The sequence below is a fragment of the Dendrobates tinctorius genome, unplaced genomic scaffold, assembly GCF_039654945.1.
Source record: "Dendrobates tinctorius isolate UK_male_01 unplaced genomic scaffold, ASM3965494v1 ptg000366l, whole genome shotgun sequence".
Classification (NCBI taxonomy): domain Eukaryota; kingdom Metazoa; phylum Chordata; class Amphibia; order Anura; family Dendrobatidae; genus Dendrobates; species Dendrobates tinctorius.
Window position 1 is genome coordinate 4066706 of NW_027362032.1, and position 144179 is coordinate 4210884.

Below are 144179 nucleotides of genomic sequence, written 5' to 3' on the forward strand. Positions count from 1 at the left end.
CTAATACTGATTTACTTACCGTATTTATATTTCTATATTTTAATGAAAACCTTTTTTATGAGTGTATACACTTCACAACAAACACTTTTCCATATATTTTATTATCCATCACTGTTTTTTAAGCTGCTTTTATCTTTATATTTATGACGAAGTCAGCTTACTCTGAGTCGTTTTCTTTAGAGTGGACCCTCTGGGTCGTGGCACCTAGGGCGAGCTGACCTTGTGAGGAACCACCCCCTATACAGGGAGTGTCAGGGGCAAGACCAAGGGGGTGAGCCACCATGACTGCTGGAACCAGACGGCCGGCTCAGGTAGACACTAAGTGAGAGTGTCTGATGACAAAGGATGTGCAGGAAACAAGGCAAGACATGAATTCAAGGTATCTTAAGGCGAACTCAGGGTAACATCAGGTGCAAAACGTGATAACAGGAAAAACACAGCAAGGTGCGTGCATGGGCACGCCAAGGTCCATGGCATGGTACGTGCCAGGTGGCACGCCTGGGTACAGGCAAGGGCTCGATGGCATCGGACTCCAGACAGCTGGCAACGATCAACAGGATCAGGGCATCAGGCTGCGGACATCATCTCTGGACATCAGGCCGCTGTCGTCAGGCTTACGCTCTCTGGCAGGTACCGGGCATCCGGCAGGCAAAGCAGGGTTCAGGCAAGGAGGCACGACAGAGGTCGAGACAGGGTGCGTGTTAGGGAACACACCAAGGTCCAAGGCAAGGTTCCAGGCAGGGTGTGTGCTAGGGGCACACCAGGGGCAAGGTGCAAGTGTAGGGGACACGCCAAGGTACAAAGTTCAAAGTACAAGACACGGTGCGTGTGTAGGGAACACGCCAGGGTTCAAAGTCTGAGATCCTGCATGTGCAGAAGGGCACGCCAGGGTTCAGGCTAAGGCAAGGGCCTGCAAGTGCTAGGAGGCACGCCAGGGTTCAGGCTAAGGCAAGGGACTGCGCGTGCTAGGAGACATGCCAGGGTTCGGGCTAGGGCCTGTGCGTGCAAGAGGGCATGACAGGGTTCACGCTAGGGCCTATACCTGCAAGAGGGCACGACATGGTTCAGGCTAGAGCCTGTACGTGCAAGAGGGCACGATAGGGTACATGTCAAGACCTGTGCGTACTTTTAGAGTAGCACGGGGAGGTATGCCAAGGAGCAGGCTATGGCCTGCGCGTGCTAAGAAGGCACGCAATGCCCAGTGCAGACAGCGTGGGTGCAAGGAAGCACAGAGAGCATAGCTGAGGCACTGGCTAGCTGATCGGACTGAGGCACAGACAGCTGGGCAAGACTGAGGCGAACCAGGCAGAGGCATAACAGGCGACACAGCTGTCACTGGCTGACGAGCACGGCTGATGCACAAGCAGGCGGGCACGGCTGAGGCACAGACAGGAGGCTAGAAAGGCCAGGCGTGTGCAAAGGGCACTCGAAGAAACAAAGCAAAGCAAGAAGCAAGGCAAGGCACAGAACAAGGAGCGGAACATAGGCAGAAGCACAGAGCCGGTCAGAGAGAGTATAGGACTAGCAGCGGAGCGTAGGCCGAAGCCCAGAGCGGGTCAAGGCAGAGCCTTGAGACTAGCCTGGAAATGTGCAAGAGAGCACCATAGGGCAGAGTAAGGAAAACCAGGCAGAGACAGAGAACGTGGAGGTACTACAAGGCTCAGAATAGCAAAGGCCAGACATGGCGAAACAGGCAAAGGCAGAGAACATACGAAGTACTACATGTCCAAGAATAGCAAGGACAAGACATGGCAAAAAACAGGCAAAAGCAGAGAACATAGGAAGGACTATAAGGCAAAGCATAGCAAGAACAAAACATGACGCAAAAGACAACACTAGACAAGGCATGGGACAAGAGGCAGAGAACAAGCACAGAGCGTGTGCAGAGACACACAACAGGGCAGAGTGCAGGGGCACAGAATACAGGGAGCGACCGAGCAGACCATGCAGCCATGTAGGGAAGCAACATGATACTCAGGCCCCGACCATAGGAAGGGGCGGTCTGATATAGCACTTCCGGGTCAGGACCGGGGAGGACTTCCGGTTCAGATCCTCCAGGATCATAAAGAGGATCACATGGTCGAGTCCTCCAAGACCATAGAGAGGACCACATGGTAGAGTCCTCCAGGACCATAGAGAGGATAGCTGGGTCAGACTGTGCTGGACCATAGAGAAGGTCACATGGTCAGAGTCTCCAGGAACAGAGAGGATTGCTGGATCAGACTGTGCTGGACCATAGGAAAGGTCACATGGTCAGGGTCTCCAGGATCACAGAGGACAGCTGCAGGCAGAGCAGAGACGGATGGCCACACAGCAACGACGTGCAGCCACGAGGTAAAGCACACATGCGCACTGGCAATGGCAGGCAGCCATGAGATGAGGCGCGCGTGCACACTGCTCCAGGAATCTTGCAGCACAACAGTCATGAGGTGCGTGTGCACGCTGCTCCAGGGATCTTGCAGCATAAGACATAACGGGCATGATAGTTTGGTGCACGTGCACACTGCTCCAGGAGTCATGCGGCATACCAGACATGGCGGGCATGACAGTTCGGTGCGCGTGCACAACAGTTCGGTGCGCGTGCACACTGCTCCAGGGGTCATGCGGCATAACAGCCATGGCGGGCATGACAATATCTTTACCATATCTCTTTTTATTCTCTTTTCTTATCCGTTGCACAGTTGCACTTTCACTGGTCACTTGGTGATGTCACATTTGGCACTTTTCACATGCATTGTTTTGTTTCCGGACTCACCTCACTATCACTTTACCTGATTGATCGCTACCAGATGGCTCTATGCAGCATTATTCATCTTGGACTTACCAACAGGCATTCATCCTGAACCTCCTGCTTCACTGGGGATGCTAAATGCTCTCCATGGCAACGAGTCCATCCAGCATCATTCCGGTCACTCTCCCTTGGTGACTCCATCCAATCGGAGGTGCCTGGAGGCGGAGTTACCCGGGATAGCGTGTAACGCTGTTTCCTGGATCCTGCACATGACACACCACCCGGGGGCGTCACAGATACAATTACCCACGTGGGGTATACTCGCTCCCTGTGACCTCTGATTGGCATTTGCCCCAGGTCGTTCGGTTTACACCAATAAGCCATCAGGGGTATGTCCCCACCACTATTAGGTGTCACGCCAATAACATGAACCTGGACAGGAAATGGCTGGTATAAGCAATAACCACCGATGTGATTGGCTTACACTCACGCCAACGCTCACATGCTGACACACGCTCACACTCACAAGCTGACACTCACTCTCACATACTATCTATTCCTAACACTGGAGTGGCTTATAAACTTATGAAGTATATAGTTTGAGGTCTGGGATCTGCCAATATGTGGCTAGTTTTCTGTTTCGGATAACATGACACATAATTTTAGTTTTTTTTGTCTAGTTTCTCTTGAATGTAGATCAATATTAACGTCTCCTGATGAGTCGCCTTTGGTGAGGACAATGAAACCCTTAAAAATGAGAGGCTTGAAGAGTGGGTGTGTATACATCACCTCACCCTATATACTGAACTGTGGGGTTCATGTTTTTTCTATTAGTCACCTACTGACTAACCTTCAGGGGGAGAATTATAGGTATAGTTTTACATTTGGAATTAATAGTTTAGTTTTATCCTTTTGTCAGCAAATGATAAGAGACAACCCATTTAAGAAAATTCAAATTTGGTTAAAACTATTCCAACATTATGAACATAAAAAAGGCTTCTCCACTATGTGACGTCTCTGATGTTTATTAACAGCTGATTTCCAAGTAAAATATTTCCCATATTAAGAAAATGAAAAAGGCTTCTCCTCTTTGTGACTGCTCTGATGTTTAACAAGAAGCGCTTTCTGGTTAAAACATTTCCCACATTCTGAACATGAAAAAGGCTTCTCCCCTGTGTGAGTTCTTTGGTGTTCATCAAGATTCCATTTCTGGCTGAAACATTTCGCACATTCTGAACAGGAAAATGGCTTCTCCCGTGTGGGTTCTTTGATGGCTATCAAGATCTATTTTCCGTTTAAAACATTTCCCACATTCTGAACATGAATGAATGCAGGGATTGAAGCTTGAGGAAGATAATTTGCATATTCCAGGTGCCTTCTAGGAAAAGCAAAGTCTCCATAAGCAAGAAGATCGATGGGTACAGTCGGGACCAGCTGCTTGGAAAGCATCGCCAAACCAGGGATTGAAGCTTGAGGAAGATAATTTGCATATTCCAGGTGCCTTCTGGGAAAAGCGAAGAGTCTCCCTAAGCAAGAAGATCGTTGGGTACAGTCGGGACCAGCTGCTTGGACAGCATCGCCAAACCAAGGATGGAAGCTTGAGGAAGATAATTTGCATATTCCAGGTGCCTTCTGGGAAAAGCGAAGAGTCTTCCTAAGCAAGAAGATTGTTGGGTACAGTCGGGACCAGCTGCTTGGAAAGCATCGCCAAACCAGGGATTGAAGCTTGAGGAAGATAATTTGCATATTCCAGGTGCCTTCTGGGAAAAGCGAAGAGTCTCCCTAAGCAAGAAGATCGTTGGGTACAGTCGGGACCAGTTGCTTGGAAAGAATCGCCAATTTTTGCCTCTAGGACATTATTGCAAGACAGCTTGGCTGATTGAGTAGATTACACAAGAAGGTTACACACAATAGATTGCACAAGAAGGAAGGCACACAGCAAGTCAGCAGGATCTAGGAGCAACATGGCAGATGTGAAAACCTACATGGTGAACTGCAACATGTGCTACATGTTCACAGATCAACCAGAAGAAGAATCCAACTTCACCTGCCAGAAGTGTAGACTAGTGGCCCTTTTAGAAGAAAAGGTGCGCAGTCTGGAAAAAAGAATTGCAACTTTGAAACTCAAAGAAAATGAAGACTTCCTAGACAGAACAGAAGCATCTCTACGGGTCACAGAAGGTGAAGAAAGTGTCAGAGAACCTCCAAAAGCAGACGAATGGGAGGATGTGATGAAAAGAAGCAAGAAGACCATAGAGACATCACCAACCACTCAACTGACAATCCGATACCAAGGCCTTGTGGAGGACGAAGATGGCACACCTAAGGATGAGGCACCACCAGCAAGCAAAGAAAAGGGCACACAGCAACACCCAGAAGTGACAACAAAAAGTACAGCGAAGAAGAGTGGTAGTGGTGGGAGACTCATTACTGAGAGGCACAGAGGCAGCCATCTGCAGACCGAACATAACTGCAAGAGAAGTATGCTGGCTCCCAGGTGCGAAGATCAAGGATGTGACTGATAGGATACCAAAGCTCATCAGTTCCAGGGGCGTCCACCCATTTCTTCTGATACATGTTGGCACCAATAAATTCATGGACTTCTGTGCGCTGCCAGATAAATTCACCAATCCAGTTTGTGAGAAAGATTAACCGTTTATTTCCCAACGCGTTTCAAAGTGTATACCACTTCTTCTTCAGGGGATGACATATATGATCAGATAGAACTGTCACAGATTATATACAACCAGGATTCAAAAATTGGCGCCAATGATCACGTCATCTAGTACAAATGTCAAAGATGACATGTGATCATTGGCGCCAATTTTTGAATCCTGGTTGTATATAATCTGTGACAGTTCTATCTGATCATGTATGTCATCCCCTGAAGAAGTGGTATACACTTTGAAACGCATTGGGAAATAAACGGTTAATCTTTCTCACAAACTGGATTAGTGAATTTATCTGGCAGCGCACAGAAGTCCATGAATTTATTCCATAATCTGAAGCTTTAAGCAGTCGCAGAGCTGACCTTTGGACGTGCAGCAAGCAGACTACTGATCCTACATGCCTGAACCTCTCCTGAAAAGGGTGAGTAAATTCTAATTTTTTCTTCTGGATATAACTCGGATAAGACCCTATTGCGCTATTTTGTTCCTTTAGTTTGATCACAATGTTGGCACCAATGACACGGCAAGGAAGGACCTACCGACAATCTGCAGGGACTTTGAAAAGTTGGGGAAGTAAGTAAAGGAACTGGATGCACAGGTAGTTTTTTCTTCTATCCTTCCAGTAGACTGGCATGGCACCAGATGGAACAGGATCCTTGATGCGAACTGGCTAAGACGATGGTGAAGACAACAAGGATTCGGATTCCTGGACCACGGAGTGAATTACCTGTACGACGGACTCCTCACCAGAGACGGACTACACCTCAACAAACTTGGGAAACACACATTCGCCAGAAGACTCACTACACTCACGTTAAACTAGAAGAAGAGGGGACGGGAAGAAAAACGTTAGACACAAACATGAAGCCAGAAATGATACTGATGAATGATGTGAGGTGCGGCAAAGATCCAAGACAACATACTTGGAAGGAAGGTAAGAAAATTTCTAAAACAATCCACAGGGAGGAGATGGAAGAACTAGAAGTAGAAATATCTACAAGTAACTATGACATAGTGGGAATAACCGAGACATGGTTAGATGAAAGCTATGACCGGGCAGGTACCTTACAGGGTTACAGTCTGTTTAGAAAGGTTCATAAAAATCGGAGAGGAGGAGGAAGGGTTTGTCTTTATGTAAAGTCTAAATTCGACTTTGAGGGAGGATATTCGCGAAGGGAATGAGGATGTCGAGTCCATATGGGTCGAAATACATGGAGGGAAAAATAGTAACAAAATTCTCATTGGGGTCTGTTACAAACCCCCAAATATAACAGAAATCATGGAAAGTTTACTACTAAGGCAGATAGATGAAGCTGCAACCCATAAAGAGGTCCTTGTTATGGGGGACTTTACCCGGATATTAACTGGGAAACTGAGACCTGCGAAACCCATAAAGGCGACAGGTTTCTGCTAATAGCCAAGAATAATTATCTTTCACAATTGGTTCAGAATCCAACCAGAGGAGAAGCACTTTACACCTAATACTATCTAACAGACCTGACAGAATAACAAATCTGCAGGTTGTTGGGCATCTAGGAAATAGCGACCACAATATTGTACAGTGTCACTTGTCTTTCGCTAGGGGGACATGTCAGGGAGTCACAAAAACACTGAACTTTAGGAAGGCAAAGTCTGACCAGCTTAGAGATGCCCTTAATCTGGTGACTGGGACAATGTCCTCAGAAATAAGAATACACAAAATAAATGGGAAATGTTTAAGAATATCCTAAATAGGCACTGTAAGGCCTTTCACACTTCAGTTATTTGCATCAGTTACAATCCGCCAAAAAGGCGGAAAAGCGGATCTGTTCTCAACTGATGTGAACGGATGGCACAGGATCCGTTTTGAGACGGATCCTGAAAAACGCTGGCTGGGGAGAGAGAGAGAGAGAGAATTTTTTTTTTTGTCCGGCACCTAGACAGAATTTCGGGTTAAATAAGTGTCTGGAGGATCCGCTGGGAAAAAAAACGTTACAAGCCCCATTTCGAAATCTTTGAGAATGGAAACGGACAGCAACATTATGGCGGATCCTCACAAAAACGGATGCAACGGACAGCAATCCGTCAGGATCCGCCACTAATGATATTCAATGGGGAAAAAAACGGATCCTCAAAAGAAAATTGCGGATCCGTTTTTTTCAAAACCTGGCGGATTGTGACTGATTGTAAAAAACTGAAGTGTGAAACAGGCTTAAGCGGTTTATACCTTGTGGGAATAAAAGGACAAGAAATAGGAAAAACCCAGTGTGGCTAAACAAAGAAGAGGAGCAATTACCAGTAAAAAGAAAGCATTTAAACTACTAAAGCAGGATGGCACAGTTGAAGCTCTAAAACACTATAGGGAGAAAAATACTTTATCTAAAAAACTAATTAAAGCTGCCAAAAAGGAAACAGAGAAGCACATTGCTAAGGAGAGTAAAACTAATCCCAATCTGTATCAACTACATCAATAGTAAAAAAATCAAAAGTGAAAGTGTAGGCCCATTAAAAAATTGTGAGGAAAGAATGGTTGTAGATGACGAGGAAAAAGGTAATATATTAAACATCTTCTTCTCCACGGTATTCAAGGTGGAAAATGAAATGCTAGGTAAAATGCCAAGAGACAAAGAAAACCCTATATTAAGGGTCACTAATCTAACCCAGAAGAGGTGCGAAACCGGCTAAATAAGATTAAAATAGGGTCCGGATGGCATACACCCACGAGTACTAAGAGAACTAAGTAATGTAATAGATAAACTATTATTTCTTATATTTAAGGACTCTATAGCGACGGGGTTTTTCCACAGGACTGGCGGATAGCAAATGTGGTACCAATATTCAAAAAGGGCTCTAAAAGTAAACCTGGAAATTAAAGGCCAGTGAGTCTAACCTCTATTGTTGGTAAAATATTTGAAGGGTTTCTGAGGGATGTTATTCTGGATTATCTCAATGAGAATAACTGTTTAACTCCATATCAACATGGGTTTATGAGGAATCGCTAATGTCAAACCAATCAGTTTTTATGAAGAGGTAAGCTATAGGCTGGACGTGGTATATCTTGATTTTCCAAAGCATTTGATACCGTGCCACACAAGAGGTTGGTACACAGAATGAGAATGCCTTAGTGATAGAAAGCAGAGGGGGGTTATAAATGGTATATTCTCTAACTGGGTTGCTGTGACCAGTGGGGTACCGCAGGGGTCGGTTTTGGGACCTATTCCAATCAACATATTTAGCAACGATCTGGTAGGTTTACACAGTAAAATATCGATATTTGCAGATGATACAAAACTATGTAAAGCCGTCAATACAAGAGAAGATAGTATTCTGCTACAGATGGATCTGGATAAGTTGGAAACTTGGGCTGAAAGGTGGCAGATGCGGTTTAACAATGATAAATGTAAGGTTATACACATGGGAAGAAGGAATCAATATCACCATTACACACTGAACGGTAAACCACTGGGTAAATCTGACATGGAGAAGGACTTGGGGATCCTAGTTAACGATAAACTTACCTGGAGCAGCCAGTGCCAGGCAGCGGCTGCCAAGGCAAACAGGATCATGGGGTGCATTAAAAGAGGTCTGGATACACATGATGAGAGCATTATACTGCCTCTGTACAAATCCCTGGTTAGACCGCACATGGAGTACTGTGTACAGTTTTGGGCACCGGTGCTCAGGAAGGATATAATGGAACTAGAGCGAGTACAAAGGAGGGCAACAAAATTAATAAATGGGATGGGGGAACTACAATACCCAGAGAGATTAGCAAAATTAGGATTATTTAGTCTAGAAAAAAGACGACTGAGGGGTGATCTAATAACAATGTATAAATATATAAGGGGACAATACAAATATCTCGCCAAGGATCTGTTTATACCAAGGAAGGTGACAGTCACAAGGGGGCATTCTCTGCGTCTGGAGGAGAGAAGGTTTTTCCACCAACATAGAAGAGGATTCTTTACTGTTAGGGCAGTGAGAATCTGGAATTCCCTGCCTGAGGAGGTAGTGATGGCGAACTCAGTCGAGGGGTTCAAGAGAGGCTTGGATGTCTTCCTGGAGCGTAACAATATTGTATCTTACAGTTATTAGGTTCTTTAGAAGGACGTAGATCTGGGGATTTATTATGACAGAATTCTATAGACTGAACTGGATGGACTAATGTCTTTTTTCGGCCTTACTAACTATGTTACTACGTAATATGGTTTCTCTCCTATGTGAGTTCGCTGGTGGCCAACAAAATGTGATTTACGTGCAAAACATTTCCCACATTCTGAACATGAAAAAGGTTTCTCCCCTGTGTGAGTTCTCTGGTGACTAATAAGATTCCCTTTGTGGTTAAAACATTTCCCACATTCTGAACAGGAAAACGGCTTCTCCCCTGTGTGAGTTCTCTGGTGGTTAACAAAATGTGATTTATATGCAAAATATCTCCCACATTCTGAACAGGAAAATGGCTTCTTTGATTCAGGAGCAGCTTGTTTTTCATTGCCTCTTTTGTGACTTTGATTTTTCTTAGTAGTCGGTAATGAATCAGAAGATGGGACCTGTTTCATAGGATCAGATGAGAGATCTTTGCTGTGAATGGATGATGATATATCTGGAGTAACAGCATTCACTTCAGTTTTATCTTGTAGGATCTTAATATCATCAGATTTAAAAGTTGAAGATGTCAGCTGTCCCTCTGATCTCCTGGTGCAGTCATCTGTTAAGATGAAAAACATTTTTTTTTAATAAAATATCCTTGAGTTTTATATTTTTGAACATTTCTACTTAAACTGTCCATAAAAATGGCAAGCTATGTAAAAAAGTCTTTATTTATTTACCAAGACAATGACAGTTCACAGTCTAATAGAAAACCTTGTTGGATGAGCCAGTAGTGTGCGGTGTTCAACTGTTTGTACATTCTGCCTCCCAAATATCCAATAAAAAGAAACCAATCAATGTCATGTAGGTGAAAATAATACCAATTCTCATCTCACAAAAAACAAGACCTCACTCAGGTCCATCATCTGTCAATGGAAAAACAGAGGTTCCCACACTATTAGTGGCTCAAAGGCTGTTGAAAAGCAACAAGGTTTCTATAAACCAATCCAGCAAAATCCGCTCTCACTTCGGAGTCTTGCAGTGTGCGCAAACAACATTTAGGATCCCTGTATTTAGCAATATTATAGTGAGAAGAATCCACTTAATTTGTGGTGTCTCCTGGAGCACAATCTGGGCACTATGTGCTGGGTAAGAAAATGGCAAATGTGTAATTTTCACTCTCCAACATCCACTGCGTGTTAATTTCCGGAAAATGGCTGTGGAGTCAAAATATTCACTCCTCCTACACACATGGTCAATGTTGTTGGTACCCTTCATTTGATGACAGAAAAACCCACAATGGTCACAGAAATAACTTGAATCAGACAAAGTAACAATAAATAAAAAATCTATGAAAATTAACAAATGAAAGTCAGACATTGCTTTTCAGCCAGGCTTCCACAGAATTTAAAAAAATAAATAAAACTCATGAAATTGCCTTTACAGAAATTATGGTGCCCTTAACTTAACCACTTCATGACTGCCAACGATAGATAAATGTTGGCGCTTGCGCCGTTTGTATACTGTTGGCAGTTTTATGCTCATCAGGACCCCCACGTATCTTATAACGATTCCGGCTCACATCGCTTCCTGTGACCCCCGCCCTCATCGACATCTGATTGGTTCAGGTCCTTATGACGTCAGCGTCACACCAGCCAATGAGACAAATCACTAGGAAAGTTTGTTGTAGCAGTGAACTTTCCCGGGTGATCTGCCTCATAAAAACGCTGTTTCTCCTCAGATCTCCGGTCAGTGAGAGATTAGAGGAGAAACAGTGTTACAAGTGCTGCTGCCAACAGCTGTGTCAGTCAGCGATTGTGCTATAAAGTAAAAAACAGATAAGGCAGGTTAGGATTAGTGCTATAGTTAGGGTTAGTGTTAGGCTAAAGTTAGGGGTAGAGTAAAGAATTAGGCTTTTCTCAATTGTCTCCCCAATAATTTGGTCACATCAGTCATGTCAGAGTTTTCTATTTCCGGGAAAAAAAATGAAAATGAATAAAATGGCCGGTCACTATTATAGTGCAGAGGAGGCTTATGCACTTTCCTGTTCTGACAGTGAAGAAAGTGCAGTGACAGATGGCGATGTGGATTTCGAGGGATTTAGCAGCAGCGACAGTGATAGCTCAGAAATGAGCAGTGATTCTGGTCCATCCTCACACACAAGGACCAGTACAACCAGAAGGACAAATAGCGCTTCTGGAGAAATGTCTCCAACTCAGGGAACAATGCCCAGTACTAGCGCTGTCCCTAGTGCTCGTGAATTGGTGCACACCAATGTCCAAGGGGCTTTGCCTCTTGATGTAGCATTTCCCAGATGGGAGGCTTCGGATTCGGCTACTCCATTCATCCCTAATTTTAATGCCATTCCTGATATAAATGTGGAGGTGGAAAATTTTGGACTAATTATATTTATTAGTTGTGACAGATACAGTTGTGGCCAAAAGTATTGACACCCCTGCAATTCTGTCAGATAATACTCAGTTTCTTCCTGAAAATGATTGCAAACACAAATTCTTTGGTATTATCATCTTCATTTAATTTGTCTTAAATGAAAAAACACAAAAAGAATTGTCCTAAAGCCAAATTGGATATACTTCCACACCTAACATAAAAAAGAGGGTGGACAAAAGTATTGGCACTGTTCAAAAAATCATGTGATGCTTCTCTAATTTGTGTAATTAACAGCACCTGTAACTTACCTGTGGCACCTAACAGGTGTTGGCAATAACTAAATCACACTTGCAGCCAGTTGACATGGATTAAAGTTGACTCAACCTCTGTCCTGTGTCCTTGTGTGTACCACATTGAGCATGGAGAAAAGAAAGAAGACCAAAGAACTGTCTGAGGACTTGAGAAACCAAATTGTGAGGAAGCATGAGCAATCTCACGGCTACAAGTCCATCTCCATAGACCTGAATGTTCCTGTGTCTACCGTGCGCAGTGTCATCAAGAAGTTTAAAGCCCATGGCACTGTGGCTAACCTCCCTAGATGTGGACGGAAAAGAAAAATTGACAAGAGATTTCAACGCAAGATTGTGCGGATGTTGGATAAAGAACCTCGACTAACATCCAAACAAGTTCAAGCTGCCCTGCAGTCCAAGGGTACAACAGTGTCAACCTGTACTATCCGTCGGCGTCTGAATGAAAAGGGACTGTGTTGTGAGTTCATTTTCCCCTTCACTACTGAGGCCCGATGAACTCCCTCTTCTGGTAAGGAAAGGTAGTGAGCCTGATTATCAGCCACCTGAGCCTAATGATGATGACTGGCTGAGTGGAGTTACGGACTGGATATAAGGCTGCCGACGCCCTTCTGCCCTGCGGGTGATTTCTCTGTGGGATCCTTGGAGACCAGTCTGAATTCCTGCTCTTCTAAAGCTAAGTTTTTCTGCTCTGCTTTTTGCATTTGTGCTTTGACTTTGTTTGCTTTGCTTTTCTGGACTTCTGCCATTCCCTGCTGGGGTGAGCTGAATTCCTTTAGCTCTGTCTTCTGAAAATACCTGAGTGCTCATATAGTTTTTGAAGCCTAGCTGCTTCAGGGTCTTTTTCCATATCAGCTGTTGGCTTATGTCTTTGATAGGATTTTGGCAGATTGCAGACAGCAACCTTCCTTTCCTGTCCTGTTTACTTCAGCTTGGGCCCCATCGTTTGCTCAGCCTATCTTTCTATCTGTGTGAGTGTTTTTTCATCTTGCTTCACCATCATTATATGTTGGGGGCTGCCTTTTACTTTGGGGTCTGCTCTGGGGCAGTTTAGATTTCCTTTTCTGTCTTTAGGCTATTTAGCTCTCCGGCTGTGATAGAGGGGTCTAGGGCACTGTAGGAACCCCCCACGGCTACTGCTAGTTGTGTTGATAGGTTCAGGGGTCTGCAATCTGATAGTTGCCAACTTCTCTGGTTTTCTGGACGTAGCTTCTATTTTTGTGTCTGCTTCCTACGGTGACTCATTCATAACAGGACTGTATGGTAGGAGACCCAGGAAGACCCCACTTCTTACCCCGAGACATAAAAAAGCCAGGCTGGAGTTTGCCAAAACTTACCTGAAAAAGGCTAAAACATTTTGGAAGAATGTTCTCTGGTCAGATGAGACAAAAGTAGAGCTTTTTGGGCAAAGGTATCAACATAGAGTTTACAGGAGAAAAAAGAGGCATTCAAAGAAAAAACACGGTCCCTACAGTCAAACATGACGGAGGTTCCCTGATGTTTTGGGGTTGCTTTGCTGCCTCTGGCACTGGGCTGCTTGACTGTGTGCATGGCATTATGAAGTCTGAAGACTACCAACAAATTTTGCAGCATAATGTAGGGCCCAGTGTGAGAAAGCTGGGTCTCCCTCAGAGGTCATGGGTCTGCCAGCAGGACAATGACCCAAAACACACTTCAAAAAGCACTAGAAAATGGTTTGAGAGAAAGCACTGGAGACTTCTAAGGTGGCCAGCAATGAGTCCAGACCTGAATCCCATAGAACACCCGTGGAGAGATCTAAACATGGCAGTTTGGAGAAGGCACCCTTCAAATATCAGGGACCTGGAGCAGTTTGCCAAAGAAGAATGGTCTAAAATTCCAGCAGAGCATTGTAAGAAACTCATTGATGGTTACCGGAAGCGGTTGGTCGCAGTTATTTGGCTAAAGGTTGTGCAACCAAGTATAATGCTGAGGGTGCCAATACTTTTGTCTGGCCCATTTTTGGAATTGTGTGTGAAATGATCAAAGTTTTGCTTTTTGCTTCATTCTCTTTTGTGTTTTTTCATTTAAGACAAATTAAATGAAGATAATAATACCAAAGAATTTGTGTTTGCAATCATTTTCAGGAAGAAACTGAGTATTATCTGGCAGAATTGCAGGGGTGTCAATACTTTTGGCCACAACTGTAGCTTGCTAGAGCATATTGTCCTACAAACAATTTTATATGCGTCCCAATTCATCAGCCAGAATCCACGATCCTATTATGCTAGGTCAAATTTATGGACACAAACTAATGTCCTAGAAAAGAAACAGCTTTTCACATTTATGAGGGGAAACACAGCCAACTAAACCCACCAGGATGCCCTACTTATCTGGGGACATCGGGAAAAATGGTTTTGAGCCTTTTTTTTTTTTTTTTTTATAAAAAGGCTACAATCTATATGTTGACAACTACTACACCAGCATACCTCTATTTAAAAGTCTGGTTGAACATAACATAGGGGCTTGTGGGACCATTCGCAAAAACCGTCAGGGGTTTCCACAATCATTGGTCAGCAAAAAGTTCCGAAAGGGGCAGTCAGGGGCTTTACACAATGGAGAGCTGCTTGCCCTTAATATTAAGGATAAATAAAATATTTTTATCCTGAGCTCGATCCACACAGATGCCACAAGGGCCACTGCAGACCAACAGGGATCCACTACTCCAAAACCTGTGTCTGTCATTGACTACAACAAATATATGGGGGTGTGGACCTTGCAGATCAGGTTCTACAGTCATACCAGGTGTCAAGAAAATCATATATCTGGTATAAAAAGTTAGTCATGTATTTGTTTCAGGTGGCTACATATAATTCTTTTGTGTTATACAAAAAAGCCAGAAATGCAGATACTTTCCTTGATTATCAGGAAAAGGTCACTGAAAATCTTGTTTTTGACAATGTTGTCTGCCTCCTACGGTGACTCATTCATAACAGAATCACCCGCCACACCGCTGATCCTAGGGTACTCAATAGCAGGAAAGAATTGCAGAAAAAAAAAAAAAAAGTGTGTATATTTTTTCCTCTATATCTCTGAGGCCGTAGGGGGAATTTTCTTTTTCTCTCAATGGAGATAAAGCAATTGTCTGATCGTGTGGAGCAGCTCGCTGCGGAAGTGCGGGGAATTTCCGCCTACCTTGCTCATTCACATGCTGCTGAACCAAAGATTCCTACACCTGATGTATTTTTTGGGGATCGGTCTAAATTTTTGAATTTCAAAAATAATTGTAAATTATTTTTTGCCTTGAAGCCTAACTCGTCAGGGAGCTCCGCGCAGCAGGTTAAAATTGTCATCTCTTTGCTGCGTGGCGATCCCCAGGATTGGGCGTTTTCTTTGAAACCAGATGATCCTATTCTGACTAATGTGAATGCATTTTTTCAAGCCTTGGGGTTGTCGGTGTGCCTTTAGTGAGGCTCCGGTGTTTTCCACCTCTCCTCAGTCGCATGATGTTCCTGATTATTTGGCGGACTTTTATGATGTATTTAGTGACAATGAGTCTGCGTCTCTGCCTCCACATAGGAGTTATGACTGTGCAATTGAACTGAGCCCGGGGGTGTAAATTTCCCAAGGGTCGGCTCTTCAATTTATCTGTACCCGAGCACGAGGCTATGCGATCCTATATTAAGGAGGCATTGGAGAAGGGTCATATTAGACCATCCTCGTCACCCTTAGGTGCCGGGTTTTTTTTTGTAGCCAAAAAGGATGGATCATTAAGACCTTGTATTAATTATCGTGCCCTCAACAAAATTACTGTTAAATATCAGTATCCGTTACCCCTGATTTCGGATCTATTCTCTAGAGTTAAAGGTGATGGTGGTTTACCAAGCTTGACCTCAGGGGGGCATATAATCTTATTCGCATTAAGCATGGGGATGAATGGAAGACGGCGTTTAATACTCCGGAGGGACATTTTGAGTACCTGGTGATGCCTTTTGGGCTCACTAATGCCCCTTCTGTCTTCCAGTGCTTCATGAACGATATTTTCCGAGATTTTGTCGATAAATTTTTGATTATCTATCTGGATGATATTTTGATCTTCTCCAAGGATTGGGATTCTCATGTGGAACATATTCGGACTGTGTTCCGGATCTTGAGGGAGAATTCCCTGTATGTCAAAGGATCTAAATGCCTTTTTGGAGTACAGAGGATTTCTTTTTTGGGATTTATTTTGTCCCCGTCAACTATTGAAATGGACCCGGCCAAGGTACAGGCCATTTACAATTGGGTTCAGCCCACTTCTTTGAAGGCCCTCCAGAAGTTTTTGGGTTTTGCTAATTTTTATCGGAAATTTATAGCAAAATTTTCTAGTATTGCCAAGCCATTGACTGATTTGACTAAGAAGGGTGCTGATGTGTTAAATTGGTCTCCGGAGGCTGTTTCTTCCTTTCAGGAGCTTAAGCGAATATTCACCTCAGCCCCGGTTTTGCGGCAACCTGATGTCTCACTTCCGTTCCAGGTAGAGGTGGATGCTTCTGAGATTGGTGCAGGAGCTGTTTTGTCCCAAAAGGATCCTGTAACATCTAAAATGAATCCCTGTGCTTTCTTTTCCCGAAAGTTCTCTCCATCTGAACGTAACTATGATGTGGAGAATCGGGAACTGTTGGCCATGAAATGGGCATTTGAGGAGTGGAGACATTGGTTGGAGGGAGCTAAGCATCAAGTCGTGGTCCTCACTGACCACAAGAATTTAATTTACCTAGAGTCGGCTAAGCGCTTGAACCCTAGACAGGCTAGGTGGGCCTTGTTTTTTACACGTTTTGATTTTGTGGTTTCTTTTCTTCCTGGAACTAAGAATGTCAAGGCTGACGCCCTCTCTAGGAGCTTCTTTGCTGATTCTCCTGTGGTGACCAAGCCTGCTACCATCTTAGGCGAAGGGGTAGTTCTTTCTGCCATCTCGCCCGATTTGAGACATGCTCTGGAAGAGTTCCAGGAGGACAAACCTGAGCATTGTCCCAGTGGAAAGTTGTATGTTCCTGACCAGTGGAAGAAGAGAGTGATGTCTGAAGTTCATTGCTCTGCTTTGGCTGGTCATCCAGGTATTTTTGGTACTAGAGATCTGGTGAGTCGGTCCTTTTGGTGGCCCTCCTTGTCTCGTGATGTCAGGAATTTTGTGCAGTCCTGTGGGACGTGCTCCCGGTCTAAATCGTGTTCTCGCTCTAGTGGGTTGTTGATGCCTTTGCCTGTCCCCAAGAGGCCATGGACCCATATTTCAGTGGATTTCATCTCTGATATGCCTGTCTCTCAAAGGATGACTGTTATTTGGGTGATTTGTGATAGGTTCTCTAAGATGGTTCATCTTGTACCACTCCCTAAGTTGCCGTCTTCCTCTGAGTTGGTGCCCCTGTTTTTTCAACAGGTGGTTCGCTTGCACGGGATTCCTGAGAACATTGTATCTGACAGAGGAGTTCAGTTTGTGTCTAGATTTTGGAGAACTTTCTGTTCCAAGCTGGGAATTCAGTTGTCCTTCTCCTCTGCTTTTCACCCTCAGACCAATGGGCAGACAGAGAGAACAAACCAGACCTTGGAGTCATATTTGAGATGCTTTATTTCCGCTGATCAGGATGATTGGGTTTCATTTTTGCCCTTGGCCGAATTTGCTTTAAATAATAGAGCTAGTTCTGCCACTTTGATGTCACCTTTTTTTTGTAACTTTGGGTTTCATCCTCGATTCTCTTCAGGGCAGGTGGAGCCCTCTGCCTGCCCAGGTGTTGACACTGTGGTGGAGAGAATGCACCAGATCTGGGACCAAGTGGTAGATAAGTTATCTCTCTCCCAGGAAAAGGCCCAGCGGTTTTCCAACCGACATAGGACCATTGGTCCCCAGTTTAAGGTTGGTGATATGGTGTGGTTATCATCAAAAAATATTGCTATGAAGGTGGCTTCTCCTAAGTTTAAGCCTAGATTTATTGGACCTTACAAGATTTTGGAGATTATTAATCCGGTCTCTTTTTGTTTGGCTCTTCCTGTCACATTTAAAATCCATAATGTGTTTCATAAGTCCTTGTTGAAGAGGTTTGTTCAACCTGTTGTTCCGGGGGTGGCACCTCCAGACCCTGTATTGGTTGAAGGTAACATGGAATATGAGGTAGAGAAAGTACTGGATTCCCGTCTGGCTAGACGGAGACTCCAGTATTTGGTTAAGTGGAAGGGTTATGGTCAGGAGGATAATTCCTGGGTCTCTGCCTCTGATATTCATGCCAAAAGATTGGTGCGTGCCTTTCATCGGGCTCACCCTGATCGCCCTGGTGGCGTGGTTGAGGGTTCGGTGACCCCTCCTCAAGGGGGAGGTACTGTTGTGAGTTCATTTTCCCCTTCACTACTGAGGCCCGATGAACTCCCTCTTCTGGTAAGGAAAGGTAGTGAGCCTGATTATCAGCCACCTGAGCCTAATGATGATGACTGGCTGAGTGGAGTTACGGACTGGATATAAGGCTGCCGACGCCCTTCTGCCCTGCGGGTGATTTCTCTGTGGGATCCTTGGAGACCAGTCTGAATTCCTGCTCTTCTAAAGCTAAATTTTTCTGCTCTGCTTTTTGCATTTGTGCTTTGACTTTGTTTGCTTTGTTTTTCTGGACTTCTGCCATTCCCTGCTGGGGTGAGCTGAATTCCTTTAGCTCTGTCTTCTGAAAATACCTGAGTGCTCATATAGTTTTTGAAGCCTAGCTGCTTCAGGGTCTTTTTCCATATCAGCTGTTGGCTTATGTCTTTGATAGGGTTTTGGCAGATTGCAGACAGCAACCTTCCTTTCCTGTCCTGTTTAGTTTAGCTTGGGCCCCATCGTTTGCTCAGCCTATCTTTCTATCTGTGTGAGTGTTTTTTCATCTTGCTTCACCGTAATTATATGTTGGGGGCTGCCTTTTACTTTGGGGTCTGCTCTGGGGCAGTTTAGATTTCCTTTTCTGTCTTTAGGCTATTTAGCTCTCCGGCTGTGATCAAGGGGTCTAGGGCACCGTAGGAACCCCCCACGGCTACTGCTAGTTGTGTTGATAGGTTCAGAGGTCTGCAATCTGATAGTTGCCAACTTCTCTGGTTTTCTGGACGTAGCTTCTATTTTTGTGTCTGCCTCCTACGGTGACTCATTCATAACAGGACTGTATGGTAGGAGACCAAGGAAGACCCCACTTCTTACCCCGAGACATAAAAAAGCCAGGCTGGAGTTTGCCAAAACTTACCCGAAAAAGGCTAAAACATTTTGGAAGAATGTTCTCTGGTCAGATGAGACAAAAGTAGAGCTTTTTGGGCAAAGGTATCAACATAGAGTTTACAGGAGAAAAAAGAGGCATTCAAAGAAAAAAACACGGTCCCTACAGTCAAACATGGCAGAGGTTCCCTGATGTTTTGGGGGTTGCTTTGCTGCCTCTGGCACTGGGCTGCTTGACTGTGTGCATGGCATTATGAAGTCTGAAGACTACCAACAAATTTTGCAGCATAATGTAGGGCCCAGTGTGAGAAAGCTGGGTCTCCCTCAGAAGTCATGGGTCTGCCAGCAGGACAATGACCCAAAACACACTTCAAAAAGCACTAGAAAATGGTTTGAGAGAAAGCACTGGAGACTTCTAAGGTGGCCAGCAATGAGTCCAGACCTGAATCCCATAGAACACCTGTGGAGAGATCTAAAAATGGCAGTTTGGAGAAGGCACCCTTCAAATATCAGGGACCTGGAGCAGTTTGCCAAAGAAGAATGGTCTAAAATTCCAGCAGAGTATTGTAAGAAACTCATTGATGGTTACCGGAAGCGGTTGGTCGCAGTTATTTTGGCTAAAGGTTGTGCAACCAAGTATAATGCTGAGGGTGCCAATACTTTTGTCTGGCCCATTTTTGGAGTTGTGTGTGAAATGATCAAAGTTTTGCTTTTTGCTTCATTCTCTTTTGTGTTTTTTCATTTAAGACAAATTAAATGAAGATAATAATACCAAAGAATTTGTGTTTGCAATCATTTTCAGGAAGAAACTGAGTATTATCTGACAGAATTGCAGGGGTGTCAATACTTTTGGCCACAACTGTAGCTTGCTAGAGCATATTGTCCTACAAACAATTTTATATGCGTCCCAATTTATCAGCCAGAATCCACGATCCTATTATGCTAGGTCAAATTTATGGACACAAACTAATGTCCTAGAAAAGAAACAGCTTTTCACATTTATGAGGGGAAACACAGTCAACTAAACCCACCAGGATGCCCTACTTATCTGGGGACATCTGGAAAAATGGTTTTGAGCCTTTTTTTTTTTTTTACAAAAAGGCAACAATCTGTATGTTGACAACTACTACACCAGCATACCTCTATTTAAAAGTCTGGTTGAACATAACATAGGGGCTTGTGGGACCATTCGCAAAAACCGTCAGGGGTTTCCACAATCATTGGTCAAAGAACATTTCCGAATGGGGCAGTCAGAGGCTTTACACAATGGAGAGCTGCTTGCCCTTAATATTAAGGATAAATAAAATATTTTTATCCTGAGCTCGATCCACACAGATGCCACAAGGGCCACTGCAGACCAACAGGGATCCACTACTCCAAAACCTGTGTCTGTCATTGACTACAACAAATATATGGGGTGTGGACCTTGCAGATCAGGTTCTACAGCCATACCAGGTATCAAGAAAATCATATACCTGGTATAAAAAGTTAGTCATGTATTTGTTTCAGGTGGCCACATATAATTCTTTTGTGTTATACAGAAAAGCCGGAAATGCAGACACTTTCCTTGATTATCAGGAAAAGGTCACTGAAAAGCTTGTTTTTGACAATGTTGTCCCCGCCAATCCTTTAGAATGTGAAGATGTGAGAAGACTCACTGAGCGACATTTTATTGCACTCATCCCAGTAACTGAAACAAGAAAGAACCCCCAGAGAAGATGTCGTGTATGTTCCTAGAGAGGAATGAGGCATGATCCCCGCTATTATTACCCACAATGCCCATCACTGCCAGCCTTATGCCTCCATGACGGCTTTACAATCTTCCACACAGAACCACGTTTTTGAACTGTTTTGACATTCAAGCATTTGGATTATTTAGTGACAGACACATTTGAGTAGAGCTGACGTAACAATTTCCGGGGGTAGGTGGGGGGAGGTCTCCAGAGACACAAGCTGGGCACAATATATTGGGCACTACAATGACATTTTTGCAATTTTTGCTCTGAAACTACAAGTTTCTGGAAATCATCCATGTAGTGAAACTGGTCACTATATCCATAGATGAATTCCCAGAGGGGTGTCACTTCCAAAATGGGGTCACTTCAGGGGGGATTCTGTTGTTCTGGCACTTAGCAGCTCTCCAAAGTGCCACAACAGCAGAATTCCCCCTGAAGTGACCCATTTTGGAAATGACACCCCTCTGCGAATTCATCTATGGGTGTAGTGACCATTTACCTATCTACCTACTTTCCAATGTAAAATCTGGGGTTAAAACAACATTTTAGTCGTAAAAATAAACCATATTTTTCGGACTATAAGACGCACTTTTTCCCAAGAAATTTTGGGGGGAAATGGGGGTGCGTCTTATAGTCGGAATATACTTACAAATGCTGCTGCGGCGGTGGTGCTATGTGGAGGGCTCCGCCAGCATTTTGTCAAAGCCCGGAGACCCCCGCAGTTCCATTGCTGTGATGCAGTGGTCTCCACAAAAATGGCCGCTGTGGGCGGCGCATGCTCAGATTCAGATCTTGGCCACGTGGTGGTGTATAGGAATGCAATATAGCGAATTATAGGGAGAGAATAGCTAATTTCTGGATATAAAGTACTGTACCATTAAATGGCCTTGGCACCCCGAAGTGCGTTTCATGTTTAGCTTTTTCCAAGGGGCTCTCCAAATGTGACATGGCAACCGCTAATTATTCCAGTATATTTTACATTCAAAAAGTCAAATGGCACGCCTTCCTTCCGAACCCTGCCGTGTGCCTAAACAGTATATTTCCCCGACATACGGGGTATCGGCATGCTCAGGAGAAATTGGAAAACAAAATGTATCATCCATTTTCTCCTGTTACGCTTGCAAAAGTAAAAAAAAAAATAGGTGTAAAGGAAAATTTTTATTATAGAAAAGAAAATGTTTATTTTTTCCTTCCACATTCCATTCATTCCTGTGAAGCAACTGAAGGGTTAATAAACTTCTTGAATGTGGTTTTGAGCTCCTTGAGGGGTGCAGTTTTTACAATGGTGTCACTTTTGGGTATTTTCGGTCATATTGACCCCCAAACTCACTTCAAATGTGAGGTGGTCCCTAAAAAAATGGTTTTGTAAATTTCGTTGTAAAAATGAGAAATCGCTGTTTAACTTTTAACCCTTATAACTTCCTAACAAAAAAAATTGATACAGATGCTACTGTGCAGGCGCCGCCATCGCCGATGATATTTTGCTGGATGTAATTTCTTTCTAAGCCTCACAATAGCCACAATATTATAGGCATTATCACCAATAATATCAATGCTATTATATGCATTATCTAATAATGGGGGCAGGTCAGTGAGGGGTCAGCGACCTGTCATAAGCCAATACAGATGAATATGTAATCAGAGCACCACATAAAGCCCCGCCCACAACCCCACCCACAGCCCCACCCCAGAGCACGAGAATCTCATTAACTGAAAACTACTAATACAGATCACACAACAGTAAACCAGAGTTGCCCTCATTTATGGTGGACCATTGGAGCTACTATGGATCCTGAGCAGAAGATTAGAGAAAATAATATTGCTCCCCATTTCAGGAGAGATTGTGCAGTAATCTGAATTCCTTAGGATCGAAAACAATGTAATTGGTTGTAAGTTCTATAGAAAAGGGCTTTCAATGCCCAAAGTCATTTGAACAGTTTTGGGTGGAGGAGAATGTTGTGGTCTAGAGGCAAAATGGTGATCATGGTAATACGGCCGGACTACACCACCGATAAAGCAGCCACAGCCGGTGACTGAGAAGAATCTGTGACTTCTCTGCATTCAGTGGTTACTACTCACCTGGGTAGTCATATGTGGGAATCTCCTCTTTACACCGCTCATCACCCCTCACATATGTCTCTGTAGTATTAATATGGGTCAGATCTTCACCCTGAAACAAATATTGTAAAAGTCACAGACAGATGGAGAAGTCCCATCTATGATCAGCTCTAATCCTGCCATCTCCACCGCTCTCATTACACAAGTATAAAACATATAATACTGGTGGATAAAACAAGACTGAGCACAAGACCTTCACAGCCGTCTACACATCATAGGGGAGATCTCCTGACACCTTCTCTCCATCTACCTGATGATCCTGAGGAGCACTGGGATCCTCTTGTTTCCAGTCCTGTGGAAGAAGAGGACGGGGACATCTCTCTAGTGTTGTCCTCTTTCTGGATAGATCTGGGGGAAACACATACAGGGACTGAATTCATTCTCTACATACAGATAATTATAGGCCGTGTGTATTTAGTCCTGTCTATTACCTGGTGATGTGAGGGGCTGGGGAACCTCCATTATGACGTTCTTGTACAGATCTCTGTGTCCTGCTAAATACTCCCACTCCTCCATGGAGAAATAGACGGCGACATCCTGACACCTTATAGGAACCTGACACATACAATGATACCGTCATCCCCCGATCCCTTCATAGTGTTACTGTATAATATCCCAGCATTCCCAGCAGTGTCACCTCTCCAGCCAGCAGCTCAATCATCTTGTAGATGAGTTCTAGGATCTTCTGGTCATTGATGTCCTCATGGATCAGGGGGTGAGGTGGAGGCCCTGTGATTGGGCTCAGGGGTCTTCCCCATCCCTCAGACACAGGGTCCTGACAGCGATCACTAGAGGTCTTCTTCACCACTGTGTAATCCTGGTTATGGAGAGACACATTAATAAATCTCACTACAGACATTTCCAGAGTCCTCACCTCTCCAGTTCTGTCCATCTGTTATTCCCATAGATAAGAATGATGTAATGTGACGTCATCAGAATCTCTCACCTCTCCAGTGAGACGGAAGAGGATCTCTAGGGTGAGGTGTAACATCCTCTCCGCCATCTTGTCTCTGTCCATATCCATCCTTGATGGGGAAATCAGGAAAATTCTCTTTTGTAGAAGATCTTCACTGAGAGGATCCGATATTGTAGAGACCTGAATGAGAAGAAGATGATCCGATGTAACATCATAAGAATCCTGTGTAATAATACAATTACTGGAGACAATAAGGGAAACATATGAGGAGATTTATTATTTTACATATATGTCTCTGTAGTATTAATATGGGTCAGATCTTCACCCTGAAACAAATATTGTAAAAGTCACAGACAGATGGAGAAGTCCCATCTATGATCAGCTCTAATCCTGCCATCTCCACCGTTCTCATTACACAAGTATAAAACACTAGCTGAAGAGCCCGGCGCTGCCCGGACATAGTAACTAAGTACAGTTAGTTATAACAAATTATAACGACTATATCTATCTCTACATATAAAGCTGAGTGTATAGCCCCGCCCACTCCGCATAGCCACATTCACGTTAATATCCCACATCATCCCATAATCCAGAGCCACCGGACTACTATCCCACATCATCCCATCAGCCAGAGCCACCGGACTACTATCCCTAATATCCCACATCATCCCATCAGCCAGAGCCACCGGACTACTACCCCTAATATCCCACATCATCCTGTCAGCCAGAGCCACCGGACTACTACCCCTAATATCCCACATCATCCCGTCAGCCAGAGCCACCGGACTACTACCCCTAATATCCCACATCATCCCGTCAGCCAGAGCCACCGGACTACTACCCCTAATATCCCACATCGTCCCATCAGCCAGAGCCACCGGACTACTACCCCTAATATCCCACATCGTCCCATCAGCCAGAGCCACCGGACTACTACCCCTAATATCCCACATCATCCCGTCAGCCAGAGCCACCGGACTACTACCCCTAATATCCCACATCGTCCCATCAGCCAGAGCCACCGGACTACTACCCCTAATATCCCACATCGTCCCATCAGCCAGAGCCACCGGACTACTACCCCTAATATCCCACATCGTCCCATCAGCCAGAGCCACCGGACTACTACCCCTAATATCCCACATCATCCCGTCAGCCAGAGCCACCGGACTACTACCCCTAATATCCCACATCATCTCGTCAGCCAGAGCCACCGGACTACTACCCCTAATATCCCACATCATCCCGTCAGCCAGAGCCACCGGACTACTACCCCTAATATCCCACATCATCCCATCAGCCAGAGCCACCGGACTACTACCCCTAATATCCCACATCATCTCGTCAGCCAGAGCCACCGGACTACTACCCCTAATATCCCACATCATCCCGTCAGCCAGAGCCACCGGACTACTACCCCTAATATCCCACATCATCCCGTCAGCCAGAGCCACCGGACTACTACCCCTAATATCCCACATCGTCCCATCAGCCAGAGCCACCGGACTACTACCCCTAATATCCCACATCGTCCCATCAGCCAGAGCCACCGGACTACTACCCCTAATATCCCACATCATCCCGTCAGCCAGAGCCACCGGACTACTACCCCTAATATCCCACATCGTCCCATCAGCCAGAGCCACCGGACTACTACCCCTAATATCCCACATCTTCCCGTCAGCCAGAGCCACCGGACTACTACCACTAATATCCCACATCATCCCGTCAGCCAGAGCCACCGGACTACTACCCCTAATATCCCACATCATCCCGTCAGCCATAGCCACTGGACTACTACCCCTAATATCCCACATCATCCCGTCAGCCAGAGCCACCGGACTACTACCACTAATATCCCACATCATCCCGTCAGCCAGAGCCACCGGACTACTACCCCTAATATCCCACATCATCCCGTCAGCCAGAGCCACCGGACTACTACCCCTAATATCCCACATCATCCCGTCAGCCAGAGCCACCGGACTACTACCCCTAATATCCCACATCGTCTCATCAGCCAGAGCCACCGGACTACTACCCCTAATATCCCACATCATCCCGTCAGCCAGAGCCACCGGACTACTACCCCTAATATCCCACATCATCCCGTCAGCCAGAGCCACCAGACTACTACCACTAATATCCCACATCATCGCATCACCCAGAGCCACCGGACTACTACCCCTAATATCCCACATCATCCCGTCAGCCAGAGCCACCGGACTACTACCCCTAATATCCCACATCGTCTCATCAGCCAGAGCCACCGGACTACTACCCCTAATATCCCACATCATCCCGTCAGCCAGAGCCACCGGACTACTACCCCAATATCCCACATCATCCCGTCAGCCAGAGCCACCGGACTACTACCCCTAATATCCCACATCGTCTCATCAGCCAGAGCCACCGGACTACTACCCCTAATATCCCACATCGTCCCATCAGCCAGAGCCACCGGACTACTACCACTAATATCCCACATCATCCCGTCAGCCAGAGCCACCGGACTACTACCCCTAATATCCCACATCATCCCGTCAGCCAGAGCCACCGGACTACTACCCCTAATATCCCACATCATCCCATCAGCCAGAGCCACCGGACTACCACCCCTAATATCCCACATCATCCCGTCAGCCAGAGCCACCGGACTACTACCCCTAATATCCCACATCATCCAGTCAGCCAGAGCCACCGGACTACTACCCCTAATATCCCACATCATCCCATCAGCCAGAGCCACCGGACTACTACCCTAATATCCCACATCATCCCATCAGCCAGAGCCACCGGACTACTACCCCTAATATCCCACATCATCTCGTCAGCCAGAGCCACTGGACTACTCCCCCTAATATCCCACATCATCCCATCAGCCAGAGCCACCGGACTACTACCACTAATATCCCACATCATCCCGTCAGCCAGAGCCACCGGACTACTACCCCTAATATCCCACATCATCCCGTCAGCCAGAGCCACCGGACTACTACCCCTAATATCCCACATCATCTCGTCAGCCAGAGCCACTGGACTACTCCCCCTAATATCCCACATCATCCCATCAGCCAGAGCCATCGGACTACTACCCCTAATATCCCACATCATCCAGTCAGCCAGAGCCACCGGACTACTACCCCTAATATCCCACATCATCCCGTCAGCCAGAGCCACCGGACTACTACCCCTAATATCCCACATCATCCAGTCAGCCAGAGCCACCGGACTACTACCCTAATATCCCACATCATCCCATCATCCTGGCGTCAGAACCAAAGCGCAGAGTGGATTTTCCCTGACTTCCATACCAATGATCCCTTTAATAGAACCCTGTGTCAGAATGAGAGCGCTGAGGGATTTGCCCTAACTCCCATACAGGAGATCCCTTTAAGAGAAGACTGGGGTCAGAACCAAAGCGCTGCATGGATTTGCCATGACTTCCATACCGGGGATCCCTTTAAGAGAGGCCTGGGGTCAGTATCAAAGCGCAGAGTGGATTTTCCCTGACTTCCATACCGGGGATCCCTTTAATAGAACCCTGAGGTCAGAATCAGAGTGCTGAGGGATTTGCCCTGACTTCCATACAGGAGATCTCTTTAAGAGAGCCTGGGGTCAGTACCAGAGCATTTGAAGGCAATTGCCCTGACGTCCATACCGGAGATCCCTTTAAGAGAGGCCTGGGTTCAAAACTGAAGCGCTGGATGGATTTGCCCTAACTTCCATACCAATGATCCCTTTAAGAGGCAAGATGTGCCTATGGGACGGAGGATGTGTGATGGGTATATGGGCAGGGAGGGGGGGATTCATTTCTGTCATGCTCTCTGCTCCTTTCTGGGGGGGGCAGACAATGGCTGGGAGCTTATGTTCCCGGGGATGCTAGATTTCTCCCACCATGTCAGTGTCTGCTGAGGTGTTGTCAAGTGGGAAAACTTGCTCATAGCAACCAATCACAGCTCAGCTGCTTTTAACCAGCTCTGGTGAAATGAGAGATGCTTAGTGATTGGTTGCAAGGAAAACTGCTGCTGCTCATAGCAGCCAATCACAGCTCAAATTCTTTTGAACAGCTCTGGTGAAATGAGAGATGCTTAGTGATTGGTTGGTGACACACACACACACATTCAGTTTTATATATAGAGATATAATACTGGTGGATAAAACAAGACTGAGCACAAGACCTTCACAGCCGTCTACACATCATAGGGGAGATCTCCTGACACCTTCTCTCCATCTACCTGATGATCCTGAGGAGCACTGGGATCTTCTTGGTTACAGTCCTGTGGAAGAAGAGGACGGGGACATCTCTCTGGTGTTGTCCTCTTACTGGATAGATCTGGAGGAAACACATACAGGGACGGAATTCATTCTCTACATACAGATAATTATAGGCCGTGTGTATTTAGTCCTGTCTATTACCTGGTGATGTGAGGGGCTGGGGAACCTCCATTATGACGTTCTTGTACAGATCTCTGTGTCCTTCTAAATTCTCCCACTCCTCCATGGAGAAATAGACAGCGACATCCTGACACCTTATAGGAACCTGACACATACAATGATACCGTCATCCCCCGATCTATTCATAGTGTTACTGTATAATGTCCCAGCATTCCCAGCAGTGTCACCTCTCCAGTCAGCAGCTCAATCATCTTGTAGATGAGTTCTAGGATCTTCTGGTCATTGATGTCCTCATGGATCAGGGGGTGAGGTGGAGGCCCCGTGATTGGGCTCAGGGGTATTCCCCATCCCTCAGACACAGGGTCCTGACAGCGATCACTAGAGGTCTTCTTCACCACTGTGTAATCCTGGTTATGGAGAGACACATTAATAAATCTCACTACAGACATTTCCAGAGTCCTCACCTCTCCAGTTCTGTCCATCTGATATTCCCATAGATAAGAATGATGTAATGTGACGTCATCAGAATCTCTCACCTCTCCAGTGAGACGGAAGAGGATCTCTAGGGTGAGGTGTAACATCCTCTCCGCCATCTTGTCTCTGTCCATATCCATCCTTGATGGGTAAATCAGGAAAATTCTCTTCTGTAGAAGATCTTCACTGAGAGGATCCGATATTGTAGAGACCTGAATGAGAAGAAGATCCGATGTAACATCATAAGAATCCTGTGTAATAATACAATTACTGGAGATAATAAGGGAAACATATGAGGAGATTTATTATCTTACAGTGTTTAGTTTTCTTCCCTGACATCTACTAATAAAACCTATATATTTAGGCCACAGACAACAAGCAGTTTCCTCCTCGGAGTCGGCAGCTGAACACGTTCCTCATAGACTCATCTTCCATAACGCTAATTCTCGTCTCATTACCGACACTGGAATCGGCATTAGCAATACTGCAGGAGATATTCATTACACGCGACATGAGAAATAACTCCTTCATGATGAGGACGACATCTTCATCTTCTACTGCGGCTCTAGAGACAGATGTGGCCAGAGTCGGTCACTGCCTCCATCCCCACCGGCCGTCTATATGAAGGTTTCCCGTCTTCCCCGCACTGGAATCTTCTCTCCCGTTAGATCTCAGCTCTGAGTCACACACAGAAGTTTGAGGCTTTTCTGGAAGAACAGGACAGGAGAGATCTGAGGCCGATGTCTCCATGTACAGGGTTTCCCCTCGGGATAAGAGGCTTCTCTATCCCTTTCCCCCAATTAGAGGGGACACCTGTGGATATCGGGGTCTTTACCGGCTGCAGTCCTGGGGGGATTTACTCGGTAACGTGGACGTTGGACAAACGTCACCATCAATTCCCATCAGAGTGAAGGAACATCGCTCCTCTATTCAGCTCTATGGATCCAGGATGAAATCCACTGCGGCCCCTGCAAGAAAAGAGCAAAGTCTGGTGAGACCCCCGAGGCCGGAGATTTCTACAGCTGCTCTGTGTAAAGTATGAAAAACCAGAGAGTTTTTTTAATCCTATTACAAGAAAAAAGTCCAAATGACTCTAATCCAAGACAATTTACAGGTGGACATCCATTGTCTTTATTACAGACGGACATAGATGTGAATACACATAGAAGATTAGAGCTTATAATAATAGATATCCACAGGAGCAGGCGGCAGCGGATCACCTGGAGAGCACCGGAGGGGATCAAACATGAGACAAACGATCATCTCAATCACTACATAGTAAAGTGCAGATGCTAAAAATGAGGAAAAAGGAGGGGCAGAATGATGGGTTAAATACCCATATTATATGGAATAAATAGCACTAAAAGGGCCACACATCAAGTATAAAATCATGTGACCAGCAAAAATAATAATGGCAGCAATCATGAGCCAAGAGGCCCTGTACTCAAATGACACTTCATAACCTACCCATATCCAGAGCACAGAAGCCCCGAACCTGCAGAGCCGCACTCCACATATATGGCTGCTCTGTGCACAGGACCTGTGATGAGGTCACAGGAGGGGAGGAGTCAGGGGTCACATGATCAGGGGCCTCAGTGTGTGCAGGACTCCGCTGTGCAGGTTCAAATAAGGATGAGGAACAGCATCTGGTCTGGGTGAAAAATTGTATCAAAAATGTATTCTGCCAGTACAAAATACAACGTTTCGGCCATATTGTGGCCTTTTTCAAGTATAACATAACAGCACAAATGGTGGCCTTTTATAGTGTGGCACAGCCAATCACCATTTAGGTAACACCCATCATGCGCGGTGCTATGCAAGGGATTAGCCACACGAACCGCCCACCGGGGAGGACCGCGCACGCGCAGAGGCCTAGAGCACGCGATCACATACCGCACTCCCTCACAAACCCGCGCATGCGCTGATTAACAAAAACAAGTGTAATACCACACTTGAATAAATGAGTCCACACAGATAGGCCAAAATGCTTCCAAACAACGCAGCATATAAGAGACATGTGGCTGATCCCTTGCATAGCACCGCGCATGCGCGGTGCTCTGTGACGGAGACGTCACGTGACCGGACCTGCGGGGATGGGCGGCGCGCGCCGTGACCTGGTGGTGCGCGTCATTAGACTGCGCTCCTGATACAACCTGGCTCTGGCTGATGTTGTCATATGGGGAGAGGGAACTCTGCCGATATAGGGATTTGTGAGTCCTCATATGATTGGTCCATTGGGGTTGGCGCCACTATTATGTGATTAGGGATTGGCGGTTTATATATGGATATGTATTACTGCAAGTGATTGGTGCATTATTTCTATGGATACCTTTGATGCATCACGATCATTGGTGGCTGATTTGGGGATCGTTGTTTATATATGAAATGCTTTTGCAATATTTCTAATATGAATATGACCATTATTGTTAACGACTAGATAAACTGTGCTATTGAATATATATGTATCTGATGGATGTATTTATCTGTATTTTATGTATGGATTTTCTGTGATGGGTGTTACCTAAATGGTGATTGGCTGTGCCACACTATAAAAGGCCACCATTTGTGCTGTTATGTTATACTTGAAAAAGGCCACAATATGGCCGAAACGTTGTATTTTGTACTGGCAGAATAAATTTTTGATACAATTTTTCACCCAGACCGGATGCTGTTCCTCTTCCTTATTTGGACTATTGTTCATTTGGGTCCATGAACCTTTGAACTGGCATCCACCCCTCCGTTGTGCTGTCAGCTGCTCTTTGCTGTCCGCTGTGCTGGTTGTCATGGTGGTGGATGAGGGGAAGTTTATGTGTGGGGTCAGGAGGGGTTTACAGGGTGGATGTAGCAGAGCCGCGTGTGTACGAGGTGTACGGAGCGGAGCCCTGTGTGTACGAGGTGTACGGAGCGGAGCCGTGTGTGTACGAGGTGTACGGAGCGGAGCCGCGTGTGTACGAGGTGTACGGAGCAGAGCCGCGTGTGTACGAGGTGTACGGAGCGGAGCCCTGTGTGTACGAGGTGTACGGAGCGGAGCCGTGTGTGTACGAGGTGTACGGAGCGGAGCCGCGTGTGTACGAGGTGTACGGAGCGGAGCCGTGTGTGTACGAGGTGTACGGAGCGGAGCCGTGTGTGTACGAGGTGTATGGAGCGGAGCCGTGTGTGTACGAGGTGTACGGAGCGCAGCCGTGTGTACGAGGTGTACAGAGCGGAGCCGTGTGTACGAGGTGTACGGAGCGGAGCCGCGTGTGTACGAGGTGTACGGAGCGGAGCCGTGTGTGTACGAGGTGTACGGAGCAGAGCCGTGTGTGTACGAGGTGTACGGAGCGGAGCCGTGTGTGTACGAGGTGTACGGAGCGGAGCCCTGTGTATAAGGTGTACAGAGCGGAGCCCTATGTGTACAAGGTGTACGGAGCGGAGCTGTGTGTACGAGGTGTACGGAGCGGAGCCCTGTGTATAAGGTGTACAGAGCGGAGCCCTGTGTGTACGAGGTGTACGGAGCGGAGCCGTGTGTGTACGAGATGTACGGAGCGGAGCAGTGTGTGTACGAGGTGTACGGAGCGGAGCCGTGTGTATAAGGTGTACAGAGCGGAGCCGTGTGTGTACGAGGTGTACGGAGCGGAGGTGTGTGTACAAGGTGTACAGAGTGGAGCCGTGTGTGTACGAGGCGTACGGAGCGGAGCCGTGTGTGTACGAGGTGTACGGAGCAGAGCCATGTGTGTACGAGGTGTACGGAGCGGAGGTGTGTGTACGAGGCGTACGGAGCGGAGCAGTGTGTACGCGGTGTACTGAGCGGAGTCGCATGTGTACAAGGTGTACGGAGCGGAGCCATGTGTGTACGAGGTGTACGGAGCGGAGCCCTGTGTATAAGGTGTACAGAGCGGAGCCCTATGTGTACAAGGTGTACGGAGCGGAGCTGTGTGTACGAGGTGTACGGAGCGGAGCCCTGTGTATAAGGTGTACAGAGCGGAGCCGTGTGTGTACGAGGTGTACGGAGCGGAGCCGTGTGTGTACGAGGTGTACGGAGCGGAGCAGTGTGTGTACGAGGTGTACGGAGCGGAGCCGTGTGTATAAGGTGTACAGAGCGGAGCCGTGTGTGTACGAGGTGTACGGAGCGGAGGTGTGTGTACAAGGTGTACAGAGTGGAGCCGTGTGTGTACGAGGCGTACGGAGCGGAGCCGTGTGTGTACGAGGTGTACGGAGCAGAGCCATGTGTGTACGAGGTGTACGGAGCGGAGGTGTGTGTACGAGGCGTACGGAGCGGAGCAGTGTGTACGCGGTGTACTGAGCGGAGTCGCATGTGTACAAGGTGTACGGAGCGGAGCCATGTGTGTACGAGGTGTACGGAGCGGAGCAGCGTGTGTACGAGGTGTACAGAGTGGAGCCATGTGTGTGCGACGTGTACGGAGCGGAGCCGCGTGTGTACGATGTGTATGGTGCGGAGCCGCGTGTGAACAAGGTGTACGGAGCGGAGCCACATTTCTGCCGACCTATCTGTGTACTCTGTATACCCCATCTTCAGTCACAGACCCCTCTGTGTACGCTGTATACACCCGTATACCCCCAGCTTCAGTTGGAGACCCCTCTGTGTATGCTGTATACATCTGTATTACCCCAGCTTCAGTTGCAGACCCCTCTGTGTACACTGTATACATCTGTATTCCCCCAGCTTCAGTTGTAGACCCCTCTGTGTACTCTGTATACACCCATATACCCCCAGGTTCAGTTGCAGACCCCTCTGTGTATGCTGTATACACCTGTATACCCCCAGGTTCGGTTGCAGACCCCCCTGTGTATGCTGTATACACCCGTATACCCCCAGCTTCGGTCGCAGACCCCTGTGTATGCTGTATACCCCCAGGTTCGGTTGCAGACCCCTGTGTGTATGCTGTATACCCCCGTACAACCCCAGCTTCAGTCGCAGACCCCTGTGTAGACTGTATACACCCGTATACCCCAGCTTCGGTTGCAGACCCCTGTGTGTAGGCTATAAACACCCGTATATCCCTAGCTTCAGTCTCAGACTCCTGTGTACACTGTATACACATGTATACCCCCAGCTTTGGTCGCAGAACCCTGTTTACACTCTATACACCCATAACTCCCCAGCTTCGGTCACAGACCCCTCTGTGTACACTGTATACACCTGTATACCCCCAGCTTCGGTCGCAGACCCCTGTTCACACAGTATACACCCGTATACCCCCAACTTCAGTCGCAGACCCTGTGTACGCTATATACACCTGTATACCCCCAGGTTCGGTGTTATAATAATTGTAATAAAGTCCTTTTTTTTATTAGCGTGTATATATATCCATACGTGAATGTGTGCGAGTATATATATATATACAGACACATGATTGTATAAGCCATTTATTTTGCCTAGACTTTGAAACTCTTTTTAGTTTACGTATTGTGAAACATATGGGTGTTACCTTTGGGTGTTACTTTTTGTGAACGTTAGCTGGCTTTCCTTATCTTGCGTGACTTCTCTGGTAATGTAGATAAGGATTGTTAACAGCTACGCTTATTCTAATTGCATGTACTATTTTTCTTGCAAATGTAGTGTTTTCAACGCCTTCTTTTCCTGCTATTTAAACTCTAAGAATATGTATTGAAGTTAGACAGAGGACTGCCCACACCTGGTGTGGCCGTCATTCTCTCTCCATGCCCGCATGTCCAAATAAAGAAGCATCTTACTTATTCAGGTCTGGACGATTTCTAATTGGAACATAAAAAAATCCCTGACATTTGGTGCGTTGGCCGGGAATCCAACACCTTTCCCTCACCGGTGAGTACTGTAAACCGTGCACGGGGGAGTCTGGAACTCCTTAAGTAAGTCCTCCGCCTTGCCATTAGGCGTCAACAGGGGCATTATCAGTTATCCCGGACTGAGGGAAAGTGATGGATTTCGTATAATCTAAGGATCTCTGGGAATCGTCTGTATCTGAATACAGGTAAGAACATTTAATAATTTTCATTATATTCGGTAACCTTGTTAATCCAGTATGAATGTTATTCTAGGAATTGAATGGGAACTGTGATTGTAGACTTTTCCAATTGGGGTTTGCGAGAGGCTCCTGTAAGTTGGTAGTTTGCATGCAATTGGAGTTATAATAACTCCTGTTGCTAAGCTCCATAGGAATGGGGTTTGTTTGTTCTTGTAAAATATTCCGAAGAATAATAATAATCTTTTTTTTATTTTTGAATGGGATGAATGTTATTTTAGGAATTGAATAGGGAACTTGTGGACTTTTCCAATTGGGGTTTGTGAGAGGCTCCTGTAAGTTGGAGGTTTACATGCAATTGGAGTTATTAAACCTCCTGTAAGTTGCGAAGCTCCATAGTGATTGGGGTTTGTTTGTTCTTTTAAAATATTCCACTGAATAGCAATAATCTTTTTTTTTTATTATTTATTTTTATTTTTGAATGGGTACAAAGCCAGTGTGAGAAGGCTACTGTGCAATAAAAAACTCCGTGTGCACGTTAAATTGATCTAGATGGGAGAATCGAGGGAGATTCTTTTTAGATTAACCCCTTAATGACAGCCAATATGTCTTTTTACTGACCTGAGATTTAAGAGAATATCATCCCCGTGCAGGTGATGATCCAGCAGCTGTCGGCTATCCACTATAGCTGACAACTTGCTGTATCCGGCTATACCACTTTGCAATAATTCCTGAAAATCACCTGAAGGGTTAATAAACTACCTGACAGAAGTTTTCAATATGTCAGGGGGTGCTGTTTTTTAAAAAATGGGCTACTAAGGGGTTAAGGAACCCGGTATAAGATGAATTTTTGCCGGTATTCTGTTTTGTCTTCTGTACTTTGTTGAATGTTGTTTTCTGGTAAGTGTGCTGTTTTGTCTGTCTTTTAAAATTATAGAACTAAAACGCCATAAATATATGTTTTATGTTACTCATGAGACTCCTTGAATGTTATCTTGAGTGAATGTATGAGGATTTAAATATAAAATCCTGAGTGTATAAGGGAGACCAGTAGGCGTGGTTAACAGTCATCTGTGGACTGGAGACAAATCATAGGTTATTATAGTGATATAAATCACCTAGGTACACGCGACCTGATCCCCATAGAGAATATTCTATGTTGTTATGTTATATGTTTTTCTTTTAATAAGACAGAGTGACTGAACCCTCCTCGTTTAAAAAGTGGACACAAAGTCAGATTAAGATCTTATAATGATCACTGAGGAGAGTCCGCGCCTGTGGTGCTTTGAATACCTGATATTAAGAACGGGAACGTCTCTGGATAAAAAGAGACAGTGTCATTAGACTTTATCTCAGCACTTCAGGAATAGGAGTACGAGGGAACTTTACTCTCTTGTCTTATATGTCTCTGTGTATGTCCAGTCCCTAACTGTGGAAGCTGTTGTACCTTGTGTGTTTGCACTGTGACGTTAGTTAAAAGTCCATGAGAGTGACCATAGCCCTTGGGGACCTTTCTTGTTTGTTACACTGTGTTGTCACACTCACCCCTTACAGGCTTTCCTTGGACGGAGGTGGCAAGATATAGAGATACAAGCTGGTAAATACCTAGGACATAGTGTAATCAGTGAGGATTATTTAGATCCTGGATATTAGTAACAGTAATTGTATTGTTGCTATTTTATCTTCTTGTTGACTTATGAATTTCACTGATATTTGTCAATCTTCTTGCAAGTGGGTAGAAATCCATTGTGCTCCAGGGTTTATATTGTGTATTGTCCTTATTTTGTTTTTTGTCTTTTTGTGTTTAAGAATTTTACGTAACATCCTTATGGGGCTTTATCCCATAGACATATAGATATATATTTTAAGACCTTGTCCTCATTGTAGGGCAGGATTGTTATTGACCATTTCATCTGATGGCTGGAAAGTTATTAAGATTGTACCAAGAAGGTATCCCTGGAATGAAGCAGGATATGGTCCTTTTTCATCGAGTACCCAAAGAGAACAGCCTTCAGATCAAATGTGCAATGTGTCCTTATTGGTAACTTATAGGCCGAACTCTTATATATTATAACAAATAGAGAGTAAAAATTCTATATCGCTGACATTGTCTTTTTAGTCTTGACAATCTAGGAGTAGGCACCACCCAGAGCAAACAGTCCTGAAGTGGGGAGATAAGCTGTTAGCATGAGAATTGTTGTGGAATGTGGTTGTGGTTTTGAGATAAGAAGGGGCCACTAGGAGATCCTGAATGTGTCCCCGGATGGATGGGTTGTATTTTATGATAAACTTAGTTTCATAAAATGTGAAAATTTGGTACAGGAAATGGAAAAGGGTAATGAGAGGAAATATTTAATTTGGCTAAAGTAGAAATACATTTATAAAACACTGTATTTCCAGAAGTAACTGTCCTTGTGGGAAGCCATGAGGTCACTTTTCTTGTTGATTTCTTGTTGATTCAGGAGCACTAGAACCTTAGTACTTCCAGAAGAGATACCGACTATTGGACTGTCTGCATAGTGGTAAAAGGAGCAAGTGGTAAGACACAGAGAACCATTGTCTACGCCTGTGGAAACACCGGGCCCTCAGCACAGGTAAAAGTGCAATTACACAAATTATAATATCAACTCTGTGGGAGGGATATGATGCAAGCCCTGAGCCTGGGAATAATTCCTACTGCTGCCGGACTATAGGTGAAATCCATGGCTGAGACAATGGTGCTCCAGGGGTATGGGGAATCTAGATACTATTACAGTCTAGATCTAATAACTGAAGGACCATCCTCAGTTACTGAGTCCTTAATCAAGGAAGCAATAGATAAAGGTACACAAATGTAGATGTTCACACACCTGAAGAACTACACAGCACCATGTACTACAGGTATTTCAGGGGTCCTGATGTAAAATATGAGAATTTCCATGCTCTAGATTGTTTATTGCACACCATATACTGGAATTATAAAGGGAACTGTGCCGTCAGTTGTAAACTGTCAGAACAAATTAAATTGTTGTTTTTGCTTTTTAGAGGCACCGAGCCACATGTTTCCCTCTCCAGATGTAAAGGTAGATCATGGAAATTCCTTGGTGATTTTGTTGATGAGTGTAAGGAAAGTAACAATGGGAGGATTTGGGTGATGGCTTATTTTGCAGTGCCAGACTGCAGGCATGTTCACAAGTACAAAAAGTGGAACACCATTTCTAAACCCAGTGTCCACCTGCAGCGAGGCAGGGGAACGAGTGAGAAATGCTGATCCTTTCCTAGAATTAGAAGAAGAATTGACCACATACCCAGAATCTTTGTGGTCCTCATGACCTGCAGATGTGGGATTGATAATAAGGGTGATTATATCCTGTCCAGCTCACCTTGTAACACAACCTTGTTTCCAGTAGGGAGGGCGCCCCCATCTGTAAACGAGGCTGTGATAACAAGAGCCCCCACAGGGCCGGACCCCCATACTCTGCTGAATGACTGGAGGCCGGAACATAAGGTCTTTACAGTGATGTCAGTAATGTCTTCTTCAGCATCCTGGTACATCCAGATAGCCAGGTTTGGTTTGTACTCACATATAAGGGGAGCAGGTATACATTCACCAGAATCCCACAAGGGTACTGTGAACCACCTACTATTGTTTTCCAGGTAAAATCGGCTAACCTAGCTCAATGTGAGTCACCAGAAGGAGCCAGATGCTCTTATATGTGGATGACATGCTATTGGCATTAAAAAAAGAAAAAAAAATTTGGTAACCAAAGGGGTTATTTTTAAAGATGACCTATATGTATGAACTGCCCAGTGACCTCCTAAGATATGTCACAGTATTGAGCCATGGCATAAGCTATGTCTCAACAGGAGGGATGGTAGAGATCATATCTTAGGTATTTAGGATGTATGGCTTTACTAACTATTACAATTTTTTGTTTAATCTGCATTATTTATTCAAAAAATAATTCCTAAGGGAACCTGAGACCAGAGAGAGGACAATGTCCTCACCCTGAATACTTATTCCAACACATTCGTATGGATTTTATTGAACAAGTGTGAGGGAAAGAGTCCGGCCTTGTTATTATGGATGCTTTCAGCAGGTGGATTGAAGCTGTCCACCCTGATGCATTAATTTTACCGAAGGCCCTTCTAAAGGAAATCATACCCAGATTTGGGGTTCCAGAAAATATATAGTAAACTAAGTAATGTTATTATTACCTAAAACATTGTCAATTGAGTTGGGAAACCGCTGTGCCTGTCATCCTCAGTCAGCCGGACTGGTGGGGAGACACAGTGGGATCTTGAAAAATAGGTTGACAAAGACCATGCAGGAAACAGGAAAAATTGGTAGTACTGTCTCCTATTGGTTGTACTAAATATGTATGTCACACGTACATCGGTAGTGCTGACAGCCTTTGAAGTCATATACGGGAGACCTTTTCTGTCACCTCAACTAAAAACTCTTTAGAAGGATAGATGAGGAAGTTGGTTATACATTAGCAGAATATATGGCTAAGATATTAACTCACAAAGAAGTTTCTACTCGTAGTTTTGTTCCAGGAAACTCACTAACAAAACCTGAGATCGTGAAACCTGCAGACTGGGTCCTTGTGAAGGTGATAAAGAAGAGACACCAGCACCATCCTAAGTGGGAAGGTCCTTACCAAGTCCTGTGGACTTCTCCTGCTGTGGTCAAGATTGCTGAGCGCACTTCCTGGATCCATCTCTCACATTGTAAACTTGTCAGACAGGTAGGGACAGAGTAGGATCTGACTTGCTTGTCAAAGTCCAGCTACAAAGGGAGGTTTTCCACAAGGGAAAGCTTGTCTCAAACTGGTGAAGTCTCCCATTCATCCCCCTACCCGGACAAGACGGTCAGATCTAGGATGTGTACATCAGGGTTAGTCACATGTATATTCTTCGTGACCATAGTGATGGGAGATTGGAGGGTAATAGACCCAGCAGGAGAGGAAGGTCCAGGGTGGTAGAATGGTTTCAGATTTAAGACTTTCAATCTTACTTTTGAAATCGGGCAGGAGGCCGCCATGTTAGTGGATTTCTGTCTGTTGTATAAATGATGCAGAGACAGGGAACAAGCTGTGAAACTAGCAGTCTGATAAGTATGCTTGTGTTATGAGCTCTAATAGCAGAGGGGATGGATGAGTGTGACTGGAGTAAAGCAGCATGGACATTGTAGCCCGAGACTATAGGTATAAGCCTTATGGCTACATAGATTTAAAGCCTGATTCCCCAGTAGGAAAAAGGAGATCCCCTTACACAAATAAGAATAATTGTAATCAGCTACTGAGAACTTTTAAAAAACCCTAAGATGAGGGACCAAAGGTTAGAAGAGCTGATATGTCAGGAACAGACCCAATATGATATTTCTACATAGAAGTTCAGAATAATAGCATACATAGACCCAAGGAAGGTATGCCAGAGAGAATCCATAACAGAGTCCATAGGGTTCATAGTTAGATTGTCTAACCTAACTAATGAAGATAAACTAGCTCTAGAGAGAGGCTGTGAGGAGAAGAATGAATGGCTAGAATGGCTTAACTACATTGCAAAAAGGTTTAAAAAATTAAGCTATATAGTAAAACTTATGTCTGCTCAGAAAGGGAAGGAAAATGTAAAATGTTATCATTTTTATATCCTCCACTTGAGAAACCGGATGTCCCACCACAGGTGATTGCTAATCCTGGTAACAATACTTGTTTTAGTCTTCCAGGGCATGGGCACGATTTCGGAGAGCTCCAAGGCGATTCTTGTAGAGAATGGATCATTGTCTCCCACAGGGCCAAGTACTCAGCCATATGGTCAGACCACACTACCCTGAGAGCGGATGTATGGTGGTTATGCGGTGATAAAAGCATAAGAGCCAGACTACCACATGGTTCCCGAGGGGATTGTGCAGTGGTCCAGCCAATCATGCCGTTCCACCTGTTGTCAACAGGGATATGGCCAAAGGTACGTAGTGGAAGAGACAGAAGCGTGAAACTCTGCAAGGATCCTTCCATTCTAGTATCTACATAGATGACATTGGAGTTCCCAGGGGAGTGACCACCGAGTACAAGGCTAGGATCCAGGTAGCAGCCGGGTGGGAATCCATAATTTGGTGGGCGATTATAAAAATGAATGTAGATTGGATAAATTACTTATACTATAACCAGCAGAGATTTGTTAATTATACCCGAGACGCAGTTAAAGGGATAGCTGAGCAATTAGGACCAACTCCTCTCATGGCTTGGTAGAATAAGATGGCATTAGACAAGTTCTTAGCAGAAAAGGGAGGTGTATATAAAATGATTGGAGGATTTTGTTGCACCCTTTATCCCTGATACAGATCCTGATGGAAGTATCTCCAAAGCTCTTGATGGACTGACTGCCCTGTCTAATGAATTAGCAGAGAACTCTGGATATGACGACATATTCCTGGACTGAATGATGGTTTGGGAAATGGTCCGGATTATTCACTTCTGCGTTGACATCTCTTACCATCGTGGCCGGAGTGCTGATTGTTTGTGGACGCTGCGCTATTCTATGCATTAGAGGACTTGTTCAAAGACTGACTCTGCCATAACAAAACCTATGTATCAAGGAATGGAGACCTTGGAATCCAACAAAAGAATGAAAATTTTTGGACTTAATGATAAATATACTGAACATATTAATCTCCCTCTAGATTATATGAAGATCTTCTGTGAAATCTGACAAAAAGAAATCTGTCCCCAATGTGTACAGATAAATGATTTTATTACAAGATGAGGGAATGTTATAATAATTGTAATAAAGTTCTTTCTTATGTGTGCATGGGTGTATATATATATATATATGTGTGTATATATATACCCATGCGTGTATGTATGTATGAGTGTGTATATGTATATATATGTATCTATGCACATGACTGCATATATGCCATTTATTTTTGCTTAAGACTTTGAAACTCTTTTCAGCTGATGTAATACATGGGTGTTACTTTTGGGTGTTACTTTTTGTGAACGTTAGCAGGTTTCCTTGTCTTGCGTGACTACTCTGGTAGCGCAGATAACAATAGTAACAGCTAAGCAAATTGTATATGCCATTTCTGCAAACGCAATATGTTCCAACACCCTTTTGGCTTTGCTATTTAAACTCTTAAGAATATGTATTGAGTTAGACAGAGGACGGCCCACACCTAGTGTGGCTGTCATTCTCTCTCCATGCCGGCATGTCCAATAAAGAAGCATCTTACTTATTCAGGTCTGGACGATTTCTAATTGGAACATAGAAACTCCCATGACAAAAACTGCCCTTATTAAGGTCACCAATGACCTCTTAACCGCCAAGAGCAAGCGACACTACTCTGTCCTCCTCCTCCTGGACCTGTCGGCTGCCTTTGACACAGTGGACCATTCCCTATTATTACAGACCCTCTCATCCCTTGGCATCACAGACTTGGCCCTATCCTGGATCTCATCATACCTAACAGACCGGACATTCAGCGTCTCCCACTCACACACCACCTCCTCACCTCGCCCCCTATCTGTCGGAGTCCCACAAGGTTCAGTCCTAGGACCCCTGCTCTTCTCCATTTACACCTTTGGCCTGGGACAGCTTATAGAATCTCATGGATTTCAGTATCATCTCTATGCTGATGACACACAGATCTACATCTCTGGACCAGATATCACCTCCCTACTAACCAGAATCCCTCAATGTCTGTCCACTATTTCATCCTTCTTCTCTGCTAGATTTCTGAAACTTAACATGGACAAAACAGAATTCATCATCTTTCCCCCATCTCACGTGACCCCCCCAACAAACCTATCCATTACAGTAAATGGCTGCCCACTCTCCCCAGTCAAACAAGCTCGCTGCCTCGGGGTAATCCTTGATGCTGATCTCTCCTTCAAACCGCATATCCAAGCCCTTTCCACTTCCTGCCGACTTCAACTCAAAAATATTTCACGAATCCGTTCATTCCTCAACCAAAAATCTGCAAAAACCCTAGTCCATGCCCTCATCATCTCTCGCCTTGACTACTGCAACCTCATGCTCTGCGGCCTCCCCTCAAACACTCTCGCACCCCTCCAATCTATTCTAAACTCTGCTGCCCGACTAATCCACCTGTCCCCCCCGCTATTCCCCAAGCTTCTCCCCTCTGTCAATCCCTTCACGGGTTCCCCATTGTCCAGAGACTCCAGTACAAAACCCTAACCATGACATACAAAGCCATCCACAACCTGACTCCTCCATACATCTGTGACCTCGTCTCCCGGTACTTTCCTGCACGCAACCTCCGATCCTCACAAGATCTCCTTCTCTACTCCCCTCTTATCTCCTCTTCCCACAATCGCATACAAGATTTCTCTCGCGCATCACCCCTACTCTGGAACTCTCTACCACAACATATCAGACTCTCACCTACCATCGAAACCTTCAAAAAGAGCCTGAAGACCCACCTCTTCCGACAAGCCTATAACCTGCAGTAACCACCGATCGACCAAACCGCTGCATGACCAGCTCTACCCTCGCCTACTGTATTTTCACCTATCCCTTGTAGATTGTGAGCCTTCGCGGGCAGGGTCCTCTCTCCTCCTGTACCAGTTATGACTTGTATTGTTTAACATTATTGTACTTGTTTATATGTATACCCCTCCTTACATGTAAAGCGCCATGGAATAAATGGCGCTATAACAATAAATAATAATAATAATAGTATACCCCCAGCTTCGGGCATAGACTCCTCCGTGTATGCTGTATACACCCGTATACCCCCAGCTTCGGTCGCAGACCCCTGTGTACTCTGTATACACCCGTATACCCCCAGCTTCAGTCGCAAACCCCTGTGTATGCTGTATACACCCGTATACCCCCAGCTTCGGTCACAGACCCCGCGTCTCACACTGTATACACCTGTATACTCCCAGCTTCAGTCTCAGACCCCTGTGTGCATGCTGTATACACCCGTATACCCCCAGGTTTGGTCACAGACCCCTCTGTGTATGCTGTATATACCCGTATATCCCCAGCTTCGGCCGCAGACCCCTGTGTATGCTGTATACACCCGTATACCCCCAGCTTCGGTCGCAGACCCCTGTGTACTCTGTATACACCCATATACCCCCAGCTTTAGTCACAGAACCCTGTGTATGCTGTATACACCCGTATACCCCCAGCTTCGGTCACAGACCCCTCTGTGTATGCTGTATACACCCATATACCCCCAGCTTCGGTCACAGACCCCGCGTCTCACACTGTATACACCTGTATACCCCCAGCTTCAGTCTCAGACCCCTGTGTGCATGCTGTATACACCCGTATACCCCCAGCTTTGGTCACAGACCCCTCAGTGTATGCTGTATACACCCGTATACCCCCAGCTTCGGTCGCAGACCACTCTGTGTATGCTGTATACACCCATATACCCCCAGCTTCGGTCGCAGACCACTCTGTGTATGCTGCATACCCACAGCTTCAGTCTCAGACCCCTGTTTGTATGCTGTATACACCCATATACCCCCAGCTTCGGTCACAGACCCCTCTGTGTACGCTGTATACCCCCAGCTTCGGTCGCAGACCCCTCTGTGTACTCTGTATACACCCGTATGCCACCAACTTCGGTCGCAGACCACTCTGTGTACACTGTATACACCCGTATACCCCCAGCTTCGGTCACAGACCCCTGTGTTCACTGTATACACCTGTATATCCCCAGCTTTGGTCGCAGACCCCTGTGTACACTGTATACACCCGTATACCCCCAGGTTCGGTCGCAGACCCCTGTATACGCTGTATACACCTGTATACCCCCAGCTTTGGTCACAGACCCCCCTGTGTGCGCTGTATACACCCGTATACCCCCAACTTCAGTCGCAGACCCCTCTGTGTATGCTGTATACACCTGTATACCCCCAGCTTTGGTCACAGATCCCCTTATGTACGCTGTATGCACCCGTATATCCCCAGCTTCGGTCTTAGACCCCTCCGTGTATGCTGTATACACCCGTATATCCCCAGCTTTGGTTGCAGTCACCTCTGTGTACGCTGTATGTACCTGTATACCCCTAGCTTCGGTTGCAGACTCGGTCGCAGACCTCTGTGTACGCTGTATACACGCTGTATACCCCCAGCTTTGGTCACAGACCCCCCTGTGTATGCTGTATACACGCTGTATACCCCCAGCTTTGGTCACAGACCCCTCTGTGTACGCTGTATAGACTCGTATACCCCCAGCTTCGGGCATAGACCCCTCCGTGTATGCTGTGTACACCCGTATATCCCCAGCTTCGGTCGCAGACCCCTGTGTACGCTGTATACACCCGTATACCCCCAGCTTCAGTCGCAAACCCCTGTGTATGCTGTATACACCGGTATACCCCCAGCTTCGGTCACAGACCCCGCACATCTCACACTGTAGAACTAACGCCGGACACACACGGTAAAACTGCGGTCGTCTGTCTCTCATCTCTCGCACTTATACTGATAACATAAGATGGAGTCAGACGAACCCTCCTACAAAACGTGAGAACAAAGTCATTACTACAGGACTGTGTGAGAAAGGGATTTATTCTACAAGAAACGCTGGGGCCACAAATGAGAGTAACATAATGTCGTTCATCTTCTCTTTCACCATAGATATTGACAGTGAGGGCGACTTCCACTTTGCCGCAATGTGGATTTTAGTGGCCATACATAAGTAGTTTACTAGCTTCTGAAAGGTTTTTGGAAGCCGGGAAGGCCTGGTTCCCAGTAAAAGGGTAGAAGGTTCCAGAACAACCGGTCCACCATACATCTGTGCTATCATAGAATCATAGAATCGTAGAGTTGGAAGGGACCTCCTGGGCCATCTGGTCCAACCCCCTGCTCAAAGCAGGATTCGCTAAATCATCCCAGTCAGATGTCTGTCCAGCCTCTGTTTGAAGACTTCCATTGAAGGAGAACTCACCACTTCTCGTGGCAGCCTGTTCCACTCATTGATCACTCTAACTGTCAAAAAGTTTTTTCTAATATCTAATCTGTGTCTCCTCCCATTCAGTTTCATCCCATTGCTTCTATCAGACACTTCACCTTCTCCGAAAGCCCAGAAACCACCATACAAGACCACCAAATATGTTTCATGTCACCAGATATTCCACAGCCCCTAAAACAGTCTCCCGAGATTTTAGGAAAAATGCTGTGAAATTTTTCCGGTACATAATAAACTCTGTGCAATAGTTTTAAGGATGTCTCCACAAGGGAAGTCTGGTGACTACCTCATGATAGGGTGTCATAGCTACGATACCATTCATCAATTGACTGTTCAAACCCCAGATCCTCCTCCCACTGTAACATATACTTCAATTTTTTATCATTTTGTGGAGAATTTATAGCATAGTAGATCAATGAGATCGTTCCCCTGCCCAAATGGTCATTTAGACATTTATTTTCAAAACTGGTTGCCCTGAGAGTAGTACCGCTCGGGAGGATCTGCTTTGCAAAGTGGAAGATCTGGTTCAGTCGCATTACCTCCCTAACTGGAGGTTCAAATTTTTGAACAAATTCCTGTCTGTCAAGTAAGATATTAAATGGGGAACACAAATGTTTAAGTATATGAATACTTTTCAGCTTCCACCAAGAAAAAATTTGTGGCTCAAGACCTGGCGGGAACATGGGGTTTTGTAATATAGCTGTCAGGGGAGAAGGGCTTGATTGTAAGTTATATTTAAACCGGACTTTCCTCCAAAGAAGCAACGAGTGGACTGTAAAAGGAGCCACATTCATTAACCCCCGTGGAAGTCGGTCTGTGGTCCACATTAGGCCTGATAAAGAGAATGGTTTGGAGAGAAATGATTCCAGAATAACCCATCTCAGACTATTGGGATATGAACACGCACTTATTAATGGAGCAATCTGTGCCGACTTGTAATAAAGTGTAAAATTAGGGAGGGATAAACCCCCTTCTTTACTGTGACAGAACATAAGTTTTTGCACAATTCTGAGTTGTTTTCCGAGCCAAAGAAACTTAGACATCATAGAGTGTAAATGAGGGAACGTTCTGGCTGGTACCATAATTGGGAGGGACCTAAATAGATATAAGAAGCGAGGCAGTGACACCATTTTTAATGCCTGTATTCTGCCGAGCCAGGGTAACTTTGAGGGAGCCCATCTATCCAGGTCCCTCTGGAAGTTTTGGATCAGTGGAGTGTAATTCCACCTAAACAGAGGTGACCTGTTGGCTGTTAAGTTGATACCCAGATATGTGAGATAATGTTCTTTGTGTATAAACCCAAAATGGGAGGCTATATTAGTTTGCTCTGTCTTAGGAAAATTTACAAATAATGCTTCGGATTTATCAATGTTAATCTTTAACCCTGAGATCTTCTCAAATTTATGAAGGAGGGAAATCAAGTGAGGGAGTGTAGTGTGGGGACTTATTAATGTTAGCAGGAGATCATCCGCAAAGAGGCTGACTTTATATTGGTCTCCCATATTCTCAGGGCCCAGGATATTCTGATCTCTCCTTATTGCTTCCACAATGGGTTCCATTACAAGTGCAAAAAGATCCAGAGATAGAGGACAGCCCTGCCTGGTACCCACTGAATATTAATTGGAGGGGGGTGTGGTGACGGGAGTTTTACATAAGCGATAGGGCTATCATATAACAATTGGAGGCACTTTATAAGTTTAGGGGAGAATCCGACTTCCGATAGAACCGTAAAGAGATATGTCCAGGACGCCGAATCGAAAGCCGTCTCAGTATCTAATGCAAGCAGGAGAAGTCGCTTTCGCTGTAGGTTAGTTGTATGAATAATATTTAACGCTCTCCTAATATTATCTGGGGCCTGTCGCGCTGGTATAAAACCAACCTGATCCCGATGGATGAGGTGAGGGAGGATTTTATTGATCCTGTCACAATGGATGTAAAGATTTTGAAGTCAATGTATAAGAGGGATATAGGTCTATAATTTGTGGTGAGATGATCTTTCTTAGGATTAGGGATTACGGTTACATGCGCCACGTAGAACTCAGGGGGCAGCTGTGAGCCATTTAGTAGTGAATTACAGAGGTTTTTATATGTGGTGTCAGCACATCGCTGCATTTTTTATAATATATTGCTGTAAGACCATCTGGCCCCGGGGCCTTTCCTCTTTTTAGTTTTTTGATTGATGAAACTATTTCCTCCTCAGAGATGTGTAAATGGAGTTGTTGTGCCGCGGACTCAGTCAGGTTAGGTAGATGTAGGGTGTGAAGGAATGACTCCAGTAGTGAGGGGGGTGATTGTGGGGCGAATACAAACTCTGGGAGTGTTCATTATAAGTGCTATACATGACATCGGGGTGGGCTGAGGTCTGACCCTTAGGGTCTTTTATAGAGGAGATTATATGCAGTGACTCTCTCATTCTGAGCTTACGAGCGGCATCTTATTAGGCTTATTGGCATGGTGATAAAACGCGGCTTTACTCCAAGTTAGCGCCTCTCCGTTCTGGTGGTGAGAATGGCGTCTAATTGTCATTTCATATCTTGTATTTGTGTAGATAAGTATAGGGGTGAAGAGCGCTGATTGGCCAATTCTAACTTCTGCAGTTTCTCCTCCAGTCTGGGCTGTAATTCAGACCTTTCTTCTTCCTGTCGGCCGATAACTTAATCACAGAACCGGGAATAGATTTTCTGTGCGCGAGTCACATTACTCCAAGTGAGGCCTCCTCCGCTGTGTGAGTTTAGGAGAAATTTGTTATATCTTCTCTAATAGCGGTTACATTAGAGATTTGGGAATTTTAGCTCCTGGTGCGGAGTCGATAGCACAATCATATGCCGCCATATAGTAGACGGCCGGTAACTGGTGAGAATTCCCTCCTGTGTGGGGTCTATTTCCCTCCAGAGAAAGCACACGTTACATTCCACACATAACACTGTGTAGAGAAGGCGGCGCGGGGTAATTGTGCCAGTAGTGAGGGGCGAATAATGGCGGGAATGTCACTGACTGAGGAGAAGGCTCCATGGAGGTCTGCACTCCGGAGATCATGTGACCCCTGACTCCTCCCCTCCTGTGACCTCATCACAGGTCCTGTGCACAGAGCAGCCATATATGTGTGTTTGCGGCTCTGCAGGTTAGTGATGGGCAGTCCGGCTCTTCTTCCTCCTTTCCCCACTTTTCTCCCTCCTGTCCCTTCACTATAAAGCCTGGGCCTCATTATACAGCTGTACAGGGGTCTAGTGAAGGCTTTTTAGCCCCTTTCCTCAGACTGTAGCTCCTGGGAACAGGCCCTCACTCCTGTCCCTTCACTATAAAGCCTGGGCTTTATTATACAGCTGTACAGGGGTCTAGTGAAGGCTTTTTAGCCCTTTCCTCAGTCTGTAGCTCCAGGGAACAGGCCCTCACTCCTGTCCCTTCACTATAAAGCCTGGGCCTCATTATACAGCTGTACAGGGGTCTAGTGAAGGCTTTTTAGCCCTTTCCTCAGACTGTAGCTCCTGGGAACAGACCCTCACTCCTGTCCCTTCACTATAAAGCCTGGGCCTCATTATACAGCTGTACAGGGGTCTAGTGAAGGCTTTTTAGCCCTTTCCTCAGACTGTAGCTCCTGGGAACAGGCCCTCACTCCTGTCCCTTCACTATAAAGCCTGGGCCTCATTATACAGCTGTACAGGGGTCTAGTGAAGGCTTTTTAGCCCTTTCCTCAGACTGTAGCTCCTGGGAACAGGCCCTGACTCCTGTCCCTTCACTATAAAGCCTGGGCCTCATTATACAGCTGTACAGGGGTCTAGTGAAGGCTTTTTAGCCCTTTCCTCAGACTGTAGCTCCTGGGCACAGACCCTCACTCCTGTCCCTTCACTATAAAGCTTGGACCTCATTATACAGCTGTACAGGGGTCTAGTGAAGGCTTTTTAGCCCTTTCCTCAGACTGTAGCTCCTGGGAACAGGCCCTCACTCCTGTCCCTTCACTATAAAGCCTGGGCCTCATTATACAGTTGTACAGGGGTCTAGTGAAGGCTTTTTAGCCCTTTCCTCAGACTGTAGCTCCTGGGAACAGGCCCTCACTCCTGTCCCTTCACTATAAAGCCTGGGCCTCATTATACAGCTGTACAGGGGTCTAGTGAAGGCTTTTTAGCCCTTTCCTCAGACTGTAGCTCCTGGGCACAGACCCTCACTCCTGTCCCTTCACTATAAAGCCTGGACCTCATTATACAACTGTACAGGGGTCTAGTGAAGGCTTTTTAGCCCTTTCCTCAGACTGTAGCTCCTGGGCACAGACCCTCACTCCTGTCCCTTCACTATAAAGCCTGGGCCTCATTATACAGCTGTACAGAGGTCTAGTGAAGGCTTTTCAGCCCTTTCCTCAGACTGTAGCTCCTGGGAACAGGCCCTCACTCTTGTCCCTTCACTATAAAGCCTGGGTCTCATTATACAGCTGTACAGGGGTCTAGTGAAGGCTTTTTAGCCCTTTCCTCAGACTGTAGCTCCTGGGAACAGGCCCTCACTCCTGTCCCTTCACTATAAAGCCTGGGCCTCATTATACAGCTGTACAGGGGTCTAGTGAAGGCTTTTTAGCCCTTTCCTCAGACTGTAGCTCCTGGGAACAGGCCCTCACTCCTGTCCCTTCACTATAAAGCCTGGGCCTCATTATACAGCTGTACAGGGGTCTAGTGAAGGCTTTTTAGCCCTTTCCTCAGACTGTAGCTCCTGGGAACAGGCCCTCACTCCTGTCCCTTCACTATAAAGCCTGGGCCTCATTATACAGCTGTACAGGGGTCTAGTGAAGGCTTTTTAGCCCTTTCCTCAGACTGTAGCTCCTGGGCACAGACCCTCACTCCTGTCCCTTCACTATAAAGCCTGGACCTCATTATACAGCTGTACAGGGGTCTAGTGAAGGCTTTTTAGCCCTTTCCTCAGACTGTAGCTCCTGGGCACAGACCCTCAATCCTGTCCCTTCACTATAAAGCCTGGACCTCATTATACAGCTGTACAGGGGTCTAGTGAAGGCTTTTTAGCCCTTTCCTCAGACTGTAGCTCCTGGGCACAGACCCTCACTCCTGTCCCTTCACTATAAAGCCTGGGCCTCATTATACAGCTGTACAGGGGTCTAGTGAAGGCTTTTCAGCCCTTTTCTCAGACTGTAGCTCCTGGGAACAGGCCCTCACTCTTGTCCCTTCACTATAAAGCCTGGGTCTCATTATACAGCTGTACAGGGGTCTAGTGAAGGCTTTTTAGCCGTTTCCTCAGACTGTAGCTCCTGGGAACAGGCCCTCACTCCTGTCCCTTCACTATAAAGCCTGGGCCTCATTATACAGCTGTACAGGGGTCTAGTGAAGGCTTTTTAGCCCTTTCCTCAGACTGTAGCTCCTGGGAACAGGCCCTCACTCCTGTCCCTTCACTATAAAGCCTGGGCCTCATTATACAGCTGTACAGGGGTCTAGTGAAGGCTTTTTAGCCCTTTCCTCAGACTGTAGCTCCTGGGAACAGGCCCTCACTCCTGTCCCTTCACTGTAAAGCCTGGGCCTCATTATACAGCTGTACAGGGGTCTAGTGAAGGCTTTTTAGCCCTTTCCTCAGACTGTAGCTCCTGGGCACAGACCCTCACTCCTGTCCCTTCACTATAAAGCATGGACCTCATTATACAGCTGTACAGGGGTCTAGTGAAGGCTTTTTAGCCCTTTCCTCAGACTGTAGCTCCTGGGCACAGTCCCTCACTCCTGTCCCTTCACTATAAAGCCTGGACCTCATTATACAGCTGTACAGGGGTCTAGTGAAGGCTTTTTAGCCCTTTCCTCAGACTGTAGCTTCTGGGCACAGACCCTCACTCCTGTCCCTTCACTATAAAGCCTGGGCCTCATTATACAGCTGTACAGGGGTCTAGTGAAGGCTTTTCAGCCCTTTCCTCAGACTGTAGCTCCTGGGAACAGGCCCTCACTCTTGTCCCTTCACTATAAAGCCTGGGTCTCATTATACAGCTGTACAGGGGTCTAGTGAAGGCTTTTTAGCCCTTTCCTCAGACTGTAGCACCTGGGAACAGGCCCTCACTCCTGTCCCTTCACTATAAAGCCTGGGCCTCATTATACAGCTGTACAGGGGTCTAGTGAAGGCTTTTTAGCCCTTTCCTCAGACTGTAGCTCTTGGTCACCATGTGATCTCACCATAACCCTAACAAGCTAATTAAGGTGTGAAACCTTGGTCAAAATTATCTCAGTACACAAATCTCCAAGGGTGCCCAAAGTTTTGCATCGCCCTTTTTTCCTTTTTGCAATTATGAAATTGTAAAAAAGTCTATATATATATATATATATATATATATATATATACTGTATATGTTTTATTATTATTTTAGCCTAAAATACAAAGGCCATGTGTTATCTTAGAGGTTCGGCCTTTTAGAGATCATTTCATCTTCATCTTACTACTGCTCACAATAACAGTCATTTTGACCCGGGGCGCCCACACTTTTACATGCCGCTGTCAATGCTTCATCCCGCTGGTGCTCATTATTTAATAGGGTCTTACTATTAAACTTAATGAAAAGTTCGGTGAATTCCTTTGAGCTGTTATTACTAGAGATGAGCGAATATCGTCGGAGAAGTTGTTATTGGCTAATATCGCTTAGGCCTGTTTTCACACATCCGTTTGTGTCCATCAGTCAAAGTCCGCTGTTTTGCAAAAAAAAACGGATCCGCCATTTTTCTTGACAGATCCGTTTTTCTTCCCATTGAGTTGCATTACTGGTGGATCTTGACAGATGGCCATCCGATGGATCCGTCTTTTTGCGGATCCACCAAAATTTTGAAGTCCGCCGACATAGAATCATAGAATCGTAGAGTTGGAAGGGACCTCCTGGGCCATCTGGTCCAACCTCCTGCTCAAAGCAGGATTCGCTAAATCATCCCAGTCAGATGTCTGTCCAGCCTCTGTTTGAAGACTTCCATTGATGGAGAACTCACCACTTCTCGTGGCAGCCTGTTCCACTCATTGATCACTCTAACAGTCAAAAAGTTTTTTCTAATATCTAATCTGTGTCTCCTCCCATTCAGTTTCATCCCATTGCTTCTAGTCTTTCCTTGTGCAAATGAGAATAAAGCCCGAACGGACCATGCAACGTTTTTTCGGGCGGCAGGATCTGCACTTCTCACTGCGCATGCCCGAAAGACTTCACTCAGCCGGAAATTTAACCCTAAACTCTGTTCTGGCGGCTGAAAAATTTCTCTCGCTCTCTCTCTCCTTCCCCCCTTCCCCGTGCAGCGGTTCCTTTAAAATTCTTCCTTTGACGGATCCGTTAAAATAATGGTCCGGTGACAAACGTTGTGGTCAGTACAGGAACGGATCCGCTATCCGCCATTTTAGCGGATTTTGACTGAACAAAAAACTGATGTGTGAAACAGGCCTTACCGAATAGCTGCATCGGGACCCCGGATCCCTGGAGCGCTCCCGATAATCAGCTGCATGTGTCGCCCTCCATGCAGGTGCTGTGACTATCACACAGCGCGACACACGCAGCTGATTATCGGGAGCGCTCCAGCACACTGAGTCCTGCACACACTGAGGCCCCTGATCATGTGACCCCTGACTCCTCCCCTCCTGTGACCTCATCACAGGTCCTGTGCACACAGAGCAGTCATATATGTGGCGGACACTCGCTGGATCTTCTGCTTTATGGGCCGGTTCCTCCTGTTAGTCCTATTAACCCTTTCGCTCCCTGTCTTCTCCTTTCTGACAGGACAATATCTGAATTCGGATACTGTGACGGGAATATAAGCAATGTGGAAGGAAAAAATGACAATTTTACTTTTTTTCCTCACAAAAATGTGACTTTAGCCCCAGAATTGTCAGCGTAACAAATCCTTATTTCCCCACTGTAGTTTGTAGACTCCATATACAGATCCCTTAAGTGCGAAAAGAGCTGAATTCCCCACTTAAGTTATTGCATTTTGGAAATTGCCCCCACTGGGAATTTATCTCCAGGTAAAGCACAATTGTGTCTCCATGGGGGATGTGCTCACAGCCCAACATCGTGTGGCCTCCAAAGAAATGCCACCCCGCACCATTACTGACCACTGCCAAACCGGTCATGCTGAAGGATGTTACAGGCAGCAGATCGCTCTCCACGGCGTCTCCAGACTCTGTCACGGCTGTCACATGTGCTCAGTGTGAACCTGCTTCCATCTGTGAAGAGCACAGGGCGCCAGTGGTGAATTTGCCAATCCTGGTGTTCTGTGGCAAATGCCAAGCGTCCTGTACGATGTTGGGCTGTGAGCACAACCCCCATCTGTGGACGTCGGGCCCTCAGACCATCCTCATGGAGTCAGTTTCTAACCGTTTGTGCAGACACATGCACATTTGTGGCCTGCTGAAGATCATTTTGCAGGGCTCTGGCAGTGTTCCTCCTGTTCCTCCTTGCATAAAGGTGGAGGTAGCGGTCCTGCTGCTGGGTTGATGCCTTCATACGACCCCCTCCACATCTCCTGGTGTACTGGCCTGTCTCCTGGTAGTGCCTCCAGCCTCTGGACACTACGCTGACAGACACAGCAAACCTTCTTGCCACAGCTCGCATTGATGTGCCATCCTGGATGAGCTGCACTACCTGAGCCACTTGTGTGGGTTGTAGAGTCCGTCTCATGCTACCACGAGTGTGAAAGCACAACCAACATTCAAAAGTGACCAAAACATCAGCCAGAAAGCATTGGTACTGAGATGTGGTCTGTGGTCCCCACCTGCAGAACCACTCCTTTATTGAGGGTGTCTTGATAATTGCCAATAATTTCCATCTGTTGTCTATTCCATTTGCACAACAGCATGTGAAATTGATTGTCAATCAGTGTTGCTTCCTAAGTGGACAGTTTGATTTCACAGAAGTTTGATTTGCTTGGAGTTATATTCTGTTGTTTAAGTGTTCCCTTTATTTTTTTGAACAGTGTATATAGAGAGAGAGATTTTTTTTCTTTACGTTGGAGGGTCCAATTCCAGCTATTGCTGTGGGACCTGTGATTTCTATCTACTCCACTGTGTACAGGATAATAGAGTATAATAAAGTAGTTATGGACGTGACGTAACTAACATTGTGCAGTGACTCTGCTTTCCATATAGTGATGGATATTTCTTGTTGCTGAAACTGTGATATTTTTTCCACTTTAAACCTTTTTTAAACCCCTCTGATCAGTGCGATCATACAACATACAAGCCTCTGATGGCTCCGGTGATGCCCTGTACTACTGTAGTGCCGTGTATCATCACTGCCTGTCAGTGTAATACTAACGCCCCATACACATGAGATCAGAGTTGGCTGAGCGGTCATTTGGCAGACGGCGATCTCTCCCGACTCCCCCATACACACAAATATTCCAGCTTTCCTGTGGTCTGTATGAGAGAGTCGCCTCCAGACTCCTCTAGAGGAGGATTATCTACAGGAAGAACAAACGGATTATCCTCTGAAATTCAGGATGCCAGATCCTTCTCTGCCCTGACATCATCTGTCGGGAGGCCCCCAAATACATTATATGGTCGGCCAAACCCCCCGAAATCAGTGCTTTCATGGAGCTTTAGTCTAATGTGTATGGGGGCGTTATAAGGTAACTTATTGGACGCTGCCTCTGGCCCGGCCAAATAGACCTTCATACATTGCAGCCCAGACACCATTATTAGGCATGTAAGTATCGGAGTAACTAGGACGCCCCATACTATCGAGTACTTGGAGGCAGGGGGCATTCAGCCGAACTCTGTCACACCTTCTTAGATGTCATATTTGCTTTTCACAGCAGCAAGTGGTGAAACTGTCAGGGTTTTTGTTGCCGCCTCATCTGTGCCGTCCCTGCGGTGTACATCTATGTTCTGGGGCCCAAAAAGATTAATTTCCTTTTAATAAATGTTTAACATGTTAAAAATTATAAAATGTATCTTCTGCTTTTTACATATTTTTTTCTTCTTACAAGAATTGTTGGAGCCAATTTTCTTTAGAAACATTTTAATATCGGCTTTTTCTGGAGTTTTTCTTGTAATATAGGAAAGCCTAAGGCCAGAAATAAACCCCATAAATCACTGTACATGGAGACTTTGGGATCAGATCATTTCTGTCCGTTGTGTTTGTGGAAGCAAAAAATCTTTTCTAAAAGCCTCAAACTTCTGTGTGTGACTCAGAGCTGAGATCTAACGTGAGAGAAGATTCCAGTGCGGGGAAGACGGGAAACCTTCATATAGACGGCCGGTGGGGATGGAGGCAGTGACCGACTCTGGCCAAATCTGTCTCTAGAGCCGCAGTAGAAGATGAAGATGTCGTCCTCATCATGAAGGAGTTATTTCTCATGTCACGTGTAATGAATATCTCCTGCAGTATTGCTAATGCCGATTCCAGTGTCGGTAATGAGACGAGAATTAGCGTTATGGAAGATGAGTCTATGAGGAACGTGTTCAGCTGCCGACTCCGAGGAGGAAACTGCTTGTTGTCTGTGGCCTAAATATATAGGTTTTATTAGTAGATGTCAGGGAAGAAAACTAAACCCTGTAAGATAATAAATCTCCTCATATGTTTCCCTTATTATCTCCAGTAATTGTATTATTACACAGGATTCTTATGATGTTACATCGGATCATCTTCTTCTCATTCAGGTCTCTACAATATCGGATCCTCTCAGTGAAGATCTTCTACAGAAGAGAATTTTCCTGATTTACCCATCAAGGATGGATATGGACAGAGACAAGATGGCGGAGAGGATGTTACACCTCACCCTAGAGATCCTCTTCCGTCTCACTGGAGAGGTGAGAGATTCTGATGATGTCACATTACATCATTCTTATCTATGGGAATAAGAGATGGACAGAACTGGAGAGGTGAGGACTCTGGAAATGTCTGGAGTGAGATTTATTAATGTGTCTCTCCATAACCAGGATTACACAGTGGTGAAGAAGACCTCTAGTGATCGCTGTCAGGACCCTGTGTCTGAGGGATGTGGAAGACCCCTGAGCCCAATCACGGGGCCTCCACCTCACCCCCTGATCCATGAGGACATCAATGACCAGAAGATCCTAGAACTCATCTACAAGATGATGGAGCTGCTGACTGGAGAGGTGACACTGCTGGGAATGCTGGGACATTATACAGTAACACTATGAAGGGATCGAGGGGATGACGGTATCATTCTATGTATCAGGTTCCTATAAGGTGTCAGGATGTCGCTGTCTATTTCTCCATGGAGGAGTGGGAGTATTTAGAAGGACACAGAGATCTGTACAAGGACGTCATAATGGAGGTTCCCCAGCCCCTCACATCACCAGGTAATAGGACTAAATACACACGGCCTATAATTATCTGTATGTAAAGAATGAATTCAGTCCCTGTATGTGTTTCCTCCAGATCTGTCCAGTAAGAGGACAACACCAGAGAGATGTCCCCGTCCTCTTCTTCCACAGGACTGTAAACAAGAAGATCCCAGTGCTCCTCAGGATCATCAGGTAGATGGAGAGAAGGTGTCAGGAGATCTCCCCTATGATGTGTAGACGGCTGTGAAGGTCTTGTGCTCAGTCTTGTTTTATCCACCAGTATTATATGTTTTATACTTGTATAATGAGAACGGTGGAGATGGCAGGATTAGAGCTGATCATAGATGGGACTTCTCCATCTGTCTGTGACTTTTACAATATTTGTTTCAGGGTGAAGATCTGACCCATATTAATACTACAGAGACATATGTGAGGGGTGATGAGCGGTGTAAAGAGGAGATTCCCACATATGACTACCCAGGTGAGTAGTAACCACTGAATGCAGAGAAGTCACAGATTCCTCTCAGTCACCGGCTGTGGCTGCTTTATCGGTGGTGTAGTCCGGCCGTATTACCATGATCACCATTTTGCCTCTACACCACAACATTCTCCTCCACCCAAAACTGTTCAAATGACTTTGGGCATTGAAAGACCTTTTTTATAGAACTTATAACCTGGAGTATCCACCTACCCCCTGGGATTAATGTGAGGGTGATCCCTTAAAGCAAGATCTATGTGATTGCTTGTACCTGACCTAATATAGGCCGAGTGCGCGCTTAAAGAGTCACACCGAACACAGAGTTAGATGTCTACTCTTTTCTCAGGAAAGGCTTGCACACAACTGAAGTTTATTCTTATGACAGAGAGACAGGAAATGGGTGTCACACAATCTTCTGAGTAGCCAGTGTCAGTCTATGATAGGTCCATTTCATCTTCACTTCCATATATGGTATCCAGTATCTCAGCTTCTGCATTCCAAGGATTCCTTCCAGGGTGTTGTCTGAAGACACAGACGCCATCTTGGTACACCATATGTGAACTGACTTATATAAGATTTAATAGTTGATTTCCTTAGCCATTCTCTCCTTCACATTAGGAGACACTGATCGTTACCTGCCCAGATCTGTAACTATAAAGCCAAATGACAGCGTACGTAGAATGTGCTGACAAGATAGAAAATCACTTGAAGAAAAATCTTATGCTGGGCCTGTAAGAGAAAGCGGAGGGTAATGATGCTGTTGGCTTCCTAGATCCCTGAGATCTTATCGGATGAATCTTCTCTCCCTTTTGTGCTGCTGAATGTATTATGGTCCCTACAAGACCAGGTCCAGTCTTTCTGGCCAAACTTCCCTTTTATGAGCGACAACAGTAAATGTGCAGTGAGGCCAAGTGTGAATTTCTGTCCAATAGCAGCAGAGTTTCCCTTTATCCTGACTTTTCAATTTGTATTAAAACCAACTAACTTCCAGGAGGATTGTGATAATCTACAGGACAAACATTCCACCGGTGCCCTGATAGATCTCTAAGCTGTGCGTGGCTGATGGCTGTAATATACATTTATTCCCGCCTGCAGGAGATGTGTTGGCTCCAGCCCTGGTGTCATGGAGTCACTCCACGTCATAAATTACATTGTTTCTGATCCTAAGGAATTCAGATTACTGCACAATCTCTCCTGAAATGGGGAGCAATATTATTTTCTCTAATCTTCTGGTCAGGATTCATAGTAGCTCCAATGGTCCACCATAAATGAGGGCAACTCTGGTTTACTGTTGTGTAATCTGTATTTGTAGCTTTCAGTTAATGAGATTCTCGTGCTCTGGGGTGGGGCTGTGGGTGGGGCTTTATGTGGTGCTCTGATTACATATTCATCTGTATTGGCTTATGACAGGTCGCTGACCCCTCACTGACCTGCCCCCATTATTACATAATGCATATAATAGCATTGATATTATTGGTGATAATGCCTATAATATTGTGGCTATTGTGAGGCTTACAAAAAAATTACATCCAGCAAAATGACACCACCGGCCCCTGTCCAGTAGCCTCTATCTCTTACTTATAGATGCTACTGTGCAGGCGCCGCCATGACCGGTGACATTTTGCTGGATGTAGTTTTTTTTCTAAGCCTCACAATAGCATATTGTGCCCAGCTTGTGTCTCTGGAGACCTCTCCCCACCTACCCCCGGAAATTGTTAAGTCAGCTCTACTCAAATGTGTCTGTCACTAAATAAACCAAATGCTTGAATGTCAAAACAGTTAAAAAACGTGGTTCTGTGTGGAAGATTGTAAAGCCGTCATGGAGGCATAAGGCTGGCAGTGATGGGCATTGTGGGTAATAATAGCGGGGATCATGCCTCATTCCTCTCTAGGAACATACACGACATCTTCTCTGGGGGTTCTTTCTTGTTTCAGTTACTGGGATGAGTGCAATAAAATGTCGCTCAGTGAGTCTTCTCACATCTTCAGATTCTAAAGGATTGGCGGGGACAAAATTATCAAAAACAAGATTTTCAGTGACCTTTTCCTTATAATCAAGGAAAGTATCTGCATTTCCGGCTTTTTTGTATAACACAAAAGAATTATATGTGGCCACCTGAAACAAATACATGACTAACTTTTTATACCAGACATATGATTTTCTTGATACCTGGTATGGCTGTAGAACCTGATCTGCAAGGTCCACACCCCATATATTTGTTGTAGTCAATGACAGACACAGGTTTTGGAGTAGTGGATCCCTGTTGGTCTGCAGTGGCCCTTGTGGCATCTGTGTGGATCGAGCTCAGGATAAAAATATCATTTTTATCCTTATACTTAAGGGCAAGCAGCTCTCCATTGTGTAAAGCCCCTGACTGCCCCTTTCAGAACTTTTTGCTGACCAATGATTGTGGAAACCCCTGACGGTTTTTCCAAATGGTCCCACAAGCCCCTATGTTATGTTCAACCAGACTTTTAAATAGGGGTATGCTGGTGTAGTAGTTGTCAACATACAGATTGCAGCCTTTTTGTAAAAAAGGAGTTATCAGCTCCCAAACGATTTTTCTGGATGTCCGCAGATAAGTAGGGTGTGACTTGAACAGGGCGGTTGGACCAATAGGACTGAATGCTCATTTCTTTAACAAGCCACATAGCGAATGTAAGTCCTAAAAATGTTTTAATTTCTAGGATATTAGTTGGTGTCCACAAATTTGACCTAGCATAATAGGATCGTGGATTCTGGTTGATGAATTGGGACACATATAAATCTGTAGGACAATATGCTCTAGCAAGCTATCGGTCAGAAACAAACTAAAAAAATAATTGGTCCCAAATTTTCCACCTCCACATTTATACCAGGAATGGCATTACAATGAGGGATGAATGGAGTAGCCGAATCCGAAGCCTCCCATCTGGGAAATGCTACATCAAGAGGCAAAGCCCCTTGGACATTGGTGTGCGCCAATTCACGAGCACTAGGGACAGCGCTAGTACTGGGCATTGTTCCCTGAGTTGGAGACATTTCTCCAGAAGCGCTATTTGTCCTCCTTGTTGTACTGGTCCTTGTGTGTGAGGATGGACCAGAATCACTGCTCATTTCTGAGCTATCACTGTCGCTGCCACTAAAGCCCTTGAAATCCACATCGCCATCTGACACTGCACTTTCTTCACTGTCAGAACATAAAAGTGCATAAGCCTCCTCTGCACTATAATACTGACGGGCCATTTTATTTGTTTTTATTTCTTTTTCCGGAAATAGAAATCTCTGACATGACTGACGTGACCAAATTATTGGGGAGACAATTGAGAAAAGCCTAATTCTTTAGCCTAACAGTAACTAACTTTAGCATGACCCTAACCCTAACTTTAACCTAAAAGTAACCCTAACTTTACCCCAACACTAACCCTAACTATAGCACTAACTGTAGCCTGCCTTATCTGTTTTTCTATTGACAAATTATGGACCTGAGTGGGGACTTATTTTTTGTGAGATAAGAATTGGTATTATTTTTGCCTACATATCATTGATTGGTTTCTTTTTATTTGATATTTGGGAGGCAGAATGAACAAACAGTTGAACACCGCACACTAGTGGTTCATCCAACAAGGTTTTCTATTAGACTGTGAACAGTTATTGTCTTGGTAAATAATTAAAGTTTTTTACATAGCTTGCCATTTTTATGGACAGTTTAAGTAGAAATGTTTAAAAATATAAAACTCAAGGATGTTTTTTATCTTAGCAGATGACTGTACCAGGAGATCAGAGGGACAGCTGACATCTTCAATTTTTAAATCTGATAATCTTGAGATCCTACAAGATACAACTGAAGTGAATGCCATTACTCCAGATATACCATCATCCATTTACAGCAAAGATCTGTCATCTTATCCTATGAAACAGGTCCCATCTTCTGATTCATTACTGACTACTAAGGAAAATAAAAGTCACAAAAGAGGCAGTAAAAAACAAACTGCTCCTAAAGCAAAAAAGTCATTTTCATGTTCAGAATGTGGGAAATGTTTTAACAAGAAATCTCATTTTGTTACTCACCAGAGAACTCACACAGGAGAGAAGCCTTTTTCATGTTCTCAATGTGGGAAATGTTTTATCGATAAATCAGAATTGGTTGGGCACCAAAGAACTCACACAGGGGAGAAGTCTTTTTCCTGTTCAGAATGTGGGAAATGTTTTAACTGGAAATCACAATTGGTTAATCACCATAGAACTCACACAGGGGAGAAGCCTTTTTCCTGTTCAGAATGTGGGAAATGTTTTATCAATAGATCAGAAGTGGTTAGGCACCAAAAAACTCACACAGGGGAGAAGCCTTTTTCCTGTTCATTATGTGGGAAATGTTTTAACCGGAAATCAGATTTGGTTAATCACCATAGAACTCACACAGGGGAGAAGCCTTTTTCCTGTTTGGAATGTGGGAAATGTTTTAACAAGAAAGAGCATCTTATTAGTCACCATAGAATTCACACAGGGGAAAAGCCTTTTCCATGTTCAGAATGTGGGGAATGTTTTAACCGGAAATCAAATTTGGTTATTCACCATAGAACTCACACAGGGGAGAAGCCTTTTTCCTGTTCGGAATGTGGGAAATGTTTTAACAAGAAAGAGCATCTTATTAGTCACCTTAGAACTCACACAGGGGAGAAGCCTTTTTCCTGTTCAGAATGTGGGAAATGTTTTAACAGTAAATCAGATTGTGTTAAGCACCAGAGAATCCACACAGGAGAGAAGCCTTTTTCCTGTTCAGAATGTGGGAAATGTTTTAACCGGAAATCACAATTGGTTAATCACCAGAGAATTCACACAGGGGAGAAGCCTTTTTCCTGTTCAGAATGTGGGAAATGTTTTGTCAACAAATCAGAATTGGTTAGGCACCAAAGAACTCACAGAGGGGAGAAACCTTTTTCATGTTCAGAATGTAAGAAATGTTTTATCCGGAAATCACAAGTGGTTAATCACCAGAGAATTCACACAGGGGAGAAACCTTTTTCATGTTCAGAATGTAGGAAATGTTTTAACCGGAAATCAAATTTGGCTAATCACCATAGAACTCACACGGGGAAGAAGCCTTTTTCCTGTTCAGATTGTGGGAAATATTTTAACCAGAAAGTGCTTCTTGATCGCCATCAGAGCAGTCACACAGAGGAGAAGCCTTTTTCATTTTCTTAATGTGGGAAATATACTTGGAAATCAAGTGTTAATAAACATCAGAGACGTCACATAGGGGAGAAGCCTTTTTTATGTTCATAATGTTGGAATAGTTTTAACCAAAATTAAATCTTCTTAAATGGGTTGTCTCTTGTCATTCCTCATGTTTGCTGACAAAAGGATAAAACTAAACTTTATTAATTCCAAATCTAAAACTATACCCATAATTTGCCCCTGAAGGTTAGTCAATAGATGACTAATAGAAAAAACATATATCCCACAGTTCAGTATATAGGGTGAGGTGACGTGTACACACTCACTCTCCAAGCCTCTCATTTCTATGGGTTTCATCGTCCTCGCCAAAGGTGACTCATCAGGAGACTATTTAATATTGACCTATATTCAAGCAAGACTATACAAAAAAACTAAAATCATGTATCATGTTATCCAAAACAGTCAGAAAACTAGCCACATATTGGCAGATCCCAGACCTCAAACTATATACTTGGTAAGTTTATAAGCCACTCCAGTGTCAGGAATAGATAGTGTGTGAAAATACAGTACAGATGCTTGTGTTTTTTCTCCTATAGGGACTGCCCTAGTTTGGTATTGTAACTGCTGTTACTGTATATACTCGCGTATAAGCCGAGATTTTCATCCCATTTTTTTGGGCTAAAAGTCCCCCTCTCTGCTTATACATGAGTCATAAATGCCAGAAGGTTGGCGGAGGAGAGGGAGCGGGGGGGTGTCAGATCATACTGACCCACCCCTGGCGTGTCTCTGCAGCCCCCCTGCTTGTCCCATGCTCTCAGGCACCTTCCTTCATTGGTCACGTGGTACCGCTCATTAAAGTCATGAATATGTGCATATTCATGACTTTAATGAGCAATACCACGTGACCGCTGAAGGCAGGCGTGAGAACAGGGCTGCAGAGACCGCGCCAGGAGGGGGTAACTATATGCGATATTCACCTGTCCCCGTTCCAACGCTGCTTGCCGCTGTTTGCTGGGTCCTCTGTCAGTGACATTCAGGCAGCAGAGGGTGCGATGATGTAGTTAGTGTGCGCCCTCTGCTGCCTGAAGGTCACTGACAGAGGACCCGGCAGATAGCGGCGAGCAGCATTGGAATGGGGACAGATGAATATCTCAGGTGCCGGGTCCTGACCCAGCGTTGACACCAGCATCCGTCCCACATAGATCGCCGGTGTCCCCACCTGCTCAGGACACCGGCACCTGGCCCCCAGCGACGAGAGGTGAGTATGTCATTTTTTTTATTTGCACCAGCATATGGGGCTTATTCTATGGAGCATCTTATGGGGCAGCATATGGGGGCATAATCTATGGAGCATCTTATGGGGCAGCATATTGGGGCATAATCTATGGAGCATCTTATGGGGCAGCATGTGGGGCCTATTCTATGGAGCGACTTATGGGGCTGTCACATGTACCTGTCCTGTGTGACACGACCCGCCGGTCGGTAACTAAAACAACAAGACCAACACGTGTAACTGTCCTGTGTGACACGACCCGCAGGCCGGTAACAAACAACAAGACAAAGGGGAAGGGAAAACAGTTACAATGGTGGGCCCTGCAATAGGAAACGGGGACGTGGAGACCTCCCTCACTCCCCTGAGGCAGTGTCCCTGAACACTCCTAGCGTTCCCTATATAGGCTCTTCACCTGTCGCCGAGCAGGATACCTGTGTCCCTAACTCACCCTGCACCTATCCCTTTCTAGGGAACTGGGTGATGCGGACACTGGTCCCCACCGCTGTACTAATACACACCAAGGAAAATATACAAATGGGAAAACACCAAAAACACTTATCTTGCTCTGCTGCAGCACAGGGCAGCAGAGTGCATCACCGGATTAACTTTTCGCAGTGGCTCGACACCTCAGCCAGCTGCCACCTTCACCATCTCACTCTTCTGCAGACACCGGGCAGACAGAGTTCAACACCAGTTTCAGCAGTGGCTCTACACCTCAGAGCCAGCTGCCCACTTCACCAGGTTTCAGCAGTGGCTTAACACCTCAGCCAGCTGCTCCCTTCACCGTGGTTGGAATCCAACTAAGGAAAAGCTGCTATCACCAACACCTGCTGATAGACCAGCTGACCTCATATAGCAAAGGAGGAGCGGTCACATGAGCAGGGACCAAAAACATGCAATAACCCCAGTGACCACCGGGAGCAAAAGGCAACCAATAGAACCTATCAGGCTGTAGTGACACTTGTGGCCACCGGGGGCAGAAACCCATATTAAGCCCCAGAAGCCTGAAAAGGAAAAAAAAGGTTTACGGGAAGGAATGCATAATCTGACACGGATCCAAGAATTGGACCGTGACAGGGGCAGCATATGGGGCATAATCTATGGAGCAGCATATGGGGCATAATCTATGGAACGTCTTATGGGGCCATAACCTTTATGGAGCATCTTATAGGGCCATAACCTTTATGGAGCAGCATATGGGGCATAATCAATGGAGCATCTTATGGGGCCATAACTTTTATGGAGCAGCATATGGGGCATATTATTCTATAGAGCATCTTATGGAGCCTTTATTAACCTTTGTGCAGCATTATATGGGGCGTATTTTGTATGGAACATCTTATGGGGCCATCATGAACTGTATGGAGCATTATATGGGGCTCCTGATTCAATATGGATATTCAAAAACATTTAACCTACTGATGTCTCAATTAATTTTACTTTAATTGGTATCTATTTTTATTTTTGAAATTTACCAGTAGCAACTACATTTTCCACCCTAGGCTTATACTCGAGTCAATAAGTTTTCCGAGGTTTTTGTGTCAAAATTAGGCGGGTCAGCTTATACTCAGGTCGGCTTATACACGAGTATAAATTGTAATTAGTATTGCAGACAAATTGTCCTAGACTAAACTCAGTTTTCAGTCGGCCCAATATGTACCACTCAGGGAAAACTTACCTGCTCCAAGGATCATTAGCAGCTTCTACCTAATGGCCATGCTGCGGTCTGTCAGGGAATGAGTGCAATATCGTTATAGAGACTAGGGATATGTGCAGTCATAATGTCTGGGAGATCTGTGCCATTATTTAGTATGAATATGGAAATTATCTCTGACAGTTAAGTGTTTCCTGAGCGGTATATACGGTATTTTCACATACTATCTATTCCTGACACTGGAGTGGCTTATAATCTTACAAAGTATATAGTCTGAGGTCTGGGATCTGCCAATATCTCGCTAGTTTTCTGACTGTTTTGGTTAACATGATACATGATTTTAGGTTTTTCTTCGTCTAGTTCCGCTTGAATATAGTTCAATATTAAATAGTCTCCTGATGAATAATTGATGAATCCAATGAATATTCATTTCTCTTGACTAGTGGCACATGTGACTGCCGGCAGCAGCAGGAAGTCGGTGGCTGACACTGCGCGCTACTGAAGAGGAATGAATACTCACTCCTCTCTGTGCGCACAGTCTCGGTGAGTACTCCGGCAGCTGTGCTCTGCTTGTGAGCAACGCATGACGTCCCTGCCATGTGCTGCTTACAAACATAAAGCAGTTGCTGGCACCGGAGCAGGATGCTGTGAAGGAGCACCGGGTAGGTAACTGTAATTTTTTTTTATGCTATTTGATGGGGCCATGCATACCAGAATAGGGATGGGGCCCTGCATACCAGGATGAGATGGGGGCAATAGGGATGGGGATTTTTTCTCAGTGAACTCATTCCTCATGTTTGGCCTCATTAAAATAAAACCACTCATACTCTGCTGGCGTGCCGGCTCCACTTCAGCGGTGTCGAGACTCACTGTCCCGGGGCTTATGTGAGGTTGTCATATCACACGAGCCCTGCACCCAATCAGCGGCAGCTTCACTGTTCCTTCCTTTGGACTGAACATCAACAGGAAGCCAGGGCTGCGGCTACTCTCTGACGGCCTCATGATGCTTGATTTGTCCGAAGGTGGGGACAGTGACGTCAGCGCTGATTGGGCACAGGGCTCACATGACGTAAAAACCTCAAAAGAGACCCAAGAACGCAAGTGCCGACACCACTGAAACGGTGCCAGCATGGGAGGTTTGCATAAGTGTTTTTATTTTAACAGGACCAAACATGAGGAATGAGACGGGGTTGTCCAACTAGTTGTCAACCTTTTTATCAAAAATCCCACACAGGGAAAAGTCATTATTATACCGAGAGTGCGAGAAATGAATTACAGGAAAATCGTATTTTGTTGACCTTCAAAAATAACTCAGACGAGGAGAACCTATATATATTATTCACAAATTGTACAAAAACATTATGCACGCGGCGTGCGTTCAAGGATGGAATATTATATGGGAGTTTTATAGGATAAATTCAAGGTGAGAATATTATATGGGAGTTTTATAGAATAAATTCAAGGTGAGAATATTATATGGGAGTTTTATAGGATAAATTCAAGGTGAGAATATTATATGGGAGTTTTATAGGATAAATTCAAGGTGAGAATATTATATGGGAGTTTTATAGGATAAATTCAAGGTGAGAATATTATATGGGAGTTTTATAGGATAAATTCAAGGTGAGAATATTATATGGGAGTTTTATAGGATAAACCAAATACCAACAAAAAATAAACATTTATCAGTAAAAATATCTCATCTTTATTAGGTAAAGTATAAAACAATTGCGCCATTTTCCGATACTTGTTGCATCTCCATTTTTCATGATTTTCGGCTGGGTTTGGGCTTACTTTTTGTGTGCCGAGCTGACGCTTTTAATGAATACCATTTTGGTGCAGATATGATCTTTTGATCGGCTGTAATTGCATTTTAATGTAATGTTGAGGCGAGCAAAAAAACGTAATTCTGGCGTTTTGGCTTTTTCTCATTATACCATTTAGCGATCATTTAATTCTTTTTTTATATTGATAGATCGGCCAATTCTGAAAGCGGCGATACCAAATATGTTTTATTTTCTTTGTATTGTTTTATTTTGAATGGGTGAAAGAGGGGTGATTTGAACTTTTATATATTTTTTCTATATTTTTTAAACTTTTTTCTACTTTTGGCATTGTGAAGACATACAGCATTGTATCTTAATTAACCAGATGACTATTTTTTAGCAAAAGAAGAATAATAGAATGTTATCTGTATGTTGGCTTTCAAATTTAAGTGTTATTTTCTAGTTAGTCAAGAAAACAGACTTTTGTTTGTGTAAGCTGGTAATATTGACTTTTATTGTGTGCTTATACTTGATCACTAGTGATGTTTGCTGATATGCTAATTATACATTGTATTATGGAGCCAGTTTGTTGACTTCTAAAGCAGAGAGGGAAAAACTATGCAAATAGTTTAAATAATCAAGTAATGCTACTTGATCTCATCTCCATTCTTACCCTTCATGTAAATAATGAATGAGGGACACTTGTTAAGTCTAAAAATAGGTTACTTGCCTCTGTATAAAGAGACTGAGAGAGAGAGAAACAGGCAGAGATTCTGCCAAGACATCCATACATCTTAAAAGGACCAGAGACCGGACAGCAGCCATTTTACATCATGACTCCATTACGAGGGACACGGATCTATCATTCTATAGGAAACAACCTAGGGGTTTTCAGCCTCGGTTGGAAGAATACAGATCTGCTCCATTGAACCTTGGATACATTTGGAGAAGCCAGATTGTGATCCTCAAATCAACTGGCCTTGTATGGACTGTCATCTTCCTACGCTTGTCATTACCTACTCTTTGTGTGCGTGCCACAGGTGCGGTAGTGACCTTGGAAGATCTAGAGTCACAGCTGATATCACCCTGGCGGGTCAGTATAAGGGTGACACTCTGCAATGTGCCCCATCTTGGGTATTTTCCTGGGACTGTTCTATGTGTTATCTGCCTGTTTTGTGGCTCAGTAAAGCATTGCCACACTGTTTTACCCTCACCCTATGTTGCCTGAATAGCGTTTTGCCCATGTTATAAGGAGAGCGGGAGTTTGGCAGGACGATCCCTGGTCCATGCATTTTCGGCTAGTCGGTGGCGCTCATAGCAATCCGGCAGTGACAACCATAGACTTCTGCTGGAGGCCAACGCATCGGTGACCCACAATCGTGACGGGGTCACTGATGGGCGGGATTTCCGATGCGCTTGCTGACATGTGCCAGAAAAGATGTGGGATCAGTGCTGGAGCCCTTATCAAAGGGAGGGAGTTCAACATCCACATACATTTACGTCTGATGTCAGAAAGGGGTTAAAGGGGTTTGTTTTTACAGAGACAGAAGTGGTAATCAATCATGTATACGTACAAATGATTACAGAAATACACAGCTTCTAATGTTAAATAGTATAGAGTTAATACAAGAAAATATAATTTTTGTAAATCATGTGTAGATATAAAAATGCAGTCAAATGTAGCTCCATCTAGTGGCTATGTGCAAAAGTGCCATCATAGAGTAAAATGTATCATAAGAGAGTGTCACTATCAAGGTTGAAATGAGATTAATGGGAAGGTGCCGTGATTTTTGATAATTTATTATAAAAATGAAAATTATGTGAAAAGATGTTTTCACCTAAGCTTGACTGTTATGTTTATTTTTTTTTACTGTTTTAGTGCAGCCACTGGGCGCTGCCAGTTTACCATGCAGGTCTGTAATGGCTGCTGGACGTCACTTTCGGTCCTCAGATATGGAAGTCCATGGGCATAGGAGACAGCGATCGGACGCCGACCATATCTCTAACATTGCAGCCACATGAGCTGTGAACCAGGTACGCCTCTGTGGGCTGCTCAATTTACAGCTGTAGTTGTGGCCAGGCGCCATTTTATTAGAGGCCAGGGCTATTCGCTGAGCTCCATTTACACTATCGCTAGCCCTATTATGTCGGATGCTGTACTGTTCACTTCCGGCATAACAGGTCTCGGATGGTTACACTGTGCATACAAGAGGAGCTGCAGGAGATCAGGACAGGATACCGGACATGCTCCTGGAGACCCGACGAGCTGCTGCCTGCTGTAGACCCGATGAGCTGCTGCCTGCTGTAGACCCGACGAGCTGCTGCCTGCTGTAGACCCGATGAGCTGCTGCCTGCTGTAGACCCGATGAGCTGCTGCCTGCTGTAGACCCGATGAGCTGCTGCCTGCTGTAGACCCGATGAGCTGCTGCCTGCTGTAGACCCGATGAGCTGCTGCCTACTGTAGACCCGACGAGCTGCTGCCTACTGTAGACCCAATGAGCTGCTGCCTACTGTAGACCCGATGAGCTGCTGCCTGCTGTAGACCCAATGAGCTGCTGACTGCTGTAGACCCGATGAGCTGCTGCCTGCTGTAGACCCGACGAGCTGCTGCCTGCTGTAGACCCGATGAGCTGCTGCCTGCTGTAGACCCGATGAGCTGCTGCCTGCTGTAGACCCGATGAGCTGCTGCCTGCTGGAGACCCGATGAGCTGCTGCCTACTGTAGACCCAATGAGCTGCTGCCTGCTGTAGACCCGATGAGCTGCTGCCTGCTGTAGACCTGACGAATTGCTGTCTGCTGTAGACCCGATGAGCTGCTGAAGATGAAGACCTGCTGTATACCAGGGGTGCTGCAGCGATGACAGGAGTGGGGTGGCGACATCATTCATTGGTAACTATCAGATCTGCAGAGGTGAAGGGCCAGGAATACTGCTTTTTGCACAGAGGCAAAAATATGAGAGGTGGTTGATGGTATGTGTCAGGGGGGAAGTAGCATATGGAGGTTGTGCGTGGCATATACAGGGGTGAGCTGGCATATGGATGTTGTGTGTGGCACATACAGGGGAGAGCTGGCATATGAAGGTTGTGCATGGCCTATACAGGGGTGAGCTGGCATATAGTTACATAGTAACATAGTTTTGAAGGCTGAAGGAATACCTTATGTCCATCTAGTTCAGCCTATTTTTAGTGCAGCTGTTCTGCATTGTTGATCCTGGGGAAGGCAAAAAACCCACAGAGTAGAAGCCAATTTTCTCAGTAGGGAAAAAAATTCCTTCCCGACTCCTAAGCTGGGTCAACCATCTACCTATAATATTCTGTTATTCATAACCTTCTATACTGTTATTCACAAGAAAAGCATCCATTCCTTTCTTAAATTCATTCAGTGAGTTGGCCATCACCACTTCCTCAGGAAGAGAATTCCAGAGCCTCACTGCTCTTACCGTGAAGAACCCTCTTCTATGCTGGTGCAGAAATTGTCTTTCCTCCAAACGAAGAGAATGCCCCCTTGTTCTTGTCACAGTCCTTGGTACAAACAGTTCATTGGAGAGATCTCTGCATTGCCATCTGATATACTTGTACATATATATTAGGTCTCCCCTAAGTCTTCTCTTTTCTAGAGTAAATAGACCTAATTTTGATAACCTTTCTGGGTATTGTAGTGAACCAACTCCATTTATCATTCTAGTAGCCCGCCTTTGAACCCTTTCAAGTTCAGTAATGTCTTTCTTGAGCACCGGCGTCCAAAATTGCACACAATACTCCAAGTGTGGTCTGACGAGTGATTTGTACAGAGGGAGAATTATGTTTTCATCTCGTGTCCCCAGACCTCTTCTAATGCATCCCATGACCCTATTTGCTTTGGTGGCAGCTGCCTGACACTGGGCACTCCAATTTAGCTTCTTATTGACTAAGATGCCTAAGTCTTTTTCCATGTCTGATTTCCCCAGCAGTTTCCCATTTAGTAAGTAATTGTAGCATCTTTTTCTCCTTCCCATGTGCATAACCTTACACTTATCTGTGTTAAACCTCATTTGCCATTTTTCAGCCCAATTCTCCAATTTACTCAAATCTGTCTGTAGTTGCAAACTGTCCTCCTTTGTGTTATCTACCTTACATAGTTTTGTATCATCTGCAAATACTGATATGTTACTGTGTAAGCCATCCACTAGATCATTAATAAATATATTACATAGTAGGGGGCCCAATACAGAACCCTGTGGTCCCCCACTAGTAACCCTGGCCCAATCTGAGTATGCCCCATTAATAACCACTCTTTGTTTTCTATCACTAAGCCAGCTCCCTACCCATCTACACACATTTTCCCCTAGCCCAAGCTTTCTCATCTTACTTACCAATCTTTTATGTGGGACAGTGTCACATGCTTTAGAGAAGTCGAGATAAATGACATCCAATGATTCTCCTGGGTCCATTTGAGAGCTTACATCCTCATAGAAGCTGATCAGGTTAGTCTGACAGGAGCGATCCTTCATAAATCCATGTTGATATGGAGTTAAACATTTATTAACATTGAGATATTCCATAACGGTATCCCTTAGAAACCCGTCAAAAATTTTACCCACAACAGATGTTAAGCTTACCGGCCTATAGTTTCCAGGTTCCCTTTTACACCCCTTTTTGAATATTGGTACCACATTTGCTTGCCGCCAATCAAAAGGAACAGACCCTGTTTCTATAGAGTCTTTAAATATAAGGAATAGAGGCCTGTCTATCACATTACTTAACTCCCTTAATACCCGAGGGTGAATGCCATCAGGGCCTGGTGATTTGTCCATTTTAATCTTACTAAGGCGGTTCTGCACTTCTTCCTGGGTTAGGCAGGTAATACTTAATGGGGAGTTTACATTATCACTCTGCATTTCCCCTGGCAAATCCTTTTCCTGTGTGAACACTGTTGAGAAAAAAGTATTTCAAACATTTGCTTTTCCCACATCGCTCTCTATGATTTCACCCTCATTGTTCTTTAACCCCTTCACTACCAAGGGTGGTTTGCACGTTAACTCCCGGGCCAATTTTTACAATTCTGACCACTGTCCCTTTATGAGGTAATAACTCTGGAACGCTTCCATGGATCCTGATGATTCTGACACTGTTTTCTCGTGACATATTGTACTTCATGTTAGTGGTAAAATTTCATTCAAATAACTTGCGTTTATTTGTGAAAAAAATGGAAATTTGGCGAAAATTTTTAAAATTTCGTAATTTTCCAACTTTGAATTTTTATGCCCTTAAATCACAGAGATACGGCACACAAAAAAACTTAATAAATAACATTGCCCACATGTTTACTTTACATCAGCACAATTTTGTTAGGAAGTTATAAGGGTTAAAAGTTGACAAGCGATTTCTCATTTTTGCAACACCATTTTATTTTTACGGACCACATCACATTTGAAGCCACTTTGAGTGGTCTATATGATAGAAAATACCCAAAAGTGACACCATTCTAAAAACTGCACCCCTCAAGGTGCTCAAAACCACATTCAAGAAGTTTCAGGTGCGTCACAGGAATTTTTTTGAATATTTAAAAAAAAATGAACATTTAACTTTTTTTCACAAAAAAAAATACTTCAGGTTCAATTTTTTTTATTTTACCAAGGGTAACAGGAGAAATTGGACTGGAAAAGTTATTGTGCAATTTGTCCTGAGTACGCTGATACCTGATATGTGGGGGGGAACCACTGTTTCGGCGCATGGCAGAGCTCAGAATGGAAGGAGCGCCGTTTGACTTTTTCAATGCAAAATTGGCTGGAATTCAGATCGGTCACCATGCCACATTTGGACAGCCCCTGATGTACCTAAACAGTGGAAACCCCCAACAAGTGACCCCACTTTGGAAACTAGACCCCCAAGGAACTTATCTAGATATGTGGTGAGAACTTTGAACCCACAAGGGCTTCACAGAAGTTTATAACGTACAGCGGTACAATTAAAAAATCATATTTTTTCCACAAAAATTATCTCTTCACCCCCAATTTTTATTTTCCCAAGGGTAACAGGACCCTAAAAGTTATTGTGCAATTTGTCCTGAGTACGCTGATACCCCATATGTGGGTGTAAACGACTATTTGGGCGCATGGCAGAGCTCAGAAGGGAAGCATCGCCTTTTGACTTTTTTGGCTGGAATTAAGATCGGACACCATGTCACGATTGGAAAACCTCTGATGTACGAAAACAGTGGAAACCCCCCACAAATGACACCATTTTGGAAACTAGAGCCCACAAGGAACTTATCTAGATGTGTGGTGAGAACTTTGAACCCCCAAGGGCTTCACAGAAGTTTATAACGTACAGCCATACAATTAAAAAATCATATTTTTTTCCCACAAAAATGATCTTTTCACCCTCAATTTTAATTTTCCCAAGGGTAACAGGACCCTATAAGTTATTGTGCAATTTGTCCTGAGTACGCTGATACCCCACATGTGGGGGTAAACCACTATTTGGGCGCATGGCAGAGCTCGGAAGGGAAGCAGCACCATTTGAAGTTTTTGGCTGGAATTGAGATCGGACACCATGCCGCGTTTGGAAAGCCCCTGATGTACCAAAACAGTGAAAACCCCCCATAAATGACCCCATTTTGGAAACTAGACCCACCAAGGAATTTATCTAGATGTATGGTGAGCACTTTGAAACCCCCAGTGCTTCACGGAAGTTTATAACGCCCGGGCGTGAAAATAAAAAAATCGTATTTTTTCCACAAACATGATCTTTTAGTCACCAATTTTTTTATTTTCCCAAGCGTAACAGGGGAAATTGGACCCCAAAACTTGTTGTCAAATTTGTCCTGAGTACGCTGATACCTCATATGTGGGAGAAAACTACTGTATGGGAACACGTCAGGGCTCGGAAGGGAAGTAGTGACGTTTTGGAATGCAGACTTTGATTCAATGGTCTGCGGGTGTCATGTGCATTTGGAGAGCCCCTGATGTGCCTAAAATATTGAAATATCATTGGTAAATGTGGATTATAAGATTTTTACAAAAATTTTGGCCAAGAGGTTGAAGTCAGTCATATTAGATCTTGTACACTCTGACCAAACTGGCTTTATGCCTGGTAAGAACACCTCCATCAATATTAGACGAGTCCAGTCAGTGGTCCAATATAGCTCCCTGGTGCAGGACAATGAATGTGCATTGGCATCGATGGTAGCGGCCAAGGCCTTTGACTCTTTTGAATGGCCTTTTCTCCGTGCATGTTTGCAGAGGTATGGATTCGGTGATAGATTTCAAAAATGGGTCAGTATTTTTTACATGAAGACTAAGGCCCGGGTCATTGTAAATAATTCCATATCTGAGCCATTTTCACTGCATAGGGGAACTCGTCAGGGGTGTCCCCTTTCCCCGGCCCTTTTTGCTCTTGCTATGGAGGCACTGGCAATTCGTATAAGATCTTCCCCTAATGTTGCTGGTATAGAAATAGCAGGTCGGACGGACACCATAGGCCTATATGCTGATGACATGGTGATATTTATGGACAAAGCGGAGGAAACCCTGACAAGAGTGATCACTATTATCAATAAATTTGGTAAATTTTCTGGCCTATATAAAAAATTGGGGGAAATCTGCTCTGATGCCTTCTTCCCATGCTCCGATACCACGACTTGAGACTCTCTCCTTGCTACCCATTGTAACCAGTTTTAAATACCTGGGTGTCCATATTTCTAAAGACAGTAAACTTGATTTGCACCTTAATATATATCTGCTACAGGAGATGGTTAAAGTCAAATTTGGGCTAATCTTCCACTGTCTGTGGCCGGACGTATTAATTTAATTAAAATGATATTACTCCCCAAACTTAGCTACTTTCTTCAACATAGTGCTGTAGTGGTGCCCAGATCCTTTTTCACTAATTTGAATTCCCAAATCACATCTTTTATATGGGGGAAAACTAGGCCCAAACTTAAGCTAGCCACTTTGCAGAGGCCCAAGAAGGGAGGGGGGACAGCGTTACCCGATTTCTTCCTGTATTATTTGTCTAGGCAGGCCAAAGCCATAAGCACGTGGATGCCCAGCGGTCACCTACCTAATTCTGAAAAGCATTTACTTCATGCCGCACAAACTAGTTGCCCGTTGGGATTTTTGGAAATGAGGAAAACAAATGTCTCACGACTGCTTCCCCTGCTTCGTCTGGCACGATCAATATGGAAACAGATCAAGAGGGTGGTTGGATTTGAGGATATTGTAGCTGAGATGCCCCTATGGAATAATGGTTACCTTCCGGCGTTACTTGAACATCCATCTGCCGAGTTTTGGGCTCAATATAATGTCTCTACGATAGGCGATCTGTATGACCGTGGAACTTTGATCTCTTTTGAACAATTACAAATTAATCGCAGTGTCACAAGGTCTCAGTTCTTTCGTTATTTACAGCTAAGATCAGCGTTTCAATCACATATGAGATGTATAGGTACAGATAATGCTATTTCATCTCTACCCTTGATAGGGATCCTTAAATCACAGGGCCCCCAGGGTCTCATCTCTTCTCTATATACATATCTGTTGTCAATAGGGACAGAATCCACCATAGACTCCGTTAAGAAGAAGTGGGAAAGGCTCATCCCAGATACACAGGGAGAGGAGTGGGAAGAAATTCTAGAGTCATCGATCAAGGTATCTCCGTCTGTTAACAACAGGATGATAGTTATATATTATAAATCAATCATATTTGACTCCAACTTGGCTCTTTAAGATGGGCCGATACCAATCATCGGAATGTTTGAGATGTCATTCAATAGATGCAGTGAAAATGAGGATGAATGAACTCATGGAGAGCAACATCCAACACTGCGGAGACACCATCACGTATTTCTCAATGCAGTGATTCTAAAGCACTGCCCCCATCCCTTATGGGAAATATGCAAAACATGCAAAACAGAAGCCGTGGAGACACCATCACATGTTTCTCAACGCAAGCAATGACCAGCCAGGTCTTTCCCCGGGAAGGAACAACCACGGGAAGGGCAGTCTCCAATGAAGGAAAGCACCTATGCCAAAACATGGTATCCATCCACAGGTGGTTTCCTTCATTGGAGACTGCCCTTCCCGTGGTTGTTCTTTCCCGGGGAAAGACCTGGCTGGTCATTGCTTGCGTTGAGAAACATGTGATGGTGTCTCCGCGGCTTCTGTTTTGCATATTCAATAGATGCACTTTGTTCATATGATTTGGTGTTGTCTGGTTGTTGCACAATATTGGAGGGAAGTGACATCACTACTGACGTCTCTGGTACAAATTTCTGTTCCCCTTGAGCCACTGGTCTGTCTACTTGGAGTATGGGATGAGGAGACATGGGGTCAATATGTTGGGATATTCCTAAGAGAGACACTGTTTATGGCACGAAAGGTATTGGCATTGCGGTGGATGGAGAGTTCATCTCCCTCTCTCGGGTCCTGGATTAGCCTGGTAAACTCGATTATTCCATATGAGCGCACGTTATATCAGAATAGAGGGTGCCCAGGTAAATTCGACAAGATATGGGAGAGGTGGAATTCCTCTCACCTTACTTTGCAGAGTGTAGATGTCACATAATAAACAACTAAGTGTGTGGAAGTAGGCTGCGGAATAGTTTTTTTTTTTTTTGTTCTCGTAGATGTAGGTATGATTTAGTAGTCAGGTAGATCTCATCACTGGAATAATAACACAAGGCCACTGTGATTTAATGTATATTATGTTTTGCTTTATTTGTATGCAACTGGTATTTACAATTTGCTGTACATTTTAATGCAGTGTGAAATATATGTGCATTTATATTATGTTTAAAATTATATACCAGTATGTATGCAGTACACTTGTTTATAGTTCAATAAACGAATTTAAAAAAAAAAAATAGGTCAATATTAAATAGTCTCCTGATGAAGCCTTTAGTGAGGACGATGAAATCCATAGAAATTAGAGGCTTGGAGAATGAGTGTCAATACATCACCTCACCCTATATACTGAGATGTGGGGTACATGTTTTTTCTATTAGTCACCTATTGATTAACCTTCAGGGGGTGAATTATGGGTACAGTTTTATATTTGTAATTAATAAGGTTTAGTTTAATCCTTTTGTCAGAAAACATGAGGAATGACAAGAGACAATCCCTTTAAGAAGATTCAATTTTGATTAAAACTATTCCAACACTATGAACATAAAAAAGTCTTCTCCCCTATGTGACGTCTCTGATGTTTATTAACAGTTGATTTCCAAGTAAAACATTTCCCACATTAAGAAAATGAAAAAGGTTTCTCCTCTGTGTGACTGCTCTGATGGTGATCAAGAAGCGCTTTCTGGTTAAAATATTTCCCACATTAACAGGAAAAAGGCTTCTCCCCTGTGTGAGTTCTCTGGTGCTTAACACAATTTGATTTATTGCTAAAACATTTCCCACATTCTGAACATGAATATGGCTTTTCTGCTGTGTGAGTTCTCTGGTGCTTAACACAATCTGATTTATTGTTAAAACATTTCCCACATTATGAACATGAAAAAGGCTTCTCCTCTGTGTGAGTTCTATGGTGATTAACCAATTGTGATTTCCAGTTAAAACATTTCCCACATTCTGAACAGGAAAAAGGCTTCTTCCCTGTGTGAGTTCTATGGTGATTAACCAATTGTGATTTCCATTTAAAACATTTTCCACATTCTGAACAGGAAAAAGGCTTCTCCCCTGTGTGAGTTCTATGGTGATTAACCAATTGTGATTTCCGGTTAAAACATTTTCCACATTCTGAACAGGAAAAAGGCTTCTCCCCTGTGTGAGTTCTATGGTGATTAACCAATTGTGATTTCCAGTTAAAACATTTCCCACATTCTGAACAGGAAAAAGGCTTCTTCCCTGTGTGAGTTCTATGGTGATTAATCAATTGTGATTTCCAGTTAAAACATTTCCCACATTCTGAACAGGAAAAAGGCTTCTCCCCTGTGTGAGTTCTATGGTGATTAACCAATTGTGATTTCCAGTTAAAACATTTCCCACATTCTGAACAGGAAAAAGGCTTCTTCCCTGTGTGAGTTCTATGGTGATTAACCAATTGTGATTTCCATTTAAAACATTTCCCACATTCTGAACATGAATATGGCTTCTCTGCTGTGTGAATATTCTCATGTGTAACAAGACTTGAATTCTGAGTAAAACATTTCCCACATTCTGAACATGAAAAAAGCTTCTCTCCAGTGTGGGTTCTTTGGTGTTCATCAAGATTCCCTTTCTGGTTAAAACATTTCCCACATTCTGAATAGGAAAAAGGCTTCTCCCCTGTGTGAGTTCTATAGTGATTAACCAAATCTAATTTCCGGTTAAAACATTTACCACATTCTGAACATGAAAAAGGCTTCTTCCCTGTGTGAGTTCTTTGATGTGCAATAAGATTTGATGTATCTGTAAACCATTTCCCACATTCTGAACAGGAAAAAGGCTTCTCCCCTGTGTGAATTCTATGGTGATTAACCAATAGTTTTTTCCAGCTAAAACATTTCCCACATTCTGAACATGAAAAAGGCTTCTCCCCTGTGTGAGTTCTCTGATGTGTAATAAGATTTGATGTATTTATAAAACTTTTCCCACATTCTGAACAGGAAAAAGGCTTCTCCCCTGTGTGAGTTCTCTGGTGTGTAACAAAATGAGATTTCTTGTTAAAACATTTCCCACATTCTGAACATGAAAATGACTTCTTTGCTTTAGGACCAGTTTGTTTTTTCATGCCTCTTTTGTGACTTTGATTTTCCTTAGTAGTAAGTAATAAATCGGAAGGTGGGACCTGTTTCATAGGATCAGACAGATCTTTGCTGTAAATAGATGATGATATATCTGGAGTAACAGCAATCACTTCAGTTGTATCTTGTAGGATCTCAAGATCATCAGATTTAAAAATTGAAGATGTCAGCTGTCCCTCTGATCTCCTGGTACAGTCATCTGCTAAGATAAAAAACATTTTTTTTTTATAAAATATTCTTGAGTTTCATATTTTTGAATATTTCAACTTAAACTGTCCATAAAAATGGCAAGCTATGTAAAAAACTTTAACTATTTACCAAGACAATGACAGTTCACAGTCTAATAGAAAACCTTGTTGGATGAACCAGTAGTGTGTGGTGTTCAACTGTTTGTTCATTCTGCCTCCCAAACATTGAATAAAAAGAAACCAATGTTATTTAGGTGAAAATAATACCAATTCTCATCTCACAAAAAACAAGTCTTCACTCAGGTCCATCATCTGTCAATAGAAAACCAGATAAGCCAGGCTACAGTTAATGTTATAGTTAGGATTAGTGTTAGGCTAAAGTAAGGGTTACTGTTAGGGCTACTGTTGGGCTAAAGTTTGGGTTACAGTTAGGCTAAAGTCAGGGTTAGGCTAAAGAATTAGGCTTTTCTCAATTGTCTCCCCAATAATTTGGTCACGTCAGTCATGTCAGAGTTCAGTCAAGTCAGTTTTCTATTTCCGGGAAAAAAATAAATAAATAAATAAATAAAATGACCCGTCAGTTTTATAGTGCAGAGGAGGCTTATGCACTTTTATGTTCTGACAGTGAAGAAAGTGCAGTGTCAGATGGCGATGTGGATTTCGAGGGCTTTAGAAGCAGCGACAGTGATAGCTCAGAAATGAGCAGTGATTCTGGTCCATCCTCACACACAAGGACCAGTACAACAAGAAGGACAAATAGCGCTTCTGGAGAAATGTCTCCAACTCAGGGAACAATGCCCAGTACTAGCGCTGTCCCTAGTGCTCGTGAATTGGCGCACACCAATGTCCAAGGGGCTTTGTCTCTTGCTGTAGCATTTCCCAGATGGGAGGCTTCAGATTCGGCCACTCCATTCATCCTTAATTTTAATACCATTCCTGGTATAAATGTGGAGGTGGAAAATTTTGGACCAATTTTTTTTAATTTGTTTGTGACAGATAGCTTGCTAGAGCATATTAGCCTACAAATTTATATATTTATGTCGCTCCTCACCCAACCGCCTCCAAGACTTCTCCCGAATAGCCCCCATCCTCTGGAATTCTTTGCCCCAACATGTCCGACTATCAACCACATTCGGATCCTTCAGACGGAACCTGAAAACCCACCTCTTCAAGAAAGCTTATAGCCTGCAATGACCCCGCTACCTCCTCACCACTACCGGAGATATCGCCTCAACCAACAACTGAACTGCTGCAACCCACCAACCTACTGTCTCCTTCCCCACCATCCTGTAGTATGTAAGCTTGAAAGGGCAGGGTTCTCTCCCCTCTGTATCAGTCTGTCATTCTTAGTTTGTTTACTGTAAGTGATATCTGTAATTTGTATGTAACCCCTTCTCATGTACAGCACCATGGAATCAATGGTGCTATATAAATAAATAATAATAATATGCGTCCCAATTCATCAGTCAGAATCAACGATCCTATTATGCTAGGTCAAATTTATGGAATCAAGTAATGTCCTAAAATGGAAAACATTTTTAGGACTTACATTTGCTATGAGGCTTGTTAAAAAAAAAAAACGAGCATTCGGTCCTATTGGTCCAATCACCCTGTTCAAGCCACCCCTATGTTTTCTGCCGTTCTTCCTAGGACCAGTTATGAAATGTTCATGAGATTTTGGCATTTTAACGACAATAGTCAATGCCTGCCCAGAAATGTCCCAGAACATGACAGACTATTCAAAATCAGACCCATCATCAAAGACTTGACAGAAAGGTTCTTAAAGCTCTACACCCCAACAGAAAACATTTCCATTGATGAGTCCCTTGTAAAATTCAAAGGAAAACTGCACCTCAAGCAATTTATTGCTTCTAAGAGGGCAAGGTTCGGAATAAAGCTCTATAAAATGTGTGAGAGTTCAACCGGATACACATCAGCTTTTCACATTTATGAGGGGAAAGATAGCCAACTAAACCCACCAGGATGCCCTACTTATCTGGGGACAACAGGAAAAATCGTTTGGGAGCTGATAACTCCATTTTTACAAAAAGGCTACAATCTGTATGTTGCCAACTACTACACCAGCATACCCCTATTTAAAAGTCTGGTTGAACATAACATAGGGGCTTGTGGGACCATTCACAAAAACCGTCAGGGGTTTCCACAATCATTGGTCAGCAAAAAGTTCCGAAAGGGACAGTCAGTGGCTTTACACAATGGAGAGCTGCTTGCCCTTAAGTATAAGGATAAAAAGATATTTTCATCCTGAGCTTGATCCACACAGATGCCACAAGGGCCACTGCAGACCAACAGGGATCCACTACTCCAAAACCTGTGTCTGTCGTTGACTACAACAAATATATGGGGGTGTGGACCTTGCAGATCAGGTTCTACAGCCATACCAGGTATCAAGAAAATCATATCTCTGGTATAAAAAGTTAGTCATGTATTTGTTTCAGGTGGCCACATATAATTCTTTTGTGTTATACGGAAATGCAGATACTTTCCTCAATTATCAGGAAAAGGTCACTGAAAATCTTGTTTTTGAAAATTTTGTCCCCGCGAATCCTTTAGAATCTGAAGATGTCAGAAGACTCACTGAGCGACATTTTATTGCACTCATCCCAGTAACTGAACCAAGAAAGAACCGCCAGAGAAGATGTCGTGTATGTTCCAAGAGAGGAATGAGGCATGATATCCGCTATTATTACCCACAATGCCCATCACTGCCAGCCTTATGCCTCCATGACGGCTTTACAATCTTCCACACAGAACCACGTTTTTGAACTGTTTTGACATTCAAGCATTTGGATTATTTAGTGACAGACACATTTGAGTAGAGCTGACTTAACAATTTCCGGGGGTAGGTGGGGGGAGGTCTCCAGAGACACAAGCTGGGCACAATATATTGGACACTACAATGACATTTTTGCAATTTTTGCTCTGAAACTTCCACTGCGAGTTTCTGGAAATCATCCATGTAGTGAAAATGGTCACTATATCCACAGATGAATATATACTTACAAATGCTGGGGCAGCGGTGCTCTGTGCTGTGTGGAGGGCTCCTCTGGAATTTTGTCAAAGCCCAGGGAACCCCCACAGTTCCATTGCTGCGATGCGGTGGTCTCCGGAAAAATAGCAGCTGGGGGCGGCGCATGCTCAGATTCAGATCTCATCCAGAGATCTCGTTGCCGAGATCTGAATGTGAGCATGCGCCGCCCCCAGCTGCTATTTTCCCGGAGGCCACCGCATCCCAGTAATGGAGCTGCAGGGGCCTACGGCTTTGACAAAATGGCGGCGGAGCCCCTTACGCAACACAGAGCGCCACCGCCCCAGCACAGAGCGCTGCCGTCACCCCAGCAGAGAGCACAGCGGCCGCCCCGGCACATAGCGCTGCCACCTCCCCAGGGCAGGGAGCTGCCACCACCTCAGCACAGAGCGCTGCCGCCACTCCAGCACAGAGACCTGCCGCCCCAGCACAGAGCATCGCTACCGCAACAGCCTGGGATGGGATTTTCCGGAAGCCACCGCACCACCTTGGACCACCAAACATCTGTGACCACTCTTGCACCTGTGCTGATTTCCCCCGGTAAGCTAAATTCGGACTTTAAGACGGACCTCCATTTGGCACATTTTTTCCACTATTTTCCTTTTGAAAATTTGGGGTGCGCTTTATAGTCCGAAAAATACAGTAATTTTTCTCTTAACTGCCCAATGGTATAATTTTCTATGGAACAGCTGTGGTGTCAGTATGCTCACTGCACCACTAGAAGAATTCATTCAGGGAAGTATTTGGTAAAATGCAGTCACTTTTGGGGCTTATGCTGTTCTGGCACCTCAGGGGCTCTGACAATGTGACATGTCACCCACAAACAATTCCAGCAAAATCTGCTCTCCAATATGGCGCTCCTTCCCTTCCAAGTGGTGCCATGCGCCCAAACAGTAGTATTCTCCCACATATGGGGTATCGGCGTGCTCAGGAGAAATTGCACAACAAACTGTATGGAGCAATTTCTCCTGTTACCCTTATGAAAATGCAAAATATGGAGCTAAAGAGATTTGTGAAAAATGTTATTTTTTTTTATTTCCACGGCTCTACGCTATAAACTTCTGTGAAGCACCTGTGGGTTCAAGGTGCTCAATACACATCGGGATAAGTTCCCTAAGGGGTCTAGTTTCCAAAATGGGGTCCCTTGTTGGGGGTTTCCACTGTTTAGGCACATCAGGGGCTCTCCAAACGCGACATGGCAACCGCTAACTATTCCAGCATATTTTACATTCAAAAAGTCAAATGGCGCGCCTTCACTTCCGAGCCCCGCAGTGCACCCAAACAGTAGATTTCCCCATATATGGGGTATCGGCACGCTCATGAGAAATTGCAAAACAAAATTTATAGTCCACCTTCTCGATACCCTTGTGAAAGTAAAAAAATTAGGTCTAAAGGAAAATTTTTGTGAAAGAGAAGTAAAGGTTAATTTTTTCCTTCCACATTCGATTCATTCCTGTGAAGCACCTGAAGGGTTAACAAACTTCTTGAATGTGGTTTTGAGAACCTTGAGGGGTGCAGTTTTTAGAATGGTGTCACTTTTGGGTATTTTCTGTCATATTGATCCCCCAAACTCACTTCAAATGTGAGGTGGTCCCTAAAAAATGGTTTTGTAAATTTGTTTGTAAAAATGAGAAATCGCTGTTTAACTTTTAACCCTTATAACTTCCTAACAAAAAAAATTTTGTTTTCAAAATTGTGCTGATGGAAAGTTGATACAGTTGATATAGATGCTACTGCGCAGGCGCCGCCATCACCGGTGACATTTTGCTGGATGTAATTTTTTTTCTAAGCCTCACAATAGCCACAATATTATAGGCATTATCACCAATAATATCAATGCTATTATATGCATTATGTAATAATGGGGGCAGGTCAGTGAGGGGTCAGCGACCTGTCATAGGCCAATACAGATGAATGTGTAATCAGAGCACCAGGACCTGTAGTTAACCCCAGGGGGTAGCTTTGCCCCCCTCGTGGTTACGATCGCTCTAATTGGCTTTTGAAAGTGAAACAGCCAAACAGAGCGATTGTAATATTTCACCAATGAAACTTGGAGAAATATTACAAATCAGCAATGGCTGATGCTGCAATAGCATCAGCCATTGGCTGGAGCTAGGTGACCTCTGTGTCATCCCCCAGATCTGATTGGAGCTAGCGTCCACGTGATGCTATCCCTCCAATTAGATGTGGGGCAGGTGTCAGGTATGACTGCCCTCGCTCTTCAGCCTCATCCCGTCCATGGTAGGTGAAGAGCGAGGTGCTGCCTGCTGCCCTGACACCTGACAGGTCTCTGCCTGCTGCTGCTGTCGCCGATCACCGTGCCTGCTGCTACTGCCGCCGATCTTCCCTCTGGTACTGTGCTCCGCTCCCCTCTGTTGCCTCATTACACTCCCTACCCCTGTGATCACCCCCTCTGCCCAGGTGATTGCCCCTTCCTGCCCAGGTGATCGCACCCCCCCTGCCCAGTAATCACCCCCCTGCCCCAGTAATTACCCCCCTGCTGCTGTCGCCACTGATCTCCCCTCTGTGCTGTCCTCCACTCCCCTCTGCTGCCCAATTCCACTCCCTCCGGCCCTGTGATCACCCCCCTGCAACAGTAATCGCCCCCCTGCCCCTGTGATCACCCCTCAGCCCTGTGATCACCCCCAGCCCCAGTAATCAACCCCTGCTGCTGCTGATCTCTCCTCTGTGCTGTCCTCCGCTCCCCTCTGCTGCCTGATTCCACCCCCCAGCCCTGTGATTGCCCCTCTGCCCCGGTGATCACACCCTGCTGCTGCCGCCGCAGATCTCCCTTCTGCTGCCTGATTCCGTCCCCCTGGCCCTGTGATCGCCCCCCTGCCCCGGTGATCGCCACCGGTGATCACCACCCTGCTGCTGCTACCTCCTGACCCACCGCGCCTGACAGCCCCCTCCTGTAGTAGAAAGTTTCAAACACTCGCACATACACACGCACACTATAAGTTTATCTTTTTTTACACATACACACCACACACACAATGTCCCGCTCGTCACAGTCATCCCAGTCTCAAAGGGTGTACTCAGCTGAGGAGGCATATGCCTTTACTGCGTCCGAAACTGATAGTGAGGGAGAGAACCCCACTTTTCTCTATTCCTCCCACTCTTCCTCCTCCAGCGACACAGACTTACCACCACCAAGATGTCGCAGGATGAGAAATAGTCTGGAGCCCAGGGAGGAAGAGACGGAGGCCGGGGGAGAAGACCCACAGCCAAATGTGAGTAACCCTAGAGTAATACTAGAGAAGAGAGAGAGAGGATTCAAAAAGATTTAAATAAACTGGAGAAGTGGGCAGCAACTAACAGAATGGTTTTTAACAGGGAGAAATGCAAAGTACTACATCTGGGCAATAAAAATGGAAAAAGCATATATAGAATGGGAGGAATAGGGCTAAGTGACAGCACATGTGAAAAAGACTTGGGTATACTAATAGATCACAGACTGAATATGAGTCAACAGTGTGATGCAGCAGCAAAAAAGGCAAATGCAATTCTAGGATGTATTAACAGAAGCATACAGTCTAGATCACGTGAAGTCATTATTTCCCTCTACTCCTCTTTGGTCAGACCTCATCTGGAATATTGTGTCCAGTTTTGGGCACCACATTTTAAAAAAGACATCAACAAACTGGAGCAAGTTCAGAAAAGAGCGACCAGAATGGTGACCGGTCTGCAAACCCTGTCTTATGAGGAAAGGTTGCAGGATTTGGGAATGTTTAGTTTGCAAAAGAGAAGACTGAGAGGAGACTTAATAGCTGTCTACAAATATCTAAAGGGCTGTCACATTGTAGAAGGATCAACTTTATTCTCATTTGCACAAGGAAAGACTAGAAGCAATGGGATGAAACTGAATGGGAGGAGACACAGATTAGATATTAGAAAAAACTTTTTGACAGTTAGAGTGATCAATGAGTGGAACAGGCTGCCACGAGAAGTGGTGAGTTCTCCTTCAATGGAAGTCTTCAAACAGAGGCTGGACAGACATCTGACTGGGATGATTTAGCGAATCCTGCTTTGAGCAGGGGGTTGGACCAGATGGCCCAGGAGGTCCCTTCCAACTCTACGATTCTATGATTCTATGATTCTAACCCCAAACCTAGCACTAGTCAGGCCCAACCTAGCACTAGTGCCCCCTCCTGGACCCCTATCCCTGAGAATTTTGCTCCACGGATTCCTGATTTCGTTCCCCAATCAGGAATCCAGTTTGAGACTGCCAACTTCAGGGAAATAGACTTTTTCAAAGTCTATTTCTCGGAGTCAATCGTCAGTCTCATGGTGGAGCAAACAAACTTGTACGCCCAGCAATTTTTGGCTGAAAACCCTAATTCATCATTCTCTACTTGGAGTCCCATTGACTCTGTAGAAATGATGAAATATTGGGGACTGGTCCTTTACATGGGGATTGTGAAGAAACCAGAAATTCGTCAATACTGGAGTACTGATATTTTATATCAAACTCCAGTATTTGTCATGGTTATGAGTCGCAGACGTTTTGAGGCGATTCATAAGTTTCTCCATTTTAGGGACAACACTGACAGTCTTCCCCGCGATGACCCCAATTTTGAAAGACTGTTCAAAATTCGGCCGGTCATCGAACACTTCAGCAACAAGTTTTCTGAAGTGTACATTCCCCAAAGGGAAATTTGTGTGGCTGAATCCCTCATCCACTTCAAAGGGAGGCTTCAGTTCTGTCAGTACCTGCCCAGCAAAAGGGCAAGGTACGGGATAAAACTCCACAAGCTGTGTGAGAGTACCTCAGGGTACACGCTCAGCTTTAGAGTATACCAAAGGAAGGACACCAGGATCCAGCCCCCAGAATGTCCACCTGCTCTGGGGGTGAGTGGGAAAATAGTGTGGGATTTGGTCCACCCTCTGCTTGATAAAGGTTACCATCTGTACGTTGATAACTTCTATATAAGCTTCGCACTCTTTCACTCCCTCTCTGCGAGAGCTACCGTCGCTTGCGGTACCGTGCGCAGAAACCAGAGGGGTCTCCCTTTGTCGCTAATTGAGCAGCCTCTCCCAAAGGGTGAGAGCTGAGCCCAATGTAGCGGCAACATGGTTGTGGTCAAGGTCACAGACAAAAGAGACGTCTTTCTCTTGACAACAATCCATGGTCCCGGCACCACGGCCACCACCGTTCGAGGTACCCCAGACCAGGTCCACAAACCGGACTGTGTCCTGGGGTACAACAAACACATGGGGGAGTTGATCTTTGTGATAAAGTCCTCCAGCCCTATCGTGCCATGCGGAAGGGGAAAGTGTGGTATAAAAAACTGGCTATGCACATCGTACAAATGGCACAGTATAACGCATCCGTGCTATCACGATGTGCAGGCCAGACCAACAACACCTTCCTTCAGTTCCAGGAGGAGGTGATAAAGGCCATGATTTTTGGAGAGGAGGACGGAGCATGTCCCAGACCCCCTGGAACTCAAGTTTCCCGTATGGTATCAGAACAACATGCTCCCACTAAGGGGAGAGCAAAAATAAAGGTGCCGGGTGTGCTATAAAAGGGGGATGAGAAGGGAAACTCGTTTCCAATGTGAAACGTGTCCCGACGAACCTGCACTGTGTATGAATGAATGCTTCAGAATTCATCACACGTCCAGGGACTAAACACATCCTGACACTCCACTACAGAACTCACCCACACCAGGCTGACATACACAACACCACACACCCCAACGTGACATACACTACACCACACACCGACCTGACATACACTACACCACACACACCAGGCTGACATACACAACACCACACACCCAACCTGACGTACACTACACCACACACACACCGACCTGACATACACTACACTGACATACACTACACCACACACACCGACCTGACATACACTACACCACACACCAACCTGACATACACTACACCACACCCCAACCTGACACACACTACACCACACACCCCAACCTGACGTACACTACACCACACACCCCAACCTGACGTACACTACACCACACACACCGACCTGACGTACACCACACACACCAACCTGACATACACAACACCACAACCTGACATACACTACACCACACACACACACACCGACCTGACGTACACTACACCACACACACCGACCTGACGTACACCACACACACCGACCTGACATACACTACACCACACACCCCAACCTGACATACACTACACCACACACCCCAACCTGACGTACACTACACCACACACACACACCGACCTGACGTACACTACACCACACACACCGACCTGACGTACACCACACACACCAACCTGACATACACTACACCACACACCGCAACCTGACGTACACTACACCACACACCCCAACCTGACGTACACCACATCACACACACAACCTGACATACACTACACCACACACCAACCTGACATACACTACACCACACACACCGACCTAACATAGACTACACCACACACACACCAACCTGACATACTCTACACCACACACAGACCTGACATACACTACACCACACACACCGACCTGACATACACTACACCACACACCAACCTGACATACACATCACCACACACAGACCTGACATACACTACACCACACCCACCAACCTGACATACACAACACCATACACACCAACCTGACAAAGTGTGTCAGGTTGTTGTGTGAGGCGCAGTGTTTGTCAGATTGGTGTGTGGTGTGGTATAGTGTACGTCAGGTTCGTGTGTGTGTGGTGTAGTGTATGTCAGGTTGATGTGTGTGGTGTAGTGTATGTCAGATTGGTATGTGGTGTGGTATAGTGTACGTCAGGTTCGTGTGTGTGTATGTCAGGTTGCTGTGTGTGGTGTAGTAAACACCACACACAGACCTGACATACACTACACCACACACAGACCTGACATACACTACACCACACACCACAACCTGACGTACACTACACCACACACCGACCTGACATACACTACACCACACACACCAACCTGACATACACTACACCACACACACCAACCTGACATACACTACACCACACACACCAACCTGACATACACTACACCACACACACCAACCTGACTTACACTACACCACACACACCAACCTGACTTACACTACATACTTTCCATACACGACATGGTGTCCGCTAACGATTGGAGCTAATTTTCCCTTCAAAAAGTCAAATGGCGCTCCTTCCCTTCCGAGCCCTACCGTGCGCTCAAACAGTGGTTTATGACCACATATGAGGTATCGGTGTACTCAGGAGAAATTGCCCAACAAATGTTAGGATCCATTTAATCCTGTTGCCCATGTGAAAATGAAAAAATGAGGCTAAAAGAACATTTTTGTTGGAAAAATTAAAATGTCCATTTTTCCTTCCACATTGCTTTAGTTCCTGTGAAGCACCTGAAGGGTTAATAATCTTCTTGAATGTGGTTTTGAGCACCTTGAGGGGTGCAGTTTTTGGAATGGTGTCACTTTTGGGTGTTTTCTGTCATATTGATCCCTCAAAGTGACTTCAAATGTGAGGTGGTCAAAAAATGGTGTTGTAAAAATGAGAAATCACTGGTCAACTTTTAACCCTTATAACTTCCTCACAAAAAATTTTTTTTTCCCAAAATTGTGCTGATGTAAAGTAAACATTTGGAAAATGTTATTTATTAACTATTTTGTATCACATAACTCTCAGGTTTAATAGAATAAAAATTCAAAATTTGAAAATTGTGAAACTTTTCAAAATTTTCACCAAATTTCCAATTTTTTCACAAATGAACGCAAAAATTATTGACCTAAATTTACCACTAACATGAAGCCCAATATGTGATGAAAAAATTCTCAGAATCGCTAGGATCCTTTGAAGCGTTCCTGAGTTATTACCTCATAAAGGGTCACTGGTCAGAATTGCTAAAAATGGCCAGATCATTAAGGTCAAAATAGGCTGGGTCAACCTTATATAAGTCAGTTCAGATATGGTGTACCAAGATGGCGTCTGTGTCTTTAGACAACACCCTGGAAGGAATCCTTGGAACGCAGAAGCTGAGATACTGGATACCATATATGGAAGCGAAGCTGAAATAGACCTATCATAGACTGACACTGGCTCCTCAGAAGATTGTGTGACACCCATCTCCTGTCTCTTGGTCTTGAGAATAAATTTCAGTTGCGTGCAAGCCTTGGCTGAGAAAGGAGTAGACATCTAACTCTGTATTCGGTGTGACGCTTTAAGCACGCACTCGGCCTATATTGGGTCAGGTACAAGCAATCATATAGATCTCTCTTTAAGGGATCACTCTCACACTAATACCAGGGGGTAGGTGGATCCTCCAGGTTGTAAGTTCTATAGAAAAGGGCTTTCAATGCCCAAAGTCATTTGAACAGTTTTGGGTGGAGGAGAATGTTGTGGTCTAGAGGCAAAAGGGTGATCATGGTAATACGGCCGGACTACACCACCGATAAAGCAGCCACAGCCGGTGACTGAGAGGAATCTGTGACTTCTCTGCATTCAGTGGTCACTACTCACCTGGGTAGTCATATGTGGGAATCTCCTCTTTACACCACTCATCATCTCTCACATATGTCTCTGTAGTATTAATATGGGTCAGATCTTCACCCTGAAACAAATATTGTAAAAGTCACAGACAGATGGAGAAGTCCCATCTATGATCAGCTCTAATCCTGCCATCTCCACCGTTCTCATTACACAAGTATAAAACATATAATGCTGGTCGATAAAACAAGACTGAGCACAAGACCTTCACAGCCGTCTACACATCATAGGGGAGATCTCCTGACACCTTCTCTCCATCTACCTGATGATCCTGAGGAACACTGGGATCTTCTTGGTTACAGTCCTGAGGAAGAAGAGGACGGGGACATCTCTCTGGTATTGTCCTCTTACTGGATAGATCTGGAGGAAACACATACAGGGACTGAATTCATTCTCTACATACAGATAATTATAGGCTGTGTGTATTTAGTCCTGTCTATTACCTGGAGATGTGAGGGGCTGAGGAACCTCCATTATGACGTTGTTGTACTGATCTCTGTGTCCTTCTAAATACTCCCACTCCTCCATGGAGAAATAGACGGCGACATCCTGACACCTTATAGGAACCTGACACATACAATTATACCATCATCCCCGATCCCTTTATAGTGTTACTGTATAATGTCCCAGCATTCCCAGCAGTGTCACCTCTCCAGTCAGCAGCTCAATCATCTTGTAGATGAGTTCTAGGATCTTCTGGTCATTGATGTCCTCATAGATCAAGGGGTGAGGTGGAGGCCCCGTGATTGAGTTCAGGGGTCTTCCCCATCCCTCAGACACAGGGTCCTGACAGCGATCACTAGAGGTCTTCTTCACCACTGTGTAATCCTGGTAATGGAGAGACACATTAATAAATCTCACTACAGACATTTCCAGAGTCCTCACCTCTCCAGTTCTGTCCATCTGTTATTCCCATAGATAAGAATGATGTAATGTGACGTCATCAGAATCTCTCACCTCTCCAGTGAGACGGAAGAGGATCTCTAGGGTGAGGTGTAACATCCTCTCCGCCATCTTGTCTCTGTCCATATCCATCCTTGATGGGTAAATCAGGAAAATTATCTTCTGTAGAAGATCTTCACTGAGAGGATCCGATATTCGAGAGACCTGAATGAGAAGAAGATGAGCCGTTGTAACATCATAAGAATCCTGTGTAATAATACAATTACTGGAGATAATAAGGGAAGCATATGAGATTTATTATCTTACAGGGTTTAGTTTTCTTCCCTGACATCTACTAATAAAACCTATATATTTAGGCCACAGACAACAAGCAGTTTCCTCCTCGGAGTCGGCAGCTGAACACGTTCCTCATAGACTCATCTTCCATAACGCTAATTCTCGTCTCATTACCGACACTGGAATCGGCATTAGCAATACTGCAGGAGATATTCATTACACGCGACATGAGAAATAACTCCTTCATGATGAGGACGACATCTTCATCTCCTACTACGGCTCTAGAGACAGATGTGGCCAGAGTCGGTCACTGCCTCCATCCCCACCGGCCGTCTATATGAAGGTTTCCCGTCTTCCCCGCACTGGAATCTTCTATCACGTTAGATCTCAGCTCTGATTCACACAGAAGTTTCACACATCTCCAGTTCCAGACACTGACTGAGAGAATCAGCCTCCATTTTATCTGGCACACCCCTGGGAATGGGACATGTGAGCAGTCATTCCCACCCATCACTGGAATGGCCTAATAACTCTTTCAGCACTATATGTGCTGGAGCATTCTTCCGAGCTGACATCACCGCAGCTAAGGCCTCTTTCACACTTCAGTTTTTTGCATCAGTTATAATCTGCCAAAAAGGCGGACAAGCGGATCCGTTGTCAACTGATGTGAACGGATGGCACAGGATCCGTTTTGAGACGGATCCTGAAAATGACGAAATTTAAAGGAATCGCTGGCTAGGAAGGAGAGAGAGAGAGAGAGAGATAGAGAGAGAGAGAGAGAGAGAGAGAATTTTTTTTTGTCCGGCACCCAGAAAGAATTTCGGGAGGATCCGCCACAGAAAAAAACGTTACAAGCTCCGTTTTGAAATCTTTGAGGATGGTGACGGACAGCAACTTTTGGCGGATCCTTAAAAAAAACGGATGCAACGGACAGCAATCCGTCACAATCCGCCATTAATGCAAGTCAATGGGGAAAAAAACGGATCCTCAAAAAAAATTGAGGATCCGTTTTTTTTCAAAACCTGGCGGATTGTGACTGATTGTAAAAAACGGAAGTGTGAAAGAGGCCTAAGAGCCACGATGACACATATCTCCCCTCAAGGACTCGTCCGGTGCCCATCTTACACCCCCATACACATTAGACTAAAGTTCCATGAAAGCACTGATTTCGGGGGGTTTGGCCGACCATATAATGTATTTGGGGGCCTCCCGACAGATGATGTCAGGGCAGAGAAGGATCTGGCATCCTGAATTTCAGAGGATAATCCGTTTGCTCTTCCTGTAGATAATCCTCCTCTAGAGGAGTCTGGAGGCGACTCTCTCATACAGACCACAGGAAAGCTGGAATATTTGTGTGTATGGGGGAGTCGGGAGAGATCGCCATCTGCCAAATGACCGTCCAGCCGACTCTGATCTCATGTGTATGGGGCCGTTAGTATTACACTGACAGGCAGTGATGATACATGGCACTACAGTAGTACAGGGAATCACCGGAGCCATCAGAGGCTTGTATGTTGTATGATCGCACTGATCAGAGGGGTTTAAAAAAGGTTTAAAGTGGAAAAAAATTACAGTTTCAGCAACAAAAATTATCTGTCACTATATGGGAAGCAGAGTCACTGCACAATGTTAGTTACATCACGTCCATAACTACTTTATTATACTCTATTATCCTGTACACAGGGGAGTAGATAGAAATCACAGATCCCACAGCAATAGCTGAAATTGGACCCTCCAATGTAAAGAAAAAAAATCTATCTATATACACTGTTCAAAAAAATAAAGGGAACACTTAAACAACAGAATATACCTCCAAATAAATCAAACTTCTATGAAATCAATCTGTCCACTTAGGAAGCAACAATGATTGACAATCAATTTCACATGCTGTTGTGCAAATGGAATAGACAACAGATGGAAATTATTAGCAATTATCAAGACACCCTCCATAAAGGAGTGGTTCTGCAGGTGGGGACCACACACCACATCTCAGTATCAATGCTTTCTGGCTGATGTTTCGGTCACTTTTGAATGTTGGTTGTGCTTTCACACTCGTGGTAGCATGAGACGGACTCTACAACCCACACAAGTGGCTCAGGTAGTGCAGCTCATCCAGGATGGCACATCAATGCGAGCTGTGGCAAGAAGGTTTGCTGTGTCTGTCAGCGTAGTGTCCAGAGACTGGAGGTGCTACCAGGAGACAGGCCAGTACACAAGGAGATGAGAAGGGGGTCGTAGGAGGGCAACAACCCAGCAGCAGGACCACTACCTCCACCTTTGTGCAAGGAGGAACAGGAGGAGCACTGCCAGAGCCCTGCAAAATGATCTTCAGCAGGCCACAAATGTTCATGTGTCTGCACAAACGGTTAGAAATTGACTCCATGAGGATGGTCTGAGGTCCCGACCTCCACAGATGGGGGTTGCGCTCACAGCCCAACACCATACGCTTGGCATTTGCCACAGAACACCAGGATTGGCAAATTTGCCACTGGCGCCCTGTGCTCTTCACAGATGGAAGCAGGTTCACACTGAGCACATGTGACAGACGTGACAGAGTCTGGAGACGCCGTGGAGAGCAATCTGCTGCCTGCAACACCCTTCAGCATGACCGGTTTGGCAGTGGTCAGTAATGGTGTGGGGAGGCATTTCTTTGGAGGGCCACACGATGTTGGGCTGTGAGCACAACCCCCATGGAGACACAATTGTGCCTTTACCTGGAGATAAATTCCCAGTGGGGGCAATTTCCAACATGCAATAACGTCAGTGGGGAATTCAGCTCTTTTCGCACTTAAGGGATCTGTATATGGAGTCTACAAACTACAGTGGGGAAATAAGGATTTGTTACGCTGACAATTTTGGGGTAAAGTCACATTTTTGTGAGGGAAAAAAGTAAAATTGTCATTTTTTCCTTCCACATTGCTTAAATTCCTGTCACACTATCCGAATTCAGATATTGTCCTGTCAGAAAGGAGAATACAGAGAGCGAAAGGGTTAATAGGACTCACAGGAGGAACCGGCCCAGAAAGCAGAAGATCCAGGAGTGTCCGTCACATATATGACTGCTCTGTGCACAGGACCTGTGATGAGGTCACAGGAGGGGAGGAGTCAGGGGTCACATGATCGGGGCCTCAGTGTGTGCAGGACTCAGTGTGCTGGAGCGCTCCCGATAATCAGCTGCGTGTGTCGCGCTGTGTGATAGTCACAGCACCTGCATGGAGAGCGACACATGCCGCTGATTATCGGGAGCGCTCCAGGGATCCGGGGTCCCGATGCAGCTATTCGGTAAGTGATATTAGCCAATAACAACTTCTCCGACGATATTCGCTCATCTCTAGTAATAACAGCTCAAAGAAATTCACCAAACTTTTCATTAAGTTTAATAGTAAGACCCTATTAAATATTGAGCACCAGCGGGATGAAGCATTGACAGCGGCATGTAAAAGTGTGGGCGCCCCTGGTCAAAATGACTGTTATTGAGAGCAGTAGTAAGATGAAGATGAAATGATCTCTAAAAGGCCGAACCTCTAAGATGACACATGGCCTTTGTATTTTAGGCAAAAATAATAATAATAAATACATATATATAGTGAGACATTTATTACAATTTCATAATTGCAAAAAGGAAAAAGCGCAATGCAAAACTTTGGGCACCCTGGGAGATTTGTGTACTGAGATAACTTTGACCAAGATTTCACACCTTAATTAGCTTGTTAGGGTTATGGTGAGATCACATGGTGACCAGGAGCTACAGTCTGAGGAAAGGGCTAAAAAGCCTTCACTAGACCCCTGTACAGCTGTATAATGAGGCCCAGGCTTTATAGTGAAGGGATAGGAGTGAGGGCCTGTTCCTAGGAGCTACGGTCTGAGAAAAGGGCTAAAAAGCCTTCACTAGACCCCTGTACAGCTGTATAATGAGGCCCAGGCTTTATAGTGAAGGGACAGGAGTGAGGGCCTGTTCCCAGGAGCTACAGTCTGAGGAAAGGGCTAAAAAGCCTTCACAAGACCCCTGTACAGCTGTACAAAGAGGCCCAGGCTTTATAGTGAAGGGACAGGAGTGAGGGCCTGTTCCCAGGAGCTACAGTCTGGGGAAAGGGCTAAAAAGCCTTCACTAGACCCCTGTACAGCTGTATAATGAGGCCCAAGCTTTATAGTGAAGGGACAGGAGTGAGGGCCTGTTCCCAGGAGCTACGGTCTGAGGAAAGGGCTAAAAAGCCTTCACTAGACCCCTGTACAGCTGTATAATGAGGCCCAGGCTTTATAGTGAACGGACAGGAGTGAGGGCCTGTTCCCAGGAGCTACAGACTGAGGAAAGGGCTAAAAAGCCTTCACTAGACCCCTGTACAGCTGTATAATGAGGTGCAGGCTTTATAGTGAAGGGACAGGAGGGCCTGTTCCCAGGAGCTACAGTCTGAGGAAAGGGCTAAAAAGCCTTCACTAGACCCCTGTACAGCTGTATAATGAGGCCCAGGCTTTATAGTGAAGGGATAGGAGTGAGGGCCTGTTCCCTGGAGCAACAGTCTGAGGAAAGGGCTAAAAAGCCTTCACTAGACCCCTGTACAGCTGTATAATGAGGCCCAGGCTTTATAGTGAAGGGACAGGAGTGAGGGCCTGTTCCCAGGAGCTACAGTCTGAGGAAAGGGCTAAAAAGCCTTCACTAGACCCCTGTACAGCTGCATAATGAGGCCCAGGCTTCATAGTGAAGGGACAGGAGTGAGGGCCTGTTCCCAGGAGCTACAGTCTGAGGAAAGGGCTAAAAAGTCTTCACTAGACCCTTGTACAGCTGTATAATGAGGCCCAGGCTTTATAGTGAAGGGACAGGAGTGAGGGCCTGTTCCCTGGAGCTAAAGTCTGAGGAAAGGGCTAAAAAGTCTTCACTAGACCCCTGTACAGCTGTATAATGAGGCCCAGGCTTTATAGTGAAGGGACAGGAGTGAGGGCCTGTTCCCTGGAGCTACAGTCTGAGGAAAGGGCTAAAAAGCCTTCACTAGACCCCTGTACAGCTGTATAATGAGGCCCAGGCTTTATAGTGAAGGTACAGGAGTGAGGGCCTGTTCCCAGGAGCTACAGTCTGAGGAAAGGGCTAAAAAGTCTTCAATAGACCCCTGTACAGCTGTATAATGAGGCCCAGGCTTTATAGTGAAGGGACAGGAGTGAGGGCCTGTGCCCAGGAACTACAGTCTGAGGAAAGGGCTAAAAAGCCTTCACTAGACCCCTGTACAGCTGTATAATGAGGCCCAGGCTTTATAGTGAAGGTACAGGAGTGAGGGCCTGTTCCCAGGAGCTACAGTCTGAGGAAAGGGCTAAAAAGCCTTCACTAGACCCCTGTACAGCTGTATAATGAGGACCAGGCTTTATAGTGAAGGGACAGGAGTGAGGGCCTGAACCCAGGAGCTACAGTCTGAGGAAAGGGCTAAAAAGCCTTCACTAGACCCCTGTACAGCTGTATAATGAGGACCAGGCTTTATAGTGAAGGGACAGGAGTGAGGGCCTGTTCCCAGGAGCTACAGTCTTAGGAAAAGGCTAAAAAGCCTTCACTAGACCCCTGTACAGCTGTATAATGAGGCCCAGGCTTTATAGTGAAGGTACAGGAGTGAGGGCCTGTTCCCAGAAGCTACAGTCTGAGGAAAGGGCTAAAAAGCCTTCACTAGACCCCTGTACAGCTGTATAATGAGGCCCAGGCTTTATAGTGAAGGGACAGGAGTGAGGGCCTGTTCCCAGGAGCTACAGTCTGAGGAAAGGGCTAAAAAGCCTTCACTAGACCCCTGTACAGCTGCATAATGAGGCCCAGGCTTCATAGTGAAGGGACAGGAGTGAGGGCCTGTTCCCAGGAGCTACAGTCTGAGGAAAGGGCTAAAAAGTCTTCACTAGACCCTTGTACAGCTGTATAATGAGGCCCAGGCTTTATAGTGAAGGGACAGGAGTGAGGGCCTGTTCCCTGGAGCTAAAGTCTGAGGAAAGGGCTAAAAAGTCTTCACTAGACCCCTGTACAGCTGTATAATGAGGCCCAGGCTTTATAGTGAAGGGACAGGAGTGAGGGCCTGTTCCCTGGAGCTACAGTCTGAGGAAAGGGCTAAAAAGCCTTCACTAGACCCCTGTACAGCTGTATAATGAGGCCCAGGCTTTATAGTGAAGGTACAGGAGTGAGGGCCTGTTCCCAGGAGCTACAGTCTGAGGAAAGGGCTAAAAAGTCTTCAATAGACCCCTGTACAGCTGTATAATGAGGCCGAGGCTTTATAGTGAAGGGACAGGAGTGAGGGCCTGTGCCCAGGAACTACAGTCTGAGGAAAGGGCTAAAAAGCCTTCACTAGACCCCTGTACAGCTGTATAATGAGGCCCAGGCTTTATAGTGAAGGTACAGGAGTGAGGGCCTGTTCCCAGGAGCTACAGTCTGAGGAAAGGGCTAAAAAGCCTTCACTAGACCCCTGTACAGCTGTATAATGAGGACCAGGCTTTATAGTGAAGGGACAGGAGTGAGGGCCTGAACCCAGGAGCTACAGTCTGAGGAAAGGGCTAAAAAGCCTTCACTAGACCCCTGTACAGCTGTATAATGAGGACCAGGCTTTATAGTGAAGGGACAGGAGTGAGGGCCTGTTCCCAGGAGCTACAGTCTTAGGAAAGGGCTAAAAAGCCTTCACTAGACCCCTGTACAGCTGTATAATGAGGCCCAGGCTTTATAGTGAAGGTACAGGAGTGAGGGCCTGTTCCCAGAAGCTACAGTCTGAGGAAAGGGCTAAAAAGCCTTCACTAGACCCCTGTACAGCTGTATAATGAGGCCCAGGCTTTATAGTGAAGGGACAGGAGGGAGGGCCTGTTCCCAGGAGCTACAGTCTGAGGAAAGGGCTAAAAAGCCTTCACTAGACCCCTGTACAGCTGTATAATGAGACCCAGGCTTTATAGTGAAGGGACAGGAGTGAGGGCCTGTTCCCAGGAGCTACAGTCTGAGGAAAGGGCTAAAAAGCCTTCACTAGACCCCTGTACAGCTGTATAATGAGGCCCAGGCTTTATAGTGAATGTACAGGAGTGAGGGCCTGTTCCCAGGAGCTACAGTCTGAGGAAAGGGCTAAAAAGTCTTCACTAGACCCCTGTACAGCTGTATAATGAGGCCCAGGCTTTATAGTGAAGGGACAGGAGTGAGGGCCTGTTCCCAGGAGCTACAGTCTGAGGAAAGGGCTAAAAAGTCTTCACTAGACCCCTGTACAGCTGTATAATGAGGCCCAGGCTTTATAGTGAAGGGACAGGAGTGAGGGCCTGTTCCCAGGAGCTACAGTCTGAGGAAAGGGCTAAAAAGCCTTCACTAGACCCCTGTACAGCTGTATAATGAGGCCCAGGCTTTATAGTGAAGGTACAGGAGTGAGGGCCTGTTCCCAGGAGCTACAGTCTGAGGAAAGGGCTAAAAAGTCTTCACTAGACCCCTGTACAGCTGTATAATGAGGCCCAGGCTTTATAGTGAAGGGACAGGAGTGAGGGCCTGTGCCCAGGAACTACAGTCTGAGGAAAGGGCTAAAAAGCCTTCACTAGACCCCTGTACAGCTGTATAATGAGACCCAGGCTTTATAGTGAAGGGACAGGAGTGAGGGCCTGTTCCCAGGAGCTACACTCTGAGGAAAGGGCTAAAAAGCCTTCACTAGACCCCTGTACAGCTGTATAATGAGGACCAGGCTTTATAGTGAAGGGACAGGAGTGAGGGCCTGATCCCAGGAGCTACAGTCTAAGGAAAGGGCTAAAAAGCCTTCACTAGACCCCTGTACAGCTGTATAATGAGGACCAGGCATTATAGTGAAGGGACAGGAGTGAGGGCCTGATCCCAGGAGCTACAATCTGAGGAAAGGGCTAAAAAGCCTTCACTAGACCCCTGTACAGCTGTATAATGAGACCCAGGCTTTATAGTGAAGGGACAGGAGTGAGGGCCTGTTCCCAGGAGCTACAGTCTGAGGAAAGGGCTAAAAAGCCTTCACTAGACCCCTGTACAGCTGTATAATGAGGCCCAGGCTTTATAGTGAAGGTACAGGAGTGAGGACCTGTTCCCAGGAGCTACAGTCTGAGGAAAGGGCTAAAAAGCCTTCACTAGACCCCTGTACAGCTGTATAATGAGGCCCAGGCTTTATAGTGAAGGGACAGGAGGGAGGGCCTGTTCCCAGGAGCTACAGTCTGAGGAAAGGGCTAAAAAGCCTTCACTAGACCCCTGTACATCTGTATAATGAGACCCAGGCTTTATAGTGAAGGGACAGGAGTGAGGGCCTGTTCCCAGGAGCTACAGTCTGAGGAAAGGGCTAAAAAGCCTTCACTAGACCCCTGTACAGCTGTATAATGAGGCCCAAGCTTTATAGTGAAGGGACAGGAGTGAGGGCCTCTTCCCAGGAGCTACGGTCTGAGGTAAGGGCTAAAAAGCCTTCACTAGACCCCTGTACAGCTGTATAATGAGGCCCAGGCTTTATAGTGAATGGACAGGAGTGAGGGCCTGTTCCCAGGAGCTACAGACTGAGGAAAGGGCTAAAAAGCCTTCACTAGACCCCTGTACAGCTGTATAATGAGGTGCAGACTTTATAGTGAATGGACAGGAGGGCCTGTTCCCAGGAGCTACAGTCTGAGGAAAGGGCTAAAAAGCCTTCACTAGACCCCTGTACAGCTGTATAATGAGGCCCAGGCTTTATAGTGAAGGGACAGGAGTGAGGGCCTGTTCCCTGGAGCTACAGTCTGAGGAAAGGGCTAAAAAGCCTTCACTAGACCCCTGTACAGCTGTATAATGAGGCCCAGGCTTTATAGTGAAGGGACAGGAGTGAGGGCCTGTTCCCAGGAGCTACAGTCTGAGGAAAGGGCTAAAAAGCCTTCACTAGACCCCTGTACAGCTGTATAATGAGGACCAGGCTTTATAGTGAAGGGACAGGAGTGAGGGCCTGTTCCCAGGAGCTACAGTCTTAGGAAAGGGCTAAAAAGCCTTCACTAGACCCCTGTACAGCTGTATAATGAGGCCCAGGCTTTATAGTGAAGGTACAGGAGTGATGGCCTGTTCCCAGAAGCTACAGTCTGAGGAAAGGGCTAAAAAGCCTTCACTAGACCCCTGTACAGCTGTATAATGAGGCCCAGGCTTTATAGTGAAGGGACAGGAGGGAGGGCCTGTTCCCAGGAGCTACAGTCTGAGGAAAGGGCTAAAAAGCCTTCACTAGACCCCTGTACAGCTGTATAATGAGACCCAGGCTTTATAGTGAAGGGACAGGAGTGAGGGCCTGTTCCCAGGAGCTACAGTCTGAGGAAAGGGCTAAAAAGCCTTCACTAGACCCCTGTACAGCTGTATAATGAGGCCCAGGCTTTATAGTGAATGTACAGGAGTGAGGGCCTGTTCCCAGGAGCTACAGTCTGAGGAAAGGGCTAAAAAGTCTTCACTAGACCCCTGTACAGCTGTATAATGAGGCCCAGGCTTTATAGTGAAGGGACAGGAGTGAGGGCCTGTTCCCAGGAGCTACAGTCTGAGGAAAGGGCTAAAAAGTCTTCACTAGACCCCTGTACAGCTGTATAATGAGGCCCAGGCTTTATAGTGAAGGGACAGGAGTGAGGACCTGTTCCCTGGAGCTACAGTCTGAGGAAAGGGCTAAAAAGCCTTCACTAGACCCCTGTACAGCTGTATAATGAGGCCCAGGCTTTATAGTGAAGGTACAGGAGTGAGGGCCTGTTCCCAGGAGCTACAGTCTGAGGAAAGGGCTAAAAAGTCTTCACTAGACCCCTGTACAGCTGTATAATGAGGCCCAGGCTTTATAGTGAAGGGACAGGAGTGAGGGCCTGTGCCCAGGAACTACAGTCTGAGGAAAGGGCTAAAAAGCCTTCACTAGACCCCTGTACAGCTGTATAATGAGACCCAGGCTTTATAGTGAAGGGACAGGAGTGAGGGCCTGTTCCCAGGAGCTACACTCTGAGGAAAGGGCTAAAAAGCCTTCACTAGACCCCTGTACAGCTGTATAATGAGGCCCAGGCTTTATAGTGAAGGGACAGGAGTGAGGGCCTGATCCCAGGAGCTACAGTCTGAGGAAAGGGCTAAAAAGCCTTCACTAGACCCCTGTACAGCTGTATAATGAGGACCAGGCATTATAGTGAAGGGACAGGAGTGAGGGCCTGATCCCAGGAGCTACAATCTGAGGAAAGGGCTAAAAAGCCTTCACTAGACCCCTGTACAGCTGTATAATGAGACCCAGGCTTTATAGTGAAGGGACAGGAGTGAGGGCCTGTTCCCAGGAGCTACAGTCTGAGGAAAGGGCTAAAAAGCCTTCACTAGACCCCTGTACAGCTTTATAATGAGGCCCAGGCTTTATAGTTAAGGTACAGGAGTGAGGACCTGTTCCCAGGAGCTACAGTCTGAGGAAAGGGCTAAAAAGCCTTCACTAGACCCCTGTACAGCTGTATAATGAGGCCCAGGCTTTATAGTGAAGGGACAGGAGGGAGGGCCTGTTCCCAGGAGCTACAGTCTGAGGAAAGGGCTAAAAAGCCTTCACTAGACCCCTGTACATCTGTATAATGAGACCCAGGCTTTATAGTGAAGGGACAGGAGTGAGGGCCTGTTCCCAGGAGCTACAGTCTGAGGAAAGGGCTAAAAAGCCTTCACTAGACCCCTGTACAGCTGTATAATGAGGCCCAAGCTTTATAGTGAAGGGACAGGAGTGAGGGCCTCTTCCCAGGAGCTACGGTCTGAGGTAAGGGCTAAAAAGCCTTCACTAGACCCCTGTACAGCTGTATAATGAGGCCCAGGCTTTATAGTGAATGGACAGGAGTGAGGGCCTGTTCCCAGGAGCTACAGACTGAGGAAAGGGCTAAAAAGCCTTCACTAGACCCCTGTACAGCTGTATAATGAGGTGCAGGCTTTATAGTGAATGGACAGGAGGGCCTGTTCCCAGGAGCTACAGTCTGAGGAAAGGGCTAAAAAGCCTTCACTAGACCCCTGTACAGCTGTATAATGAGGCCCAGGCTTTATAGTGAAGGGACAGGAGTGAGGGCCTGTTCCCTGGAGCTACAGTCTGAGGAAAGGGCTAAAAAGCCTTCACTAGACCCCTGTACAGCTGTATAATGAGGCCCAGGCTTTATAGTGAAGGGACAGGAGTGAGGGCCTGTTCCCAGGAGCTACAGTCTGAGGAAAGGGCTAAAAAGCCTTCACTAGACCCCTGTACAGCTGTATAATGAGGCCCAGGCTTTATAGTGAAGGGACAGGAATGATGGCCTGTGCCCAGGAGCTACAGTCTGAGGAAAGGGCTAAAAAGCCTTCACTAGACCCCTGTACAGCTGCATAATGAGGACCAGGCTTCATAGTGAAGGGACAGGAGTGAGGGCCTGTTCCCAGGAGCTACAGTCTGAGGAAAGGGCTAAAAAGTCTTCACTAGACCCTTGTACAGCTGTATAATGAGGCCCAGGCTTTATAGTGAAGGGACAGGAGTGAGGGCCTGTTCCCTGGAGCTACAGTCTGAGGAAAGGGCTAAAAAGTCTTCACTAGACCCCTGTACAGCTGTATAATGAGGCCCAGGCTTTATAGTGAAGGGACAGGAGTGAGGGCCTGTTCCCTGGAGCTACAGTCTGAGGAAAGGGCTAAAAAGCCTTCACTAGACCCCTCTACAGCTGTATAATGAGGCCCAGGCTTTATAGTGAAGGGACAGGAGTGAGGGCCTGTTCCCAAGAGCTACAGTCTGAGGAAAGGGCTAAAAAGTCTTCACTAGACCCGTGTACAGCTGTATAATGAGGCCCAGGCTTTATAGTGAAGGGACAGGAGTGAGGGCCTGTGCCCAGGAACTACAGTCTGAGGAAAGGGCTAAAAAGCCTTCACTAGACCCCTGTACAGCTGTATAATGAGACCCAGGCTTTATAGTGAAGGGACAGGAGTGAGGGCCTGTTCCCAGGAGCTACAGTCTGAGGAAAGGGCTAAAAAGCCTTCACTAGACCCCTGTACAGCTGTATAATGAGGCCCAGGCTTTATAGTGAAGGTACAGGAGTGAGGGCCTGTTCCCAGGAGCTACAGTCTGAGGAAAGGGCTAAAAAGCCTTCACTAGACCCCTGTACAGCTGTATAATGAGGCCCAGGCTTTATAGTGAAGGGACAGGAGGGAGGGCCTGTTCCCAGGAGCTACAGTCTGAGGAAAGGGCTAAAAAGCCTTCACTAGACCCCTGTACAGCTGTATAATGAGACCCAGGCTTTATAGGGAAGGGACAGGAGGGCCTGTTCCCTGGAGATACAGTCTGAGGAAAGGGCTAAAAATCCTTCACTAGACCCCTGTACAGCTGTATAATGAGGCCCAGGCTTTATAGTGAATGTACAGGAGTGAGGGCCTGTTCCCAGGAGCTACAGTCTGAGGAAAGGGCTAAAAAGTCTTCACTAGACCCCTGTACAGCTGTATAATGAGGCCCAGGCTTTATAGTGAAGGGACAGGAGTGAGGGCCTGTTCCCTGGAGCTACAGTCTGAGGAAAGGGCTAAAAAGTCTTCACTAGACCCCTGTACAGCTGTATAATGAGGCCCAGGCTTTATAGTGAAGGGACAGGAGTGAGGGCCTGTTCCCTGGAGCTACAGTCTGAGGAAAGGGCTAAAAAGCCTTCACTAGACCCCTGTACAGCTGTATAATGAGGCCCAGGCTTTATAGTGAAGGGACAGGAGTGAGGGCCTGTTCCCAGGAGCTACAGTCTGAGGAAAGGGCTAAAAAGTCTTCACTAGACCCCTGTACAGCTGTATAATGAGGCCCAGGCTTTATAGTGAAGGGACAGGAGTGAGGGCCTGTGCCCAGGAACTACAGTCTGAGGAAAGGGCTAAAAAGCCTTCACTAGACCCCTGTACAGCTGTATAATGAGACCCAGGCTTTATAGTGAAGGGACAGGAGTGAGGACCTGTTCCCAGGAGCTACACTCTGAGGAAAGGGCTAAAAAGCCTTCACTAGACCCCTGTACAGCTATATAATGAGGACCAGGCTTTATAGTGAAGGGACAGGAGTGAGGGCCTGATCCCAGGAGTTACAGTCTGAGGAAAGGGCTAAAAAGCCTTCACTAGACCCCTGTACAGCTGTATAATGAGGACCAGGCTTTATAGTGAAGGGACAGGAGTGAGGGCCTGATCCCAGGAGCTACAGTCTGAGGAAAGGGCTAAAAAGCCTTCACTAGACCCCTGTACAGCTGTATAATGAGACCCAGGCTTTATAGTGAAGGGACAGGAGTGAGGGCCTGTTCCCAGGAGCTACAGTCTGAGGAAAGGGCTAAAAAGCCTTCACTAGACCCCTGTACAGCTGTATAATGAGGCCCAGGCTTTATAGTGAAGGTACAGGAGTGAGGGCCTGTTCCCAGGAGCTACAGTCTGAGGAAAGGGCTAAAAAGCCTTCACTAGACCCCTGTACAGCTGTATAATGAGGCCCAGGCTTTATAGTGAAGGGACAGGAGTGAGGGCCTGTTCCCTGGAGCTACAGTCTGAGGAAAGGGCTAAAAAGCCTTCACTAGACCCCTGTACAGCTGTATAATGAGGCCCAGGCTTTATAGTGAAGGTACAGGAGTGAGGGCCTGTTCCCAGGAGCTACAGTCTGAGGAAAGGGCTAAAAAGTCTTCACTAGACCCCTGTACAGCTGTATAATGAGGCCCAGGCTTTATAGTGAAAGGACAGGAGTGAGGGCCTGTGCCCAGGAACTACAGTCTGAGGAAAGGGCTAAAAAGCCTTCACTAGACCCCTGTACAGCTGTATAATGAGACCCAGGCTTTATAGTGAAGGGACAGGAGTGAGGGCCTGTTCCCAGGAGCTACACTCTGAGGAAAGGGCTAAAAAGCCTTCACTAGACCCCTGTACAGCTGTATAATGAGGAACAGGCTTTATAGTGAAGGGACAGGAGTGAGGGCCTGATCCCAGGAGCTACAGTCTGAGGAAAGGGCTAAAAAGCCTTCACTAGACCCCTGTACAGCTGTATAATGAGGACCAGGCTTTATAGTGAAGGGTCAGGAGTGAGGGCCTGATCCCAGGAGCTACAATCTGAGGAAAGGGCTAAAAGGCCTTCACTAGACCCCTGTACAGCTGTATAATGAGACCCAGGCTTTATAGTGAAGGGACAGGAGTGAGGGCCTGTTCCCAGGAGCTACACTCTGAGGAAAGGGCTAAAAAGCCTTCACTAGACCCCTGTATAGCTGTATAATGAGGCCCAGGCTTTATAGTGAAGGTACAGGAGTGAGGGCCTGTTCCCAGGAGCTACAGTCTGAGGAAAGGGCTAAAAAGCCTTCACTAGACCCCTGTAGAGCTGTATAATGAGGCCCAGGCTTTATAGTGAAGGGACAGGAGGGAGGGCCTGTTCCCAGGAGCTACAGTCTGAGGAAAGGGCTAAAAAGCCTTCACTAGACCCCTGTACAGCTGTATAATGAGACCCAGGCTTTATAGTGAAGGGACAGGAGTGAGGGCCTGTTCCCAGGAGCTACAGTCTGAGGAAAGGGCTAAAAAGCCTTCACTAGACCCCTGTACAGCTGTATAATGAGGCCCAAGCTTTATAGTGAAGGGACAGGAGTGAGGGCCTGTTCCCAGGAGCTACGGTCTGAGGTAAGGGCTAAAAAGCCTTCACTAGACCCCTGTACAGCTGTATAATGAGGCCCAGGCTTTATAGTGAACGGACAGGAGTGAGGGCCTGTTCCCAGGAGCTACAGACTGAGGAAAGGGCTAAAAAGCCTTCACTAGACCCCTGTACAGCTGTATAATGAGGTGCAGGCTTTATAGTGAATGGACAGGAGGGCCTGTTCCCAGGAGCTACAGTCTGAGGAAAGGGCTAAAAAGCCTTCACTAGCCCCCTGTACAGCTGTATAATGAGGCCCAGGCTTTATAGTGAAGGGACAGGAGTGAGGGCCTGTTCCCTGGAGCTACAGTCTGAGGAAAGGGCTAAAAAGCCTTCACTAGACCCCTATACAGCTGTATAATGAGGCCCAGGCTTTATAGTGAAGGGACAGGAGTGAGGGCCTGTTCCCAGGAGCTACAGTCTGAGGAAAGGGCTAAAAAGCCTTCACTAGACCCCTGTACAGCTGTATAATGAGGCCCAGGCTTTATAGTGAAGGGACAGGAGTGAGGGCCTGTTCCCTGGAGCTACATTCTGAGGAAAGGGCTAAAAAGCCTTCACTAGACCCCTGTACAGCTGTATAATGAGGCCCAGGCTTTATAGTGAAGGGACAGGAGTGATGGCCTGTGCCCAGGAGCTACAGTCTGAGGAAAGGGCTAAAAAGCCTTCACTAGACCCCTGTACAGCTGCATAATGAGGCCCAGGCTTCATAGTGAAGGGACAGGAGTGAGGGCCTGTTCCCAGGAGCTACAGTCTGAGGAAAGGGCTAAAAAGTCTTCACTAGACCCTTGTACAGCTGTATAATGAGGCCCAGGCTTTATAGTGAAGGGACAGGAGTGAGGGCCTGTTCCATGGAGCTACAGTCTGAGGAAAGGGCTAAAAAGTCTTCACTAGACCCCTGTACAGCTGTATAATGAGGCCCAGGCTTTATAGTGAAGGGACAGGAGTGAGGGCCTGTTCCCTGGAGCTACAGTCTGAGGAAAGGGCTAAAAAGCCTTCACTAGACCCCTCTACAGCTGTATAATGAGGCCCAGGCTTTATAGTGAAGGGACAGGAGTGAGGGCCTGTTCCCAGGAGCTACAATCTGAGGAAAGGGCTAAAAAGTCTTCACTAGACCCCTGTACAGCTGTATAATGAGGCCCAGGCTTTATAGTGAAGGGACAGGAGTGAGGGCCTGTGCCCAGGAACTACAGTCTGAGGAAAGGGCTAAAAAGCCTTCACTAGACCCCTGTACAGCTGTATAATGAGACCCAGGCTTTATAGTGAAGGGACAGGAGTGAGGGCCTGTTCCCAGGAGCTACAGTCTGAGGAAAGGGCTAAAAAGCCTTCACTAGACCCCTGTACAGCTGTATAATGAGGCCCAGGCTTTATAGTGAAGGTACAGGAGTGAGGGCCTGTTCCCAGGAGCTACAGTCTGAGGAAAGGGCTAAAAAGCCTTCACTAGACCCCTGTACAGCTGTATAATGAGGCCCAGGCTTTATAGTGAAGGGACAGGAGGGAGGGCCTGTTCCCAGGAGCTCCAGTCTGAGGAAAGGGCTAAAAAGCCTTCACTAGACCCCTGTACAGCTGTATAATGAGACCCAGGCTTTATAGGGAAGGGACAGGAGTGAGGGCCTGTTCCCTGGAGCTACAGTCTGAGGAAAGGGCTAAAAAGTCTTCACTAGACCCCTGTACAGCTGTATAATGAGGCCCAGGCTTTATAGTGAAGGGACAGGAGTGAGGGCCTGTTCCCTGGAGCTACAGTCTGAGGAAAGGGCTAAAAAGCCTTCACTAGACCCCTGTACAGCTGTATAATGAGGCCCAGGCTTTATAGTGAAGGTACAGGAGTGAGGGCCTGTTCCCAGGAGCTACAGTCTGAGGAAAGGGCTAAAAAGTCTTCACTAGACCCCTGTACAGCTGTATAATGAGGCCCAGGCTTTATAGTGAAGGGACAGGAGTGAGGGCCTGTGCCCAGGAACTACAGTCTGAGGAAAGGGCTAAAAAGCCTTCACTAGACCCCTGTACAGCTGTATAATGAGACCCAGGCTTTATAGTGAAGGGACAGGAGTGAGGGCCTGTTCCCAGGAGCTACAGTCTGAGGAAAGGGCTAAAAAGCCTTCACTAGACCCCTGTACAGCTGTATAATGAGGACCAGGCTTTATAGTGAAGGGACAGGAGTGAGGGCCTGATCCCAGGAGCTACAGTCTGAGGAAAGGGCTAAAAAGCCTTCACTAGACCCCTGTACAGCTGTATAATGAGGACCAGGCTTTATAGTGAAGGGACAGGAGTGAGGGCCTGATCCCAGGAGCTACAGTCTGAGGAAAGGGCTAAAAAGCCTTCACTAGACCCCTGTACAGCTGTATAATGAGACCCAGGCTTTATAGTGAAGGGACAGGAGTGAGGGCCTGTTCCCAGGAGCTACAGTCTGAGGAAAGGGCTAAAAAGCCTTCACTAGACCCCTGTACAGCTGTATAATGAGGCCCAGGCTTTATAGTGAAGGTACAGGAGTGAGGGCCTGTTCCCAGGAGCTACAGTCTGAGGAAAGGGCTAAAAAGCCTTCACTAGACCCCTGTACAGCTGTATAATGAGGCCCAGGCTTTATAGTGAAGGGACAGGAGGGAGGGCCTGTTCCCAGGAGCTACAGTCTGAGGAAAGGGCTAAAAAGCCTTCACTAGACCCCTTTACAGCTGTATAATGAGACCCAGGCTTTATAGTGAAGGGACAGGAGTGAGGGCCTGTTCCCAGGAGCTACAGTCTGAGGAAAGGGCTAAAAAGCCTTCACTAGACCCCTGTACAGCTGTATAATGAGGCCCAAGCTTTATAGTGAAGGGACAGGAGTGAGGGCCTGTTCCCAGGAGCTACGGTCTGAGGAAAGGGCTAAAAAGCCTTCACTAGACCCCTGTACAGCTGTATAATGAGGCCCAGGCTTTATAGTGAACGGACAGGAGTGAGGGCCTGTTCCTAGGAGCTACAGACTGAGGAAAGGGCTAAAAAGCCTTCACTAGACCCCTGTACAGCTGTATAATGAGGTGCAGGCATTATAGTGAAGGGACAGGAGGGCCTGTTCCCAGGAGCTACAGTCTGAGGAAAGGGCTAAAAAGCCTTCACTAGACCCCTGTACAGCTGTATAATGAGGCCCAGGCTTTATAGTGAAGGGACAGGAGTGAGAGCCTGTTCCCTGGAGCTACAGTCTGAGGAAAGGGCTAAAAAGCCTTCACTAGACCCCTGTACAGCTGTATAATGAGGCCCAGGTTTTATAGTGAAGGGACAGGAGGGAGGGCCTGTTCCCAGGAGCTACAGTCTGAGGAAAGGGCTAAAAAGCCTTCACTAGACCCCTGTACAGCTGTATAATGAGGCCCAGGCTTTATAGTGAAGGGACAGGAGTGGTGGCCTGTGCCCAGGAGCTACAGTCTGAGGAAAAGGCTAAAAAGCCTTCACTAGACCCCTGTACAGCTGCATAATGAGGCCCAGGCTTCATAGTGAAGGGACAGGAGTGAGGGCCTGTTCCCAGGAGCTACAGTCTGAGGAAAGGGCTAAAAAGTCTTCACTAGACCCTTGTACAGCTGTATAATGAGGCCCAGGATTTATAGTGAAGGGACAGGAGTGAGGGCCTGTTCCCAGGAGCTACAGTCTGAGGAAAGGGCTAAAAAGTCTTCACTAGACCCCTGTACAGCTGTATAATGAGGCCCAGGCTTTATAGTGAAGGGACAGGAGTGAGGGCCTGTTCCCTGGAGCTACAGTCTGAGGAAAGGGCTAAAAAGCCTTCACTAGACCCCTGTACAGCTGTATAATGAGGCCCAGGCTTTGTAGTGAAGGTACAGGAGTGAGGGCCTGTTCCCAGGAGCTACAGTCTGAGGAAAGGGCTAAAAAGTCTTCACTAGACCCCTGTACAGCTGTATAATGAGGCCCAGGCTTTATAGTGAAGGGACAGGAGTGAGGGCCTGTTCCCTGGAGCTACAGTCTGAGGAAAGGGCTAAAAAGCCTTCTCTAGACCCCTGTACAGCTGTATAATGATGCCCAGGCTTTATAGTGAAGGTACAGGAGTGAGGGCCTGTTCCCAGGAGCTACAGTCTGAGGAAAGGGCTAAAAAGTCTTCACTAGACCCCTGTACAGCTGTATAATGAGGCCCAGGCTTTATAGTGAAGGGACAGGAGTGAGGGCCTGTGCCCAGGAGCTACAGTCTGAGGAAAGGGCTAAAAAGCCTTCACTAGACCCCTGTACAGCTGTATAATGAGACCCAGACTTTATAGTGAAGGGACAGGAGTGAGGGCCTGTTCCCAGGAGCTACAGTCTGAGGAAAGGGCTAAAAAACCTTCACTAGACCCCTGTACAGCTGCATAATGAGGCCCAGGCTTTATAGTGAAGGTACAGGAGTGAGGGCCTGTTCCCAGGAGCTACAGTCTGAGGAAAGAGCTAAAAAGCCTTCACTAGACCCCTGTACAGCTGTATAATGAGGCCCAGGCTTTATAGTGAAGGGACAGGAGGGAGGGCCTGTTCCCAGGAGCTACAGTCTGAGGAAAGGGCTAAAAAGCCTTCACTAGACCCCTGTACAGCTATTTAATGAGACCCAGGCTTTATAGTGAAGGGACAGGAGTGAGGGCCTGTTCCCAGGAGCTACAGTCTGAGGAAAGGGCTAAAAAGCCTTCACTAGACCCCTGTACAGCTGTATAATGAGGCCCAGGCATTATAGTGAAGGGACAGGAGTGAGGGCCTTTTCCCTGGAGCTACAGTCTGAGGAAAGGGCTAAAAAGTCTTCACTAGACCCCTGTACAGCTGTATAATGAGGCCCAGGCTTTATAGTGAAGGGACAGGAGTGAGGGCCTGTTCCCAGGAGCTTACAGTCTGAGGAAAGGGCTAAAAAGCCTTCACTAGACCCCTGTACAGCTGTATAATGAGACCCAGGCTTTATAGTGAAGGGACAGGAGTGAGGGCCTGTTCCCAGGAGCTACAGTCTGAGGAAAGGGCTAAAAAGCCTTCACTAGACCCCTGTACAGCTGTATAATGAGGCCCAAGCTTTATAGTGAAGGGACAGGAGTGAGGGCCTGTTCCCAGGAGCCACGGTCTGAGGAAAGGGCTAAAAAGCCTTCACTAGACCCCTGTACAGCTGTATAATGAGGCCCAGGCTTTATAGTGAAGGGACAGGAGTGAGGGCCTGTTCCCTGGAGCTACAGTCTGAGGAAAGGGCTTAAAAGCCTTCACTAGACCCCTGTACAGCTGTATAATGAGGCCCAGGCTTTATAGTGAAGGGACAGGAGAGATGGCCTGTGCCCAGGAGCTACAGTCTGAGGAAAGGGCTAAAAAGCCTTCACTAGACCCCTGCACAGCTGCATAATGAGGCCCAGGCTTCATAGTGAAGGGACAGGAGTGAGGGCCTGTTCCCAGGAGCTACAGTCTGAGGAAAGGGCTAAAAAGTCTTCACTAGACCCTTGTACAGCTGTATAATGAGGCCCAGGCTTTATAGTGAAGGGACAGGAGTGAGGGCCTGCTCCGTGGAGCTACAGTCTGAGGAAAGGGATAAAAAGTCTTCACTAGACCCCTGTACAGCTGTATAATGAGGCCCAGGCTTTATAGTGAAGGGACAGGAGTGAGGGCCTGTTCCCTGGAGCTACAGTCTGAGGAAAGGGCTAAAAAGCCTTCACTAGACCCCTGTACAGCTGTATAATGAGGCCCAGGCTTTATAATGAAGGTACAGGAGTGAGGGCCTGTTCCCAGGAGCTACAGTCTGAGGAAAGGGCTAAAAAGTCTTCACTAGACCCTTGTACAGCTGTATAATGAGGCCCAGGATTTATAGTGAAGGGACAGGAGTGAGGGCCTGTTCCCTGGAGCTACAGTCTGAGGAAAGGGCTAAAAAGTCTTCACTAGACCCCTGTACAGCTGTATAATGAGGCCCAGGCTTTATAGTGAAGGGACAGGAGTGAGGGCCTGTTCCCTGGAGCTACAGTCTGAGGAAAGGGCTAAAAAGCCTTCACTAGACCCCTGTACAGCTGTATAATGAGGCCCAGGCTTTATAGTGAAGGTACAGGAGTGAGGGCCTGTTCCCAGGAGCTACAGTCTGAGGAAAGGGCTAAAAAGTCTTCACTAGACCCCTGTACAGCTGTATAATGAGGCCCAGGCTTTATAGTGAAGGGACAGGAGTGAGGGCCTGTGCCCAGGAACTACAGTCTGAGGAAAGGGCTAAAAAGCCTTCACTAGACCCCTGTACAGCTGTATAATGAGACCCAGGCTTTATAGTGAAGGGACAGGAGTGAGGGCCTGTTCCCAGGAGCTACAGTCTGAGGAAAGGGCTAAAAAGCCTTCACTAGACCCCTGTACAGCTGTATAATGAGGCCCAGGCTTTATAGTGAAGGTACAGGAGTGAGGGCCTGTTCCCAGGAGCTACAGTCTGAGGAAAGGGCTAAAAAGCCTTCACTAGACCCCTGTACAGCTGTATAATGAGGCCCAGGCTTTATAGTGAAGGGACAGGAGGGAGGGCCTGTTCCCAGGAGCTACAGTCTGAGGAAAGGGCTAAAAAGCCTTCACTAGACCCCTGTACAGCTGTATAATGAGACCCAGGCTTTATAGTGAAGGGACAGGAGTGAGGGCCTGTTCCCAGGAGCTACAGTCTGAGGAAAGGGCTAAAAAGCCTTCACTAGACCCCTGTACAGCTGTATAATGAGGCCCAGGCTTTATAGTGAATGTACAGGAGTGAGGGCCTGTTCCCAGGAGCTACAGTCTGAGGAAAGGGCTAAAAAGTCTTCACTAGACCCATGTACAGCTGTATAATGAGGCCCAGGCTTTATAGTGAAGGGACAGGAATGAGGGCCTTTTCCCTGGAGCTACAGTCTGAGGAAAGGGCTAAAAAGTCTTCACTAGACCCCTGTACAGCTGTATAATGAGGCCCAGGCTTTATAGTGAAGGGACAGGAGAGAGGGCCTGTTCCCTGGAGCTACAGTCTGAGGAAAGGGCTAAAAAGCCTTCACTAGACCCCTGTACAACTGTATAATGAGGCCCAGGCTTTATAGTGAAGGTACAGGAGTGAGGGCCTGTTCCCAGGAGCTACAGTCTGAGGAAAGGGCTAAAAAGTCTTCACTAGACCCCTGTACAGCTGTATAATGAGGCCCAGGCTTTATAGTGAAGGGACAGGAGTGAGGGCCTGTGCCCAGGAACTACAGTCTGAGGAAAGGGCTAAAAAGCCTTCACTAGACCCCTGTACAGCTGTATAATGAGACCCAGGCTTTATAGTGAAGGGACAGGAGTGAGGGCCTGTTCCCAGGAGCTACAGTCTGAGGAAAGGGCTAAAAAGCCTTCACTAGACCCCTGTACAGCTGTATAATGAGGCCCAAGCTTTATAGTGAAGGGACAGGAGTGAGGGCCTGTTCCCAGGAGCTACGGTCTGAGGAAAGGGCTAAAAAGCCTTCACTAGACCCCTGTACAGCTGTATAATGAGGCCCAGGCTTTATAGTGAACGGACAGGAGTGAGGGCCTGTTCCCAGGAGCTACAGACTGAGGAAAGGGCTAAAAAGCCTTCACTAGACCCCTGTACAGCTGTATAATGAGGTGCAGGCTTTATAGTGAAGGGACAGGAGGGCCTGTTCCCAGGAGCTACAGTCTGAGGAAAGGGCTAAAAAGCCTTCACTAGACCCCTGTACAGCTGTATAATGAGGCCCAGGCTTTATAGTGAAGGGACAGGAGTGAGGGCCTGTTCCCTGGAGCTACAGTCTGAGGAAAGGGCTAAAAGCCTTCACTAGACCCCTGTACAGCTGTATAATGAGGCCCAGGCTTTATAATGAAGGGACAGGAGTGAGGGCCTGTTCCCAGGAGCTACAGTCTGAGGAAAGGGCTAAAAAGCCTTCACTAGACCCCTGTACAGCTGTATAATGAGGCCCAGGCTTTATAGTGAAGGGACAGGAGTGAGGGCCTGTTCCCTGGAGCTACAGTCTGAGGAAAGGGCTAAAAAGCCTTCACTAGACCCCTGTACAGATGTATAATGAGGCCCAGGCTTTATAGTGAAGGGACAGGAGTGAGGGCCTGTTCCCTGGAGCTACAGTCTGAGGAAAGGGCTAAAAAGCCTTCACTAGACCCCTGTACAGCTGTATAATGAGGCCCAGGCTTTATAGTGAAGGTACAGGAGTGAGGGCCTGTTCCCAGGAGCTACAGTCTGAGGAAAGGGCTAAAAAGTCTTCACTAGACCCCTGTACAGCTGTATAATGAGGCCCAGGCTTTATAGTGAAGGGACTGGAGTGAGGGCCTGTGCCCAGGAACTACAATCTGAGGAAAGGGCTAAAAAGCCTTCACTAGACCCCTGTACAGCTGTATAATGAGACCCAGGCTTTATAGTGAAGGGACAGGAGTGAGGGCCTGTTCCCAGGAGCTACAGTCTGAGGAAAGGGCTAAAAAACCTTCACTAGACCCCTGTACAGCTGCATAATGAGGCCCAGGCTTTATAGTGAAGGTACAGGAGTGAGGGCCTGTTCCCAGGAGCTACAGTCTGAGGAAAGGGCTAAAAAGCCTTCACTAGACCCCTGTACAGCTGTATAATGAGGCCCAGGCTTTATAGTGAAGGGACAGGAGGGAGGGCCTGTTCCCAGGAGCTACAGTCTGAGGAAAGGGCTAAAAAGCCTTCACTAGACCCCTGTACAGCTGTATAATGAGACCCAGGCTTTATAGTGAAGGGACAGGAGTGAGGGCCTGTTCCCAGGAGCTACAGTCTGAGGAAAGGGCTAAAAAGCCTTCACTAGACCCCTGTACAGCTGTATAATGAGGCCCAGGCATTATAGTGAAGGGACAGGAGTGAGGGCCTTTTCCCTGGAGCTACAGTCTGAGGAAAGGGCTAAAAAGTCTTCACTAGACCCCTGTACAGCTGTATAATGAGGCCCAGGCTTTATAGTGAAGGGACAGGAGTGAGGGCCTGTTCCCAGGAGCTACAGTCTGAGGAAAGGGCTAAAAAGCCTTCACTAGACCCCTGTACAGCTGTATAATGAGACCCAGGCTTTATAGTGAAGGGACAGGAGTGAGGGCCTGTTCCCAGGAGCTACAGTCTGAGGAAAGGGCTAAAAAGCCTTCACTAGACCCCTGTACAGCTGTATAATGAGGCCCAAGCTTTATAGTGAAGGGACAGGAGTGAGGGCCTGTTCCCAGGAGCTACGGTCTGAGGAAAGGGCTAAAAAGCCTTCACTAGACCCCTGTACAGCTGTATAATGAGGCCCAGGCTTTATAGTGAACGGACAGGAGTGAGGGCCTGTTCCCAGGAGCTACAGACTGAGGAAAGGGCTAAAAAGCCTTCACTAGACCCCTGTACAGCTGTATAATGAGGTGCAGGCTTTATAGTGAAGGGACAGGAGGGCCTGTTCCCAGGAGCTACAGTCTGAGGAAAGGGCTAAAAAGCCTTCACTAGACCCCTGTACAGCTGTATAATGAGGCCCAGGCTTTATAGTGAAGGGACAGGAGTGAGGGCCTGTTCCCAGGAGCTACAGTCTGAGGAAAGGGCTAAAAAGCCTTCACTAGACCCCTGTACAGCTGTATAATGAGGCCCAGGCTTTATAGCGAAGGGACAGGAGTGAGGGCCTGTTCCCTGGAGCTACAGTCTGAGGAAAGGGCTAAAAAGCCTTCACTAGACCCCTGTACAGCTGTATAATGAGGCCCAGGCTTTATAGTGAAGGGACAGGAGTGATGGCCTGTGCCCAGGAGCTACAGTCTGAGGAAAGGGCTAAAAAGCCTTCACTAGACCCCTGTACAGCTGCATAATGAGGCCCAGGCTTCATAGTGAAGGGACAGGAGTGAGGGCCTGTTCCCAGGAGCTACAGTCTGAGGAAAGGGCTAAAAAGTCTTCACTAGACCCTTGTACAGCTGTATAATGAGGCCCAGGCTTTATAGTGAAGGGACAGGAGTGAGGGCCTGTTCCCTGGAGCTACAGTCTGAGGAAAGGGCTAAAAAGTCTTCACTAGACCCCTGTACAGCTGTATAATGAGGCCCAGGCTTTATAGTGAAGGGACAGGAGTGAGGGCCTGTTCCCTGGAGCTACAGTCTGAGGAAAGGGCTAAAAAGCCTTCACTAGACCCCTGTACAGCTGTATAATGAGGCCCAGGCTTTATAGTGAAGGTACAGGAGTGAGGGCCTGTTCCCAGGAGCTACAGTCTGAGGAAAGGGCTAAAAAGTCTTCACTAGACCCTTGTACAGCTGTATAATGAGGCCCAGGATTTATAGTGAAGGGACAGGAGTGAGGGCCTGTTCCCTGGAGCTACAGTCTGAGGAAAGGGCTAAAAAGTCTTCACTAGACCCCTGTACAGCTGTATAATGAGGCCCAGGCTTTATAGTGAAGGGACAGGAGTGAGGGCCTGTTCCCTGGAGCTACAGTCTGAGGAAAGGGCTAAAAAGCCTTCACTAGACCCCTGTACAGCTGTATAATGAGGCGCAGGCTTTATAGTGAAGGTACAGGAGTGAGGGCCTGTTCCCAGGAGCTACATTCTGAGGAAAGGGCTAAAAAGTCTTCACTAGACCCCTGTACAGCTGTATAATGAGGCCCAGGCTTTATAGTGAAGGGACAGGAGTGAGGGCCTGTGCCCAGGAACTACAGTCTGAGGAAAGGGCTAAAAAGCCTTCACTAGACCCCTGTACAGCTGTATAATGAGACCCAGGCTTTATAGTGAAGGGACAGGAGTGAGGGCCTGTTCCCAGGAGCTACAGTCTGAGGAAAGGGCTAAAAAGCCTTCACTAGACCCCTGTACAGCTGTATAATGAGGCCCAGGCTTTATAGTGAAGGTACAGGAGTGAGGGCCTGTTCCCAGGAGCTACAGTCTGAGGAAAGGGCTAAAAAGCCTTCACTAGACCCCTGTACAGCTGTATAATGAGGCCCAGGCTTTATAGTGAAGGGACAGGAGGGAGGGCCTGTTCCCAGGAGCTACAGTCTGAGGAAAGGGCTAAAAAGCCTTCACTAGACCCCTGTACAGCTGTATAATGAGACCCAGGCTTTATAGTGAAGGGACAGGAGTGAGGGCCTGTTCCCAGGAGCTACAGTCTGAGGAAAGGGCTAAAAAGCCTTCACTAGACCCCTGTACAGCTGTATAATGAGGCCCAGGCTTTATAGTGAATGTACAGGAGTGAGGGCCTGTTCCCAGGAGCTACAGTCTGAGGAAAGGGCTAAAAAGTCTTCACTAGACCCATGTACAGCTGTATAATGAGGCCCAGGCTTTATAGTGAAGGGACAGGAATGAGGGCCTTTTCCCTGGAGCTACAGTCTGAGGAAAGGGCTAAAAAGTCTTCACTAGACCCCTGTACAGCTGTATAATGAGGCCCAGGCTTTATAGTGAAGGGACAGGAGAGAGGGCCTGTTCCCTGGAGCTACAGTCTGAGGAAAGGGCTAAAAAGCCTTCACTAGACCCCTGTACAACTGTATAATGAGGCCCAGGCTTTATAGTGAAGGTACAGGAGTGAGGGCCTGTTCCCAGGAGCTACAGTCTGAGGAAAGGGCTAAAAAGTCTTCACTAGACCCCTGTACAGCTGTATAATGAGGCCCAGGCTTTATAGTGAAGGGACAGGAGTGAGGGCCTGTGCCCAGGAACTACAGTCTGAGGAAAGGGCTAAAAAGCCTTCACTAGACCCCTGTACAGCTGTATAATGAGACCCAGGCTTTATAGTGAAGGGACAGGAGTGAGGGCCTGTTCCCAGGAGCTACAGTCTGAGGAAAGGGCTAAAAAGCCTTCACTAGACCCCTGTACAGCTGTATAATGAGGCCCAAGCTTTATAGTGAAGGGACAGGAGTGAGGGCCTGTTCCCAGGAGCTACGGTCTGAGGAAAGGGCTAAAAAGCCTTCACTAGACCCCTGTACAGCTGTATAATGAGGCCCAGGCTTTATAGTGAACGGACAGGAGTGAGGGCCTGTTCCCAGGAGCTACAGACTGAGGAAAGGGCTAAAAAGCCTTCACTAGACCCCTGTACAGCTGTATAATGAGGTGCAGGCTTTATAGTGAAGGGACAGGAGGGCCTGTTCCCAGGAGCTACAGTCTGAGGAAAGGGCTAAAAAGCCTTCACTAGACCCCTGTACAGCTGTATAATGAGGCCCAGGCTTTATAGTGAAGGGACAGGAGTGAGGGCCTGTTCCCTGGAGCTACAGTCTGAGGAAAGGGCTAAAAAGCCTTCACTAGACCCCTGTACAGCTGTATAATGAGGCGCAGGCTTTATAGTGAAGGTACAGGAGTGAGGGCCTGTTCCCAGGAGCTACAGTCTGAGGAAAGGGCTAAAAAGTCTTCACTAGACCCCTGTACAGCTGTATAATGAGGCCCAGGCTTTATAGTGAAGGGACAGGAGTGAGGGCCTGTGCCCAGGAACTACAGTCTGAGGAAAGGGCTAAAAAGCCTTCACTAGACCCCTGTACAGCTGTATAATGAGACCCAGGCTTTATAGTGAAGGGACAGGAGTGAGGGCCTGTTCCCAGGAGCTACAGTCTGAGGAAAGGGCTAAAAAGCCTTCACTAGACCCCTGTACAGCTGTATAATGAGGCCCAGGCTTTATAGTGAAGGTACAGGAGTGAGGGCCTGTTCCCAGGAGCTACAGTCTGAGGAAAGGGCTAAAAAGCCTTCACTAGACCCCTGTACAGCTGTATAATGAGGCCCAGGCTTTATAGTGAAGGGACAGGAGGGAGGGCCTGTTCCCAGGAGCTACAGTCTGAGGAAAGGGCTAAAAAGCCTTCACTAGACCCCTGTACAGCTGTATAATGAGACCCAGGCTTTATAGTGAAGGGACAGGAGTGAGGGCCTGTTCCCAGGAGCTACAGTCTGAGGAAAGGGCTAAAAAGCCTTCACTAGACCCCTGTACAGCTGTATAATGAGGCCCAGGCTTTATAGTGAATGTACAGGAGTGAGGGCCTGTTCCCAGGAGCTACAGTCTGAGGAAAGGGCTAAAAAGTCTTCACTAGACCCATGTACAGCTGTATAATGAGGCCCAGGCTTTATAGTGAAGGGACAGGAATGAGGGCCTTTTCCCTGGAGCTACAGTCTGAGGAAAGGGCTAAAAAGTCTTCACTAGACCCCTGTACAGCTGTATAATGAGGCCCAGGCTTTATAGTGAAGGGACAGGAGAGAGGGCCTGTTCCCTGGAGCTACAGTCTGAGGAAAGGGCTAAAAAGCCTTCACTAGACCCCTGTACAACTGTATAATGAGGCCCAGGCTTTATAGTGAAGGTACAGGAGTGAGGGCCTGTTCCCAGGAGCTACAGTCTGAGGAAAGGGCTAAAAAGTCTTCACTAGACCCCTGTACAGCTGTATAATGAGGCCCAGGCTTTATAGTGAAGGGACAGGAGTGAGGGCCTGTGCCCAGGAACTACAGTCTGAGGAAAGGGCTAAAAAGCCTTCACTAGACCCCTGTACAGCTGTATAATGAGAACCAGGCTTTATAGTGAAGGGACAGGAGTGAGGGCCTGTTCCCAGGAGCTACAGTCTGAGGAAAGGGCTAAAAAGCCTTCACTAGACCCCTGTACAGCTGTATAATGAGGCCCAAGCTTTATAGTGAAGGGACAGGAGTGAGGGCCTGTTCCCAGGAGCTACGGTCTGAGGAAAGGGCTAAAAAGCCTTCACTAGACCCCTGTACAGCTGTATAATGAGGCCCAGGCTTTATAGTGAACGGACAGGAGTGAGGGCCTGTTCCCAGGAGCTACAGACTGAGGAAAGGGCTAAAAAGCCTTCACTAGACCCCTGTACAGCTGTATAATGAGGTGCAGGCTTTATAGTGAAGGGACAGGAGGGCCTGTTCCCAGGAGCTACAGTCTGAGGAAAGGGCTAAAAAGCCTTCACTAGACCCCTGTACAGCTGTATAATGAGGCCCAGGCTTTATAGTGAAGGGACAGGAGTGAGGGCCTGTTCCCTGGAGCTACAGTCTGAGGAAAGGGCTAAAAGCCTTCACTAGACCCCTGTACAGCTGTATAATGAGGCCCAGGCTTTATAATGAAGGGACAGGAGTGAGGGCCTGTTCCCAGGAGCTACAGTCTGAGGAAAGGGCTAAAAAGCCTTCACTAGACCCCTGTACAGCTGTATAATGAGGCCCAGGCTTTATAGTGAAGGGACAGGAGTGAGGGCCTGTTCCCAGGAGCTACAGTCTGAGGAAAGGGCTAAAAAGCCTTCACTAGACCCCTGTACAGCTGTATAATGAGGCCCAGGCTTTATAGTGAAGGGACAGGAGTGAGGGCCTGTTCCCTGGAGCTACATTCTGAGGAAAGGGCTAAAAAGCCTTCACTAGACCCCTGTACAGCTGTATAATGAGGCCCAGGCTTTATAGTGAAGGGACAGGAGTGATGGCCTGTGCCCAGGAGCTACAGTCTGAGGAAAGGGCTAAAAAGCCTTCACTAGACCCCTGTACAGCTGCATAATGAGGCCCAGGCTTCATAGTGAAGGGACAGGAGTGAGGGCCTGTTCCCAGGAGCTACAGTCTGAGGAAAGGGCTAAAAAGTCTTCACTAGACCCTTGTACAGCTGTATAATGAGGCCCAGGCTTTATAGTGAAGGGACAGGAGTGAGGGCCTGTTCCATGGAGCTACAGTCTGAGGAAAGGGCTAAAAAGTCTTCACTAGACCCCTGTACAGCTGTATAATGAGGCCCAGGCTTTATAGTGAAGGGACAGGAGTGAGGGCCTGTTCCCTGGAGCTACAGTCTGAGGAAAGGGCTAAAAAGCCTTCACTAGACCCCTCTACAGCTGTATAATGAGGCCCAGGCTTTATAGTGAAGGGACAGGAGTGAGGGCCTGTTCCCAGGAGCTACAATCTGAGGAAAGGGCTAAAAAGTCTTCACTAGACCCCTGTACAGCTGTATAATGAGGCCCAGGCTTTATAGTGAAGGGACAGGAGTGAGGGCCTGTGCCCAGGAACTACAGTCTGAGGAAAGGGCTAAAAAGCCTTCACTAGACCCCTGTACAGCTGTATAATGAGACCCAGGCTTTATAGTGAAGGGACAGGAGTGAGGGCCTGTTCCCAGGAGCTACAGTCTGAGGAAAGGGCTAAAAAGCCTTCACTAGACCCCTGTACAGCTGTATAATGAGGCCCAGGCTTTATAGTGAAGGTACAGGAGTGAGGGCCTGTTCCCAGGAGCTACAGTCTGAGGAAAGGGCTAAAAAGCCTTCACTAGACCCCTGTACAGCTGTATAATGAGGCCCAGGCTTTATAGTGAAGGGACAGGAGGGAGGGCCTGTTCCCAGGAGCTCCAGTCTGAGGAAAGGGCTAAAAAGCCTTCACTAGACCCCTGTACAGCTGTATAATGAGACCCAGGCTTTATAGGGAAGGGACAGGAGTGAGGGCCTGTTCCCTGGAGCTACAGTCTGAGGAAAGGGCTAAAAAGTCTTCACTAGACCCCTGTACAGCTGTATAATGAGGCCCAGGCTTTATAGTGAAGGGACAGGAGTGAGGGCCTGTTCCCTGGAGCTACAGTCTGAGGAAAGGGCTAAAAAGCCTTCACTAGACCCCTGTACAGCTGTATAATGAGGCCCAGGCTTTATAGTGAAGGTACAGGAGTGAGGGCCTGTTCCCAGGAGCTACAGTCTGAGGAAAGGGCTAAAAAGTCTTCACTAGACCCCTGTACAGCTGTATAATGAGGCCCAGGCTTTATAGTGAAGGGACAGGAGTGAGGGCCTGTGCCCAGGAACTACAGTCTGAGGAAAGGGCTAAAAAGCCTTCACTAGACCCCTGTACAGCTGTATAATGAGACCCAGGCTTTATAGTGAAGGGACAGGAGTGAGGGCCTGTTCCCAGGAGCTACAGTCTGAGGAAAGGGCTAAAAAGCCTTCACTAGACCCCTGTACAGCTGTATAATGAGGACCAGGCTTTATAGTGAAGGGACAGGAGTGAGGGCCTGATCCCAGGAGCTACAGTCTGAGGAAAGGGCTAAAAAGCCTTCACTAGACCCCTGTACAGCTGTATAATGAGGACCAGGCTTTATAGTGAAGGGACAGGAGTGAGGGCCTGATCCCAGGAGCTACAGTCTGAGGAAAGGGCTAAAAAGCCTTCACTAGACCCCTGTACAGCTGTATAATGAGACCCAGGCTTTATAGTGAAGGGACAGGAGTGAGGGCCTGTTCCCAGGAGCTACAGTCTGAGGAAAGGGCTAAAAAGCCTTCACTAGACCCCTGTACAGCTGTATAATGAGGCCCAGGCTTTATAGTGAAGGTACAGGAGTGAGGGCCTGTTCCCAGGAGCTACAGTCTGAGGAAAGGGCTAAAAAGCCTTCACTAGACCCCTGTACAGCTGTATAATGAGGCCCAGGCTTTATAGTGAAGGGACAGGAGGGAGGGCCTGTTCCCAGGAGCTACAGTCTGAGGAAAGGGCTAAAAAGCCTTCACTAGACCCCTTTACAGCTGTATAATGAGACCCAGGCTTTATAGTGAAGGGACAGGAGTGAGGGCCTGTTCCCAGGAGCTACAGTCTGAGGAAAGGGCTAAAAAGCCTTCACTAGACCCCTGTACAGCTGTATAATGAGGCCCAAGCTTTATAGTGAAGGGACAGGAGTGAGGGCCTGTTCCCAGGAGCTACGGTCTGAGGAAAGGGCTAAAAAGCCTTCACTAGACCCCTGTACAGCTGTATAATGAGGCCCAGGCTTTATAGTGAACGGACAGGAGTGAGGGCCTGTTCCCAGGAGCTACAGACTGAGGAAAGGGCTAAAAAGCCTTCACTAGACCCCTGTACAGCTGTATAATGAGGTGCAGGCATTATAGTGAAGGGACAGGAGGGCCTGTTCCCAGGAGCTACAGTCTGAGGAAAGGGCTAAAAAGCCTTCACTAGACCCCTGTACAGCTGTATAATGAGGCCCAGGCTTTATAGTGAAGGGACAGGAGTGAGAGCCTGTTCCCTGGAGCTACAGTCTGAGGAAAGGGCTAAAAAGCCTTCACTAGACCCCTGTACAGCTGTATAATGAGGCCCAGGTTTTATAGTGAAGGGACAGGAGGGAGGGCCTGTTCCCAGGAGCTACAGTCTGAGGAAAGGGCTAAAAAGCCTTCACTAGACCCCTGTACAGCTGTATAATGAGGCCCAGGCTTTATAGTGAAGGGACAGGAGTGGTGGCCTGTGCCCAGGAGCTACAGTCTGAGGAAAAGGCTAAAAAGCCTTCACTAGACCCCTGTACAGCTGCATAATGAGGCCCAGGCTTCATAGTGAAGGGACAGGAGTGAGGGCCTGTTCCCAGGAGCTACAGTCTGAGGAAAGGGCTAAAAAGTCTTCACTAGACCCTTGTACAGCTGTATAATGAGGCCCAGGATTTATAGTGAAGGGACAGGAGTGAGGGCCTGTTCCCAGGAGCTACAGTCTGAGGAAAGGGCTAAAAAGTCTTCACTAGACCCCTGTACAGCTGTATAATGAGGCCCAGGCTTTATAGTGAAGGGACAGGAGTGAGGGCCTGTTCCCTGGAGCTACAGTCTGAGGAAAGGGCTAAAAAGCCTTCACTAGACCCCTGTACAGCTGTATAATGAGGCCCAGGCTTTGTAGTGAAGGTACAGGAGTGAGGGCCTGTTCCCAGGAGCTACAGTCTGAGGAAAGGGCTAAAAAGTCTTCACTAGACCCCTGTACAGCTGTATAATGAGGCCCAGGCTTTATAGTGAAGGGACAGGAGTGAGGGCCTGTTCCCTGGAGCTACAGTCTGAGGAAAGGGCTAAAAAGCCTTCTCTAGACCCCTGTACAGCTGTATAATGATGCCCAGGCTTTATAGTGAAGGTACAGGAGTGAGGGCCTGTTCCCAGGAGCTACAGTCTGAGGAAAGGGCTAAAAAGTCTTCACTAGACCCCTGTACAGCTGTATAATGAGGCCCAGGCTTTATAGTGAAGGGACAGGAGTGAGGGCCTGTGCCCAGGAGCTACAGTCTGAGGAAAGGGCTAAAAAGCCTTCACTAGACCCCTGTACAGCTGTATAATGAGACCCAGACTTTATAGTGAAGGGACAGGAGTGAGGGCCTGTTCCCAGGAGCTACAGTCTGAGGAAAGGGCTAAAAAACCTTCACTAGACCCCTGTACAGCTGCATAATGAGGCCCAGGCTTTATAGTGAAGGTACAGGAGTGAGGGCCTGTTCCCAGGAGCTACAGTCTGAGGAAAGAGCTAAAAAGCCTTCACTAGACCCCTGTACAGCTGTATAATGAGGCCCAGGCTTTATAGTGAAGGGACAGGAGGGAGGGCCTGTTCCCAGGAGCTACAGTCTGAGGAAAGGGCTAAAAAGCCTTCACTAGACCCCTGTACAGCTATATAATGAGACCCAGGCTTTATAGTGAAGGGACAGGAGTGAGGGCCTGTTCCCAGGAGCTACAGTCTGAGGAAAGGGCTAAAAAGCCTTCACTAGACCCCTGTACAGCTGTATAATGAGGCCCAGGCATTATAGTGAAGGGACAGGAGTGAGGGCCTTTTCCCTGGAGCTACAGTCTGAGGAAAGGGCTAAAAAGTCTTCACTAGACCCCTGTACAGCTGTATAATGAGGCCCAGGCTTTATAGTGAAGGGACAGGAGTGAGGGCCTGTTCCCAGGAGCTACAGTCTGAGGAAAGGGCTAAAAAGCCTTCACTAGACCCCTGTACAGCTGTATAATGAGACCCAGGCTTTATAGTGAAGGGACAGGAGTGAGGGCCTGTTCCCAGGAGCTACAGTCTGAGGAAAGGGCTAAAAAGCCTTCACTAGACCCCTGTACAGCTGTATAATGAGGCCCAAGCTTTATAGTGAAGGGACAGGAGTGAGGGCCTGTTCCCAGGAGCCACGGTCTGAGGAAAGGGCTAAAAAGCCTTCACTAGACCCCTGTACAGCTGTATAATGAGGCCCAGGCTTTATAGTGAAGGGACAGGAGTGAGGGCCTGTTCCCTGGAGCTACAGTCTGAGGAAAGGGCTAAAAAGTCTTCACTAGACCCCTGTACAGCTGTATAATGAGGCCCAGGCTTTATAGTGAAGGGACAGGAGTGAGGGCCTGTTCCCTGGAGCTACAGTCTGAGGAAAGGGCTAAAAAGCCTTCACTAGACCCCTGTACAGCTGTATAATGAGGCCCAGGCTTTATAGTGAAGGTACAGGAGTGAGGGCCTGTTCCCAGGAGCTACAGTCTGAGGAAAGGGCTAAAAAGTCTTCACTAGACCCTTGTACAGCTGTATAATGAGGCCCAGGATTTATAGTGAAGGGACAGGAGTGAGGGCCTGTTCCCTGGAGCTACAGTCTGAGGAAAGGGCTAAAAAGTCTTCACTAGACCCCTGTACAGCTGTATAATGAGGCCCAGGCTTTATAGTGAAGGGACAGGAGTGAGGGCCTGTTCCCTGGAGCTACAGTCTGAGGAAAGGGCTAAAAAGCCTTCACTAGACCCCTGTACAGCTGTATAATGAGGCGCAGGCTTTATAGTGAAGGTACAGGAGTGAGGGCCTGTTCCCAGGAGCTACAGTCTGAGGAAAGGGCTAAAAAGTCTTCACTAGACCCCTGTACAGCTGTATAATGAGGCCCAGGCTTTATAGTGAAGGGACAGGAGTGAGGGCCTGTGCCCAGGAACTACAGTCTGAGGAAAGGGCTAAAAAGCCTTCACTAGACCCCTGTACAGCTGTATAATGAGACCCAGGCTTTATAGTGAAGGGACAGGAGTGAGGGCCTGTTCCCAGGAGCTACAGTCTGAGGAAAGGGCTAAAAAGCCTTCACTAGACCCCTGTACAGCTGTATAATGAGGCCCAGGCTTTATAGTGAAGGTACAGGAGTGAGGGCCTGTTCCCAGGAGCTACAGTCTGAGGAAAGGGCTAAAAAGCCTTCACTAGACCCCTGTACAGCTGTATAATGAGGCCCAGGCTTTATAGTGAAGGGACAGGAGGGAGGGCCTGTTCCCAGGAGCTACAGTCTGAGGAAAGGGCTAAAAAGCCTTCACTAGACCCCTGTACAGCTGTATAATGAGACCCAGGCTTTATAGTGAAGGGACAGGAGTGAGGGCCTGTTCCCAGGAGCTACAGTCTGAGGAAAGGGCTAAAAAGCCTTCACTAGACCCCTGTACAGCTGTATAATGAGGCCCAGGCTTTATAGTGAATGTACAGGAGTGAGGGCCTGTTCCCAGGAGCTACAGTCTGAGGAAAGGGCTAAAAAGTCTTCACTAGACCCATGTACAGCTGTATAATGAGGCCCAGGCTTTATAGTGAAGGGACAGGAATGAGGGCCTTTTCCCTGGAGCTACAGTCTGAGGAAAGGGCTAAAAAGTCTTCACTAGACCCCTGTACAGCTGTATAATGAGGCCCAGGCTTTATAGTGAAGGGACAGGAGAGAGGGCCTGTTCCCTGGAGCTACAGTCTGAGGAAAGGGCTAAAAAGCCTTCACTAGACCCCTGTACAACTGTATAATGAGGCCCAGGCTTTATAGTGAAGGTACAGGAGTGAGGGCCTGTTCCCAGGAGCTACAGTCTGAGGAAAGGGCTAAAAAGTCTTCACTAGACCCCTGTACAGCTGTATAATGAGGCCCAGGCTTTATAGTGAAGGGACAGGAGTGAGGGCCTGTGCCCAGGAACTACAGTCTGAGGAAAGGGCTAAAAAGCCTTCACTAGACCCCTGTACAGCTGTATAATGAGACCCAGGCTTTATAGTGAAGGGACAGGAGTGAGGGCCTGTTCCCAGGAGCTACAGTCTGAGGAAAGGGCTAAAAAGCCTTCACTAGACCCCTGTACAGCTGTATAATGAGGCCCAAGCTTTATAGTGAAGGGACAGGAGTGAGGGCCTGTTCCCAGGAGCTACGGTCTGAGGAAAGGGCTAAAAAGCCTTCACTAGACCCCTGTACAGCTGTATAATGAGGCCCAGGCTTTATAGTGAACGGACAGGAGTGAGGGCCTGTTCCCAGGAGCTACAGACTGAGGAAAGGGCTAAAAAGCCTTCACTAGACCCCTGTACAGCTGTATAATGAGGTGCAGGCTTTATAGTGAAGGGACAGGAGGGCCTGTTCCCAGGAGCTACAGTCTGAGGAAAGGGCTAAAAAGCCTTCACTAGACCCCTGTACAGCTGTATAATGAGGCCCAGGCTTTATAGTGAAGGGACAGGAGTGAGGGCCTGTTCCCTGGAGCTACAGTCTGAGGAAAGGGCTAAAAAGCCTTCACTAGACCCCTGTACAGCTGTATAATGAGGCGCAGGCTTTATAGTGAAGGTACAGGAGTGAGGGCCTGTTCCCAGGAGCTACAGTCTGAGGAAAGGGCTAAAAAGTCTTCACTAGACCCCTGTACAGCTGTATAATGAGGCCCAGGCTTTATAGTGAAGGGACAGGAGTGAGGGCCTGTGCCCAGGAACTACAGTCTGAGGAAAGGGCTAAAAAGCCTTCACTAGACCCCTGTACAGCTGTATAATGAGACCCAGGCTTTATAGTGAAGGGACAGGAGTGAGGGCCTGTTCCCAGGAGCTACAGTCTGAGGAAAGGGCTAAAAAGCCTTCACTAGACCCCTGTACAGCTGTATAATGAGGCCCAGGCTTTATAGTGAAGGTACAGGAGTGAGGGCCTGTTCCCAGGAGCTACAGTCTGAGGAAAGGGCTAAAAAGCCTTCACTAGACCCCTGTACAGCTGTATAATGAGGCCCAGGCTTTATAGTGAAGGGACAGGAGGGAGGGCCTGTTCCCAGGAGCTACAGTCTGAGGAAAGGGCTAAAAAGCCTTCACTAGACCCCTGTACAGCTGTATAATGAGACCCAGGCTTTATAGTGAAGGGACAGGAGTGAGGGCCTGTTCCCAGGAGCTACAGTCTGAGGAAAGGGCTAAAAAGCCTTCACTAGACCCCTGTACAGCTGTATAATGAGGCCCAGGCTTTATAGTGAATGTACAGGAGTGAGGGCCTGTTCCCAGGAGCTACAGTCTGAGGAAAGGGCTAAAAAGTCTTCACTAGACCCATGTACAGCTGTATAATGAGGCCCAGGCTTTATAGTGAAGGGACAGGAATGAGGGCCTTTTCCCTGGAGCTACAGTCTGAGGAAAGGGCTAAAAAGTCTTCACTAGACCCCTGTACAGCTGTATAATGAGGCCCAGGCTTTATAGTGAAGGGACAGGAGAGAGGGCCTGTTCCCTGGAGCTACAGTCTGAGGAAAGGGCTAAAAAGCCTTCACTAGACCCCTGTACAACTGTATAATGAGGCCCAGGCTTTATAGTGAAGGTACAGGAGTGAGGGCCTGTTCCCAGGAGCTACAGTCTGAGGAAAGGGCTAAAAAGTCTTCACTAGACCCCTGTACAGCTGTATAATGAGGCCCAGGCTTTATAGTGAAGGGACAGGAGTGAGGGCCTGTGCCCAGGAACTACAGTCTGAGGAAAGGGCTAAAAAGCCTTCACTAGACCCCTGTACAGCTGTATAATGAGACCCAGGCTTTATAGTGAAGGGACAGGAGTGAGGGCCTGTTCCCAGGAGCTACAGTCTGAGGAAAGGGCTAAAAAGCCTTCACTAGACCCCTGTACAGCTGTATAATGAGGCCCAAGCTTTATAGTGAAGGGACAGGAGTGAGGGCCTGTTCCCAGGAGCTACGGTCTGAGGAAAGGGCTAAAAAGCCTTCACTAGACCCCTGTACAGCTGTATAATGAGGCCCAGGCTTTATAGTGAACGGACAGGAGTGAGGGCCTGTTCCCAGGAGCTACAGACTGAGGAAAGGGCTAAAAAGCCTTCACTAGACCCCTGTACAGCTGTATAATGAGGTGCAGGCTTTATAGTGAAGGGACAGGAGGGCCTGTTCCCAGGAGCTACAGTCTGAGGAAAGGGCTAAAAAGCCTTCACTAGACCCCTGTACAGCTGTATAATGAGGCCCAGGCTTTATAGTGAAGGGACAGGAGTGAGGGCCTGTTCCCTGGAGCTACAGTCTGAGGAAAGGGCTAAAAGCCTTCACTAGACCCCTGTACAGCTGTATAATGAGGCCCAGGCTTTATAATGAAGGGACAGGAGTGAGGGCCTGTTCCCAGGAGCTACAGTCTGAGGAAAGGGCTAAAAAGCCTTCACTAGACCCCTGTACAGCTGTATAATGAGGCCCAGGCTTTATAGTGAAGGGACAGGAGTGAGGGCCTGTTCCCAGGAGCTACAGTCTGAGGAAAGGGCTAAAAAGCCTTCACTAGACCCCTGTACAGCTGTATAATGAGGCCCAGGCTTTATAGTGAAGGGACAGGAGTGAGGGCCTGTTCCCTGGAGCTACATTCTGAGGAAAGGGCTAAAAAGCCTTCACTAGACCCCTGTACAGCTGTATAATGAGGCCCAGGCTTTATAGTGAAGGGACAGGAGTGATGGCCTGTGCCCAGGAGCTACAGTCTGAGGAAAGGGCTAAAAAGCCTTCACTAGACCCCTGTACAGCTGCATAATGAGGCCCAGGCTTCATAGTGAAGGGACAGGAGTGAGGGCCTGTTCCCAGGAGCTACAGTCTGAGGAAAGGGCTAAAAAGTCTTCACTAGACCCTTGTACAGCTGTATAATGAGGCCCAGGCTTTATAGTGAAGGGACAGGAGTGAGGGCCTGTTCCATGGAGCTACAGTCTGAGGAAAGGGCTAAAAAGTCTTCACTAGACCCCTGTACAGCTGTATAATGAGGCCCAGGCTTTATAGTGAAGGGACAGGAGTGAGGGCCTGTTCCCTGGAGCTACAGTCTGAGGAAAGGGCTAAAAAGCCTTCACTAGACCCCTCTACAGCTGTATAATGAGGCCCAGGCTTTATAGTGAAGGGACAGGAGTGAGGGCCTGTTCCCAGGAGCTACAATCTGAGGAAAGGGCTAAAAAGTCTTCACTAGACCCCTGTACAGCTGTATAATGAGGCCCAGGCTTTATAGTGAAGGGACAGGAGTGAGGGCCTGTGCCCAGGAACTACAGTCTGAGGAAAGGGCTAAAAAGCCTTCACTAGACCCCTGTACAGCTGTATAATGAGACCCAGGCTTTATAGTGAAGGGACAGGAGTGAGGGCCTGTTCCCAGGAGCTACAGTCTGAGGAAAGGGCTAAAAAGCCTTCACTAGACCCCTGTACAGCTGTATAATGAGGCCCAGGCTTTATAGTGAAGGTACAGGAGTGAGGGCCTGTTCCCAGGAGCTACAGTCTGAGGAAAGGGCTAAAAAGCCTTCACTAGACCCCTGTACAGCTGTATAATGAGGCCCAGGCTTTATAGTGAAGGGACAGGAGGGAGGGCCTGTTCCCAGGAGCTCCAGTCTGAGGAAAGGGCTAAAAAGCCTTCACTAGACCCCTGTACAGCTGTATAATGAGACCCAGGCTTTATAGGGAAGGGACAGGAGTGAGGGCCTGTTCCCTGGAGCTACAGTCTGAGGAAAGGGCTAAAAAGTCTTCACTAGACCCCTGTACAGCTGTATAATGAGGCCCAGGCTTTATAGTGAAGGGACAGGAGTGAGGGCCTGTTCCCTGGAGCTACAGTCTGAGGAAAGGGCTAAAAAGCCTTCACTAGACCCCTGTACAGCTGTATAATGAGGCCCAGGCTTTATAGTGAAGGTACAGGAGTGAGGGCCTGTTCCCAGGAGCTACAGTCTGAGGAAAGGGCTAAAAAGTCTTCACTAGACCCCTGTACAGCTGTATAATGAGGCCCAGGCTTTATAGTGAAGGGACAGGAGTGAGGGCCTGTGCCCAGGAACTACAGTCTGAGGAAAGGGCTAAAAAGCCTTCACTAGACCCCTGTACAGCTGTATAATGAGACCCAGGCTTTATAGTGAAGGGACAGGAGTGAGGGCCTGTTCCCAGGAGCTACAGTCTGAGGAAAGGGCTAAAAAGCCTTCACTAGACCCCTGTACAGCTGTATAATGAGGACCAGGCTTTATAGTGAAGGGACAGGAGTGAGGGCCTGATCCCAGGAGCTACAGTCTGAGGAAAGGGCTAAAAAGCCTTCACTAGACCCCTGTACAGCTGTATAATGAGGACCAGGCTTTATAGTGAAGGGACAGGAGTGAGGGCCTGATCCCAGGAGCTACAGTCTGAGGAAAGGGCTAAAAAGCCTTCACTAGACCCCTGTACAGCTGTATAATGAGACCCAGGCTTTATAGTGAAGGGACAGGAGTGAGGGCCTGTTCCCAGGAGCTACAGTCTGAGGAAAGGGCTAAAAAGCCTTCACTAGACCCCTGTACAGCTGTATAATGAGGCCCAGGCTTTATAGTGAAGGTACAGGAGTGAGGGCCTGTTCCCAGGAGCTACAGTCTGAGGAAAGGGCTAAAAAGCCTTCACTAGACCCCTGTACAGCTGTATAATGAGGCCCAGGCTTTATAGTGAAGGGACAGGAGGGAGGGCCTGTTCCCAGGAGCTACAGTCTGAGGAAAGGGCTAAAAAGCCTTCACTAGACCCCTTTACAGCTGTATAATGAGACCCAGGCTTTATAGTGAAGGGACAGGAGTGAGGGCCTGTTCCCAGGAGCTACAGTCTGAGGAAAGGGCTAAAAAGCCTTCACTAGACCCCTGTACAGCTGCATAATGAGGCCCAAGCTTTATAGTGAAGGGACAGGAGTGAGGGCCTGTTCCCAGGAGCTACGGTCTGAGGAAAGGGCTAAAAAGCCTTCACTAGACCCCTGTACAGCTGTATAATGAGGCCCAGGCTTTATAGTGAACGGACAGGAGTGAGGGCCTGTTCCCAGGAGCTACAGACTGAGGAAAGGGCTAAAAAGCCTTCACTAGACCCCTGTACAGCTGTATAATGAGGTGCAGGCATTATAGTGAAGGGACAGGAGGGCCTGTTCCCAGGAGCTACAGTCTGAGGAAAGGGCTAAAAAGCCTTCACTAGACCCCTGTACAGCTGTATAATGAGGCCCAGGCTTTATAGTGAAGGGACAGGAGTGAGAGCCTGTTCCCTGGAGCTACAGTCTGAGGAAAGGGCTAAAAAGCCTTCACTAGACCCCTGTACAGCTGTATAATGAGGCCCAGGTTTTATAGTGAAGGGACAGGAGGGAGGGCCTGTTCCCAGGAGCTACAGTCTGAGGAAAGGGCTAAAAAGCCTTCACTAGACCCCTGTACAGCTGTATAATGAGGCCCAGGCTTTATAGTGAAGGGACAGGAGTGGTGGCCTGTGCCCAGGAGCTACAGTCTGAGGAAAAGGCTAAAAAGCCTTCACTAGACCCCTGTACAGCTGCATAATGAGGCCCAGGCTTCATAGTGAAGGGACAGGAGTGAGGGCCTGTTCCCAGGAGCTACAGTCTGAGGAAAGGGCTAAAAAGTCTTCACTAGACCCTTGTACAGCTGTATAATGAGGCCCAGGATTTATAGTGAAGGGACAGGAGTGAGGGCCTGTTCCCAGGAGCTACAGTCTGAGGAAAGGGCTAAAAAGTCTTCACTAGACCCCTGTACAGCTGTATAATGAGGCCCAGGCTTTATAGTGAAGGGACAGGAGAGAGGGCCTGTTCCCTGGAGCTACAGTCTGAGGAAAGGGCTAAAAAGCCTTCACTAGACCCCTGTACAGCTGTATAATGAGGCCCAGGCTTTGTAGTGAAGGTACAGGAGTGAGGGCCTGTTCCCAGGAGCTACAGTCTGAGGAAAGGGCTAAAAAGTCTTCACTAGACCCCTGTACAGCTGTATAATGAGGCCCAGGCTTTATAGTGAAGGGACAGGAGTGAGGGCCTGTTCCCTGGAGCTACAGTCTGAGGAAAGGGCTAAAAAGCCTTCTCTAGACCCCTGTACAGCTGTATAATGATGCCCAGGCTTTATAGTGAAGGTACAGGAGTGAGGGCCTGTTCCCAGGAGCTACAGTCTGAGGAAAGGGCTAAAAAGTCTTCACTAGACCCCTGTACAGCTGTATAATGAGGCCCAGGCTTTATAGTGAAGGGACAGGAGTGAGGGCCTGTGCCCAGGAGCTACAGTCTGAGGAAAGGGCTAAAAAGCCTTCACTAGACCCCTGTACAGCTGTATAATGAGACCCAGACTTTATAGTGAAGGGACAGGAGTGAGGGCCTGTTCCCAGGAGCTACAGTCTGAGGAAAGGGCTAAAAAACCTTCACTAGACCCCTGTACAGCTGCATAATGAGGCCCAGGCTTTATAGTGAAGGTACAGGAGTGAGGGCCTGTTCCCAGGAGCTACAGTCTGAGGAAAGAGCTAAAAAGCCTTCACTAGACCCCTGTACAGCTGTATAATGAGGCCCAGGCTTTATAGTGAAGGGACAGGAGGGAGGGCCTGTTCCCAGGAGCTACAGTCTGAGGAAAGGGCTAAAAAGCCTTCACTAGACCCCTGTACAGCTATATAATGAGACCCAGGCTTTATAGTGAAGGGACAGGAGTGAGGGCCTGTTCCCAGGAGCTACAGTCTGAGGAAAGGGCTAAAAAGCCTTCACTAGACCCCTGTACAGCTGTATAATGAGGCCCAGGCATTATAGTGAAGGGACAGGAGTGAGGGCCTTTTCCCTGGAGCTACAGTCTGAGGAAAGGGCTAAAAAGTCTTCACTAGACCCCTGTACAGCTGTATAATGAGGCCCAGGCTTTATAGTGAAGGGACAGGAGTGAGGGCCTGTTCCCAGGAGCTACAGTCTGAGGAAAGGGCTAAAAAGCCTTCACTAGACCCCTGTACAGCTGTATAATGAGACCCAGGCTTTATAGTGAAGGGACAGGAGTGAGGGCCTGTTCCCAGGAGCTACAGTCTGAGGAAAGGGCTAAAAAGCCTTCACTAGACCCCTGTACAGCTGTATAATGAGGCCCAAGCTTTATAGTGAAGGGACAGGAGTGAGGGCCTGTTCCCAGGAGCCACGGTCTGAGGAAAGGGCTAAAAAGCCTTCACTAGACCCCTGTACAGCTGTATAATGAGGCCCAGGCTTTATAGTGAAGGGACAGGAGTGAGGGCCTGTTCCCTGGAGCTACAGTCTGAGGAAAGGGCTTAAAAGCCTTCACTAGACCCCTGTACAGCTGTATAATGAGGCCCAGGCTTTATAGTGAAGGGACAGGAGTGATGGCCTGTGCCCAGGAGCTACAGTCTGAGGAAAGGGCTAAAAAGCCTTCACTAGACCCCTGTACAGCTGCATAATGAGGCCCAGGCTTCATAGTGAAGGGACAGGAGTGAGGGCCTGTTCCCAGGAGCTACAGTCTGAGGAAAGGGCTAAAAAGTCTTCACTAGACCCTTGTACAGCTGTATAATGAGGCCCAGGCTTTATAGTGAAGGGACAGGAGTGAGGGCCTGCTCCGTGGAGCTACAGTCTGAGGAAAGGGATAAAAAGTCTTCACTAGACCCCTGTACAGCTGTATAATGAGGCCCAGGCTTTATAGTGAAGGGACAGGAGTGAGGGCCTGTTCCCTGGAGCTACAGTCTGAGGAAAGGGCTAAAAAGCCTTCACTAGACCCCTGTACAGCTGTATAATGAGGCCCAGGCTTTATAATGAAGGTACAGGAGTGAGGGCCTGTTCCCAGGAGCTACAGTCTGAGGAAAGGGCTAAAAAGTCTTCACTAGACCCTTGTACAGCTGTATAATGAGGCCCAGGATTTATAGTGAAGGGACAGGAGTGAGGGCCTGTTCCCTGGAGCTACAGTCTGAGGAAAGGGCTAAAAAGTCTTCACTAGACCCCTGTACAGCTGTATAATGAGGCCCAGGCTTTATAGTGAAGGGACAGGAGTGAGGGCCTGTTCCCTGGAGCTACAGTCTGAGGAAAGGGCTAAAAAGCCTTCACTAGACCCCTGTACAGCTGTATAATGAGGCCCAGGCTTTATAGTGAAGGTACAGGAGTGAGGGCCTGTTCCCAGGAGCTACAGTCTGAGGAAAGGGCTAAAAAGTCTTCACTAGACCCCTGTACAGCTGTATAATGAGGCCCAGGCTTTATAGTGAAGGGACAGGAGTGAGGGCCTGTGCCCAGGAACTACAGTCTGAGGAAAGGGCTAAAAAGCCTTCACTAGACCCCTGTACAGCTGTATAATGAGACCCAGGCTTTATAGTGAAGGGACAGGAGTGAGGGCCTGTTCCCAGGAGCTACAGTCTGAGGAAAGGGCTAAAAAGCCTTCACTAGACCCCTGTACAGCTGTATAATGAGGCCCAGGCTTTATAGTGAAGGTACAGGAGTGAGGGCCTGTTCCCAGGAGCTACAGTCTGAGGAAAGGGCTAAAAAGCCTTCACTAGACCCCTGTACAGCTGTATAATGAGGCCCAGGCTTTATAGTGAAGGGACAGGAGGGAGGGCCTGTTCCCAGGAGCTACAGTCTGAGGAAAGGACTAAAAAGCCTTCACTAGACCCCTGTACAGCTGTATAATGAGACCCAGGCTTTATAGTGAAGGGACAGGAGTGAGGGCCTGTTCCCAGGAGCTACAGTCTGAGGAAAGGGCTAAAAAGCCTTCACTAGACCCCTGTACAGCTGTATAATGAGGCCCAGGCTTTATAGTGAATGTACAGGAGTGAGGGCCTGTTCCCAGGAGCTACAGTCTGAGGAAAGGGCTAAAAAGTCTTCACTAGACCCCTGTACAGCTGTATAATGAGGCCCAGGCTTTATAGTGAAGGGACAGGAATGAGGGCCTTTTCCCTGGAGCTACAGTCTGAGGAAAGGGCTAAAAAGTCTTCACTAGACCCCTGTACAGCTGTATAATGAGGCCCAGGCTTTATAGTGAAGGGACATGAGAGAGGGCCTGTTCCCTGGAGCTACAGTCTGAGGATAGGGCTAAAAAGCCTTCACTAGACCCCTGTACAACTGTATAATGAGGCCCAGGCTTTATAGTGAAGGTACAGGAGTGAGGGCCTGTTCCCAGGAGCTACAGTCTGAGGAAAGGGCTAAAAAGTCTTCACTAGACCCCTGTACAGCTGTATAATGAGGCCCAGGCTTTATAGTGAAGGGACAGGAGTGAGGGCCTGTGCCCAGGAACTACAGTCTGAGGAAAGGGCTAAAAAGCCTTCACTAGACCCCTGTACAGCTGTATAATGAGACCCAGGCTTTATAGTGAAGGGACAGGAGTGAGGGCCTGTTCCCAGGAGCTACAGTCTGAGGAAAGGGCTAAAAAGCCTTCACTAGACCCCTGTACAGCTGTATAATGAGGCCCAAGCTTTATAGTGAAGGGACAGGAGTGAGGGCCTGTTCCCAGGAGCTACGGTCTGAGGAAAGTGCTAAAAAGCCTTCACTAGACCCCTGTACAGCTGTATAATGAGGCCCAGGCTTTATAGTGAACGGACAGGAGTGAGGGCCTGTTCCCAGGAGCTACAGACTGAGGAAAGGGCTAAAAAGCCTTCACTAGACCCCTGTACATCTGTATAATGAGGTGCAGGCTTTATAGTGAAGGGACAGGAGGGCCTGTTCCCAGGAGCTACTGTCTGAGGAAAGGGCTAAAAAGCCTTCACTAGACCCCTGTACAGCTGTATAATGAGGCCCAGGCTTTATAGTGAAGGGACAGGAGTGAGGGCCTGTTCCCTGGAGCTACAGTCTGAGGAAAGGGCTAAAAGCCTTCACTAGACCCCTGTACAGCTGTATAATGAGGCCCAGGCTTTATAATGAAGGGACAGGAGTGAGGGCCTGTTCCCAGGAGCTACAGTCTGAGGAAAGGGCTAAAAAGCCTTCACTAGACCCCTGTACAGCTGTATAATGAGGCCCAGGCTTTATAGTGAAGGGACAGGAGTGAGGGCCTGTTCCCTGGAGCTACAGTCTGAGGAAAGGGCTAAAAAGCCTTCACTAGACCCCTGTACAGATGTATAATGAGGCCCAGGCTTTATAGTGAAGGGACAGGAGTGAGGGCCTGTTCCCTGGAGCTACAGTCTGAGGAAAGGGCTAAAAAGCCTTCACTAGACCCCTGTACAGCTGTATAATGAGGCCCAGGCTTTATAGTGAAGGTACAGGAGTGAGGGCCTGTTCCCAGGAGCTACAGTCTGAGGAAAGGGCTAAAAAGTCTTCACTAGACCCCTGTACAGCTGTATAATGAGGCCCAGGCTTTATAGTGAAGGGACAGGAGTGAGGGCCTGTGCCCAGGAACTACAATCTGAGGAAAGGGCTAAAAAGCCTTCACTAGACCCCTGTACAGCTGTATAATGAGACCCAGGCTTTATAGTGAAGGGACAGGAGTGAGGGCCTGTTCCCAGGAGCTACAGTCTGAGGAAAGGGCTAAAAAACCTTCACTAGACCCCTGTACAGCTGCATAATGAGGCCCAGGCTTTATAGTGAAGGTACAGGAGTGAGGGCCTGTTCCCAGGAGCTACAGTCTGAGGAAAGGGCTAAAAAGCCTTCACTAGACCCCTGTACAGCTGTATAATGAGGCCCAGGCTTTATAGTGAAGGGACAGGAGGGAGGGCCTGTTCCCAGGAGCTACAGTCTGAGGAAAGGGCTAAAAAGCCTTCACTAGACCCCTGTACAGCTGTATAATGAGACCCAGGCTTTATAGTGAAGGGACAGGAGTGAGGGCCTGTTCCCAGGAGCTACAGTCTGATGAAAGGGCTATAAAGCCTTCACTAGACCCCTGTACAGCTGTATAATGAGGCCCAGGCATTATAGTGAAGGGACAGGAGTGAGGGCCTTTTCCCTGGAGCTACAGTCTGAGGAAAGGGCTAAAAAGTCTTCACTAGACCCCTGTACAGCTGTATAATGAAGCCCAGGCTTTATAGTGAAGGGACAGGAGTGAGGGCCTGTTCCCAGGAGCTACAGTCTGAGGAAAGGGCTAAAAAGCCTTCACTAGACCCCTGTACAGCTGTATAATGAGACCCAGGCTTTATAGTGAAGGGACAGGAGTGAGGGCCTGTTCCCAGGAGCTACAGTCTGAGGAAAGGGCTAAAAAGCCTTCACTAGACCCCTGTACAGCTGTATAATGAGGCCCAAGCTTTATAGTGAAGGGACAGGAGTGAGTGCCTGTTCCCAGGAGCTACGGTCTGAGGAAAGGGCTAAAAAGCCTTCACTAGACCCCTGTACAGCTGTATAATGAGGCCCAGGCTTTATAGTGAACGGACAGGAGTGAGGGCCTGTTCCCAGGAGCTACAGACTGAGGAAAGGGCTAAAAAGCCTTCACTAGACCCCTGTACAGCTGTATAATGAGGTGCAGGCTTTATAGTGAAGGGACAGGAGGGCCTGTTCCCAGGAGCTACAGTCTGAGGAAAGGGCTAAAAAGCCTTCACTAGACCCCTGTACAGCTGTATAATGAGGCCCAGGCTTTATAGTGAAGGGACAGGAGTGAGGGCCTGTTCCCAGGAGCTACAGTCTGAGGAAAGGGCTAAAAAGCCTTCACTAGACCCCTGTACAGCTGTATAATGAGGCCCAGGCTTTATAGCGAAGGGACAGGAGTGAGGGCCTGTTCCCTGGAGCTACAGTCTGAGGAAAGGGCTAAAAAGCCTTCACTAGACCCCTGTACAGCTATATAATGAGGCCCAGGCTTTATAGTGAAGGGACAGGAGTGATGGCCTGTGCCCAGGAGCTACAGTCTGAGGAAAGGGCTAAAAAGCCTTCACTAGACCCCTGTACAGCTGCATAATGAGGCCCAGGCTTTATAGTGAAGGTACAGGAGTGAGGGCCTGTTCCCAGGAGCTACAGTCTGAGGAAAGGGCTAAAAAGTCTTCACTAGACCCTTGTACAGCTGTATAATGAGGCCCAGGATTTATAGTGAAGGGACAGGAGTGAGGGCCTGTTCCCTGGAGCTACAGTCTGAGGAAAGGGCTAAAAAGTCTTCACTAGACCCCTGTACAGCTGTATAATGAGGCCCAGGCTTTATAGTGAAGGGACAGGAGTGAGGGCCTGTTCCCTGGAGCTACAGTCTGAGGAAAGGGCTAAAAAGCCTTCACTAGACCCCTGTACAGCTGTATAATGAGGCGCAGGCTTTATAGTGAAGGTACAGGAGTGAGGGCCTGTTCCCAGGAGCTACAGTCTGAGGAAAGGGCTAAAAAGTCTTCACTAGACCCCTGTACAGCTGTATAATGAGGCCCAGGCTTTATAGTGAAGGGACAGGAGTGAGGGCCTGTGCCCAGGAACTACAGTCTGAGGAAAGGGCTAAAAAGCCTTCACTAGACCCCTGTACAGCTGTATAATGAGACCCAGGCTTTATAGTGAAGGGACAGGAGTGAGGGCCTGTTCCCAGGAGCTACAGTCTGAGGAAAGGGCTAAAAAGCCTTCACTAGACCCCTGTACAGCTGTATAATGAGGCCCAGGCTTTATAGTGAAGGTACAGGAGTGAGGGCCTGTTCCCAGGAGCTACAGTCTGAGGAAAGGGCTAAAAAGCCTTCACTAGACCCCTGTACAGCTGTATAATGAGGCCCAGGCTTTATAGTGAAGGGACAGGAGGGAGGGCCTGTTCCCAGGAGCTACAGTCTGAGGAAAGGGCTAAAAAGCCTTCACTAGACCCCTGTACAGCTGTATAATGAGACCCAGGCTTTATAGTGAAGGGACAGGAGTGAGGGCCTGTTCCCAGGAGCTACAGTCTGAGGAAAGGGCTAAAAAGCCTTCACTAGACCCCTGTACAGCTGTATAATGAGGCCCAGGCTTTATAGTGAATGTACAGGAGTGAGGGCCTGTTCCCAGGAGCTACAGTCTGAGGAAAGGGCTAAAAAGTCTTCACTAGACCCATGTACAGCTGTATAATGAGGCCCAGGCTTTATAGTGAAGGGACAGGAATGAGGGCCTTTTCCCTGGAGCTACAGTCTGAGGAAAGGGCTAAAAAGTCTTCACTAGACCCCTGTACAGCTGTATAATGAGGCCCAGGCTTTATAGTGAAGGGACAGGAGAGAGGGCCTGTTCCCTGGAGCTAAAGTCTGAGGAAAGGGCTAAAAAGCCTTCACTAGACCCCTGTACAACTGTATAATGAGGCCCAGGCTTTATAGTGAAGGTACAGGAGTGAGGGCCTGTTCCCAGGAGCTACAGTCTGAGGAAAGGGCTAAAAAGTCTTCACTAGACCCCTGTACAGCTGTATAATGAGGCCCAGGCTTTATAGTGAAGGGACAGGAGTGAGGGCCTGTGCCCAGGAACTACAGTCTGAGGAAAGGGCTAAAAAGCCTTCACTAGACCCCTGTACAGCTGTATAATGAGACCCAGGCTTTATAGTGAAGGGACAGGAGTGAGGGCCTGTTCCCAGGAGCTACAGTCTGAGGAAAGGGCTAAAAAGCCTTCACTAGACCCCTGTACAGCTGTATAATGAGGCCCAAGCTTTATAGTGAAGGGACAGGAGTGAGGGCCTGTTCCCAGGAGCTACGGTCTGAGGAAAGGGCTAAAAAGCCTTCACTAGACCCCTGTACAGCTGTATAATGAGGCCCAGGCTTTATAGTGAACGGACAGGAGTGAGGGCCTGTTCCCAGGAGCTACAGACTGAGGAAAGGGCTAAAAAGCCTTCACTAGACCCCTGTACAGCTGTATAATGAGGTGCAGGCTTTATAGTGAAGGGACAGGAGGGCCTGTTCCCAGGAGCTACAGTCTGAGGAAAGGGCTAAAAAGCCTTCACTAGACCCCTGTACAGCTGTATAATGAGGCCCAGGCTTTATAGTGAAGGGACAGGAGTGAGGGCCTGTTCCCTGGAGCTACAGTCTGAGGAAAGGGCTAAAAGCCTTCACTAGACCCCTGTACAGCTGTATAATGAGGCCCAGGCTTTATAATGAAGGGACAGGAGTGAGGGCCTGTTCCCAGGAGCTACAGTCTGAGGAAAGGGCTAAAAAGCCTTCACTAGACCCCTGTACAGCTGTATAATGAGGCCCAGGCTTTATAGTGAAGGGACAGGAGTGAGGGCCTGTTCCCTGGAGCTACAGTCTGAGGAAAGGGCTAAAAAGCCTTCACTAGACCCCTGTACAGATGTATAATGAGGCCCAGGCTTTATAGTGAAGGGACAGGAGTGAGGGCCTGTTCCCTGGAGCTACAGTCTGAGGAAAGGGCTAAAAAGCCTTCACTAGACCCCTGTACAGCTGTATAATGAGGCCCAGGCTTTATAGTGAAGGTACAGGAGTGAGGGCCTGTTCCCAGGAGCTACAGTCTGAGGAAAGGGCTAAAAAGTCTTCACTAGACCCCTGTACAGCTGTATAATGAGGCCCAGGCTTTATAGTGAAGGGACTGGAGTGAGGGCCTGTGCCCAGGAACTACAATCTGAGGAAAGGGCTAAAAAGCCTTCACTAGACCCCTGTACAGCTGTATAATGAGACCCAGGCTTTATAGTGAAGGGACAGGAGTGAGGGCCTGTTCCCAGGAGCTACAGTCTGAGGAAAGGGCTAAAAAACCTTCACTAGACCCCTGTACAGCTGCATAATGAGGCCCAGGCTTTATAGTGAAGGTACAGGAGTGAGGGCCTGTTCCCAGGAGCTACAGTCTGAGGAAAGGGCTAAAAAGCCTTCACTAGACCCCTGTACAGCTGTATAATGAGGCCCAGGCTTTATAGTGAAGGGACAGGAGGGAGGGCCTGTTCCCAGGAGCTACAGTCTGAGGAAAGGGCTAAAAAGCCTTCACTAGACCCCTGTACAGCTGTATAATGAGACCCAGGCTTTATAGTGAAGGGACAGGAGTGAGGGCCTGTTCCCAGGAGCTACAGTCTGAGGAAAGGGCTAAAAAGCCTTCACTAGACCCCTGTACAGCTGTATAATGAGGCCCAGGCATTATAGTGAAGGGACAGGAGTGAGGGCCTTTTCCCTGGAGCTACAGTCTGAGGAAAGGGCTAAAAAGTCTTCACTAGACCCCTGTACAGCTGTATAATGAGGCCCAGGCTTTATAGTGAAGGGACAGGAGTGAGGGCCTGTTCCCAGGAGCTACAGTCTGAGGAAAGGGCTAAAAAGCCTTCACTAGACCCCTGTACAGCTGTATAATGAGACCCAGGCTTTATAGTGAAGGGACAGGAGTGAGGGCCTGTTCCCAGGAGCTACAGTCTGAGGAAAGGGCTAAAAAGCCTTCACTAGACCCCTGTACAGCTGTATAATGAGGCCCAAGCTTTATAGTGAAGGGACAGGAGTGAGGGCCTGTTCCCAGGAGCTACGGTCTGAGGAAAGGGCTAAAAAGCCTTCACTAGACCCCTGTACAGCTGTATAATGAGGCCCAGGCTTTATAGTGAACGGACAGGAGTGAGGGCCTGTTCCCAGGAGCTACAGACTGAGGAAAGGGCTAAAAAGCCTTCACTAGACCCCTGTACAGCTGTATAATGAGGTGCAGGCTTTATAGTGAAGGGACAGGAGGGCCTGTTCCCAGGAGCTACAGTCTGAGGAAAGGGCTAAAAAGCCTTCACTAGACCCCTGTACAGCTGTATAATGAGGCCCAGGCTTTATAGTGAAGGGACAGGAGTGAGGGCCTGTTCCCAGGAGCTACAGTCTGAGGAAAGGGCTAAAAAGCCTTCACTAGACCCCTGTACAGCTGTATAATGAGGCCCAGGCTTTATAGCGAAGGGACAGGAGTGAGGGCCTGTTCCCTGGAGCTACAGTCTGAGGAAAGGGCTAAAAAGCCTTCACTAGACCCCTGTACAGCTGTATAATGAGGCCCAGGCTTTATAGTGAAGGGACAGGAGTGATGGCCTGTGCCCAGGAGCTACAGTCTGAGGAAAGGGCTAAAAAGCCTTCACTAGACCCCTGTACAGCTGCATAATGAGGCCCAGGCTTCATAGTGAAGGGACAGGAGTGAGGGCCTGTTCCCAGGAGCTACAGTCTGAGGAAAGGGCTAAAAAGTCTTCACTAGACCCTTGTACAGCTGTATAATGAGGCCCAGGCTTTATAGTGAAGGGACAGGAGTGAGGGCCTGTTCCCTGGAGCTACAGTCTGAGGAAAGGGCTAAAAAGTCTTCACTAGACCCCTGTACAGCTGTATAATGAGGCCCAGGCTTTATAGTGAAGGGACAGGAGTGAGGGCCTGTTCCCTGGAGCTACAGTCTGAGGAAAGGGCTAAAAAGCCTTCACTAGACCCCTGTACAGCTGTATAATGAGGCCCAGGCTTTATAGTGAAGGTACAGGAGTGAGGGCCTGTTCCCAGGAGCTACAGTCTGAGGAAAGGGCTAAAAAGTCTTCACTAGACCCTTGTACAGCTGTATAATGAGGCCCAGGATTTATAGTGAAGGGACAGGAGTGAGGGCCTGTTCCCTGGAGCTACAGTCTGAGGAAAGGGCTAAAAAGTCTTCACTAGACCCCTGTACAGCTGTATAATGAGGCCCAGGCTTTATAGTGAAGGGACAGGAGTGAGGGCCTGTTCCCTGGAGCTACAGTCTGAGGAAAGGGCTAAAAAGCCTTCACTAGACCCCTGTACAGCTGTATAATGAGGCGCAGGCTTTATAGTGAAGGTACAGGAGTGAGGGCCTGTTCCCAGGAGCTACAGTCTGAGGAAAGGGCTAAAAAGTCTTCACTAGACCCCTGTACAGCTGTATAATGAGGCCCAGGCTTTATAGTGAAGGGACAGGAGTGAGGGCCTGTGCCCAGGAACTACAGTCTGAGGAAAGGGCTAAAAAGCCTTCACTAGACCCCTGTACAGCTGTATAATGAGACCCAGGCTTTATAGTGAAGGGACAGGAGTGAGGGCCTGTTCCCAGGAGCTACAGTCTGAGGAAAGGGCTAAAAAGCCTTCACTAGACCCCTGTACAGCTGTATAATGAGGCCCAGGCTTTATAGTGAAGGTACAGGAGTGAGGGCCTGTTCCCAGGAGCTACAGTCTGAGGAAAGGGCTAAAAAGCCTTCACTAGACCCCTGTACAGCTGTATAATGAGGCCCAGGCTTTATAGTGAAGGGACAGGAGGGAGGGCCTGTTCCCAGGAGCTACAGTCTGAGGAAAGGGCTAAAAAGCCTTCACTAGACCCCTGTACAGCTGTATAATGAGACCCAGGCTTTATAGTGAAGGGACAGGAGTGAGGGCCTGTTCCCAGGAGCTACAGTCTGAGGAAAGGGCTAAAAAGCCTTCACTAGA

The 144179-nt window shown here is 46.9% G+C and overlaps 2 protein-coding genes and 1 pseudogene across 2 annotated transcripts; 1 reads left to right on the forward strand and 2 right to left on the reverse strand.

The window, feature by feature from the left end:
* Positions 1–9192: 9192 nt before the first annotated feature.
* LOC141075589 (uncharacterized) lies at positions 9193–91928 on the reverse strand (annotated as a pseudogene).
* Positions 28499–30116, reverse strand: LOC141075624 (gastrula zinc finger protein XlCGF53.1-like). The gene is made up of 4 exons (XM_073562728.1): positions 30081–30116; positions 29031–29180; positions 28722–28901; positions 28499–28639 (listed from the first exon to the last, which is right to left on the reverse strand). The coding sequence occupies exons 1-4, from the start codon at positions 30114–30116 to the stop codon at positions 28499–28501; spliced, it is 507 nt and encodes a 168-aa protein (XP_073418829.1).
* LOC141075625 (uncharacterized) lies at positions 48857–62880 on the forward strand. The gene is made up of 5 exons (XM_073562729.1): positions 48857–48964; positions 56443–56592; positions 56722–56901; positions 57484–57574; positions 61315–62880. Exons 2-5 carry the CDS (start codon positions 56515–56517, stop codon positions 62754–62756), a joined length of 1791 nt encoding a protein of 596 aa, XP_073418830.1. The 5' UTR covers positions 48857–48964; positions 56443–56514; the 3' UTR covers positions 62757–62880.
* Positions 91929–144179: the final 52251 nt, after the last annotated feature.

Excerpts from the sequence above, each read along its gene's own strand:
- LOC141075624 (XM_073562728.1), bottom strand. The coding sequence starts at position 30,116 with ATGTCCGTCTGTAATAAAGACAATGGATGTCCACCT. Across the intron at positions 29,181-30,080 it reads AAGACAATGGATGTCCACCT|GTCTCTACAATATCGGATCC; the intron begins GTAAATTGTCTT and ends CTTCTCATTCAG. Across the intron at positions 28,902-29,030 it reads TCTTCCGTCTCACTGGAGAG|GATTACACAGTGGTGAAGAA; the intron begins GTGAGAGATTCT and ends CTCCATAACCAG.
- LOC141075625 (XM_073562729.1), top strand. The coding sequence starts at position 56,515 with ATGGATATGGACAGAGACAAGATGGCGGAGAGGATGTTACACCTCACC. Across the intron at positions 56,902-57,483 it reads TGGAGCTGCTGACTGGAGAG|GGTGAAGATCTGACCCATAT; the intron begins GTGACACTGCTG and ends TATTTGTTTCAG. Across the intron at positions 57,575-61,314 it reads TCCCACATATGACTACCCAG|ATGACTGTACCAGGAGATCA; the intron begins GTGAGTAGTAAC and ends TTATCTTAGCAG.